Below are 144179 nucleotides of genomic sequence, written 5' to 3'. Positions count from 1 at the left end.
TCCACAGACTGTAAGCTAAATAGCTTACCTCTTTAACTTTTGTTGTCAAGTATTTTGTCCCAGCAAGGAGAAAAGTAACCAAGACACCCACTAATGATAACCTAGCAGATACTAGGAATGTACAACTTACATCATCTGTCTTGTGGACCCCCAATAATATATAAATATCTCTCAGATTATAACACTCCTCTCTTGAGTGCTCACATTCTATTTTCACAGTGTGTACTGCTTTTTAAAAAATCTCTTTTTATATTAGTATATGTTTGCATTACATAACAATTGCATTTGTTGTGGGGGGTGGGTACACATACATAACACATCACATTCCCTTTTTTCATCCCCCTTCTCCCTCCCTCCCCCTCACCTCTTGATCTCCTTTCCATTTGAAAAAGATCTCCCTACTTCCAATTATCTATCCTTTATTTTACTTTTTTATATTTTTTATTTTTCATGTAAGATAAACCATGCAGTATTTGAGCTTTTGTGTCTGATTCATTGCATTTAATATGATTTCAAGGTATATTCATTCTCCTAAAAATGACTCCAGTTCATTCTTTCTAAAAACCACATTTTCTGTCTAGTGGACTGAGGAACCTGGTTGAAGATAACAGTATGTAATATAGCAACCACTGTAAATTTCTACCATTTTGTTTTGAGGTCATGTATCATTTTTGTTGTTTTTGTGTTGTTTTGATTTTGCCTTCATTGTTGTTTTGTCAGTTTTTAAATTTTTAAAATAAAAAAAATCAATTTATGTTGAAAAAAAGAACACATTTTCTTTTTCCAAAATTTAGCTATTAGGAATTGTGCTGCTGTAAACATGGGTGTGCACGTATCTCTGTACTACAATATCATTAACTCTTTTGGAAAGACACCTAGAAGGTGAATAGCTGGGTTGAATGAAATTTCTAGTTTTTTTAAGTTTTTTTGAGGAGTCTCCATACTGATTTCCATATTGGTTGTACTAGCTTACATTCCCATCAGCAATGCTGAAGGGCTTTTTTCTCCCCAAAGCCTCACCAGCATTGCTGTTATTTGATTTCTTTTGTTTTTTGTTTTTTTTGTTTGTTTGTTTGTTTTTTTTCCGGTACCGGGAATCAAACTCACGACGTCGTGCTTGCCAGGCAGGCACTGTGCCGCTGAGCTAAATCCCCAGCCCCCTATTTGATTTCTTGATGATAGCCATTCTTTCTGGCGTAAAATGTAATCTCGGTATTGTTTCATTTGCATTTCTCTAATGTCTAGAAATGTTGAACATTTTTTCATGTATTTATTCCTCATTTGTATTTCTTCTGAGAAATGTCTATTCATTTAAGCTGTCAACTGTTCAACTGGGACTTTTATTTTGTGGAGGTCTAATCTTTTTAGTTTTTTTAGTATATTCTAAGTATGAATCCTCTGTCCAAGGAATAGCTAGCAACATTTTTTCACATTCTATAGGTTATCTCTTCACTGCTGGCTGTTTCCTTTGGTGTGCTGAATCTTTTTAATATCATCTCATTTGTTTATTCTTGGTACTATTTCTTGTGCCTTTAGCATTGTACTCAGAAAATCCTTGCCTCCACCTATGTCTTCAAGAGTTTGACCTATTTTATCATCCAGCAGATTGTTTTTGCTTTAACATTTAGATCTTTGATCCAATTTGACTTTAGTACATGGTGACACATGGGTCTAGGTTCTGTCTTCTGCATTTAGACAGCCAATTTTCCCAGAACCATTTGTTTTTTGTTCATTTGTTTATTTGTTTGTTTTGTCTTTTTTGAGACAAGGTCTCACTATGCAGTTCAGGCTGGACTTGAGCTCACTTTGTAGCCCAGAGTGGCCTCAAACTTGCAACGATCCTCCTGCCTCAGCCTCCTGAGTGCTGGGATTGCAGGCGTGTGCCACCATGCCTGGCTCCAGCACCATTTATTCAAGAGGGGTCTTTGTGTACTTCTTTAACACTGTCAGAAAATCTGCCTAAGCTTCTCATTGACCTCTGAAAGGCTTTTCTGTGACAAAAGTCAGTGAACCTACAATCTACTCCGTGGGTGAACCAAAGGAGAAGTCTCCACCTTCTCTCTGGTATTCTCTTTGGACTGCAGATGCTGACAAAGCCATGCCTCCATAGACATGGGTAACCTTTTCCAGTAGTGAAACTTGCAAGAGCAAAGCTCCTGATGCAGGAGTAACATGCTGACATGAACAGTGGCAAGATGCTTGTTTGGCTGAAATAAGGAGGACATGGGCTTAAGAGGAAGGCATACACCAAATTACTAAGGACTTTACAGGCCCTAGTAAAGAAGATGAATTTTTTCCTTTAAATGTCAGAGGAATGTGAAGGAGCATTTTAATCAGAGGTTGATTTGGCTGTGAATTAGTGTTTAAAGTTGAACACTCAGCCCACTGCAATAAGAATAGTCAGGAGTGTAGAGAATGGGCCAAGTTTGGAATGGGAGTCAGCCACAGAACTATGACTTGCTCTACTTTCTGGAAGACTTTCAGTGCATTGAGTTTTTTCACTTAGGTTTCCATATCTGTGATTGTGAAGACTCTTGGTTCATCAAATATTCCATTTTAATAGTATTTTTCTTCTTTCTTACATACAGTTTCTTCTCTTACCTTTTAAAAGTTATTCCTAGTTTTTGAGGTTTTCTTTTCATTGAATTGCTCTAGTTGTATGTCTTACTTAATTGATTTTTCATTATTTTTTAGCTTGAATGATTAAAAGCATAGACTCAAGCCAGATTGCCTGGTTAGAATAACAGCTTCCTTGCTTACTAACTGTGTGAGCTTGGGTAAGTTACTTCATGTCTCTTAGTTCCTTCATTTCTTTCAATAGGGATAATAATTGTATAATTTAATTGGTGGTCATGATACTCAAATGAGTAAGTACATATAAAGTGCTTAGAACAGAGACTCGCTAACAGTGTACATTCAACTTCAAATTAGCTCATTTTTTCTCTGTTTGCTTTGGTCTATCTGTTAGGTTCAGCGCTTTCCTCAAATGCCTGAGAATTCTTGAACTTTCATTCACACCTGTGAATGGAGTGCTAACAGGCTGTCTTAGAGTTTTGAGAGCAGGAACAGTCTGCTTGCTGTAGTTGCAACTTTAGGGTCCTTGGCTGGGCTGTATCTTTTGAGAACAAGACTTCAGTTTAGAATTTACCTTCAGTTTTTGTTTTGTTTTGTTTTGTTTTATTGTGCCAGTCAGCTTTGTAGGGTAGGGTCTTCCAGTTCCCTTTATGCGTTCTTGACACACTGAGTATGAGTTTTCATAGAACTTTCCTATTTTCCAGGGGGCCCTTTCCATCAACTTTGTTTTATGCCCCAAATTTAGAATTGCTCTGTTTAATTCTCTCCAATGAATGACTTTCTAGCTTTTTTCTGAGTGGGTCAAGCAGACATCTAACTTACTAGGGATGGGAAGAAATTTGAGATAAAGCTTTTTCCAACAGATTTTCCTTTCATTCTTCTATTTTCAACCTCGTCTTTACCCTCACTACCTAAGATGCCAAGTCCTACTAGTGCTTCAACATGTGAGGATTCAATAGTGCAAACATAATTACATAATTATTTCTCAGCTTTCTGCACTGACTTTGGGATTTAGCATTCTTGGACAGTGAAGTCCATTTGCTTTCCAGCTTCCAAATTTTATTGCCATTTTTCATCTCCAGCTTTCATTTTCTTTGTTAAAAACATCCCTCCACAGTTATTTTCAGGGGACTTAGGAAAGATCAGAGACATGTGTGAATATATGTCTTTTATAACTGAAGGCTTAGCTCCTTATTTTAAAATTTTGAAGTTTGAGGTTCAGAAAGGCTGCACAGCTGGTCAGAGACAATAGGAAGATGAGATTAGGTTCATAATTTGTGGCCATATACTCTTCCCAGTATTTCATACTGTGGTATGGTTTTTACCTAGATGTTCCTCCAAAGCCTCATGTGGTAGTAGGTGGGGTTTGTCTGAGGTGCCTGGATCTGGAGTGTGTGATGCTATGATTAAGGATGTGATGCTTGGATTAATGGTGGGTGCTGAGATTAGGGGTGTCACACCCTGGTGTGAGTGCTGCCTCCCCTAGGCACAAATTATAAGGGGCTCTAAGGGACATAAAGAGAACTGTTGCAGGCACTTGCTGCTTCACTGCTTTGCTGTCTTCTGCCTGTCCTGCTTTGCCATGGCCTGTTTTCCCTTTGTGATGCCCCTCTGCCATGCCATCCTGCCTTGGTGCCAGGTGAATATAGACTGAAGCCTCTACAAACTGTGAGCCAAAATATCTTTTTTCTCAATTACCATTCGTTGTTGTGTATTTTGTGTTAGCAACAAGAAAACTAACTAAGACACTCAGCCACATCCAGCACAGCTCTTGAAATTCTGGAGGGAGGATGGTGGAGGAGGAAGAAATGAAGACAAGAATCAGAAAGTTGAGGTCAGGTGGAGCCCTCTCCTACTGGGAGAAAGGACTGCCCCAGAACTGCAGCATGTTCACTTATACAATCAGTATAAGAGGTTGTCTACAGAGAATTTTAAGGGGTGGGTAGGATCTGGAAAAGGAAGAACATCTAGTATTCAACAAAACACCGTGTCTTGGTGGTTACATGGGGAACAAGACAGGCATTGTCTATATCATCTCAGGGGAAGGCCAAGTCACTTTGTGCATCAGCTCCCTGAGCTGCATACATTTCTCATGAGGCTCTGCCAAACTCGTGAGAAGCAGTGACTTTGTCCTTGTACCCGAGGTACAAACAGCTTCCCTCTCAACAACACCCTGGCCCTTAGTAGCAAGTGGCCAAAAGACCTGATTTGATAAAATTACATAAGTTTTCTGTATTATCTCAAGGTTCAAGAGCAAGGAACTCACTTTGGCCTCCAGTGGCCCACTAAAACCCTAGATAGCTCATAGAATTTTTATTCTTCATCTCCAAATCCTCTTCCTTGAAGCTGCTTTCGTATCTGTACAGCAACTAGGTCTTATTTTCCTTCACAGTAGCATAATGCTCGACACAGGCAACTCATTCTAGTAAGCTAGTTCACAGAAATACAGCAAAATTACCCTATATTTTTTGGTAACATGAGGGGTATCTTTTCTCAGGAAAAATACAAGCAGGCTAAGAAATTGCATGTGTAAACAAAGTAATATGATGAAATACAGGGGACAAGTGGGAGCATATGACATAAGTGTTAACCCAATCAGGGCCAGGATCACTTAAAACCAATTTAAAACCAAAAGACAATGGATGTTTTAGTAAGGAAGGACAAGGGAAGTATTTGCAAAGTTTTACCTGCTGTAACTTCTGTAGATTTTGGTTGTGAATTCAGAACTATGAAAGAGAGGAGTTTGAGGTAATATATGTCAGAAGGCTTAACTCCAGATTCTGCTGCAATTCAGAACAATAGAGGCCTATGAAGTTTGGCATCCCTATCAGTCTCTACATGCTAGCCTAAGTACACCTGGGTGTGACCCTGACTGCGCTGGATATGGGTACATGATGAACTGCAAGGAACCAACTATCCAGAAGGTCTGAGCGTCTATTGCAACAATTGTTCCTGAGATTTGCAAAACCAGTTTTCACCTCTGTTACCTAACCTAGTACAGATGCTCCCATGTAAAAAAAACCTCAGTTAAATAGCATTTCCACACAACTTTTGAGCTCCATAAACATCTTATTTAATCTAAAAGAGACCATAATAATTACTTAAGCTAAACATTTTATTTTATAGAATATGAAATTCAGCCCTATAAATTTGCTTAAGATTCCATAACCAATTGGTTAATGACCTCTAGAAAACTTTTACTGCCCTTTAAACAGGATTTTAGTAGAGTTTTAAAGTCATTAATTTATATATCCTTTCAACAGATAGTTACTGCAGGTCTCCTATATGGCAGACAATGATCTAAGCATTAGTGTTCTAGGACTGAACAATCATAGAAAAGGTTGATTTCATAGAGTTTGTTTTCTTGTAGGAATAAGACAGTTGAACAAATGAACACATCAATTAGTAAGTCTTTTTCTACAGCTTCTAGTACAATTGAAATAAACAAGTAAATAAATTAATATATAGAAAAAGGAAAACATTGACAGCAATCAGGAATGATGGTTATTTCAGATTAAAGGTCGAAGAAGTCCTCTCTGAAGAGATGGCATGTGAGGAGACCCCACAAAATGCTACCAGGAGGAGAGAAATAAGAATTAAATAGGTTTTCTCTACTAATATACACCAGGTTGTTCAGTCATACTGAAAGCTGCATATAAATATTCATTTTATCTAAATATGTATTTAAAAAGGAAAGATGCACATGGAATTTAAGTGGACCATAACCTGGTAAATGAAAAATAAAATACTCAGAAATTAATAATAATAAATAGTAATAAACAGTAACAATGAAAATGTATATTATCAACAAAACCAATAAAACTTGGTCTTTAAGAAGACTAGTAAAAGAGATAAATCTCTGACCACATTGGTAAAGGAAATAAGAGAAGGGAGTACATAACTATGAATAGATACTTTTAAAATAATATGATACAATTATGGACAAATTTATGCCAATATATTTAAAAAGTTAAAGTGCCCACCAGCTGTGAATTACATATATGAGTGGTTTACCAAGATATACTATATGCTGAGTCATAGCACAAGTTTTAACAAATTTTAAGGAATTGTTATAGTACAGAGTATGTTCTCTGGAAAATGTAATTGAATTATAAATCAATATCAATATGATAGCTAAAAGAATTCTCCAGAGTTTTGAGATTAAGCAAGATATTTAAAAATGATTCAGTGACTCAAATAAAAATTATAAGAGAAATTTTAAAATATTGTGAATTGGATGATAATGAAACAAACTAGTATTTGTAGAAAACAGCTAAAGCAGTTCTTAAAGGAAAAATTATACTTTTAAATACATGTATTTACAAAGAAATAGTTTAAAATAAATGATCTAAGCTTCCAGAAAACAATAGAAATCAGAAAAAATAAAATCCAAAGGACATAAAAGCAAACAAATAACAGAGATAAGAATAAAAGAAATAGAAAGAAGGTAGAAAAAATTTAAAAACTTAAATTTGTTTCTTGAAAAGATTTATAAATTTATATACCTTTAGCATGGCACATGAAGCAAAAAGGAGGAGAAGAAAAACTCAATCAATCCTAGAATGAAACAGGGTCAGTAAGGAGTCTATATCTATTAAAGAGATTAGAGAGATAATATGAACAATTTCATGTGACTTTTATATGAAATACAGGTAAAAACAGACAAATTTTTAGATAAATACAACTTAACAAAGCTGACCCAAAAAGAAATGGAAAAATCTTAATAACTCTGTACCTACTTTAAAAATTGAATTTGCAGTGAAAGCTCCTATCTTCCCTAATCAACCTTCTTTCCAAAGTAATTTTTAAAAACTCAATGGCAACCACAGTAGTACTAAAATCTCTCATTAGGCCAGGTATGGTGGTGCACGCCTGTGATTCCAGAACTTGGGACGCTAAAGCAGGAGGATCACCACAAGTTTGAGGCCAGCCCGGGCTATCAACTGAGTTCAACTCCAGTCTGAACTGCATAGTGAAACCTTGTCTCAAAAAAAGAAAAAAAACTTCATTTCAGGCTACTGTGACTTTGATACCAGACAAAGGTAGCACAATAAAAGAAAAATAATGTCCCTCAGTAATTTAGATGAAGAAAACTTAATAGGAAATTGCATTTAATAATACACTGTTTTATATGTATCTATATACACATATATAATAATAATACATAATAAATATATGAAATCACAACAATGGAGTTTATCACAAGACTGCAAGTTTGGCAAAACACCCTGTAAAAATCAAAAGCAGGTTCTTTGCCAGGCAACTTAGGGTTCTTTTGCTTGGTTCCAATGGAAATCATGAATCAGCCAAATGCAGCTCTGCTAGCAGTTCCAGTGTCACCAGATGACAGCAGCTGACACAACCAGCTGCTGGTCACCGCCACTGCCAGCCATCGCCATCTGATGCCAACTTGTGCTGGACAGCAGAGGCTGACTTTGCTGGACACTGGGTCTCTGTGGCTCCTCTTCATCATCTGCTGTTCTTCACTGGTCTCCAGAGCACCTCAGTGCTAACAGCTGGGTTTATTTATTTGGATTTACAGGACTTTTGGAGCCCACACTACCTGTCAAATAAACTGTGAGCAGGCTTATAGCAGCACCAAAGCAGGTCTTTATTTAACAGGGCCTGTGCTGCAGCAGAGGGGGCTAGTATGCAGGCAGGAGCCCTTGTAGACTAAAACCAGAGAAGTGCCTGGAAAGGGCTGTTTATGTAGTAGCTTGTTTTAGTGTGGGTAAAGGCTGAACCCAGGGAATCTTTTGGAAGACTTGGGCATATATTCTGTCTATTGAGGTACAAGGGGAAGCAAAGGGAAGCAAGGAAGAGGGGCGCACTGGCCACCGGCCAAGTCACACCCTCAATAGCCAGGACAGGGACAAATGAGAGAACCAGGCATTTCTCATGCGTCTCAGTTACGTGATCCAAGGTACAATGGCAGAGGGTAGCAAACATTCCCATTCCAAAGGGGAAGAATGGGGGAATAGAAATGAATCAAACCAAAGTAGAGCTAAAACCCAGTAGGATAAATATTAAGCCCTATAGCTCCATGTCTGGCATCTGGGGCACATGGTGGTGAGATGTGTCTGACGGTTCCATTTCCAGGCTGCAGTTTTCCTGGGTAATGTTGCTGGCATCTCCAACCTCCTAGGATTTCCACTTCAGGCTGTTGGAAGAAATATCACATATTCATTTGTTTCTTAGCTACTGGGAAGGGCAGAAATTAGTAGTCAGAAGAAATGTGTTTTATGTGATATTTTAGACTCAAATCAACATTGCAACTGTAGCTGAGATTAGCATCTCATTCTAATAAAGCTGGTGCTTGTAGGAAGTAGAAGTCTGGTATAAAGATTGTTTATCAATCATACTTCTAGGAAATGACTTCCATCCAAAGGAGTATTTGCCTTGCCTGCTAGGTCACGGCTGAGTTCAAAATTTGGGTCCATTAGATCATGAAAGTTCCTTTACACCACATGACTTGCACAGTCCTAGTTGAGAGATCTCTAAAGGGACTTTAGAGATCACCTGGACCAATCCCTCCACTGTTCAGTGAAGGAGCCCTCTAGGGAAAGCAGGTCTTCAGGTAAAGACCACATAGCTGTATGGCTTTCGGGTCAGAATCTGGTCTTGCTGTTGCTTCTCAGTCATTGTTTTGCCCTCTACTACAAGTAGGCAGGGAGACAAACCATGGGTGTGGCTTACTGTCAGGGTCCAGGGGTGAGGGGCGGAGTGCCAGTTCTGGGGAAAGGAAGTTAACCCTTGAGCTGTTCAGAAGCCCTGTTCTTCAGAAACCAAACCAAAGCATGCCTCTCCTTTCCGCCTGGCTCCAACCACAGCCTTCTGTTGGTCAGGCAGATGGGAGGGGCAACTGGGTGCTGAGGTGACTAGAGACAGTGCAGTCGGCAACTCATTTCACAGAAGAGGAACTGAAAGCAGAGGGGTTAAGCAATCTTGGTGCAAATATTCTTTAGAAACCCATCTGAGAGCTCAGCTCTATAGCAGCCGATTTTGAATATTGCATCTAATTATGATCACTGGGCTGTGGGACTTATTGTCATGAGCCTCTCATTTTACTGATTGATAAAGCAGAAAACCAGAGAAGTGGTGTGGTGTGACAAGAACGCGCTGGCAGGAAGCAAGATGGCTGTTCCCACCCGTGGTTCTCCTGTTTCTCTCTGCAAGGCTCCTTTGGAAATCTGTTTGCATTGCCTTCCCGATCTGAGTGACTTAGCAGGGCTTCATTAAAATGGTGCGCACTTATTTGAACTCTCAGAATGAAGAAGTATATTCCCAACTGGCCTGGAACAAAACCTGTGGTTACTCTGCATTTTCTGCTCTGTCTCCACTCTTTGGGGCCTGAACCCATCCTCCATACTGACACTCAAGAAGTGAAACATGGATCAGATGCAATAATGGCACCCCTACCCCACCCTCAGACAGCATTCGATGTATGTTACCTTCTGGTATTGCTGCAGTAATTTTAGGAAGCAGAATACAGCATATCCTTTGTTTCAAAAGTTTCATAAGATCTTGCAACTATTAACCAATCTCATGAATTAATGTTTCAGCTTGTGCTCTTGCTTTAAAGTCTGAATATTGCGTGTTAATTCCAAACAGATGTTTGATCATTTTAAGGTGTATTATAGGAAAAGAATCTTTCTGGACCTGACCTCTGCATGTATAAAATGAAAAGTCCTTTTGGTCACATATCCCAACGCAGAGCAAAGTTGGCTCATCATGCCTTTTGCTCAGAGATGGAGGTGTTTTGTGGGTGCTTATGTCACTCTCAGTGCACCCGGCCTGACTCTTCTGTGCAGGGAAAGGTGGCTCATCACACCAAGATCCCAGGGGCAGTACTTGGGGAGAGAAGTCAGTTCTTCAGTGTCGTAGGGTTTGAGGGGGACCTCTAACGGATTCAGATGCTCAGTTGAGAAGACAGCTTTCCAGAAAATGTGCTGCTGAGGGGAATGTTCTCTCTGCGCCGGGCCTGGGAGCCTTTGGCGAGATTCTGTTAAGATTAAATAATGAGCTTGACTCCTTGCCAAAAGCTGGGGCAGGAGGGCCCTGTCCTGAGTTTTGTAGGGATCTGCCCTGGAAAATTCCTGTCTAGATGAGTATGGTCATTCTAGACAGTTACATAAATATGCTACTAATTTGAGGGACAAAAGCAAATGATAGAGGAGCCCAGACCCTTCCTAGGCTCATGAAATGGATGAGTCAGTTCATCCAGGACCTGGATACTTTGCCCTATGATTCCACATTAGTCCTCATAATTTCAAGAATTCTCTTGTGCTTGCTTAAGGCTTTCATGGTGGTCTCTTTTGGCAGAAAACATCTGCTCAGATAGTTCTAGTGGATAGAGGCCGTGGGTATCTGTTAGTCTCAGGAAATTTGCTAAGCTTTTGGTTTTTATTTTACTTCTTTGTTTTGTTTAATTTTCTTCAGTCAAGCCCAATCCAGATATGAAAGTAGTGGAGAAGCATTTTCTTCCTAACAAAAATGAACTAAACAACAAAAAATATTTTGATTCTTTCTAAAAGATATTTTCCTTATAAGATATAGACAAGTTAAATATATATCAATGCTTGTAATCTCTTTTATTTTATTTTATTTTATTTTTTATTTTTTATTTTTATTTTTATTTTTTTGGTTTTTCTCCGGTACCGGAAACTGAACTCATGACCTTGTGCTTGCCAGGCAGGCGCTTTGCCACTGAGCTAAATCCCCAGCCCCCAATGCTTGTAATCTCTGATCCTCTCTGAATTCTTTTCTTCTTACCTGTAAGGAACATTCTGCCAATTTTACCGTGAACCACTCTATCCTCTGTGCCCTTAATTTCTCTCCTTTAAAGTATTCCTCTTTATAAGGGTCATTTTTATTATAATGAGGTCCAGTTCATTAGATAACAAAAGTGTTATCCATACAATTTATGCTCTAAAAGAAAAGTAAGTCTGGGAATGATATGGTTAGAAGAACCCAGGCAGGTGCATTTCAAGGAGTTTTATATTGAAGATTGAGGACGGCAGAAAAAATTTCCTCAGAGTAAACTCCATGTACACGGCAGCTATAGAGTTGGAAGAGCTGAGAGTATGCTTAAGATATTTCACTATGGCTAAGAATATGGATCATCAAAAGATGAAACTTTTGTATTCTCTTTGAACTGTTTTTAATGGTTCTTTGGTTGTCCATTTTTCTTTAAATCAGAAGTCATTATTTAGAGCTTGGGCCATGGGGTGGAGGTGATTATATTCGTGTTCTTAAAAATATAAAAACACAGTGAAGCTAACTTTGCTCCATGTGCAGGAACATTGCGTTCAGAGAGAAGCATTCTTCTGGTGAACGGTCAGAAGCGTGGTCACTGTCTGTGTCTGCTGACTTCCGCCATACCCCCAAACCTCTTCTCGTGAAATTTGGGTAAATTGTCTACTTCATTGCTCCTCTCATCTGCAGGAACACTATCTTTAACTGCTGCTGACAGCACTTAGATGGGTGTGCCTGGCTGCACCAGTCCTTTCTGAGAACTATTCCATGCAGTGGCCTCTGTTGCTCTCTGTACCCAAACCCGCTCCTGAAGTTGCTGCAAAGGTTGCTGGCGGGGTAGTCTTCACTCAGCTACCGAAGTTGGTTTTCTTCCAGCAGCCTTCCCAACTTCTGTTTAGATAAATGAAGGGAAAAGGCAGAAAGGAGCACCCAAGATGGTAGAAGGATGTGTGAAAAGTAATGCAACTCCGAATCTTCATTCATTCTTACCAAACTAAAAAAATAGTGCCGACTTCTGAGTCCAAGCTGATAAACAACAGAGACAGTACATATAGACTCAGGAGCTACTGGCAGAGAACTCCAAGAGAATACCATGGAGAATCCCCAAAACCCATAAGTAAGGCTTTGGATTTCAAGGCTATGGACTTGTGAGTTTTAAATTCATTTTGCTTTTATTCCCCTGGACAGCTGTTACCGGATTTTCATTAAAAAGATTTTTTCCAGCCCATAATTGGAGATAAAGCTTTAGAATCCAAGTGTCCCCGAAGGAAATGATTCATTGGCATAAATGTACACGACAGTACAAGGAACCGATGTCATTCAAAGGACTTATTCAAATGTATGTGTGGGAGGGTAGTAGGAACCTGAAGTAGGAGAAAAGAGAGAGAAGATCTGTTGGTGTGGGAAGGAAGGTAGCAAGAAGGGTAGATCTGCACCTGAGCTAATTAAAATGAGAACATATGGGAAGAAGTGGTAAAATGAAATGATGAACAAATATTATTTTTTCTGTATTGCTGTAAAAATTGTGAATTGAATGAAAACCGAAAAGTCTCACATATCGTCTCCAATCCCAATGGCACGAGATAATATACATATTCCTACATCTTTTTATAAAAGGGCCTTAAAAAATCAGGTATGAGAACTTGCAGATTTGTGATCTATTATAGCAGGTGCATTTTGACATTAATATCCATTTTCACGTGTAAGTGCTTTTTTCATTGTTAATGTCGTACCTATAAAAAATAAGCGTATTTTTTCTTGTAAAAATGTTTTCCATTTTCTCTTCAGTTTCACTAAATCACTCCCCAAAATGATTTCTTGATTACATTATTTGACCTTCTGTGTTCTTGACACTGGACACACAAACCGCTCCACCATCTTACCGCTCCCAGAGATAAAACGCTACAAATGTCAATTAAGATGCAGCAACTCCAAGAGCATTGTAAACATCTGATTTGCATTTTTCTAAGGTCTTGTGGGGCCAAGGCACCTTTGCTATTGAAAAACATATTTTCAATATGGAAATTGCAACTGGAAGTGCAGCCTGCTGTGAAGAGCACAGACATTTGGTTAATTAGTGAACAGATTTGACAGACAGCTATTTTCAGTAGGGAAAAGAAGTCTTCAGATTAGTGCTGTGTGGCTCTGTGGGAATCAAGTTGCACGTCCTACTGGGGAATTTCTGGTGAAGACTGAGGGGAAAAGGAGCCATCTATAAGGAGTTTGAAACAGTAAAATGATATTTCTCAGGAATTAGGGGCCCAAGGAACGTAGCGGCTGTTATTAAAATCTACACTGAGCTTATGTGCTGACATGGCTGAGGGGATGGGATTGAAGGAAAAGCCTAGACATCCTTTTGGCTCACGAATCCTGCTTTAGGTTTGCTCACCCAGTATATAACAGAATGTGGAGGGAGGTACTCTCTTTGTTCCTCTTTGGAGCACTGGACAGCTCTGGTGCCCCATGGTTTACCGTTTGCAGCAGAGTAGCCCAGGGCAGCAGCAAGGATCGTCCTGGCAGAGCTTCACTGGAACAGGGGCAGGATCTGACTGGCAAAATATTGATGAGAAGAAGTCAGGAAACTGTTAGGTGAGTGGAAATTTGAAGAGACACCCTGGTGCTCAGCAGGTTGCAGTGCTTGTAGAACCAGGCAGATACCATGGGAGTTAGATTTCTCTGCGCACCCAGCCCAGGGAAACTGCCAGAAATACTTAGGCTGGACTCATAGTGTGGGCAGGGTAAAATCAGGCTATTTGGCCTCAATATATCATCTAACTGAAATTAGTCTTATACTACCTTGAAGCTAAAATATGAAGTATGTGTGACACGAGAAGTATGAATTTTAGAATATTTGTTACTGAGTTTTATTTTTAGGTAGTAGATCAACTTGACTCAGTTCCTTACAGAATTCATTATCCAGTAACAGTACACGGATATAGCCTAAAGTCTTGAAATTGTTTTTCTTGGTGCAGCTCTAACAAAGGAATCTGAGTGTCAATTATGCGCTGGCCAGTAAGAACCAGTCTCTTAGTTGCTGAGCTGAAGTGTCAAGACCTCTTGACAGGGTTATGTCTGAGCTATAGACCTGATGGTCATGGCACTGCATGTTATATGTGACAGTTAACACCATGTTAACTCTATGTCTCTCCTGCATCATGCACAATGCGTAGCTGTTGAGAGCGGCTGAAGCTGGGAAGTAATTATGCGTGCAGGACGAATCCAGCCGGAGAACACAGGAGGCCCTCGAAGCACGGAAACAAGCCATTGTAGCTTGTTAACTGATTGCTGAGCAGAGAGGCTGAAATTAACCAACCTCTTGGTGGTATAAACAAACACTCTACTGTTCTTAGGTAGTTCCCCTTGTCTGCTCAGGACAGGATCTCTACTTGATCCCAGCTTTTTGTCTCTTGTCTATTTTTCCCTCATTCTTGCTGCCACTCCTTCCCAGAGTACAGCAAGAACCCAATGGATCCGTATACATCGCCATGAGCAGGTTGGGAGTTGTGACCCTTTTGTCTCTGTGTATCTGAATGGTTGGCTGTTCACCAGAACCAGAGAAGGTTCAGTGACACCAGGAAAACTCTTAAGGAGAAGAAATGAGAAAACCCAAGATGAGAAGGCTTCAGAGCCTTTGAAAACTCAGATGCAGTGCTGAATGTCTTTCCGAATTCCTGTTATTGGAACCTGTGAATCATTCAACAAGAGGTCTAAAGAAAGGATAATAGAATTAATGAAATTGGATTTTTAGCCCTAGGAAACAAGACTGTAGATGCCATATAAATAACGAAACATAGTGATTCAAGGCAGTGAATAAGTTAATCTCCACTTCTTCCCCTACTAAACCTGCAAAAAAGCAGTGAAACTGTGGTGACAAGAATTTGCATTAAATGTAAAACACAACTTCAGGATCTACCAAAATGTGCAGCAGAACTGCCCAGGACTCTTTCAGAATAAACATGACTGGATCTCGTGTCAGCCTTACTTCTTGGTGGAATGAAAGTCTGCATTTCAATATGGTTTCCCCACTAGGGAATCCCCTCTTCCATTTTTATCTTTCATAGCACTGAGTTTCTTGAGAATCTGAAGCTTGTTTTTCCTGGATGATGTGAAACTCGACTCTCCTACAAGTCTTGTAGTGTGGACAAAATCCAGGACCGGGTAGGAAGGGAACAAATGGTTTTCTGAAAGTCCAGCAGAGGGAGCTAAGAAACAAAAGTATTTTCCTGTTAAATATTCTCAATGCTTACAAACATGGAAAAACAGGAAACATTTCTCTACCAGGTTATAAACTGGATCAGATTAAACAAAGATTTGAATATGCCATAATTTGGCAAATGAGTATGCCTGCTTTTTCAGGCCCACATTTTTGCCCTGAGCCAGCAACATGGTGATTGTCCCTTAGAGCTAGGAGGACAAATGTAATACAGTGGATGTCTGTACTGCCTGATGATCTTTCTTGAAGTGGAGACAGAGAATAGAATCCAATTGAACTTTGGATCATGAGATTAAATGGCCCATAAATTTTTCTTCAAGTTTTTTTTCTAATAAGTTAAAGAATGACTTTTCTTAAGGTAATAGTGTTATCCTTTCTGGGAGAAGCTTTATTGAAGAATCTTATGACACACTCATCCATTTAATCCATAAAAAAAGCAGCCAATTACCCAGAACAGATAGCATGAACTTAATTTAATGTTAGGTCAGCAAATGGGTAAAATAGATGATTTAGAAATGAAAAGAAGAATTGGCATATCAAGCAAGGAAAAATAATAATGCAGCCTAGTGTCACAACTGTGAAGAGAAATTGAAATGCTTTTTCTGAAATATAAGACACAAACTTGAATTCCCAATAGTTGTAAAAGAAATTGATGAACAGAATCCATTAAGGTCTCCAACAAATGGACTAATAACAATAATTTTGTACTAATGGCAGAACTTCAGACTATTTCCTCAGTATTAAAGGAATGATGACAAGAACCTAATGTAACATAAGTACCAGTTGAGTCAGGGTCTCTATTCTTCACATGCTGAATGAAATGATGATTATGGAGTGAATCAGGCTAAAAGTAGCTACAGCTTTTTATTTGTTTACTAAGAAAGTCCTTTTCCATGGGTCAATTTGATTTTTCTGGTGTCTTTCACAGATGAACACCAGGCTAGGGAAACTCAGAATTATTTTATCTGAAGAAAGCAGTCAGCTTTTTGTCCACAGGACTTCCTGTCCAAGTGGCTCTGGACACTGATGGACACCCCTTACCTCTGCACACTTTTCGGAAGATGTTTCTATGGCAGGTAAGTGGCAGCCCGTTCCCAAGTCAGAGTTTCACACATCTGGCAGTTTCACAGGGCTGAAATATTTGCTTCCTTATACAAATATGGTATTTTTGGCTGTTATTTTTTTCTAGTGTTAATTTTTTTATTAGTACATGTTTGCAGTACATAATTACATTCCTCATGGGGAGTGCGTATATGTATATAGCACATCTTAACCCTGTTTTCAATCTCCTTCCCCTCCTTTGTTCATCTGTTTCTTGGTCACATAAGGAGGAGGCAGCTTAGGGCTGAGTTACCACTTGGGATGTAGGTGAAAATACCTTCAACTCTGTAAAGACCGGGACTTGCAAAGTGAATACAAAGATCTCTGCAACATCTCCCCGGAGCTCTCCAGCCTTAGGTAGTTCTTGGAGTTTCTCTGCCTTCCTGGCCATCTGCTTCCTCCAGGGTTGTCTAGGTCATCTCATGTCACACTTGAAACTTGGGTTCTTTAGTTTCCTTCACAACAAAATTATTTACACAGAGTGCAGCCTCCCTCTGTCAAAGGCACCCAGTTCTCTCTCCTTCCCATTTCTGCTCTCTGCAGGATTTTCGTAGGAGGTCCAATGGCTTCTCCCTTCATTTGCTAAGAAATAAGCCTGCTTCTTTTAGGCCTTGATGCTAGTGGTGGTGAGTTGGGGAGAAATGGAGGTGAACTTTCTCAGTTCCTTCTCAAAATACTTTTCTAAGGAGGAAGAGTATCTTCTGAAGATAAATTTTGGTACAAATCATAAGTTTTAACTGAGAGGTTAAAATGGACTTTTAAAATTTAGGATTTTTTTAAATGATAGACTGCTTCTCCAGCTTCATTATGCTGAGAATAGAAACTGCCATTCCCAGTCCTCCCACCAAAGAGAATCCAATATTTCCTGAGCCCCTCTGGACTCAAGGCTAGCTAAATCTATATATGCGTATCTCCTGGGTTTTGTTCTACCCCTTCCATAAATCACAGTATTTCTGCACACTTGAGGAGGGGAACTAGCTTGCCCACCCAGTTTCTTGTTTTCCATATTTATGATCCTTTCTCATACTCTTCATAGCTGGGACACAGATTCAAGTCTTTGAGATCCTCGGCAACAGGTTAATATTTTGTCAACTTCATTATGGTGATTTTTACTCAATTACTGGTACCTTGAAAGCGTAGCTACTTCCATGAGTATTAAGCTTCAGACACAGCCTTGATCTTGATGTACAAAAATGCCTGTTTGAAGACAGGAAGAAAGTAGAGAAAACTTTTTAGAAGGGACACAGGCACTACAAACAATACTTTTAGTAAAGCAATAGGATAGAGGGCAAGAAAAATTTAGTCCTTTCAGATAAGCGTATAAAAAGAATAATACAATGTCTCGGTGTTTTCCTCATTGCTCCTCCACTCCCCAGAGGTGGCCACTTTGAAACATTTCTGCTTTCAGCTCTTCTGATAGTCACAATCATAACTTCCCCCACTGAGAGGGATGACTAAGCTCCGAGCATGACAGCAGACATGTGCCTGAGGAGGCTTAACTTGAAAGGCGTGGGCAGGAAGTCAGTGCTCTGGAAATGCCCACAGAGGATGGCTGCTTTTGCTGTTGGCTGCCACCTCAGAACCAGTTCTCAACTACCATCATGAATCCTCTGGTTCTGCCCCAAATTTACTAGATCAGAACCTCTACAGGCAGAGTCCGGAAATCCATGAGATGTTTTAACAAGTCCTCTAGTAAACTTCATTGTGCAGTCAACTTTGAGAAGCACCGCTTTAAGACAACTCCCTCCCCAATCCTATATCTTTTGCCAGTTGTGGATTTAAGGGTGGGCGTGTGACCCTGCTCTGGCAAATGAGGTCTGTTGTAGGGGATTCTGGACGAAGAGTTCTTGCTCTTGAAAGAGAAGGGGGGGTGTAACAGGAACCCTGATCAGTCCTTCCTCTATGACAGTTCCAGTTAGAGAAGGATGGAACTGCTGCTACCCCCTGTGGCTTACGCTGGCACACAGAGCCAGGGAGAGTTGAAGGGTAGGAAGCATGTGGTATGTGCAATGACACCCAGAGCCCCCAAACTGACCATGCTGGAGGGATCCCACTTTGGACTTCTTGCTGTATGATGTGTATATATGTTGGAGCTAAAAACCAGTTGAGTTGGATTTAGTGTCAAGTACTCTGACACAGTACTATTCTGCAGCCTTACTTCCTCCCAGGCATATGGATAAGTGGCTGCAAAGGCCAGCTCTGTGACTCCAGATTGGAGCAGAAAAGTCACTACATCATGAATGGGTAAGGGAAGGTGAGTAAGAAAATGAGCCCACGTACTCTTTAAGTATTTTTTGAATTGTTTTCATACCGCTATCTCTGAGTCCAGGGCCCTTCCTGGCTCTCTGCTCTGTTGCAGCTTTCCTCTGGCTACGTCCTGAGCTTTTGGCCCTTCCGCTAACATTCACCCATTAGTGTAATTCCACCCACTGATAAGCTCGCAGAAATCCGTGAAAGTCCTTGGCATGCTGGTTCCTCCCTGTGACCTCTATTCTTCCTCACCCTTCTTTACTGTCTTTGGGTGGGATTTGAGGAGAACAGAGAGATAAGGGAGTATGCTTGGCTTACTAACTTGAAACCGAAGGCCCAGTTTGCTTGCTTTTGTTGAGAAATTGCTATTTGCTGCCCCTTGTCACCCATTTCAGAAGCAGAAGGAAAGATGAAGTCCTAAAGAAGGAAGAGTGCTGACTGGTGGATATCTGTGTCCCCTCAGGGGACATACTCTGATGCTGTGGGAATGATTCTTCCATTCTATGCAACACCCTTCAAGATAAACAGGAACACTGTAGTCACGAGGCAGGGGACAAATCGCAGGCCCCTGGGTTTGCCCTGAGTCACTTGCATCTTCCCTTGGAGTTTGGGTGAACACCTTTCTCTCTCAGAAGATGACTCAGAAGGTATGGAATATAGGCCCTTTTGCCTTCACAATTCTGTGAAACTGAAGTTTCAGTTGCCCAGCACAAATCAAGGAAAAATGTGTATGTCTTTATTCGGATGTCAACCACATGTTATCTTTAGATAGACAGCACCTACACTAGGGTGAAACCACTGTGGGATCTCTAAGGTTACCTGAAGGTATTCTGATTTGACTATCATTTTCTGACCCAATTCCTTTCAAGCTGATATGATTTTGTTACATACAGCCAATCTTTCCTTTACACTTTGATCTCAGTTTAACATATATATAGATTTTCTTCTCTCTTTTCAAATATGAGAACGCAACATTTTATGGTTCAGTACTATTTATTTTATGTGTATTCCTTAATGTTTCTGTTGTAGTTAATCTATGTTAAACCACAGGTCCTATATAAAGAGGACCCTTTTCTAAAGGAAAAAAAAAGTCTGTCCCAGGGCCAGAATATTGAGCTTTTTACTGGCTAAAACCAAGTCAATTCACTTCTTTAGCGTTGAACTTCAGATTCTTCCCCTGCAGAAGACTGGAGGTTAATCACTGCCCGGTAGATTTTGGGTGGTAAGCATTGATGAAGGTATTAGGTAAGAATGGAAGTGTTGTATGCATAAAACCGGAGATCTGAAATGTAAACAAACCTACAGTTTCCATCACTGAGACTAACAACAGCCTCATGACTTTCCACACTAACTTTTAAAAAGATACATATTTCTATAACTTTCCTTGTATAATTTTTATCCATTAGGAACTGGTAGGAAAGTGTTGGTTTCCTTAAAATGAGAATGAAAACTAAGACATACTCTTAAGAGATTTTTATGATTCCCCCTTCCATTTATCCACATACAAATTGATATATTTTATGAAGATATACACTTATTCTCTCTTTCCTAAGTGACTAGCATAGTTTTCACTCAGTGAGCTCAATTTTCTCCTTTGCACTCATATTTCATTGGTTTAGGCAGTCTATTTCATCATATAGTTAGAACAGTAAGTACAGACTTAGACTTGGGATGCATTTGCACAGGATAGAAACAACTGAATTAATAGATACAATTTGTAAAATTCTCTTGATGGAAATAGAAATGAATGTCATGCTACTGGCTGTGAGTACTACTGGATACCATCAGGAGATTTACAAGGAGAGAACTGGAACTTAGGTAACAGCTCCATTAAAAAGGAATCTCTTGAGTGCCAATTAACTGTGTTTCCCCAGAGTGGGCCTCTGTAGGCTGACTACTCAAAGTGTGGCCTGTGGACCAGCAGTGCCACATCACTTGGGATTGTGTTAGAAATGCTGACTCGTCTACAGCCACACCGCCCTGGACACCCCCAATCTCATCAGAAATGCTGAATCTTAGTCCGTACTTCAGGCTTCCAGTGTCAGAATCTTCACTTTAACAAGAAGCTGGGTAGTTCAAATGCACGAGGAATTTTGAAAATCACTGGTGTAGGATTCGCCCTAGGATCCCAGTTCTTCTCCCTCTTCTTCTGACTCACCTACTTCTGAATTTGGTACAAAACAAGTAGGTCATACATATATGGTAATCTTGTTCTGAAAAAATGGAAGAGGCGATACTCTTGGGAATGCCTCTAGAGCCAGCTTAGCAGCCACCCAACCATACAAAGTTTTATAACCTTTGTATGAGTTTATTCCTGCTGCTGCAACAAATTATTAGAAACTCAGTGACTCAGAACACAGATTTATGCTCTGATTATCATGAAGGTCAGATGTCCAAAAATTGACCTCACTGGGCTGAAATTGACCATATTACTCCGGCAGGGGTAGTTCCTGCTGGAGAACCTGAGAAGAGAATCCCTTTCCTTTTCTCCTTCAGCTTCTTCCTGTGTTTCTCACCTTGTGGCTTTTCTTACATCCCTCTCACCTCCGATTCTGTGTGCACATCTCCTACTTCTGCAGTCAAATTTCCTCCTGCCTTCTTCATCTGAGGACATTTTGATGGCAATTAGAGCCCACCTGGATAATTCAGGGTAATATCCCCATCTCAAGATCCTTGACTTGGGGCTGGGGAAATAGCTCAGCGGCACAAGTGCTTGCCTGACAAGCATGAGGTCCTGCGTTTGATTCCCAGTCCAGAAAAAAAAAAAAAAAAAAAAAATCCTTGACTTAATCACATCTGCAAATTCCTCGTACCATGTTGTGAAACGGTAAGAAATGTATACATTGGTTTCTGTTCCTAGTTCCTAACACATAACTCCTAAAGTCTTGAAATTTCTCAAGTGATACGAGGGCTAGTGGCATCTTTTGTTCTAATACTTGGTCTAGATTTAGTTCCTAGCACAGAACTCTTAATACTCTTGTAATTTCCTAAAGTGATAGGAGATAAGGAGCAACTTTTGTTTCAATACTTCATCTTTGATCCTCATTTCTGATGCAGAGTGCCTAAAGTTCTTGGAATTTCAAAAGTATCTTTTGTTTCAATGAGGCAACTCCTCGTGGGCTCCTGGGTAGTTTCGGAATTGGAGTTGTCACTAGAAAGACCATGACATGGTCAGAAGCTTGGAACTTCATACCCTACCCCTCATCCTCTAGGGAAGGAAAAGGAACTGGAAATTGAGTCAATAATCAATCATACCTACATAATGGACCCTTAAAAGAAAAAAAACCTAAAGTACATGGTCCACTTCCAGGACATATACACGCACATGCCATGAGGTCCTGTATCCCAAATCCACAGGGACAGAAGCCCCTGTTCTCAGGACACTTCCAGACCACAACTTACATTCCTTTTCATCTGGCTGCTCCTGTGTGTCCTTTACTATACCACAAACCAGTGAACTTAAGTGTTTTCTTGAGTTCTTTGACCTACTCTTACAAATGATGGAACCCAAGAAGGGGTCATGGGAACCCTAATTACAGCTGGTCAATCAGAAGTACAGGATAACCTTGGACATGTGATTGATGTCTGAAGTAGAAGCAGCCTTGTTGGACTGAGCTCTTAACCTGCGATACTTGCTGCTGATGCCAGTTTGTGCCAGAAATCAATAGAATTGTAAAATATCCAGCTAGTGTTGAGATTTGGTTGGTGTACAAAGAAAACTCTTTATATTGATCAGAAGTGAAGTGTTGAGAATACAGAGTAAAAAAGTTTTATTTTTCTGTACAAAAGGAATACATTCTCAAGTTCTCAGATGTCTGGCTTCTATACAAAACTGTGACTCAAAGGTCCAGGGGAGCAGAAGAATAAAGCCGGGATAGGACAGATACTACAGATGTGAAGACATTTCAATAAGGAAAAGCGCATATACTTGTTCTGTGAAAAGATCAAATTCCTTTCAGTCATGTGATTATGTGTCTATAATGATTTTGTTATTAGTATCATTCATAAAGGGAAAATTCTTGGCCCATAAAGTTCATAAAGTGCTTTCAGCCTTTTATTCCACATCCCAGACTCAAAATTTCTGTGGGAAGGTGAGCAAAACCTATATGATGTTACATTTTGCTGGATATTTTCTGATACACAGTGATCCCAATAGACTCCAATGTTTGACCAAATTATCTTTCAAAACTGAAATCAGACTCCAGAAATTCAGCAGATGTGACAGAGTGCTTCATACTTATGGCACCTTTTAAGACTTTTTGTGGATTAACCCCCTTCCTGCTTTTGTCTTGTCTTGTGTACATGCATCTGGACCCACTCAGGAAACTTCTTGGGAGCACCTTCAGGTAATATCAACTCTAGATTAACATTTAAAATGCTTATGTTTCAAACAAAAATGTACACAAGTCTTAATTGCATTGGTACTTCAAATTTCATAAAGTTTTTTGCTCTCCTATAAAGTGTGGTGACTATGAAACCCAAAACTCATTTCCTGCTTGTACCAGCAGAACCATCAGACATTAATTCTTTGCTTTATTCTGTATTTTACTTTAAGGAAAACATTGTACATTTTATATTTTCAGGATCTTCCTGTGTTTTTTTAGGGTTTGCAACAATTCGTGGACAAAATATAGATTTTTTTTCCCTGACCTGTATGCAAATTATCACTCCATTCCACGGCTTTCTGTAAAATTGGATGAGTATTATGTGCTCTATTTATAAACAAGATCAGAATTATAACTAGTAAAGGGACCTGAAATAGCTATGAAAGTCAAATTGTTGTTTTTGCCAGTGGTTTAAAGTGCAGTTGCACACGCCTGGTAGTTCTTCTCTCCCCCCAGCAAGTCTGGGTGTTTTGACATGCAGTTACTCAATATGAACGTGAGTTTCATATCAGCTATGGAATCAGCTGCCTTTGTCACTTCCTGTTCTGGCTACACCCTGCTGAGGACCTCGTGAGCTCAGGACAGTAGAAGTTAGCTGGTACCCAGCAGTTCAGGCTTGTCTTTGAAATAGTTTTCCAAGGACAGCACTGGATTTTCTTTCTTTGAAACTCCAGGGAGACAAGATTGAGCATATGTTTGCCTTTCTGCAATGTGGATCCCTTTCCCTTTCCTGGGTGTCAGGGTTATAACTGTCCCACTTCCTCCCCACCCCGCCCTGACACACCACTTCCTCTCACCCAGTATATCCAAGCTAACGGAGCTGGGTGTGTCATTGTTTGCCCACGTGCTGGGCCATTGGGCAGGCAAGAAGGAGCACCTTAAACCTCACTGGTGGTTTATGGTCCAGAATTAGTCACTACCTTGAGCATTTCAGCCCCGCAGTGTTTTGTGGACAGACAGTGCCCGTCCTTTCTCCTCTGCATGCCCTTCTGCAGCTGGCCTGGTTGGTTTTGCAGTCTGAGGGGTCTTTTAGGCAAGGAACGACAGGGAAAGGACAGCTCTCTCATTTTCCTAAGTCAGAACAGAGAGAGAACATTTTAACTTGTTAGCTATCCATTTTAACTTCTTTTTTCTTTTTTCTTTTTGAGACAGGGTTTCAATGTGTGGTTCAGGCTGGCCTCAAACTAGCAGTGGTCCTCCTTTCTCAGCCTCCAAAGTGGTGGGATTGCAGGCATACACCACCACACTGGTTCCAGCTTACTTTCTAGGAAATAGGTAGAAAATCATCTTCCTTTTACACACAGAAAAAGTAAAGCTTAGAAAATTGATCAACATGCCCATAGTTGTCACACAGGCAGGAAGCTGAGCAAGTAGGACCTGAACCCAAGAAGTCTGGCTTGAAGACTTCTGGTTCCTATAACGTTCTCATCATGATTCAGGCTTCTGAAATCTCTGGCCTTTTTATACCACTTAAGGCCATATGAATGCTCAAGGAAGCTTTGAAAAGCACTGTGGAAACTCGAGCAAGTGCAACTTGGCAGAAAAACCAACCGGTAGGCTTGTTCCCCACACTGCAACCTGGGGAGAGGCCTGCTTGGTCTGTGTTCAGCTGCAGACACATAGGCCTGTGCTCCAGCTGAGAGACACCAGCGCCTCTGTACTCCTCCTCCTCCTCCTCCTCTTTCTCTTCCTCCTCCTCCTCCTCCTCCTCCTGCTTGTTCTTCTTCCTCTTCTTCTTCTTGGAAAGGAGCATGGGGAAGAGTCACAAAATTCCACAATGCTGGGTCTAGTGGGAGATTGTGGTTAAGAAAAGAGTACCTGTTGTCAAACTGTCTGAGAATCCAGCTCATGACAAAGAGGACACCTATAAAGTTAATTGTCTCTGGTCATCTGCTCAGAGAGGCAGACAGGCATGCCCTGAGAATGTGCTCAAGAAAGTGAAGCCCTTCTTTAAGCCTTATTTAAGTTAGTCTGCTCACTGTGAGCTGTGTTAACTATTGATGATGTAGTTAGCAAGACTATAACCCTGGTTCAGATTCCTTGCTGGATTTCACTGTCCTTGGTATCTGTTTGGTTACTGTGTTGGATCTCAGCAGGGATTGTGCACATCTCTGTGATCTGTTGTGGGAATGACATGATAGCTTCTACATTCAGGTCTCCTTGGGCATTTTTATTCCAAATACTTTCCTCAAAGTGGTCTCCACCATAAAGCAGAGTCCCACACTTGCAACTCAGAATGTGGGGACCATGAATACCTGCTGGCTGCTCTCCCTGTGGTCCCAGCCTGTACAGATGATGGCACTGGTGTTTTCCATGGCAAGGTGTGCCAATGTGGAATAAATGGCCAGCTAGGCATGCCAAAGGTGATGATGGGGTCCTCTAGCATGGAAAATATCTACCTTGGCCCCAAGGGTGACAGCAGGTTATGAGAGAGTAGTAACCAGAGTGACTTCACTGTCTATGGGACAAAACAAAAAATGAAACCAAACAAAAAGCTGTGAATGAGAAAATATTATCCCTATGGAAGTTGGTGGTATCCAGGCCATACTATCATCTGTAGGGCAAGAAGGCCCTGAGCAAGTAGACTTCTCAAAAGCCTTGGCATGATGTGCTACTCATCAAGGCATGAAGGGAAGCCTAGAGTCATGGGGATGCTGCAGTCAGTCCTTTGGCTCCTTCCTTTGGCATGAAGGACTGAGGGAAAAATCAGACCAAAGATGAGACCCCAGGAGGAAGCCGTCACTGTGTAGATACACCATGGGCCCTGTAGGAAAAAAGAACTGGGCTTGCTGGTTTGATATGAAATGCTCCTCAGAGGATTGTGTGTTGACGGTCTGATGCCCAGTGATGCAGTACTGAGAGGAGGGACTTTAGGGGCCGGCTGGATCATGAAGCCAATGGACTGACCCCCTGATGAGTTCACAGCTGCATTGGCTGGTAGGAAATGGGAGCTGGAGGAAGTAGGTCCCGGCAGGCTTGCCTTTGAAGGGAATGTCCTGTTCCCAACCACTTCCCCTCTTTCTGGCTCCTTTCCTGCTCTGCTTCCTGACTCCATGAAATAGCAGCTTTCTATCCCCTACCTTCCCCACATGATGCTTCTGCCTTGGATCCATCCAATCATGGTCTGAAATCTCTGAAACCAGGAGCCAGGGTGAACCTCTCTCCCTCCTCATTGTGTATGTCAGATATTTCGCTCCAGCATCAGAAAAGTGACTGGCACCCTCCCTAAGGCCCATGCCGTAACAATCTGCAAGTGGAATCTCTTTGTGCATGCGTACGGCCACATGACAGGCAGTAGAGGTTAATACAGGGCCCCTTGTTACAGAATGGGGTGATCAGGAGAGTGCAGCTACATCTGTCTCAGCCTTAAACTGGATTCACGGTGAATAAGTTCAAATACCTGAGTGGAATATGTATCACTTCCTCATGTGCAAAGTTGAACATCTTGCCAAGAGCACAGGCACAAGGACACAGCCTGCTCTGTAAGAATGAACCGAAAAATCCTAAACAGGGTGAAGACAGTTCTTGGTACCCACCCTGGAATAAATTAGAGGAGGGGTAGAGGGAACCCAGGAAGGGAAAAGTGGGTACACAGATGTGCTGTGGGGGCCCATCCACTAAAGCAAGAGAGCTGGCAGTGTTTTGTAAGAGAAGTAAAGGAGTTCCTAATTCTTTTTTTTTTTTGTTTTTTCTCCGGTACCGGGAACCGAACTCACGACCTTGCGCCTGCCAGGCAGGCGCTTTTGCCGCTGAGCTAAATCCCCAGCCCCAGGAGTTCCTAACTCTTAAACTGTGGGGAGTCTACCCAGTCTGACGGGGAAAATGAGGCTCAGTCAATTCCTGGGAGAAGCAGAGCAAATGGATGTAAGTGCTGCCTATCCTGGCACTTGGCTTAGCTGGCCTCCTCAGGGGAGTGGGGTTATGTTCTCGGACAGAAGGGAAAGCCCATGCTTAGCAAAGCCTGCTAGCAACCTGCACACACTGCAGCTGCTGGTTAATAATAAAAAAGTTTCAGTGGAGCCAAAGTGAAGGGGAAGAGTGACCATGCAGTGTGGAGCATTCTGGTTTGCTCACCGCACAGGGCTCATTGGGCAAACTGCTAACGCCTGTAGACCTACTCGGTGACACAGGGCAAAACAGAAAGCCAGTGGGCTGCCCAAAATTTGGGGGGGTCCTTGAAAATGATAGGAGTGGGCTGCATTTGTTGAGAGCCTCCTTGCTGCTATTTGTAATACTTGGGACAGTGTAAGCAGGGTCAGATAAAGATCTAGAGCAGTTATCTGAAGGAGAGTGACCACCTAGAACATGATCAAGGAGAAGGAATGACAAAAAGAGCTCCTTGCCTTAGGGTTCCCTTTAGGGACTTGTGACAAGTACACTGGGTTCAGGGGACTTGAAGGAGAAAGAAAAGGCCACTGAATCTTGGTGTCTGGATATCTGACTTGCACCTTTGGAGGGTTGTGGGAGCGGAGTGCTTGGGGAATGCTGATAAGGAGGGGCTCCTGAAGGACTCCCATTCTATGGGGAGAGTCATGCACCCTTAAGAATGGAAGCACAGGCACGGGAGAAACTACTCTTCTGCCTCCTACCTCATGTGGCCTGCTTGGTGAGGTCATCTCGAAAGTGGTTCTGACGAATTTCCTGTTAGTGCCCAAAGCAGCACTCTCTTCTTTGGGGCACTGGAACCCTAGGCTTGGGCGGCTGGAAGAGGAAGGAGGCACTGTCACTGCCATAGCCAATCAGTCTGGGATGACACACATTGGAGACATAGACATGCCTTGGGAGGTTTCACTAACTGCCTGGTCCCTGGAGGCTAGAAATGGAGGCTCCCAGATCACCCACAGAACCTGTTCTAAAGAGAAGACTCAGCAATTTGGCTCATGTTGGAGGGAGGACAGGAGACCCCAGCTGGGTGGATGTGGACACATCTGACACTGCGAAGTGGGTGGGGTGGGGGTAAATAATTTCTTTTCTTAATCTAGATATGACAAGGCCAGAGTTTAACTGACGAACTGCTGGGATTAGACAGCTGAAGTGCACAGCTGAGGAGGACCATCAGGCGAGTGACCTCAGGAGCTCGATGAGCAGCCTGTAAGAACAGCTACCCTTCTTCCAGTGGGAAAGCCCGGCTCCCTTTGGGACTCAACTTCACAATGTGTTAGGGAGCCGACATGCTCCTGCTCCCAGTCTCCTAAACACCTGGCCTCTAAACTTAAGACTGTTTGACACTGGAGCCTGTAATGATGAGACTGAGATTTCTCTTTGGTTGATATGTGTGGACTCAAGTGATCCTCCCAACCCATCCTCCTGAGCAGCTAGGACCGCAGATGTACACCACCACAGCCAGCTTGAACCTATCATATTTACTTGTCTTATGTAAAACTTTTATCTTACTGGCCCCTTTCTATAAAAAGGAGCACAAGGGTAGGGAGTGACGTCAGCTGGGTCAAACCTCACAGTGCCTCATTTCTGCAGGACACTGAAAAAGCAGGGCCTTGGCTACCTGCTCACCCTTCAGGCCGTTCCCACTTGAACTTGTAGATATTCTTCTTGAACCACTGTAAGTGAGCAAAACAATGCAAGGTCAAGGAAATAAGTCATTTTACATGATCTAAACTATGCAATGGGTCCCAGCTATCAACACAACACTCATATTCAGCTGCCTACTGAACCATATCCATTTGGATATTTACTGGACATCTTTAGCTTAATATATGCCAATCTCCACCCTTCTCACCAGCCTGCTCTTTTCCCATCTTCTCCAACTCAGCAATGTTTCATTTTCTCAAGCAATGACCTGTAATTTCCTTTGATTCCTTTCCTTCCCTCACACCCCTCATCCAATCCATGAGTAGAGCTGACAGAATGGATTTAAACTAAACCTTGACTCTAAGCACTTCTTGTTACCTTCCATCTCAGCTTTTACTGGTCCACAAGGTATTTCCTTTTGAAAACTTAGGAGACCATCACCCCATGGCTTCAGGGGTGGGTAGTCTCTGTGCAGAGAATTTCCTTATGGCTGGGTGTGTCTCCTCTCTTAGGCTCTGGGCTGGTGCCTGGTATCTTAGCTGGATTTCAGCCCTGTCAAATCACAAGGGTCATGCTTTGTGCAATGTGTCAACAACATAAGCATGTGCAGTGTGCCGCCTGGTCCCGACTCACCATTCTCATTCACCTGAACAGGAGCATCAACCTGACGACCTTCTCCATCTGGCCTTGCCTTCTCCATCCTTCACTCTATTCTCTACATGGAAGCCACAGCGAGCTTTAAAAGCTTGAATCAAATCAAATCCCTCCTCTGCTATAAACTTCACTCCAAGTAAAAGCCGAGTTCCAACCAGATCCTACAAAGCCCCATACAACTGGTGTCCTGTTTCCTCCATGACCCTGTCTCCAAAAACCTTCCCTGACTCTGCTCTGCTCAGACACACAGGCTCCCCGATGTTGCTTGAACATGCCCCTTGGTGCCACAATGGCAGAGCTTGGGGCTCTCACACTTACCTTCCCCTCTGCTGGGAGATTCTCCCACATGTGTTTGCCCAACTTGTTTTCAGTTTCCCCAGTTCCTCCCTCAGATATCACCTACTTCGTGAAGGCTTAGTTGTCCAGTTGGTTAGAACTTCTCACCTGATCCCTGTTAGCCTGACAGCTCTTCCCCCTCCCTCCCACAGCACCACTTCTCTGCATCACACAGCACCACCTCACAGATAGTACTTATTTAATTTGTTGCCTGTGTCTTCTCACTAGAATAAGCTCTGTGAGGTGAGGGTTTTTGTCTGCCTCATTGTTGCCTGTGTTCACAGCCCTGGAGCAGGGCTTCCGGAGCAGGGCCTCTTACATCGAAATTAATAATTCACTAGACAGATACTTGTTACATGAATGAGTAGCAAGAGGCAGAAGGGGACCTACTGTAAAATTTGAATTTATTTGCCAATCAAAAGCTATTTAATGTTAACAATTTATAAGGCTTGACCTATGATAATATAATGCATAGTAATGACCAAAAGGAGAAGTTATGTGAGGGAGCCTAATGTATGGTGAATGCTCCCATTTGACAAGATTGGGCATGTTCAGAGTGGTATGGCCGTAGACCATGTTCCCATTTGAAAACATCAGGTTCTACTTACAATTCTTAATGACCACATTTCTCATATAAATAGACATTTCCTCCCTAACCTTGGGATCCATAGAGCAATCTTCTCGGGACACCCTCTGTGGCAACCACGCCAACCTCGGCTTCCAGTACTCCAGATATAATAGTTTTTCTTGGCTAGGGGATAAGTAGACAAAATAAAAGTTCATGGTTAACTGTGACCATAACATCAGCTCCAGTGCCGGGACCTTTGACAGAGGTGAGGTCACTGATGAGACGGGACCTCTCCCATCACTGCTCGGGGCTGGGAGGAACACGGCTGGGTGGTCTGAGCCAAGGAGTCAGTACCTGGTACACTGCATTCACACTACGTTCAGAGGACAGAAATTTCCTTCTCTTCTAGATTGTGTTTTTGTGGGTTTTTTTTTTTTTTCCTGGTAGGTGAGGGGAGAACAAAACCTAGAACGTATACATTCTACATTCATATAATGATACAGTATAGAATATTTAAATCCAAATGAAAGACATCTTTACTTCTGGTGCATCCAAATGCCAAATGCCAGGTGTGGCTGCTGGCTGAGTGTCACCATAACATGGGGCCACATTCAAATACCCTCCAGAGCCAGATGGGATATATAAGCCAGTGAAATGCCTGGCTCACATCCATAAAGAATTGTGTTTCATCCCAACATGCTTGACATCAAGGTACCTCCCCTGTCCTTTTACACGAGATGTGGATGCAAAGTAGTAATCTCTTCTTCTTGCATCTATTGTAAGGAAAACAGTGATACAAGTGTGACAACAATGACACCTGGCACGGCCTCCCAAGAGTGTAAGGGTTTTGGTCAACTTAGTGCACTTGACCCCTGTCTGAGTGGGTCTGCCTCTGCTGTTTTGATTATCAGATGGACTGTTGGGGTATTTACATCTATGCATTCAAATAACCCTTGTTTTACTTAATATGGGCCCTAAAGCACAAGAGTAACAGTGCTGGCAACTTCACCACGGTGTATTTTTATAATGGTCCTCTTTTATTATTGTTGTTAATATCTTACCATGCCTAATTTGTAAATTAACCTTTATAATGGGTATGTATTATAGGAATAAATATAATTCATACAGGGTTTGGTATGATCCAAAATTTTAGGTGCTCACTGGAGATCCTGGAACATATTTCCACGGATAAGGGGGGTCCATTGTACATACTGCATGACAACAGCAATTTTAATTTTCTTTCTATCTCTTTAAAACTTTGACATAGGCCCCGGAGGCAGCAGGCCACAGGCGCCCTCCTGGGAGACCACGTGGCCGGGGGGCACGCTGGCCCTTTCGGAACTAGCCCCCGGCCTTGCAGGCGCCCGGAAAGGCAGGCAGCAGGCACCTGGGAAGTGGCGCGGAGACGCGCGGTGGAGAACAGCCGTGCCACAGAGAAGTACTGACACAATAGGCCCGCCTGGAGACGTGCGTGAACCATCCCGACATGGAGAAACCCCTGGGAAAACATGCCACACGGCGGGTCGCTCTTGGCCCTGCCTGTGAGAGCCAGGATGGTCCAGAGTCAGTGGAGGATCATCTGCTGAAAAAGGAGTTGGAGAACACAAGAGTACCAACGCCCGATGACTCAGAGGTTGAGCTGACTGGGGACGCGGGAGCCATTCGGGAGCTGGAAACAAGGAGGACCTTGTGCAATACCTGGGGAGACCCCCTAGAGGCCATTCTTCCCCTAACTGTACAGGCTGCGGTGGAGGAGTGAGTAGAGCTCTGGAGAAGTCTGCACTGAGACTTCATGGACTACATGGGTGCCCAATATTCAGGTTCTGAAGAACCGCTTTCATGGAGAAGGTACATGTCTAGGTTTCCTGCCTGGGACATGTTGCACTGATAGTGCTGAGACTGGCTAGTGGGCTGAGAACTTCATCCACATGTTCCTGCTGCCGTGTTGATGGTTGGGGAGGACACTAAGTGGTTACGAGGTCCCAATGTGCTGGGAAGCTGGAGAGAACACCCCTCTGCTTCCTTAGACAAGAGGCATTGATAAAGCATACTTCCCTGGATCCCAGGTCAGTAGAGGGACAAACTATTCTTAAAGATGAGTTTATTACTCAGTCAGCCCCAGATAGTAGAAAAAAGCTACAAAAATGGCTTTTGCCCCAGATAGCTCACTTGAGATGTTAGTAAGAATTGCCTCCTCAGTATTTTATAGCCATGACAAGGAGGAGGCCAAGGAGAGAAAACAAAGAGATCAAGAAAAAACAGCTGCCTTTGTTGCAGCACTAAGAGAAACAGACCTTAAGTCTGATTCTTGGGGCCCCAAGAAGAACTCGTTGTCGTCGACTACATTCATGTGCTACCCCTGTCAAAAGCCAGGCCACCTCAAGAGGGACTGCCCTAAGAAGCCCCCTGGGCCATGTCCTGATTGTAAAGGTGACCACTAGAGGTCACTTCTGAAGTGAAGGCCCCAGAGCTCAGACCCCTCCTACCAGCTGGTCCAACAGGAATGAAGGGGCCCAGGGCATACTCTGCCCTCTCCCTCTGGCCAGACCGTTATGTCCAAGGAGGAGCCCCGTGTAATCATGACTATAGAGGAAAAAGTAAGCAGCCTATTGCTGGACACTGGTGCTAGTTTCTCAGTTCTTCTTTTCAATCCTGGCCTTCCTTCCAGCCATCACACCTCAGTGAAAGGAGTCACTGATGAGGAGGTAATCTGCTATATTTCACAACGCTTAGGCTGTAACTACTTGTTAGATATTTCTTGCATATCTTTGTTTTCCTGAGAAACCACTTTGAAGATACCAACATGTATTACAGCAGCCACTGATAATTTCCTACCAATCTGTCCATAACTCTGTAATGTTTGTATTGTTCCTATGCTATATCGTAAATGGATGTATGTTTATTACTATGTGTTTCCAACAACAACCACTGAGAATAGTCAATAAAACTTGCCCTCATGGCCGCCTAAGTCCCCAAGTGCTGCATTCCCCAAATTGAGCCTATTCTCTTCTCCAAGGGGCACCTCAGCTCTCAAGCCCTCATTTTCAACTCTTCCATCTCTAGGACTGGAATCTCTACTCCTAGGGTGACTGCAGTCAGGAGTATGGTGTCTTTTTTTTAATCTCATGATAATTTCCTTGGGGCTGTCATTCTATCACTCAGATGGCTCCTGTGTGTTGTTCTTTCCTGGACACTAGGTTAACCTGAGGCCCTCACTCCCTCCCACTTGGACATCTACAGGCTACTTCTCCTGCTCTGCTGAAAACTCCCCAGGGCTTACCTCTCCTTTGCCCCAGGAAATTCAAGATTTTTTTACCAGGACTACTTGGATCTACATGAAGTGGATCCAACCACCCCAACCTGTCTACCCAGTTTCCCTCTACTCACTCATTCATCCTTCTCAGGAATCCTTTCTTGCCTCCATGCCTCATGCATATTGCTTGCTTTGTCGTGAATCCTTTTTTCCAATCCTCTTATCCTCTTAATTCATCCATCAAACCTTACTTTAAAAGATCTTTCCTCCAGGAAGCCCTTGTCCTTCTCTGTGTCCCAACTAGGCCCCTCCTGTATAAATGCGCCCCTCAGTATAGTCCTTCTCATGTGATATTGAATTACTCATTTAATTGAACCATTGAATTGCTGGTTCTTTTTCCTCAATAGCCTGTTAGCTACATGTGGGAATGGGGAGGAAGGGCAGGGGAGTGAAGAAAGGTGGCAGAAACCACGTCTGTTTATTTATGAACTTTCCCCCAGTGTCCAGCACATGTTTAGTCCTTAAAAAATGGTTAACATTAATAAGCAAATAGATGAATTTTTATTTTTGTTATTACAAATGGTAGGTTTTTCATTCTTGGTTTTATGAAGGTCAGGGAGGTGGAGCAGCAGTAGAACAAACTGGGCTTTTATCCTTATTTGGGGAGCTGACCGTCAGAAAGCTCTGTGAGAAGAAGGCTGCTATGCCAGGCCTTTCCAGAACTGCTTTCTGTTTGCCTGTCTCTGTGTGTAACCAACTTCCCCCATAGGTCACAAGTTTTTCCAAGACTCACAGGGACCCATCCTAAAGAGTAAAGGAAGTTCCCTGTGTGTTGTTAAATGCCACCTTCAGAGTATTTTCGGAGTTCCTAGGTTAAAGATCCCAGGACTGAAACTGTGACTGGTATCAAGTTCCCTATGGAGATGTTACTGTCTGGGGTTCAGGACAGCTGCTCCCCTCAGTGAGGACAGGATAAAGAACAGTATTGTTGGGTCAGGAAAACAATAAAGCAAGAGTGGAGGCTCCAAAGTCCCCAGGAGACTGGGTCAAAGTCAGAGGAATCCTGCACTGCTTGGAAGCCAGAGCACAGCTGTCTAAGCTGGGTTGGAGTGATGGGTTGAATCCTTGATCAGTAAACACTCCTGTCCCTTCTTCCCCTCCTGCTTAACACTGTGGGCACTTCCTGCCTCTGGGTTTTTGGGCTTGGACATGTGACCTGTTCTGGCCAATGGAATGTAAGCAGACAAGATGAGAGCAGAAGCTCTGCTTATGCACCTTTCATTTCTAAAGAAAATACGCTGTAGGTCTCCACTGCTCCTTTGGCCTAGTACCTGAATATAAGCCTCGGGCAGGTTTAGTTTGAGATGGCTATTGGAGATCTCTGCAGAGATGCTTGTGATTTGCAGTTCAGAGGGTGGTTTGAACTGGACATATACACTGGAATCATTGTAGACACGTGACAGTTAAAATTTTGAGACAGGTGAGTTCACCAAGGTGTAAGGAGGGATGAGAAAGAGCGCCATTGACTGAGGCTCGGTTTTGTCCAATTTAGAGCACAGAGCAGTATGAAGGGTTTAGCAAGGAACTAGAAACAGAGCAGCCAGAAAGACAGGCAGACAGCTGGCTAATCATAGACCCTGAAAACCAGATGGAGAGAGGGCTCAGAGCCAGAGAATGTGGTCAAATGTGCCCAACACTGATAAGGCAGTGATATGAGGAGAACTGACTTGTGGGTTCAGTGGCAGAAAAGTCTTTGGCGCCCTTGATGAGAAGATATTCTGTGGATTCATAAGGACAAAAACTCCCATAGAAGGGATTCAGGGGAGAATACAAGGACAGACTTTTGCAAGTATGCCCAATTCTTACCAAAGTTTTGCTAAGAAATGAGGGAGAAAAGTGGGGCCACAGAGAGAAGTAGCATGAAGAGATTTTGAAATGGATGGGATAAAAAATAAGCTGAATACTGCTAGGGAAGGTGCAGCAGAGAGAAGAAAGTATGATGCACAGCCGTGAGAGAGTGATGCGAGCTTGCTTGTAGCAGCTATGGGTTTGCTTGCTGATAGGTGGGCAGATGCAGTGGAGGAGCTGCAGACATTTTCTCCAGTTGCATCAGTTTTCTTAATGAAACAGGAAGCTGAGTTATTAACAGAGTGTGAGAAAGTGGGAGGTGAAGAAAAAAGTATGACAGAGCTGTCCAGGAGAATTGTAAAATGAATGGGCCAAAGATAGATTGCTTAAGTGTAGGCAGGCAGTGATTGTTCTCAGCACTTTTACCTACTATCTGATAAAGCCCCACAACATCCCTATAAAGTAGGATCTACTGTCTGCTTCATTTACAGAAGAGGAAATGGAGATACAAGAAATTTGTCTAAGGTCATACAGCAAGAAAATGTTTTGGTTGATGCAGTAAAACATATGAAGGTCTGTCACAGAGCTGAACTGAATAGAATGAAGGTTGAATTAATGTTTAGATACAACTACTACATGCCAAGCTCTATACTAAATACCTTCCCAGTGACTTCTTGCAGCTTTGGTTATTATTGACCCTACTTTTCTGATGAAGACATTGAAGTCCAGAAAGATTCAGCTGCTTGCTCAAAGTTGTGGAGCTGGGAAGTGGACAAAGTGAATCTGCAATTCATGTTAGTCTGATTCTAAAGCCCATGCCTTGTACCCAGTGCCAAAGAACCCTGATGTCACTTGAGTGAGTCTCAAATTACTGAAACTGAGTTATTAGCTAAATGCATCAAAACCCTTCCTATGTCAGGTTGGGATTTCTTGGAAACTTTACCCAGAGCACGCGGAGAGTTGACTGTGTGGTCCTTACAAGGAAGATGTTTGATGCAGGTTAATGTTAGACACTTGATCCTTTGGATGGGGAGAGAAGAACAGAATCAAAGCAGATGGTGAGAGTTTGGGAATTTTCTTTTAATTGCCTACAGCCTTATATCACAAATGCACTCCTTCTAGTTTTACAAGTATTTAAAAAACTAATTTTCTCAAGAAAGCATGCTCATAATGTATCATCTGCACTGAACAGCCACCCACTTCCTCAAATGCAAGGAAGCAGACAGTTAAAAAAAAAGTCGAGAGGCAGCAGTTGTTTATCACAACTTTGCCTCAGTGAGGCCTGAGATTCTTTTGAACAGGAGCCCTGCTTCCCATGACGCAGAGCGAAGTGTCAACTGGGATATTTCTGGTAAAACTGAAAGTAAGAGAAGTGGGGTGCCATCCCGTGGGGGACTGTGAGTGTGGGGCACGGAGAGTTTGGATGCCATCCCTAAGTGACAGATGGGTGGACTTTTCGTCTGAAAGGAGGAGACACCTCAAACCTAAGATCGCGTGTGAAGCAAGCATAAGGCAGGAAAGACAGGCAGAAGCCAAAGGGGAAGATCGAAATTGCAAGAAACACACGGATTGTGACAGACAGGCCGCTTCTCCAGCTACTCACCCAAGTCAGAAGCAAAATGTCTCTGAAGCTGCCCAGGAACTGGGATTTCAACCTGAAAGCAGAGGCCGCGAAAATAGGTACAGTCCGGGTCTGTGTCTTCTCATGGCCTCTGTGGTTCTTATACTTGAGCACCCACCATTTGCATGTTGGTCCGCAGGGAGCACAGATGCTTAAAAATGGATTTAACAACAAATCTGAGTTTGGGAGAAAATTTGCATTCAAATTGCTATATTGACTTAAGTTTGTAAAAGCTGGGAGGGGATTCTTTTTCATCAAGAGATTGCAGTGGAGTGGAGCTCCTTGTTATACAAGATATGAGATACTTTGGATGGTGTTTACTGCTTATCACACAGAAAACTGAGTTTTTCTCTGTCTTGTAGACTCTAGCCATTTCTCTCTGGTTTAGAGAGTCTGAATGGGTTTCAATAGAAGTGTAAAGATTGGAGTGTTTTGAAGTGTGAGTAAACTCAGTGATGTCAAGTTTTCTGAACCCAGGGGTCATGGTGGGGCTAGAAGCAAAAAGTAGATACAGTGGACAAGACAGGAAGAGGAGAAAATGGTGATATAAAGACAATTTTAAAGGAACAGAATGGGAAGGAACTCAGTTGAAAAAGAGATCTGTTTTCAGTTACTTTAAAGGATAATTCAGAGGTATTCTGGCCTCTAATTCATACCCTTTCCTTCTAATAGTTATGGCAGTTCATTAAACTTAATTTATGATTTAAGCATTACCATGATGTTTTTGATGTAGATTTCTTCTGTTATTACACTGATCACAGTAATTTGAGATACAGAAATTAGAACAAAACATATTTGTATGTCTTCCTTGATATTAGCTATTGGTCACTGTTAAGGTATTTGGAAGAGTTCTGCTTGGAGTGTGGGTTAAGTCTGGATCTCCAGTTGTGGTTGGTGTCCTACTAAGGTGAGGGGTCCTCTGAACAGTGACATATGGGGAGTGTTGATGATGTAGGTCTAAGAAATGATTTTAAAGCTGGAGCCATTGTATGCTGAGGTCAGTTCAGATAATAGGTAATGTTCCTACAAGCAAGCACTTTCTCTCCCAATCACTGATACAAATGTGCTTGGCTACTGCTTACTCTGTGTCATAAAAATTCATTTTTAAGATCAACTTCTAACACTGTGTTTCTTTGCAAACATTCCACTTCTCTTTACATAAGATTGTTCTGCTCTTTCGCCCTCTGTGCTTGAGCGGGTATCAGGAACTCACTCTTTTTCAGTTTGAAAATGGGAAACTTGAGAAAATTAATAGATTGTTTCTTTCAAGGATAAAAAAATTACGTTAAATTCTCAAGCCTTGGATTAGAATGGTTGGACTTCACAATTTATTCTAGTGTTTCTTGAAGTGTAGACCCATGGATATCTGTCTCAGAGTCCCCTTAAGAGCTGACCAATAATATCAATTCCTGGCACCACCCTGACCTGTGAAATTAGAGTGTCTGAAAGGAGGTCTGCACTATAACAGGCTCCCACCTGATGGAGCACTGCTGTAGGTGTTGTGGTCTTTGTGTTCCAGCCTCAGAGGATTATCATCCAACTAGCATGGGACCTGGTGCCTTGGCTGGCTGGGAACACAATTGTTATGTGTTTACTGAATACAGTTTGACTACTAAAGATGGTATTACTTAGTACTGCATAATGAAAATATAAAAATGGTGATATGATGGAATATATAGAAACTGTGGTCATTATCCACGCCAACCACCAGTTTGTTTTCCTGAGGTACTAGAATGTGGTCAAATGTGTTTCATGAGTGTCATGTGAATGAGAATCTAGATCCTGAGTTGAGTCCTCAATGGGACGAGTTCCTGACATAGACACAGGACCTTAAGTCCCTAGAATTATGTGTTCAGGTATAACCATAAGGACTGGCTTAACAGTATGTCAAAGACCTATGCTTTTCCCAGCCTGGTGAAGAGTACAGGAAGGCTTCTCAACCTTCACACTGAAGGATAGGTAATTTTTGTCAGGGTGGGGGCTGTCTTGTGCCTTGTAGAATGTTTAGTAGCATGCTTGGCCCTTCCTCTACTGGATGATGGTAGCATCTCCCTACCATTACCCATTACAACAGCCAAAAATGTCTCCAGACACTGCCAACTGTCTTTTGGATGTGGGATGGGGTTAATATCTTCCCCAGTGGAGAACCACTTGAATAGATGAATGATAAACAGATGAAATTATAAGGTCATTTGGGATTGGAACCTACATATCACCTTAGATTCACACTCTAGTTCAAATTTCAGGAGAGTCATATTAATATGTGACTTTAGTATATACTAGTAGCTAAGAAGAATACCAAGATCAGTACTTGCTGGGGAGATAGCCAAACACTGACTTTCTGTGCAGCCCAGGATGGGGCCCTGCTTTTTCTTGGTGAGCTGTGCTTTCATTTTCCCTAAAGCCGGAGTGCTGGAGCCCAGGCTGGATGAAGGCAAGTCTCTGTGGCTGAGGGAAGGGACTCTGCATTGTACTTCCATCCCAGAGAGCTGAAAGGATCTTTCTGGATAACAGATCTTGGTGTGATAATCATATTTTCTGAGTAGCTTCTAGTCCCTGTTGGCTAAAGCTGCCAAAATATCCAGCCAAAATCAAGGGTAAGAACATGCCCTCCTTAGAAAATGAACATTGATACAAACGGGGTGATCCTTCTCAGGTCCACACCTATTTCCTTGCAGAGGTTACATCATTATTCCTTGTTCAAGTAAAAATGTGTGTCCCTATGTTATCACTGACTTATCTTTAGAAAAAATTAAATTCTTTTCACAAGGGACATGCCTACTGCTACCCAGGATGATGGCCTCCTGGGCCCTTGAAGAACAGGAGCTGATGTCATCCCTGGACTTTGGCAGTGGCAGTAGGGGGAAGGGAAGACACAACTTGTTTTCTGCCCATTCATCCACAAATCCCTAAAGGTGGCTGAGGTACAATCTGTGCTTTGTGTTAGGCTGGGAGCCAAGTGCACTGGGAATGACAGAGGTAACCCCAGTGGCTTTGGGTGCTCATGTCTCTGAAAATGTATCTAATCCATAGCTATAAGTAGCTTACAGGAGGGGTGCTGTTGCATCTACCTGTCTTACATACACAGTTTATGAAGCATCTTCACAGAATGTCCAATGGGAAAGCACTATGGAGGTTCCAAAATGAGTAAGGAATGTTCACTATAAGGGTGTTGGGAAAATTCTAAGACTAGTGGAGAAGAATAAATTGATGATGATGATGATGATGTGCGACAGTTCACACACAAGCTGTTTGAATGAGGTAGCGCTGCAGTTGGCTAATCAATTAAGTTGAGATCAAGACATGCAGAATAGTGAAGAATGAAAGTGAAGCCCCAGCTGTGGTCACAGCAGTGGAGACTAAAGGGGACCCAGGGAGAACTGGGGAGGAGCAGAGGAGAACCACAGCCCGGTACAGGCCGTTCTGAGGGGTTTCCCCCCAGAAGAGAGCACGGGAATTTTGCAGAATCCCCGAAAGAAAGTGAGATCTGAAAGTTACAAAGGGAGAAAATAACTTGTCCTGTCTTAGGCTTTATTTTTTTTTGAAAGTGTCATTATCACCATTTTTATCTTTGAAAGCATTTAAAGAAACTAAAATTACTTTACAAAGAAAATTGCACCCATAGTGTTGGCAACCAAAAGTTTAGATCTTGCTCGTCGTGTCTACAGAGGTCACAGGTGAGAGGAGCACAGACAGGGAAACAATTACAAGGCGGTGAGAGAAGTCTTGTGATGAGAACAGGTGCAGGAGCCCCGGGGGATGGTGAGCAGAAAGTCTGGTCCCATCCCCCCTCATTCCCTTTCCTTAAGATAGCAACGTGTGTATTCTTCAGTGAGTCTCAGACCGCCTGTCATTTCCACACTGATTTTCCTGTGCATCGTCCACTTCACGAGAGAAGCAAAACCCTTTGTATTTTGTATACTTCCACCTTGTGGAGGAATTAAACTGAGAGGTCCTTTGATCTGGCTCTCGTCACTTACACACTCGTCTCTTGCTACCCTGTCCACAAGAACCCCACACTTGAGCACGTCAGCCACTGGAGCCCTCTGCTCACCCCAGGCTCCATTACCGCCACCCATTTCCTACCTGTGCATTGGTCACAGCGTAGACCTCGGGTCCGCTCGGAGTCCCTAAGTCTGCTAATCAATAGCAAGTACAATGACTCTTTCTCCACACATTTAAACAGGGAAGTTCACAGTTCTGAAGACTATGGCCTTCTTTAAAATCGAGAACCCTCAATGCTTCTGAGTTTGCATGACATGAGTCAACCCTGCTAACTTACCATTTTTTTATCAGAAAGATTTCTTGCTTGCTTGCTTGCTTGCTTGCTTGCTTGCTTTTTTGGGTACAGGGAATCAAACTCAGGATCTTGCACTTGCCAAGCAGGAGCCCTGCCACTGAGCTACTTCCCCAGCCCCTAAAAGGATTTGTTCTTAAGAAAATATGTAACACCAAAAATCTCGACCCTCATGGGAAAGAATACCATGGAATTTCCTGCACAAAAAAGTGATATCAACAGAGGATTGCCTAAGAGCTGAATCATCCTTTGACTATTCTTGATAGGAGTGGAGAAGGCCATGAGGCATGTGATATAGAAAAGCATGTATAAGCTTGGCCCCTACTGCTAATCAATAGTTAATCTGGGGCAAGTAGATTGATCTCTATGAAGAAGATGAATAACACATATACTGAAAGGAAGAAAATACTTCACATACGTAACATTGGTTAGATGTTCTACAAACACCTGTCTTTTTTCTTTATAGATGGTTTTACTGCCAGCCTCATACCAGACTGGTGGCCATGCTTGCATTTTATTATCTTGGTTCCCTCACAGAATAGGGCTCATTGAGTTCTGCTTTAATGTTACTCCCTCAGGTTTTTATCTTTACTGTAGGTAATGATTTCATGAAAGTTGTTCCTATGTGTTAGAAAAATGAAAATGAGGACTGAACCGTGCCAGTAGCTCACATGGATGACTGTATGTGGGAAAGTTATTTGAGAATTCAGTGCCCGGAAATAACTTTGCTTTCTTGAAGGACTGATATACTTCCTCTTCCTCATAAGATGCTGCAATGTACAGTTTTTCCTCTGTTTTGGCTTCCAGGTACTTGAGTTAAATTGGAAGTTTGGTCATAACAACATCAACCCATTTGATTACTATCCTCCTGTTCTTTATTTCCTGTTCTATATTTCTCAATATACCTACATGCAACTCCTCAGATATCCTGTGGATATATGTCATACTTCTTAGTGGCAACTTAACGTTACAATTTTCCCAAGAATAGTTTAAAGGACATCAACATCTGAGGGCCATTTCTTTGAGTGCATAAATTAAAACATGATTGTATGAGCATTCATGTTTTTTTATCTCTGGAGTTACCTTAAATTATAGTCTCTTTGGTACATTTAAGCCATTATTCATAAAATATTCATTATTCATCTCTGCGTGACATCTCTCCACTAAAGGTAAAGCTTCCAATTTACCTTTAGAAGAGCATTCACTCAGCTCTGTCTCTCATGCCGAGGTCACTCCCTTACCTACATCTTCACCTTCCTAAACAAAGTGTCTCTCCTCTTCATTACGTAACTCCATTATATCACACAGTCTCTGCCATCAGAGCTGTGACTGATTCAGGCCACAGAAGCCACATTCTCGCTTCTCCTCCCCACACTCAGCATCCAGCTGTGAATGTGCACAGCCACATCTCAGCTCTAGAGGAGGCTGGGATTTTGCCCTCTGGCAGCTGAACCATTTCTGTGCTTCCTAGTTGGTGTGGAGATTCAAAGTGAAAGAGGAAGCATGACAGTAGAGGGTTCCTGAGTTTGGCACAGAATACTTTCCAGTATTTTAAAATCATTTTGCAATATTCGCAAAAGAATTTTCTGACAAAGCCAGCCCCGCTACACTGAAATAAGTCCGTTATAGGATAACGTTTAGGAAGCTGACTTTGAAGTCAGATGGCCTAAACCTGAACCTCAGGATCACTAATTAATAGCTACTGACCTTGGTCTTCACATCCTTTGACTGTAAGATATGCAGAGTCATAGTGGTACCCTGTACAGTTATTGTGAGAATCAAAGGAGCTGATGTAGGTAAAACCCTTAGCGTAATAGCTGGCCTGTGGTGGGTGCTTCATAAATGCTGTCGGTGTCATCGCCACCCAGAGCATTACTAAAATGTAGGTCTGATACCAACCCCTTGCAATCAAGTCATTGACGAAAGTCGGCAAATAGCACTGCCAGGGTTTTGTTTGTGTTGGTCAAGTTGAGTTCTTGCTTTTCTTTAGATACATGGTCATTACAACATCTGTTGATCTACTTTCCTGCCCAACCTCGGTCCCTGGCCCACATTAAACATGCTGGTTTAGAGCTGACTGGTCATATTTTGTTTCTTACTTTTTACAGCTCTAATTGCCATATGTTCAGTTTTTCCTAAGTTTAAGTGAGTTTTACAACTGTGCTTGCATATCTGTCCTTGTTTTTCTCTTTTTGTTTTGTTGTGCTTGTTTTTTCCAGTTCTTTCCTCAACCAGTAAAATGTCTGAGGTGGGATTTTCAAGGAAGAACACGTAATTTGGTAATTTTCTGCCAAATGCCTACTACAGAAACTGCCGTTGCTGTCTTCGTGCTGTTGTGACAGGAGCAGTTTCTCAAACTTGCCTTGGGTAGGAAAGAGAGACCGGGCTGTGCACTATGCAGAAGACCCTTCTCCATGACTGAGGGGCCACTTCCTCCACGGTGCCCACCATCTCCTACTGTCATGGATACCTCTGGCCACTGAAGTGGGGTTGAAAGTTGTTAGTTTGGGCCTCAGTGGGGCTCCATGTATACCTGTGAGACCACTTACATTTACGTTACAGCAGTGCTGGAGTAGCTTCTCTCCATTTGCTTTAACAGTCCTGCACCTGGCCTACACTATGCATTTTCAGAGCTCCGTTGTTGTATATAATTGTGAGGGAACAACAGGATCTTTGAAATGAGACTCTCATCTTTTTTGTTCACAATTTTGCTATTCCTACCCGAAGGTTCTTATGAGTATGTTCTTTCAGTGGAACTATTGCTAGGTTTTATTCCATACAACTGATCATTTAGAACCCAGAAATGGGCTTTGTTAGTAGGTAAGCATCTTATCTTGCATGCAACCCAGAGTTAGGTTGAATATGGATGCGTAACGGTTACCTCAGTTCATTCTCAGCCGAAGTCCTCTGTTTCATACAGAGATCCATATGTTTTGTCTTCACTTGGTGCTGATCTTCTCCCTCTGAGCATTCTCAGTTCTCTGTTCCAGATAGGATGACCAGGTGTCTCAATTTGCCTGGGACTCAAGGAGTTCAAGGACAAAGGATTCTCAATGCAAAGGCCAGAAAAGTCACCCACAAATCAGCTATCTATACCAAAGAAAACAGGGCACTTAAAGAAAACAAATGCCTTGATTTTGACAAGTACAATGTGTATTTCCTAAACTGAATTTTCCGTAAGGCCTCATCATTTTGTATAAAAATGGATTTGGGGGAAACGCATTAGTACCCATGTTCAGAAGTCCTTCCAATTCCCTTTTTCATTCTGCTTGAAAGTGTCATGCTAGCTTCCTCCATCTGTTCTGAAGAGCTTTTTCTTCTGTTCTCACACTGGAAGCCACATCTGTTAGTATACTTCAGGGTTCTTCTTTCCAAAATCACATAAAAATTCTTGCCTTCATGGATCTTACATCTGGTTCCTTTGTCTTTCGTGATACTTTCTGTGGTTTATTTTCCAACTCTGCCTCTTCTCCCATCACCACGGGAGTCCTCCATCTCCCGGAAGACTAACTGAGTTGCCCAAGGAGGATCAGTCCCTCTTTCTGTGAAGTTGCACCACTTTACTCATTTTTCTTCTATTTTGACTGAAGTGGACACCTGTATGTGCTGGGCATTGTGCCAAGCCCACGCTCAAAACAGGAAAAAGGATTAAGATTCTGACACTATCATGATCATGATGGTGGAAAAGCTGACCCACGTTTGCTCTGTAACCAAAGCTCTCCTTGCCTTCTGTGAGGAGTAGCTCCTCGGTATCTACAAAGAAATACACTTTTAGGTGTTACAAATCCAGGTTTTGCTTCCAAACAACACCAAAACCCAAAACACGAATGAAATTTTTATTTGCAGATTGTTGTTCTTGTTTACTGCCAGTAGAGAGCGCTCGCAGACAGTGCACTACTGTAGTTGCATTTCTACCAGTAATCTTGCTCCGTTTACATTATTTCCCAGAAAGCCTCGAATTTAACCAGCTCTCTGGTCACTATGAAGTTATCCCTATACCTTATCCTTCTGTGGCTTGGAATGTCCAGCATTATAAGGAAAGCAATTCAAAATCCATAATTCCCTTCACAGTTAAAAAGTTAGTTTCTAGATAAGTGTTTCTTGAAAGAGAAAAAATTCTTGACTTAAATAATCCAGACTTGACTATAGGGAGTGCAGATGAGGGTTTCATTAAGAACTGCCTTTTATCACCTCCTTGTCTTGGAGTAAGTCGATTTTAATGTCTGTGTCTCGGTTTCCTCATCTGCAAAATGGGGTAAGTAGCTCTGCCTACTTAATGGAGTTGTTACATAATACTTCTTCCAACCAGCTCAGTGGTGCACAGTCATAAGTAAACCATGTCATCCTCTGTAAGTGTACAGTCTCTGAAATCTCACTTTTGGTGTTCCCACTCTGTGACCACCACATCACATGCACACAGTTCACCCACTGCAGCAATTTCCTGGCATCGTCTCAACGAGCCACTATGCCAGTGGTTGTACCATTTTCCCACTATGGACTGATTTCCCATTACATCCTCCTTACCATAGATTCCTAACTCTAGCATTAAAGCCACTGCAGAACAAATTACTTTAGATCTATGGGCCTTCTCTCCTCATCATGACCTCCTGGAAGACCCCTAACCTTGTTTAACTGTAATGACCTACCTCCTCAGTATATCTTGGCAGTTGAATATTACTGGAGGAAAACAGCTCACTGAGCTTCCTACATTTGCTTTAAAATTTGTTACGTATCATTTTAAGTGGGCATTCAACAGAGTCAAACTACTACACATATGGTCTTCACGCTGCTGTAACAGAATACCCAGTGTATAAATTACACTGGGTAATTTATAAAAGCAGAAACTTCTTTCTCATAGTGCTGGAGGCTGGAAAGTCCAAGATCAAGGTGTTAGGGTGTTTTTGTCGGGTGAAAACCTATTCCTTATAGATGGCACTGTCATGGTAGAAGGGATGGAAGGGTGAAAGAAGAGGAATGCTGTGAACTCACAGGTAAAAGAACAGAAGAGAACTGACTCCCTCACCCTTCTTATAAGGCCCTAGTCCCACTCATCAGGCAAGGGATTCAGGAGGGCTCACGAGGCGGAGAGCCACATGACCTTAGTCCCTTCTCAAAGACCATGCTGCTTGCTGCTAGTTTCAACATGAATTTTGAAAGCAATACTATCACTCAAAAAGTAATACATAATAAATGTGTTTCCTTTTCTCCAAAGCTCTTAGGTCCAGTATTTTTGCTTCTGAAGACCTTAACACTTCCTCCTCCTGCTATCACTCTCATTTTTATATCATGAAGAAAAGTATTTGCTGCTGAGTGAGAATTACCACATTTTCTTACCACCAAGGGCTTCATCTATGCGCTTCTTCACCTCTAGTTCCACCCTTAGAAAAGAACAACAGGGACTCCTGTCCGGATACCTGTATTTTATATCTTCCTCTGGTCTTGTTCTAGTTGCTCTCCTTTTTATGGTTTAGAAATCTGTCTGAGGGAGCATCCTCACCTAAACTCTGTGCCATTTCAGCCTCTTGGATCACCAGGGTCTATGAAATTCTCCACCCAATTGGCCAAGTGTTGCAAGAGTGCTTTACTGGTTTGTGCAGTAATTGTCACAAAGATAGCTGACTATAAAGAAGCACAGATAGAGCTGAACCTGTAGGCTGCAGTGTCCATATCCATGTGCATGAGGGTCTTCACTGTGAGAAATGGAGCTTGGGTCAAAAGGGAAAAACTGGCTTGAACACAGGGACCTGCACTGGTATGCCTGTCACAGGCCATCAAATATTAGTGATGGACACAGTGGCTTCTTATGTAGCAGCCAGCCAAATTAAGCACTGGTGCACACCACTCCCTTAGGGAGGTTCTAGTCAAAGTCACTCATGGGCTATTGTCTTGGTTACTTTTCTCCCCTTGCTGAGACAAAATACCTGATGCCCAAATTAAGGAAGGAAAGGTTTATTTACTCACAGTTTGTGGAGGTTTCAGTCCATGCTTGACTGGCTCCAAGGCAGAATGGCACTTGGCAGAGGGCAACTGTTCATGGTAGCAGAAGATAGCAAAACAAGAAGAGCAAAAGGGAGGAGCAGTGGCAAGCAGTTTCTTTTTCTCCCTTACATTGTATGCAAACCACATCCTTAATTCCAACATTGGACCATGAGTCAATCATAAACTCTAAAGCCCACCCCATGACTGCACATGGCTTTGGGGGACACCCAGACATAAACCATAACAGCCATATATTGGCAAGTGAAGATGAATTCTCTGTCTTCATCTTCTTCACCTGTACTGATGCATTTGATGTAGTTAGCCATTTTCTCTTTGAAATAGCTACCCTTCAAGGCTTCCTTGATACCACGCTCCTGACTCTCCTTGACCTCACTGGCCATGCTTCCTGAGTCTGCTTTGATGGAGGGTCCTTTTCTATTAGACCTCTTATCACTGAGCTGCCCTAGGCAGCCGTTGCTAGTATGTCATTTCTGGGGTCTTGTGCAAGATGAAATGATAAGATCCTTTGTTCAAAAAGCAGTAAGAATTTCCAGATAGTGGCAGCTGAGCAGGAAACTAGGTGCAGAGACTTTCTACGGGAGGACCCTCTGCGGCTGCACAGGGTGCAGGTCCATAAAGCTGGCCTGGTCTCAAGGTTCAGCAGCTAGCCTTCTCTGTGTCTTACTTTACCTGGGAGATACTGTCCTTTCCTGTGGCTTTCAAATCCACCTGCACTTTTATCCTTAGCCCCACAGCTGTCAAGCAAGGCATTTCTCCTTGGATGCCTCACGAGCTCCTTTCTCCCACCTGACCAACACGGTGCTGAAATCTTTCTTCCCATCCATTTGACTTGATCTAGGTGTACGTCAAGTCTCTCTGGCTGCAAACCAGGAGTCAGCTTCTTCTCATTTTCCCCCCTCGCATCCCACATCTAATCCATTGGGAAAATCTTCTGGCTTCATCACCAGTATGTGTCTCTAACTTGGTTATTTCCATTACCTCTGAACTCCAGTATTTCTTGCCTTGCCTATCGCAGTAGTTTGCTCTCTAGTCTCCCTGTCCCCACTGTTGTTTTGTATCATGTAGTCATTCCACCACAGCCAGACTCGACAGCTTTTATGTATATACAGGATAGCTAACATAGTTGTCTTACTGTCTTCTATTGCTCTACAGAAAGGAACAGTTAATGATTACTTGTTTGATCAGTCTTGTATGTCTCTATTTGTTTTCCTGAGAAACCACTTTGAAGATATCAGTAAGTAATACAACAACCATGGTTAATTTCCTACAACTTTGTCTGTAACTGTTTTGTTTGTATTGTTCTTATGCTATTTTGTAAATGGATGTCTGTCTGTTAATATGTTTTCCTTCTTTTATTTTTAAAATAAAGCAAAATGAAAGCAGCAGTCAAATTGTGTCCGTTCTTCCTTAAAATCATCAGCGTATTTAGAATACAGTTCAAAATCCTGATCCCTACTTGTGGGCCGGGACTCTGCCCCGCCTCCCGGGCTCTGTTGTTCCCTGGCTTCTCTCACACAATGCTCACCACACCCATCCTCCAGTTCCGGAAACAGCCAGTTTGCTTGTAGCTATCTCAAGGCCCGTTCGTATGCTGTGCTCCCTCAGCAGCCGGTCTCTGGATTATACCATGATTTTTCCTCCACTCCATTCAGCTTTAGTTCAACAGCTATCTCTCCAAAGTGGTCTTTCTTAACCGCAGCATCCAGCACAATGTAACTAGCTCCCCTGGCTCCAGCCTCTTGTCACCCCGTTATCTTTATTTTTCTCCACAACAGTATTTGAGGCAGAAAAGCTCTTTTTTTTCACGTTTGTGCACTGGACTGTAATCTCCTTGAAGCAGGACTTTATTGTTTTCTTCACTCGTAGGTCATCCAAAGACAAGGACATGTCTGGTTTTTGGAGGTGCCAAGGAGATATTTGTGGAATATCTGTGGTCCAGCCTGTGCCCTGCTCACATCCCTTGCCCTAGTGAAATGACTTATAATAAGATCAGAACATTTTCTTTAATATTTCTATTATTTTATATTTTCTGTCATTAATGATGGAAATCCACTGAGTTGGAGAGAAAATTCTGACTTTCTTTCTGAGAGGGAAGTAAGACTTTTTCTGTTTCTGAAGCTAATTTGGACCAGCACGTGGGTGACTGATCCTTAGCTATTCCTGAGGGAGGTCAGCGTCTTAGTTACAGGGCTGCTCCTGTAGTTTAAGTCTTCTTGAGGACTGAGATGAAAATGTGGCCAAAGAATTCCCATTTCTGATTCAGGGGGCTGCACGGTATGGGGGTAGTTCTTTTCACCTGCCTTCTCTCTCCCTCTTCTCTCTAGTTGGACATTGGTTCTCTTTTTCAACGTCTAGGGACCAGAAACACCTAACTCAGACACACAGAAGGCTTTTAATATTGAGAGCTACAGGAAAAATGCATAATTTTAGTTTTTATTTTCTTCCTTAGGGAAAAATCCAATTCATATTTATTAGCGAGCATGAGAACAGTAACTATTTGGGAAACACAAATATCAAGATACTTATGTTTTGGAGTATCATTGGTTAGCATAAGTGGGTAACTGATATACCTACCAGGAGAACACTATCGAAAGCCCTGCAAGTCAGCTTTCAGCAGCCACAAACCAGCAGCCAAGGGGAATGTGTCAAGTTCAGATTCAGAAGGTAATTACTTTGCTGGTCCATTTCTGATGACAAGAGTTGCTGTTTAGACTCTTTCACTAGACTTGCCCTCTTCATAGGGAGGGTAGAAAGCTAACCACTCAGCCCCTTGCATTTAGGATCCTGGAACTAGATTGTGCCAATTAGATTTACTCAAATGCCACCTAGAAGTGGCGGTAAATGGTGGGTGGTGTTTTAGTTACTTTACTCATTGCTAAGACAAAACGCCCAACACCCAAAGCTAAAGGATGAAAGGTTTATTTGGCTCAGAGTTCAAAGAAGTTTCAGTTCATAGTTGGCTGGCTCCAAGGCAGGGTAGCATGGCAGAGAACAATCACAGAAGAGGAACAGTTTATGGCAGACAGAAGGCAGAAGGTAGAAGGCAGATGGCAGCAAAGCAGTAAGCAACAAACAACAAGCAGTGACCTTCTTTTGGTCCCTTATATCTTATCCAGGCTACCTACCCTTAAAGCTGTAGCACTGATACCCAGGGAGGGGTATCAGATTTAATCCTAGCATCAAACCATGAATCAATCCAGCATCACATCCTTGGTCCCAGCAGCACACACTCTCGATTCAGCCACTTCTGAAAAGCCCCACCTCACTGCATGAGGCTTTGGGGGACATCTGTATACAAGCCATTAGAGGTGTCTTCTTGTGACTCCTTGTTTGCTGATACTGGTGCACAAGAACCCATGAGGCTTCCCATCAGCTTCAGGAAGCAGTCTCCAGGGCAACTGTGACTAGAGAGGCCTTAGTTATGCAGTTTCCCAGTGGTGGCCTCAGGGTGGGCAACTCTCAAAGAGAATTAAGTCTTATGACTTTGGGAGATGTTGCAGGGGACCAGAGCTTGTGGTCATATGCTGTCACTGCAGAGTTTACACATAACCCTCTTCTGCACCAAGGTGGGCCCATTCCACAGACTCTTCTGCCAAATACTTCTCCAAAGTTCCTGATGTCCTCAGTACTTCAACAGCTAGTTAGTGCTTACAGGTTTCAGAGACATATTCTGCCATTCATATAGTGTCCAAGAGTTCTCTAACTAGTAGGAAAATCTAAAAAAGGATCTGAGCTAGCATTTGTGTGGGTCCTTCATAGAGACCGATGTCATTAGTCAGTGGCCTTCCACTCTGCTCATCTGTTCGTATGCCCCCTGTGTTGGCCACTCCTTGCTCTGTCTAATAACCCAAATCTCCTTTTCAGGAATGGCTGTGTAGGCTTGCAACCCATGCTCAGTCACACAGGATCCCATGTTGGGCTTAATGTTCTGGTTTACCATCAAGTGAGTCTTAATGATTTTGAACAAGGGGTTCCACATTTCCATTTTGCGCAAGCTCTGCAAATCAAAGCCAATCTCGATACTCCATCACTTTAGATCCTAGGAATTGTGTCTTCTCTGAGCCCATCCTTCACCTCAGGACCTCTTCCTACCCAAACAGGTACACCAACAGTCCTATTAATTCTGTCTCCTACCTAAATCACAAATCCCCTCTTCCCTTAGCTCCATTTCAGGCTTCAATCACGCTGTAGCTTCTCAACCATTTCCCAGCCTCCATTTTCCATGGCTGTTAATTCATTCTCCGCAAGCTCCCCAGTGCCTGTACTTGTTAACACTTTCATGACTGTGATGAGCAGCGCCGGAGGGTTCAAGGGAATCTTGCAAAGGCAGCATCAGGCTCTGAGCTGAACAATGTCTACCTTTCCCTAATTAATTCCTTCTAAATTTTGGCTCCCTTGGGAAGATTTTAAAAGATCCTCTGCCTAAATTCAACTCCAGAGATTATAACTTGAGTAGCTGGGGTATGATGTATATACTCAGTTTTTAAAATTTTAACATTTTAATTTCCTTTTCAATTGTACAATTTTTATTAGTGTATGTTTGTGACACATAACAATTACATTCATTTTAGGAAATTGATACATTTACATATCTCATTTTATTATGTCAGTTTTCAATTTTTATAAGATCTTAAGTGGCCACATATGAAACAAAGATTGGGATTCACAGCTGTAAGTTCTGCAAGACACAGAGGCACACACATTGGCCATGTCCATATCAGCTTGGATGGGGGACCTGGAGTAGTTTGAAATTATGTTATTTTATCAGGATGGCTTTGACTTTTAAGTTTTTCTTCTCTAAAAGTGAACAGTAAAGCATTATATCCTATAGTTTTGAGTCGTGGGTAATAGTCAGTGGGGTAAAAAAAAAAATCACACTTTAGGGTATTGGTAGTAATAAAGGTGAAAGGTTTTTGTTTATAATATAGGAGAATATGAATAATTGTTACTGATGTCATTTATCAGCAGACCCAGGGAAAAGAGGTCATACCCTTCTCTCAGCAAAACCGCCTGACACTTATTTCACTGGTTCTATGTATGAATTGGTTGTGGAGTTTCCTAGAAGGACTTTTTTAGACTAACATTGCAGACTTCAAAAACTGTGTACTACTCCAACTCCTTCAGTATTTCAGGGTCTTATCCCATCTCACAGGATTAAGAACTTCTCATCCTCAGGCAGAGCTCAGACAGCCCAGAAGACTTGCTGACTCAGTGAGTTGGGGCTGCGGGCCTCCTCGTAGCCAGTTTTATTGCTCCCAACTCAAGCTTCTCTACTGATGTGCCAGGGACTCTGGATGGACACCTGAGTAGAATGGAAAAGACTAGGAAAGCCTCAGGCACATAAAACTGAGAACCACGCTTAATGGTGAAAGAGGAAAGATGCAAGACACTAAGCATGCATAAATGCGGCTAGAGAACCCCATGGGCATTTGGCACATTTTAGAGGACAGTAGGGAGCTTGTTATCCCCAGTTAGTACAGCCTCCCTCTTCCTTTCTTGTGCCCACCTCTGCCATTTTTCTTTTCTGTTCCAAATGATGTCAGAGTCACATGCTTTGATCCCCAATTTGGTCTACATTGTGCTTATATTCTGTCTTTCCTGTTGTGTGCATAGATTAGCTTCAATGAACTCGCAACCCTAAAATAGAATGAAGAATTATGTACGTATACAGATGCTCAAAGTCTGTAATCATATGCAATGAAATCTCTGCAAAATGTGCAATTGGGGTGGCAAGAGTGTAATGGAGAATAAAAATAATCACGGTACAGTGTGTTATGTGCAGGTATGAATCTACCAAAATGAAACTTATGGGTCTGTATAGTCAACCACAAAAGAGTGAAAAAACCCCACTGCTTTATGTTTTCAAATTCAGGAGAACCCCTCTATAAGGAATCCTGTAAAAATGTTCCTAGATACGACACAATGGTTCCCATCCTCTGGCCCGCTCCTGTGGTCTGCCCAGGCTATTTTCTGGGTGCTGTGTGTAGAGGACTGTGGAGGAAAAGATTAGGCCAGCGAGGAAGCACAATTTGGGTTCCCCAGCCCACAGTCTTGTCTTTTCCACATTCTTCCTTTTTCTGGGTCTGGGCCAGTCAGAAAGTGACACCGAATGGAATTCCTAGAATAGATTCTTGTTGCTGAACTGCCTGTCCCAGCCAGGCACAGGACTCCATCCTGTACATAGATGTGTGAATTGAAGCTGACAGTGACCACCGGATGGCAGCAAAGCTTCCCAGGCTCTGGAGAGATTTTGTGTTGCAGCTGCCCCACAGCAAGCTGTGCAGGATGATGATGGTTGGCATTTTCTCAGCTTTAAAATGCTGTGACCGTGTGTCATAGGAGGTTGGAGTTTCAGATGTTTTTGGACCCCACTTGCTGTGTTGGGTCAGGGATTTCTTGTCTTTTCAGTCGCCTCACTTGATCCTTATATCATAAAAGGCAGGCAGCAAAATTGTTATTCACATATCTCTAGGGGAGTAAAACTTCGAACTATCATAAAGATCTGTCACTCATTTTCTAAATTACCTGGGGTCCACCACCATTTGTTTAATGGTAGGCTTCTAGAAGGTAGGTGACATTCTCACTCCTTTATTGGTCAATGTAACAGAGCTTGGAGGGGGTGTTATTTTCGTGCCTCTGCCTCTGTGAGGGCTCCCAGCCTAGTCACTATGGAAAGCCTTAAGCTTCAACTTTGTAAACTTGGCTGCGTGAATACAACCAACCAGAAGAGGACAAACAGCGGACTTGGGCTGAGTTTCTCTTGGTCTGAGGTTCACAGAGAATGGGAATTTGGAACTAAATCCTGCAGATCTTAAGGTGTTAAGAAGAGGCCATAAGTTCTACTGAGAACTCAAAACCTGTTTGGGGGATATTTTTGCAAGGGAGAACAATATAATACAGGACACACATTTTATATGATTATTTATAATAGTCATCCAAAGAATGATATACAAAAGAATGCAGGAAATCTGTCCACACACTAAGACCAAGGAACCCAGCTGAGGGCCTAGATCCCACGATAATGTCCTGCATGAGTCCAGCTTAAGACCTAGAGCTCATTACAATGCCTCCCACGAATCCAACTGGAGGCCCAGAACCTATAACAATATCTCATGCAGGCCTGGTTTGTGCTGTGAAGGCCCAAGGTGAGTGGGGGAATCTAGAAAGTCTGCACCAGCAGGATAAAGGATCTGTGCTAGCAGGCTGAGGGATCTGCACTGGAGCCAGGAAGTGACACTCAGAAGAACCAGAGCTTCCCCGAAAAGTACCACAGCCATCCTTAGCAACAGTGAGGTCCTGAGCTCCTCTGATAATCCAGATGGCCGAGTTCCCATCAGGGAAGCCAATGCAGCAAGCTTCTCAGGAGGCCGGCAGTGCACCATCTTCCCCTCCAGAGCCAGGAAGTGATGCTCAAAGAGAGGACCAGAGCTCCACCAAAGCAAACCAAAGCCATTCTCAGTGTCAATGAAGTCCTGAGCTCCTCGGAGGATGAAAACAGCCAAGTTCATCAGGAAAGCGAGCATGACGAGCTTCTCCAAAACAACCAACAGCTCCTTACAGCTTCTACCAGCTCCCAACAGCCTATCTCTGCTCCCAACAGCCTAGCCTCTTCTTCTCCAGTTCTGCCTCTTATGCTGCAGGCAACAGGCCCCAGGTGGGTCTCCCACACCCAGCACCATGCTTACTCAGTTCAGGCGGGGGTTATAAGTTGACCACTAGTTGTCAATCTACCACACAAGACTATCCAGGTCTTAGCAGTGTCTGTGGACTTTACACACTCTGTGCTAATTGCAGCCCTCTCAATTGTGCCAAACAAAAATAAAATATCTCCAGATGTTGCCAAATGTATACTTGGTGGTAAAGCCACCCTCGGGTGAGAACCATTATATATGTATATTCCTGTCTGTCTGTCTGTCTCGCTATCTATCTTAAATCAACTTGACTCATGTTTCTTGCAGGCACAATCTTATTAAAACAATGTGGAAATAAAAACATGGAGAGATTATGTGAAATGCCTGAATACGAATGCAGTAAGTTAGTTGCAGAATGAAGACTAGATAACAGATGTTCTGCACACTAGTGGACTTTCTACTACTTTTCATAAGAGAACCTCTTTGTGAAGTCTTTAAACACAGCAATTTGCCTAACATTTGCTTGGTCCTTTACTAAAACCCAGTGCTTCTTGAGTTAAGAGGTCTTGCTCATGGAAGGAAACGCCGTGACTATATTTCTTTATTTGTTTGGGCTACCAAAATGAATGAGGTGGATGAAGGTACTTTTACTTTACATTTTCCTAATAGCTAGTGGTGACTGGCATCTTTTCCTGTGGTGAAGTATCTGTTCATATATTTTCCCCACTTAAGAAATTATTTGTTTTCTCATTGTTGAAGATTGAGTCTTTATTCTGAATACAGATATTTTGTCAGATATGTGATTTGCAAATATTTTCATCCAAACCATTACTTGCTTTTCATTCTCATAGTACCTTTCCAAACCAAAAATTTAAATTTTAATGAAATCTAATATTAAATATTTCTTTTAGGAATTGTGCTTTTGGTGTCAAGAGGCATTTTTTAATAATCTGGATATTCTTAGGATACTAAACACATTTCATAAACATTTAAGACTCTTTCCTTCTTTAAACTCATGTCTGCAATGGCTTAATACATTTTCTTTCATTGTTTTCATCCCTAGCACTGCCCACGTGAACACACCCACACACTTAGGCCTTACAAACACAGATTTCCTGTGTCACTCTGAACCCTGAGCCTCCTTTTCTGGCCTCAGAAAGGCATAAAAATCACATTTTACAAAATAGATTTTTATCACTCTAAGGTATGCAGAAAATAAAGAGCAAATCACAGAAGTTGCTCTTTATAGGTAGTGACTTACATGTAATTGGGATTAAACTCTTTTTAAATGATTTACAGAATGGATAAGAAAATATGATCCAACAATATTCTGTCTATATGATACTCACTTTAGTTCCAAAGATACAACTACATTGAAAGAAAAAAGATAAAAAAGATATCCCATGCAAATAGTAAAAAGGCAGCAAGAGTGATTGCATTAATATAAAAAAATTTAAATATAAAATGGCACAAGAGACAAAGAATGACATTATACATTAACAAAAAGATCAATACAGTTAACAAAATTAACATACCATAAGTCAAATAGACTATTGAAAAACAAAGACTCAAATTACTAACATCAGAAATGAGAGTGGGATTATTACTATTTATTTTGCAGATATAGAAAGGATTGTAAGATAGTATTATGAGCAATTGTATACCAATAAATTTGACAACCTAGATGAAAAATTCCATAAAAGAACTACCAAAGCTAACCCATGAAGAAATATAAAATCTGAATATACCTATAACTAGTAACAAGATTGAAGTAATAGTTAAAAATCATCCTGATGAAGAAAATATCTGATCCTCACCAGTGAATTCTATCAAGTATTTAAAGAATTAACAATTGTTTGCTCTTTTCCAAAATATTTAAGAGGGAAAACTCCCTAACTCAGTCTACAAAATCAGAATTGTCTTGATAGCAAAACCAGTCAAAAAGACCACAAAGTGGGTCTGGCAGTCTATTTGGGAGGTTGTGACAGGAGGACCCAAGTTTAAGACCAGCCTTGGAAACTTAGTTAGATTCTGTCTCAACCTAAAAACATAATAAAGAGGCTTGGGTGTAAGTCATTTGTAGAGCACCCCTGGGTCCAATCTATAGCAACAGAAACAAAACAACAATAATAGCAAAAAAAAAAACCCACAAAAAACCAAATCATATGAGAAAACAACAGACCAATATCCCCTGTAACACTGAGAAAAAAATTCTCACCAAAATACTAGCAAATTGAATTTAATAACATAGCAAAAGATTATACATGATGAGATGGAATCTATTACCAGCATTACTAGTTGATTTCACATAGAAAAATCAGTCAGTATGATGCACTACATTAGCAGAGTGAAAGAAAAAAAAAAGAATACTTATTTTAATTGATGTAGGAAAAGCATAAAATTTAATATCCTTTCATGATAAAAGTCCCCAAGAAACAAGGAAATGAAGGAAACTATCTCAACATAATAAAATCTACATAGGAAAAGCTCATAGGGAGTATTATATCCAGTGTGAAATACTGAAAGCAGAGAAATGTAAAATACTGAGATCAGAACAAGGCAAGCATATGCACTTTTTGCATTTCTATTCAACATACATTAGAAGTTCTAGTCAGAACAACTGACAAGGACTAAAAGATAGTTAACTTGGAAAGGAAGAAATACAATTATCCCTATTTGAAAAGAATATGATCTTACACATTGAAGATCCTAATAATTCCCACCAAAGACTACTAGAATCAATAAGCAATTAGCAGGATCTAGTTAGTAAACAATCCAAAAAGGAAATTAGGAAAGCAATTCCATTTATATTAACATCAAAAATAAAATATTTGGGAATTAAACAAGAAGGTGAAATACTACAAAAACTATAAAACAGTTCTGAAAGAATGAAAGAGAAATAGGTTCAGGAATAAATAGGTTCATAGATCAGAAAACTTATATTAAGATGTCAACAATACTCAAAGGAATGTAGAGATTTTTTTTTTCAATGCTGATAAAGATCCCAATAACTTTTTATAGAGATAGCAAAATTCAAATAGAATCTCAAGTGACCTTAATGAGCCAAACGGTCTTGAAAGGACAGCTTGGGGATTCATATTTCCTGGTACTCAACTACAAAGCTATATTAATTACTACAGTAGTTACTACAAAGCTATACTAATTAAAACAGTATAGTACTAACATAAAGACAGACATATAGACCAGTGGATTAGAATAGATTGTCCAGAAATAAACCTCACATGCATGGCCAAATGTTTTCAACAAGGGATCCAGACTATTCAATGAGTATGAGACAGTCTTTTCAAAAAAGGTACCAGGAAAATTGGATACCCACATCCAAAAGAAACAAGTTGTACCCTTGCTTAATATCATACACAAAAATTAAGTCAAACTGAACCTATTACCAAAATAGAGATATTAAACTACAAAACTCTTTGAGCAAAACACAGAAAAAAAAAAACCATAGGTAAAAAATCATTGGATTTTACAGTGATTTCATAGATACAACTCCAAAGACACAGATAACAATAGGAAAATTAGACTTCATAAAATATTTTAAATTGTACATCAAAAGACACTATCAATGGAGTAAAAATGCAACTTATAATGGGAAAAATATCTGTACTATTCTGTAACATCATACATCTGATAAAGGACTGATATTCAGAATATAGAGATAACTCCTAAAGTTATAGCCCCCCCCAAGGAAAAAATCCCAACCATACAAAACAACAGCAAAATCCTTCACAAAATAAAACTCCTCATTTCAAAAATGAGCAAAAGGCTTGAACAGACATTTCTTCGAAGAAGATGTAAAAATGGTTAGTAGGTACAAAAAGATGTTCAACATCACTAATCATTAAGGAAATGCAAGTCAAAATTTCAATGAGACTGCTCCTTATACTTATGAGTATGGCTACTGCTAAGAAACAATTTGGTTCACAAAACAAAAACCAGAAAATAACATGTTGACGAGGACGGAGGAACTGGAACTTCTATGTACTGTTATGGGGAGTGTAAAACTGTGAAGCCGCTGTAAAAAACAGTGTGGTGTTTCCTCAAAAACTTAGAATAAAATTACCATATAATTCAGCAATCCCATTTCAAGTTATACACTAAAAACACTGAAAGCAATGTTCGGAAGAGATATTTATATAGCACGTTCCCAGAAGCACTGCATATAAATATCTAATAGCTAAAATGCAGAAATGATCCAAGAATCCATTAACAAATGAATAGTTAAACAAAATATGCTATATACATACAATGGAAATATTTAGTCAGTCTTTAAGAGGAAGAAATTTCTGTAGTATGTTACATCATGAGTGAACATTCAGGACATTATGCTGACTAATATAAACTGTCACAAAAGATAAATATTGTATGATTCCATTTGTGTTCCTTGCCCAGAAAAGACAAATTCACACAGAAAGTACCACAGTAGTTAAGAGGGGGAAAGGGGAGTTACTGTTTATGGGTATAGAGTTTCAGTGTTACATGATACAAAGAGTTTTGGAGGTGGATGGTGGTAATGGTTGCACCACAGTGTGAGATTATTTAACCTACACTTAGAAAGATTAAGAAGTAAGTTTTATGTTACACATATTTTTATCACAGTGGGAAAACAACCCAAGTCAAATGTTATGAGTTATTTTTCTATTTTGAGAAGGTCTCTTACTATCAGATGGGCCAGGCCAGGGTTGCCCAGAATTGGGAGCAAGTCCTGGCTGTCATGTTGTCAGTTTGCTGAGTAATGGCTCTTCTTCCATTTTCTTTGGTCCCATGCATAACTTCTGCTTCTTCAGCCTCTGCAGCCAGTCCTTTGAAGCTCAGTTTGTCATCCAGTGGTGACTGGCTTAAGGAAAGAAAGAATGGTTTCTTCTCTTAGAACTTGTGAAGGAGTGGCCAGCCGCAAAACAATGTGTCAGAGCAAAAGCCAAGTGTGAGCTCTGAGAGAGTCTGTCAGACAGAGCCACTAAGGTTGCTTGAAGACGTATACAGAATCCGTCCTAACATTTTTGTGAAGGCCTCGGGTGATAAAAGGGAAAGCCCCTAAAGCATTTTTCACACAGCTGATAAAAGTTTGACAGCTTTGAAGAGGAAACCAAACTATCAGATGTCAGGGGCAGAATCATGGCAGAAAGTCTGCATTCTGTAAGCACTGTTTCTCTCTCTCTCATATATACATATATATAGTCCATATCTATCCGGGAGGTCAACCCCCCTAGAATTCCAGACGATCATTTCTTCCTGGGCTCCCTCAGAGATTCCCCTGCTGCTCGAATTTTGCTGTCTTCTCCTCTCCACCACAAAGCGTTTGAGCAAAGTTGACTTTCCAGGAGACACTGTCCACATCGGACACACCAGGAGCCCCATTCATTAACTGATAAAATGACAGAGAGGGGGAAGTGGAGGGGCTGGGAGGGGTGCGTACGTGTATGGTGGAACATCTGGGTAGTGTCATTTGCTGTGCGCTGGAAGAGAAGCAGGTTTGGAAATCCAGGCCTGACAAAAGGGGCAAGTTGAAGTTCAGGGCAATAGCAGATGTGTGGAAAAAAAATAAGACCAAGAGGATCGTAGAAAAAGGACTTCACTATGCAAATATTTAAAATATCATCATAGAAAGTATAACAGATCCCTATGTATACACCCAGTACTGAAATTCAAAAATTACTAAGTTTTAATTGTATTTCTGGCTCTGTTTTTCTTATTTTTTCCCTCCCTTTCCCTTCCCTTCCCTTCCCTTCCCTTCCCTTCCTTTCCTTTCCCTTCCCTTCTCTGAGATATTTCCAAGCAAATTCCAGACATGATGTAATTTTTCCCTCTAAGGTATCCTTAAAAGTATGAATATTTTGTTTCCTCACTGCACTGCCCTGATGATCCTTAACAAAGGCCATCAATAAGATTTTTGGTATCATCTGTCTATCCTTAGCAAATGGCCTCAATTTTTAACGGATTCTTTTCATCAGACTGTATCACAGGTCCATCTTACTGCAAGCACTGTTCACTGTTTACAGGGTCAGTAGAGTTTAACACTAGATTCACTACTCCCAAAGCACAGTGAGGCTGGAGTGGCATCGTATGAAGGGCTAGACTTGCAGCCTCCCAGGGTCCTGGGCTTGTTTGTGGCTGCCAGTCCCAGGCTATTGCTGCTCTGGCAGGATTCTTACTGGGAAATGCAGGGTCCTCAATCATGCTTATAAAATACAAATACACAAAGCATCCTAATGCACTATTTGTGAATGTTAGTGACTAATGAAGCAAAACCCCTTACCAACATGAATGGCTGGCTTTGACAACAGAGGCCTCGCTATTTCTCTTAATTGTCTTATCATACCGTGGACTAGAGCTTGCAGTGGTCATTAATCTTCCATGATGTGAATTATTCTTCCCTAAATTCCAGCCTGGGAAAGCCCACAGTTTCCATACGTGCAGCTACTCAGCAGCATTGTCAACTTAGCCTAATTTTACCCACCGGTTGCCAAATCTTCACTTTGCTTTGTGCTGAGGAAGAGGCAGCTCTAGGGCAGTGGTTACTAGGAAGTGTTCACAATTCTGCAAGTTTCTTGTTATTGCATTTGGCTTCCTGTTATGCAGAGATAGGCAGAGAAAGCTGGGGTGAGGTGTTGCAACTGATGGAGACACACAGACCCACAAGAGGCAACTGTATTCTAAACAGCTAAGAAACACCAAAGCCCCAGAAAGTAAATACCAGTGGGATACCTTGGAAAGACCCAAGTGGGCACTTGCGAGGAGTGTCCCAGAGAAGTAATCTGGACCAAGTGAATTGGCCCCAGGGTGTGAACACTTTCAACCCTTTTTCCTATCTTAGATTTTTAGAGACGCTAGAAAAAAAAAAGTCAGTCTTCCTTCTCCCTCAGTTCTCCAACACATACACACACACACACACACACACACAGTTGTCTCCCTCTGTCACTATATTTCATATTGCTACCGAGAGTGCTTTTACCTTTTATGGCAAGAAGACATAGCTGTCTGTGCTGAATTCCTTTCCAAAGCAGAATTTCCTCTTTCAGTATGCAGCACTTATCTGTCAAACAATGAAAATTACTTCTATAGTCCACGGGGAAATTAAATCCACTTTGATCTGGGGTACTGAGGCAGGCATTCAGGGAACCATTGTTAGATATTTCAAGGAATTAAGTTACCCAAATTTGTCCGAAGGACGGATACCCTGGCAAGCCCCATGTTTAATTTCAAAGCATATGGAGAAAGCTACTTGACTGTTGTTAGCCTCACAGCTCATTGCATTTTATAAGGGGTGATTTTTCATGTAAAAAAACTGAATTTGGAACTAAAAAATGAAAAGCACAGGGAAGGAGTCAGAGGATAAATTGATCATAAAGTCCAAACGATCAGTTTTAAGCTGAAAAGACTTTAAAGGCTCTTCCACTTCCCCTAAAGGGTGGGTGTTTTAAATGGAGGGCAGTTTGCTTTGCGGACAGAAAAGGGATTTTAAAAAGTAAGCCTGGAGGCTCTAAGGTCAAATGTCCTCATTTTCTTCTGGGTGGGAAACGAGCCCCTTCCTTGCACAGTCTGATCACAAGACAGTGGAGGGCATGCATGCGGGAGGGGCAGCACACCTGTGCCCCGGGGAGGGAGGGTATGCGCAGGTTTGGGTGGTTCTATGTTGATCATTTCCAGGAGGCAGCGGCAATGGCTCCCAGCAGCGTTCTCACCTGACAGGCTGCTGTGTGGCCCCGCACACTTGGTCCGTGCAGAATTAACTTGGTCTGCCTCCTTCCCACGCCTTGTTGCCCCTGGCTTTGGTGAGAATCTTGTTGATGCTTAATATTGAGGCAGAGTGGCTGGGGCTGAGGCACATGTGCTACAGTTAATGTGTCTCCAAAGGTCATGGAAATTCAATCTCTAATGCAACCCTTTTGGGAAGGAGGACTTAATAGGAGGTGATCAGGTCACAAGGGCTCTGCCTTTGTGAATGGAATGTCATTTTCTTAAGAGTGAGTTAGTTAGGGGCTGGGGATTTAGCTCAGCGGCAAAGCGCCTGCCTGGCAAGCGCAAGGTCGTGAGTTTGGCTCCTGGTACCGGAGAAAAAAAAAAGAGTGAGTTAGTTATCATGAGAGTGGGTGATTATAAAAGTGAGTGTGGCCCTACCTTACTCTCCTGCTCCTCCTTTTTGCTCTCTTGCCCTCTCACCATGGCATAGTGCAGCACAAAGGCCCTCACCAGATGCTGGTGGCATGTGCTTGATGTCTCAGCCTCCAGAACTGTGAGCCAATAGATCTCTGTTCTATACAGGTGACCAATCTCAAGCATTCTGTGATAGCAGCAGAAAACAGACTAAGATAAGATGCTTCCTGTGGTAGGTTGGGAATTGTGGTTTTGTCCTCTGTCCACTCTTATTCTCTAACTACTTTGCTTTGCAATGTAGATGCCTCTCTCTCTCTCTCTCTCTCTCCCCCCCCCCCACTAGCACATGTGCTCTTCTTTGGGTTGTGTGGCCCAAGTATTGGTACTGGGCTTTGAAATTAGAATTCTAGCCATTAACTGGAGCAACTCATTTTACTTCTCTGAACTATAGTTTCTTGTCTTTAAAATAGAGGTGACAGTATGGTGCCGTATAGAGTTAGAGTATTCACTGAAACGACATATAAAAAATGTTTGCAGTGTGGCTGGCACCTGGTAATTATTCAACAAATAAATAACCACGAATGTTTGTTATTACAAGGGCAGGGATTGTGTCTTCTGCTGGCCACTCTGCTTGAAGGGGCACACCTCACAAATAGGGACGGTGCTAACATTCATCGCAAACATTAAACACCTTGACAGTAGCTCTCAATTCACTCTGAAATGTTTCTTTTGTTCATTCAACAAATCTTTATCAAGGACTTTCAGTTGGCCTCACACTCTCATAGGTTATGTGGAGCTCTCCTAGTAGTCCAGAGGGAAGTAGCCCCACTGCTCTGCCTTGTAACTGGATTTGTCTCCAGAGCCTCACGTGATCGTGCTTGCCTCAGCACTAGTTGTTCTGTGCTCAGCCTCTGGTTTGATTTCTTAACATCTGTCGTGTTACTTTTCTTGTCTGAGAAGTTCATGTCACTCGAATCTGGCTTTTGCTTGTACCTCTCTTTTTCCTTCTAACCTCTCTAAATCCACAAGGCTCAGTTGTCAAAACCAGAACTCTAGGGAAGTGTGAAGTTCTCAGTCCACTGTCAAACTTCACCATGTCCAGACCCTGGCTCACCTGCCTGTTCAAAAAACTTTGTTCTCTGACTTTCCATGGCTGGGTCTGAGGGCTCTTTGTACCCCAAGGAAGTGGCACTGCTCGGGGTGCGTAGTGAGGACTCAGCCCATTGGGGGTGAGGGATGATCGGGAAGGCTTGCACGCCTGAGCCCCTCAAACCAAACCTCACATAGGCCCTTGCCTCCCGCTCCTCGCTATTCATCCAGCGCTGAGGCCTGTCTGTCTGCCTCAGGGCCACCCTCTTTCTTTTCTCACTAGCACCATCCTAACTCAGATCTCTGGATTTGCACCTGGGCTATTGGATGATGCCCATCTAGTCTTCATTTTTCCATCTTTCGCCCTCCTTTTCTCTTCTTAGTCTCTTCCTCCCTTCATTTAACATAAAATGGAGTCCACACTACAATAACAATATCAGTACAACATAAAATTGTGTCCATACTACAATAATAATATCAGTACAGTAATAATAGTTTCTGTTTATTTTTTTGGCACCAAGAATTGAACTCACAACCTCATGCTTGTCAGGCAGGCACTGTGCCACTGAGCTATATCCGTGGGAATAGCTTCTGTTTAATGCCCATGGTTTAAACTGGGAATGACCCACTTGTCATCTCTAATCCTAATAGATTAATCACCACACAAGGACACATGACTATCACAGTTTCACGGAGGTAGAAACTGGCCCTCAGAGATGAACCTTACCCACAGCTGCAGTCTGTTACTGCTGCTACTTGAACCTACCCTCTCTTCAGGCACTGTGTGAGCAGCCAGACACAAGGGTGAGCAAGGCCCAGACATCAGAGCATCATCCTTGTTGTCTCTCTAGACTGTGGGGGGAAAGGGAAGACAGGGTAAGGAAAAGAACCTAGCGTGATGAGAAGCACTGCAATGCACATGTGCTCCCAGTGAGGAGGAAGCAGCCGTAGGGAGAGGCAGTGTCTGACTGGGCTGAGAAGGCTTCTCACAAGGCCATGGGCTGAAATGAGTCGCTTAGGGTGGATATGAGCTGCCAGCTGGAGGAATGGCATTATCATCCTGGGTAAAATGCAGGAAGCTGGTGGAGGAAGAGCAGGAAGTGGAAATAGTAGGGGGGAAAAGCCCTAAGAATCCAGACTCCGTCGCAGGGGTTTGGGCTTTGTCTTTCATGAGGGCAGTGGTGGAGTCATGAGAAGTCTTTAGTCAGGAGAGGAACTTGAGTTTGTGCCTGAGAGGGATTGCATTGTAACGACGTCCGCGCTGACTGTGGGAAGGGGCAGTGCTCTGGACTGGTTGGCCAGCTGGGAAGATGCCGCTCAGAGCACATCACAGAGACAGGGCAGACTGGGTGCGAAACAGGACGAGGCGTTTATCAGTACAAGACAGGGGTGGCAGGTGAGAAGTGGGACTGTGGTAAGCTTGGTGAAGAATGCGATGAGCCTGAGAATCTCCCTCAGGTCCATGAAAGCAACCAGCTAGAAGTGTTTAGCTCCGGAGAGAGGCCTGGGTTGCAGTTACGTGAATGTTACTCCATTTCAAATTCATTCAAATGTGGCTCCAAACCCAAGCACCGCTCCTGTCGGTGCAATGAGAAGAACCTTCCCTAGACCCCGCCGGCTATGACGGAGCCACTTACTCCTCAGTCACACGGCCACAGCCCTCTAAAGTACCGCAGAAGGCAGACTGGGGCAGGGTGAGGGCAGATAGGCGACGTGCCTAGGAGATCTTATGGGGCTTTGCCATTATTTTCCAGGCCAGGGTATTAAACGCTAGGAAGGTGAAGAAAGGAAGTGATAGTGTTTCCCAGTTGACTGCTCTGTTCACACTTCCCTCTTTAATTTTCTCTTGCTCTAATTTGGGGCACAAAGCAGCTAACTTCTATTGCAACAGTGGCATTCCTGAGAATGCGTTGCTTTTGCGGCTTCTGTCCTCCCTGCCACCCTTCCTCATCTTCAGCATGAACCGCGCAATTACATAACTCGTCTGTGTTCTATTACGGTCCTCCCTTGCTCAGAAACACAAACTGGTTCTCTGTAGCCTGTCAGGTCAGGGCTGAAGTCTCACTCTGCCACCTAAAACCACTTGATTCCTGTGCCCTCCGGTCTACGTAGTAAAATGCTCTCCTGCCTTCACGGCTTATTTCATCCCATGCTTTGGAATGAGAGCACCCAGATTCCAGGATGTGCTGACCAACAGAATCTTCTGGGATGGTGGACATGTCCTCTCTGTGATGTCCAGTACAGAAGCCATGCGTGACACTTGAAAGGCAGCTGGTGTGACTGAGGAAATGAATTTAACTTAATTTATTTTAATTCATTTCACCGTACATAGAGCCACTCGTCGTGGCTGGTGTCCTGGACAGCACAATGCTAGCTAGAGGCTTGTTCTTTCTCTTTACTGAGTAATAATGGATTTCTGGCCTGGTTGGAATGCTCATTTCCCACTTGCTGCAGAGCGCTCTGCAAACACTGAGCAACTGTTTTCTTAAATTGCCTCCCCGGTCGCCCTGCAGCCCTCTCTGCAGCCCATGCCTGGCTCAGACCTTCCTGAGGGGCTGAGAACCTGCACAATGAGTGCAGAGACTGGCTCACAGGCAAAGCTTATCGTGGCTATTATTCTCCTTATGAGAAACCCCTCCATTAATAGTAACAGGTCTCTTTGTTTATCTCATCCTGGAACAGGTCACACCCAAAAGAAGAGCAATTGTTCTAAGAAACTAACAAAGTTAATCAAAACCAAGACCCACCAAGCTTTCTTCTCTGAAAAGTCTGGCTGTTAAGCCATGCTGAGGGTTAATACGGGAGATTACTCTGCATACGAGACAGAAAGCTCTCCTGCTTAGTCACTGGCTCAGTGAGTCCCCAGCTGTCAACACACACCCCTAGTGTTTGGGTTAAATTTCAGCCGTGTGGAGGTTTGTATTGAAACATTCACATCTTCTAACTTGAAACATACCCCAGGGCCCATGATCACACCAGTTATGGTGAAAAGATAAGAAGCACTCAAGAAACACCGGTAGCTGGGGATATAGCTCAGTGGCACAAGTGCCTGCCTGGCAACCACAAGGTCCTGAGTTCAATTCCCAGTACCAAAAAAGAAACACTGGTGGATGTATGGTGGGTGGTATCATTTTACATTATAAAATAGTTAGTCAAGGCCTTGTCGTATGTAGACAGACAGGTGCTTGCCTTCCTGTCTCAAGGTCATCCCGCCCCCTCTTCTTCAGGTCTAAGAACACAAGCTCTTCTCATCACTACTCTTGCTTTTGACAGGCCATTCTGCAATGCGTAGGTGCTTCTGGGGGAGGTTTGTTTTGGTTATTTTTGTTTTTGCCATGAAAAAGCATGAAAAATTTCCCAGAAGTAAGCACAAAACAATACGCCAGCAACTGACTTCTGTTCTAAGGGCATTATCTTCAACCTGTAATGTCTTAGGCTCCCCCGAACCCCTGCCCTTCTTCCGCACTGCTGCAGACCTCCATTTCTCCTGCCTCCCATCATGGTCCTAACAAAGTCTGTGGGATTCTGGGAGTGAACCAAAGGGCCAGGGTTCTCACAGCCACCATGTGGCCACATGTACACCTCTCTTGTCCTCATTCGGTGGCTTCAGCCCAGAGCCATATGAAGGTTCCTTTTTACACTCCTGCGAGGATTCCCACCCCCATTTCTCACGCTGCTTCAGGTGGATGGTCACAAAAGCTCACTGGAATGGGCCACACTGAGGCTACTGTGGTGGGGGAGAATATCTGACTGCCTCATTCTTCCATATCCTCCAGAGGTTTTGTGTGTAAACTACATTTCTCATTTCTGTTTACATCAGCTGTTTTTCCAGAAGAGATAAGAATGTTTGTAAGGGACATTCTCTGACCTATAGAGATACAGAGATGGATATGGTCCTTCAAATACCCTCCTCCCCTGCTCAAACCCTCCTATGGTGCCTTTGGATCATTTACATAGTCTTACAGTAAGTGGTCAGCCCCAGTGGAAGGCCTTGAACACACTGACTAACCAAGGAGCAAGATCTAAAATACAGTTCTTAACTGCAGTGCCAAGATATACTGATATATAGCAAACCCTTTTCAATCATGCTGCCAATTTGTCACTAAAATATCAAAGCCTTTTTAAACTATAATCAAGCATTTGTGCTTTTGTAACAATGTTCACTCAACAGGTCATTGCCTTGAGTATATTTTGCAAACTCTCCAGGTCTCTAGTGAGAAGGAAAGAGTGACTACAAGCTGTAACCCAGGCATAAGGGTATGTTACAGGGACACGAACATTTGTAAGGTCAAGGGAGCCCAGTTAGGGCAAAGTTATCTTCAGACAGCACTATAGGCTAGAAGGGTGAAACATTAAATAGGATGATAACTCTGTATTCAGCTGGAGTCAGTGCAAGAAAGACTATCATTTTGTACAAAATTCTAGTACTCAAACTATGCCATGAACATGAATAAAACTGAAAGCCACCAGCCTAGAAGAAAATAAAAAGACAGGAATCAAAAGCAATGGGTGGGGGGGAGTCGGGAATTAAATGCATTAAATAAAGACAGAAATGAAGAAAGGAAAGTTGATGAAGGATATTTTGAAATAAAAGTTGAGGAAGCCCTCAAAGACAATCTCCTTCCTTGTAGGATCAAGTAAAATTACTTGTTGGTAAAAATAAAAGTAGAGTATGCTTACTTTTGAGCAGAAACTATGGTAAGTGATTTAATCTCCACAATTCCATATAGTAGAGACTATGATTATCCTAGTTTAACAAGAAAAGAAACTGAGGCTGGGAGAAGTTGTATAGTTTACTCATGGTCAAGAAGAAAGGAACAGAAAAAGTGACCCAATCAGGTGGAAAAAAGTGGAGTCAGAGGGTCAGAGGCTCAGTGGCACAGCACTTTTCTGGCAAGTGTGAGGTCCTGATACAAAAAAAAGTGATGTCAGAGTGAAGTTAACGCTTTAGTTCAGCTATGTTATGAATGTCCTCAAGAACAATAAAAACTGGATAAAAGGGTTTCCAGCAGAAGGAGATTCCACTTCTGAATATTAGCAAGTGTCGGTGATGACCTCAAAATCAAGATGCCAAGGAGCTCTAAAGTAGTTTTAGAGTCCTTATTGAACTGCCTGGGAAAGAAAGAAGGTGAGTATCTGAAGGAAATGTTGAATAGGAATTAGGGCGGGTTGATGGAAAGCTGTGGATATTAAGAGAAGAGTTATTGTAGGTGGGAGTCACTGCGGAGACAGGATGTAGAGGCACAGGTCAGGACTCAAGTGACAGGCAGAACTCTGTGGGAAGACAAAAGCCAATTATACCACACAGTGGGTGGAAGGGTCTGGCTTCAAATCCTGATTCAGAGGTCTAGTGCCAGTGACAACCTGACTGGAAAGGTCACAGGCATTATTCAAAGGCCCTCAGTCCAGCGTAAACTCTCAGTGGCAAGAGGGCAAAAGGGCACTTGACATGTGGCAGGAAAATTCAGGAGGTGCCAGCTCCCTGTAGCCTGGTCTTGTGGACGGGCTGAGAGGTTAGCAGGGTCTGTTGGAGAAGGCTTCTTCTATTGGACTGTGAGGTCCAAACTAACACACTGGCGGCTCCTCTGAATGGGCTGCTGTGGGCGAATGCCCAGGCAGCTTCCGGTGGCCTCTGCAGCTGCGTAGGACTCACCCTCAGCCCTTAGAAAACGAGGCATTATTTTCTCCTCTCTCTTGTCAGATACTAACTCCCACGCAGGAAAAGGAAGCACCTTTTGTCAGATGCTGTGGCCACTTCCTCTTCAGAAGGCTCCAGCCAATCTTTCGCTTTGCGGCATGCGGGGGCCGGCAGCAGCTGCCGGACTGTTATGTGCCTTGGTCCGGCTCCGGCTCTGGCTCTGATCAGGAGCTGGCAGGTCCCTCGGCTCCTGTCCGAGTCATGGGGGATTTTCTCTGATGCAGATGTGGACCCCTACACTGGACTCGCCTGTGGCCCTTCTCCTGCTCAGCCCCCTTGGGGCTTCCCCTCTCACCTCCTGCTCCCTTTCTACTCACTGCTTCATGTCCCTCAGTCAGTCGGCTGGTCTGTTCCTCTCCGTAGCTCGGTCCAGGAGCGTGATGACTGGTGAGCAGATGGCGAACTTTCACGCATCGTCCACCCTCAACCCTCTGGAAAGGCCCATCAAGATGGGATGGCTGAAGAAGCAGCGGTCCATTGTGAAAAACTGGCAGCAGAGGTACTTTGTGTTGAAGGCGCAGCAGCTGTGCTACTACAAGGATGAAGAGGACTCCAAGCTACAGGTACCAGCCGAGTGTTTATCTCCATTATTGCGGCTCTCCTTGGGGCACAGCGCAGGCGGGCTGTACTCACACTCCTATAGATCTTCTTAAGAGAACTAGGCGCATCCACCTGTGAAAGAGTTGCTTTTGGTTTTCACTGTTGTCTAGACACATAAACTGAGCTGCAAAGAGGACAGGGAGGCCCCGCCCCCACCCCACCACAAGGTAAGTGCTGTGGAGTGTCCTAGGGGATCACTAAGTTCAGGCTTGCAATGTGGTGGAGCCTCAGAGTCAGGGAGTGCATTTGGGCTTCAGAGAAAGGACTTAGTGCTCTTTGATTTTTTTTTTTCCTCTATAAATATATAGGAAGCATTTAGTTGTTTGCTGCACATAGTGCGTTCATGCGTAAGTGTTCTAATGAGAACTAGGTACTTGAAATGAATCAGTGAGAAACACAAGTGAAGCATCTCTGCCATACAGAATTTAGAATACGGAGAGAAGATAAGAAGTAAACACCGTGAATATGGAAAATATGTAGTAGCTTTTTAGAAAAAAGATCAGCTCCATGAGATAAAAACCAGAATGGTGTAGGGGAGGCCAAGAGTTTGGGGAAAGTGTTGGTAATTTTTAAGTAGGACAGTCAGAGTGACCTCCTAAACAGGGTGCTATTTGTGCAAAGACTAAGGAGGAGAGGGAGTCCTCGAGGTGGATTTCTGGGAAAGGACGTTCATTCCAGGGAGAGAGAACAGCTGGAGCAAAGGCTCCAAAGGGAGCATGGTGGAGAATGGCAGGCCAGTGGGGGGCAGAGCTAGAGAAGGAGAACCAGAGAGGCCGAGGCTGGAGAAGTGAGGAGAGGGGGCGGGGGCACAGACTGTGAAGGTCACTGCAGGTCACTGCTGCGACTTGAACATCTGCGGTAACATGGGAGGCGTGACGGGGCTCTGAGGAGAGAGGTGGCATTCTTTAGCTTATGTTCTGAAAAGTTGGCTCTCATTAGTGTGTTCTAAAACAAACAAGGGACTGGGCAGGGACACACAGGCAATCTAGGCAAGAGGTTATGCTGTTTAAAACCTCAGTAGAGTTGCGAGCTAGTGGTAAATAGTCAGATTCTAGATTTACTTGAAATAGAGCAAACATGATTTCCTGATGGAGTAACGAGGCTGTGACAGTGGGCTTTGATGTAAATCTTGGGCCTAGGTCTCTTCTCCCCACCTCGTGGATTCTTCATGCCCACTGTGGTGTGCAGGAGTGAGAGAAAACACTGTTAGCAATAACCCTGAGATCCTAAAAATAAGCTGGATGTCTTAGATGGCCAGGATCACTGAATGTCACCTAGCGACCCGTCTGTGGGGTTTTAGAAGGGTAGGATTGGCCAGAAAGAACGCATTAAAGAAGACAGACTCTAGAACCTTCTGGAGCTAGGAAAAAAGACAAGAATGGTGAGGATAAGAATATGTGGGTTTGAGGGGTGGGTGGGCAGGTGATGGAAGATAAATGAAGCAGTCATCTGGAAGAGGGCAGCTGCCTTTAAGGGCCGGCTTGAGGATACCTAACACAGCAGTGAGACTTGGTTAACCTCTCCTCCCACATGAGGCCCTGTGTTCTGCATTTCTGTTGCTGTAGAGGTTAGGGAAGGGCCATAGAGACCCTACCACAGACTGGGCTATTGCTGATGTCCTGTGTGGTAACTAGACTTCCTTTTCTTTATGCATAGCACAGACCTTATCAGGGACAAGCAATTCCCAACTAAGACAGTGGTGGAGGGCACAGAAAGATGATGCAGGAGGCCTTCCACCTGCAGAGAGCAGTACTTTGGCCATCACAAGACAATGAAAAGGGCATTGGTGGTATTGGTTCCTACAGTGTAGAGGATGACAGGATTTTAATTTTTCTGAACTCCACCATTGTCTGGCTGTGTAATTACTTAATTTTTCTATACCCTTCTTTCTTCCCTTATCAAGTGAGACGGTACCACCTGGTCTACATTTGCTACATGATTCCATGATAGGAAGCACGTGAAAAAAATTGTTTTATATAAACATTAATTAATGCCAGGTGGTAAAATAACTATTTGAAGGGCCTTGCTTCTTTTTGCACTTCTAGGAAGAGAAACCTCAAAGCCTTCTAAGGATTAAAATAGCCTGGGATAATGAGAGGGAGCTTGTTAAAGGTGACAAGGATGATTTATTTATTTATTTTTTTTGTTTGTTTTTCTCCGGTACCAGGAACCGAACTCACGACCTTGCGCATGCCAGGCAGGCGCTTTTGCCGCTGAGCTAAATCCCCAGCCCCAAGGATGATTTATTTTTAAGAAATCTATCAATATACTATATCAGATCAATAGGCCAACTGAGAAAAACCACATGACCTATCAAAAGACAGCTGACAAAAGACCTAAAATAAAAATCTAACACTCTTTTCAGATATAGAAAATAAACTGTTAAGAATGCAATATTTCCTTAGAAAGAATAATTATATTTTACTGTGTGCTGATGTGCATGTGTTGATTGCAAAAGATATACATGTACATGGTAGTAAATTTGGAGAATGCAGAAAAACACAAAGTAAAAACTAAAAATTATTCACAGTCCCATCAGCAAGAAATAGCCATATAAATCCAGCCTTTCTTACACATAGATATTTATAAGGTCATGTATTATAAATGCAAAATTAGTATAATATTACTTAGCTAAAATAAATCAATATGTCATAAATATTGTCCCTTAATGTTAAAGATTATTCTACAATGTAATTGATAAAGGAGCAAAAAACATATTTTTTTTACTATTGGAAATGCGGGTTGATGTTCATGTATTAGTATCACAAACCAGAATTAATTGGCTATCCTTACAGAATTCATAGTTATTATTAGTTCATTAAGGCAAAGAAAAGCATTCTAAATCTATTTAAAGTACGGTACTGTTAACTGTCTCATCATTGAACATTTGTTTCCAAGACATTGAAAATACCTAGAAATGAAATGAAAGCTAAGAACTGAGCTAAAATTTTGAGAAAAGGCAAAGGTACATTTCCACATTAGATTTCACATCATTCATGATTATGAGAAATTAGAGAATTAAAAGTAAAAAGTAAATGCATAAAACTACCAGAAGAATATACAGTTATCTGGGTAACTTGCTTTTTAGTTTATTTTGTATTGGTATGTGTTTCCAACACATGATAATTACATTTGTTGTGGGGATCTGGTATGTATACACATTGCCCCTTACCCATTTTACTTCCTCTTCCTCATCTCCTGTTTCCCCTCGTCCTCAGATCCCCTTCCCATCTCTTAGAGTTGGGAAGCTGATTTTTAAAAGCACAACAAAGACTTCTCAAGGAAAAGACTGATTTAATTTTATAAATAAAAATGTATTTTAAAAATCAGCATAACAAAGAAAGTTCAAGCAGTAAAAGAGAAAAAATGTGTATTATATATGGCAAACACATATCCTTAACATTTAAAGTATTTTTCCAGAGCCATAAGAAAAATTTGCTCAATAGAAAATCAAGCACTGATACAAATGGACAGTTTGCCAAAGAAATGTAATAGCCAGTAAACATATTAAAAAGTTCAAGCTCAGAAATGAGTAACAATACATAATGTAAACTAATGAGACACCAGGGCCCTCTTCTCAAACTGGGGAAAGTTTTCTAGAAATTTTAGTAAAAGAGAACTAAGAAACAGAAATTCTCATGCAAAGTTGTAGAAGTGAAAATCTGTATAAGCTTTCTGGAAGCTATTATGTTTTTGAAAAAATATAAACCTTTTGACCTGCATTTCTCATTGTGGAGTTTAGCCTACAGTTTTTCTGCCAGTTGACAAGGTTTTCTGTCAGTGGTGTGCTGGTCAATGCTTCTAACAACAGGCTCTCTGCTGGGGACCTGATTTAAGGACAGCATTTGTCACGTTCTGTGGTACAGACATTCTCAGCAAGGCGGACTCACACTGTCAAAGTGATATCACTGAATTCAGAGTTGAGATGCGATAGCACATTAAATAGAATTTCCACCACACCGAGGAAATAAATGCAGTTAGCCACACAGCAGACATAAATATAGTAAATAACAAGGAAGTGATCAATTTTAAGTAATCTTATCTTTTTTGCTATAAAATATTCTATCATAGGTTTGCCTAGTTTAGAATGGCTGTGCTTAGCAGCTGCTCACAGAGTTCCTGAAAACGAAACAATCTGTCCTCACAAACCAGTGTAAGCTGGCTGTAGTACATCATTGCCACATCTGTGTCTCCTGCTTCCCCGCCGCGGGACATGTGGCCTTCAGTATAACCCTCCCCGTTCAGCTCCACAGAGGCCACTCTTGCCAACTTGCACAGTAGGTGAAAGTAGGGATAAGCAACTTGGGTCCTTCCCTTTCCGTGACAGTTCCTTGCTCATCCGTGCCTGCCCACGGGTGTCTCTTTCTCTTGCCCCTCTTCCTCTACCTACTGATGATGTCCAGGGGTCGCATGCTTAACACAGGGGAAGGGCCTGCACTGTTCTACTTCGGGTGAGTGAGTTTAACTCCAGCTGTTACTTATTCTAGCATGTGAGGCTCATACGTAATGCCTTATTTGTAGTCTTTGTACTTCTGAATCATACAGACCAAGATTTGAATCATGTCTTTCCTGTTAATTCATTCTGATCTTGGGTCAGCTAATGAACCTTTCTAAATCTTATTTTCTCATGTCTCCAGTGGGGAGAAAATAATCATCTTCCCGCATAGATTTTCTATGAAAACCAAATGTGCTAATATACATATTTTTAGACACATACGTTTATCTGAGAAAGTGAGTTTGGGAACCAAAGTGACATAGGGAAGGCAGGTACTTCTGAAGTTAGCTTTCCTTTCCTTCCTAGCAGTGCTCCTTCCTGTCTAAAAGTAACGCAACCTTTAATTCTGGTGCTACAATTCTTCCTAAGTAACTTATTCCAAGTAGTCCAGCAACAACACAGTCTCAGGGTGACTTTTTTGGAAAGCATTGATGTGATTTACTAAAGACAGTGAAGAACATGTAGGGTGAGAGATTTTTGGTTTTTGATTTTTTTTGTTTTGTTTTGTTGAGACTGGGTCTCACTACGTATTTGAGGCTGGTCTTGAACTCATTATGTAGCCCAGGATGGTCTTAAATTCATGACAATTTAAGAGCCTCAGCCGCTTGAGTACTGGGATTACACATGTGCATCACCACATCTTGCAGAGATTATTTTTATGTAATAAAATTAGAAGAATGTTAAGGAACTGCAGAATTCCGATTTATAGATGGATTTTTCTTCTTTTTCTTTTCTTCTTTCTTTCTTCCATTTCTCCCCTACCTCATCTACTCTTCCTCTTCCTCTTTTCCTTTCCTCACTTGGTCTTAGACCTCTTTATTTCTAGATCATCAAGAAACATTCATTCTCCAGCCTCTTGAATCAGTCTTACATCTGAGATTTTAAGGCTCCTCTACCTTTAGGGCGTTCTCTCTTACCAGCCTTCTTCATTCATACTTAGCTTGGAATAAAGACACATGAGCTTCTTCAGCTGTCTTCACCACCCAGTGAGATGTAAATTACGAGCGATTAACTGCAGTACAATTAATAGTCTCCAAGTACCAACTCCTTGCCTGCAAAATAGGAGCAATAAATCTTGCCATGTTCTCAATATGGAGCTGTTGTGGAGAGCTAAAGCACTATAGCATGTTCCAGTCCCCTGCACATGTTAAGGCAGCATGCTCACACATGGTAGAATTCACCTGTTTTTCAGATAACATATGTGGTTATACAAGGTCACATATTTTATTGACCCCTCCCTCCAGACTTAGATCCAGAGGTAGGGGTGATGTGTTAAGCTGAGTCTTTCCTCTTGCCTCAGCTGTGATGGTGAGGAGCACTGAACTCCCTCCCAGGATGAATTACCATTCTACCACCTACTAGTCCTGCGTGGGCCAATGACAGAAACTTTCTGATGCTCAGGTTGTTTTCACTTACAAAATGTGCATAACAATACCTTGCTTAAAGTATTGCTAGAGGAATTAAATGAATAATACAGTCAAGGTGGTTTATAAAAGGACAAGCACTTAAAGCTGGGCATAGTGGTGCATGCCTGTAATCTCAGCGTTCTGGGAGTCTAGCCCTAGGTGTGCAGTTTAACCACTTAGTGAGACATTGTCTCAAAGTAGGAATGAAAGAGGGGCTGCGGATGTAGCTCAGTTCAGAGACTGTAGTTTCAGTGTCTAGTATCACAAGAAGAGAGTGTGAGAGAGCACAGGCACCTGGACAGTGCTTCTCAGTAGCTCTTGCTGCTGCTAAGTTACTCTGTCCTCTTAAATGGGTACCTGGGATGCTGTCTTAAGTGCCCCCTGGAAAGTAGTATGGTCTCAGCATTGTCTTCACTGAGATCAAGAGTCTACTTTGGCCGTGAAGTTGTGTCTTGGAAAGGAGGGGGCAAGTGTTGGTGATGGCACCCTCTCAGTCATCCTCCTGTCAGGACCTTGTCCTCGCTGTAGACTCTTAGCTTCCTTGCAGATGGCTGCCACTTAATTTAACTAATGCCTGAACAGCAGCAGAAGATTCCCATTCAAACTGAGCTCCCAGCTTTCCCTGTTCCTTTCCACCTACCCTCCTCTTCCTCACATCCTTACTACCCACGTGTTCTCTAACTAAGTTTGAGTCTGTAGGTGATGCAGTGCTGCTTATCTTAAAAGCCTGGCTTTGAATCTTTCAGGGCTGTATACATCTACCAGGAAGTACCATCAAAGAGATTGCTACAAACCCAGAAGAAGCAGGGAAGTTTGTCTTTGAAATCATTCCAGGTAGGTGCATTCCAGATTAATCCTAAGAGTGGGAAAGAGGTGTATTATGTTCACATTTTATTTATGGGTCTTGGAAGTCAAGGTTTTGAGTGAGTCTTTCAACTAACTAACCAATCTGTTAGGATCACATGATGATTCTGTATATAGTTAGTGGATTTATCCTAGTTGATTAACTAGCACCAAGAACCTCAGTAATGTCCAGGAACTAAGAAGGTGTACATTCACTTCACTCTGAAAGCATTTCATGAGTGTGAGCTCGGAGCCAGGTACTGTACCGGACACTGGGACACTGATGTGAAAAGTGTATCATCTCTAACCCAAAGGAGCTCAGTCCAGAAAGTGAGTGGAACATGAAAATATAGATTTAAGTAAGTAAAATTGCCATTTGGATGAGGTGAAAATGATGGAAAGTCAGCAGTCGCATATGGATCAACAGAACCTAGTAAAAAATGATAGTTTCTATTTGCTGTGCACTTAGCATGTGCCAGATGCTATATGTCATGTATGTTAAAAAAGGATTACAGTAAAAGACACATTACCACTAATTCCCCTCAAATGCACCTATCCCACTGTTTTTGCTAACTTTTGAAGCAATTCTGGAAGTCCTCTTTCATTTCTTTAGCTGCACTGTCATGGCAGCCTTGATGTCCTTTCAAAACTTTTACCTTTAATGGTTATTGTGACTTGGAGTATGCACCATAAGTCTCATAGTGCCAGACCTGGTGAATAAGGAGGATGAGGGCATATGATAATGTTTCATTGGACAGAAATTGCTGTAAACACTTTGAATTGATCCAGCACATACAGACAGCCATGAAAAGACACTCATGAAAGGACTGCCCGAGCTGCTTCAGAAAGCAACAAGAACAATGAGCTAAATATACCTTTGTATCATGTGCTTCAGCTTTATTACCTGTAAAATGGGACTAATGCACCTCTCCATTACATTTCTAAGTGATACTGTGCTTTCTAGGGCATGTTTTCGCTCCCCCAAGAATTTCTTATTTCCCATTTTATGTCTGGAAACACTTACTTAGCCCTCAGGATTGTGCTGAATGACCAGGGCATCTGTGGACTAAACCTACTGTCATGAGAGCTGATCACTGAATGACAAGATGGATTTAGAATCAGCTTTTCCCAAACGGCAAAATAAAGGGAAAGTCATTGATATCAAGTGGAGTTCAAGAGACCAGAACTAAAGGCAATTTTTGTGTCTTTTGTTGTCCTGAGGAAAGTCCAGGTTTGGGCACAATTTAGAAGTTAGTACAGGCTCTCTCTTTCTAGAGAGAGATAGCCTAATCTTGTGAGAATAGGCCGAGGTTTACAAAGGCATTTTGAGATGTAACACAATCCTATAATCAAAAGGGATCGCATTATTTTCTTATCCCTCCTAAGGGTTATTTTTTAAACAGCTAAAAACAATTGTAACCTTGCACATTTCCACTTGCAAAGAGGCTCATGGAGGATGCTAAAGTTCTAGTCCCAGATCTGCTGCTATGTCATCTAAGACCTAAGTTTGATAATCTTCCTTTCCCTCTCTTACCTGTCCCTCCTCATTTTTCTTTTCATTTTTTGGTCATTTGCCTTTTTCTTTCCTTTGGTCTCCTCCCATACCCTCTCTATCCCCTTCTCATTTTCTTCATCATTTTGTCCATTTTAATACATCAATACAGGAAATATAATGTATGTCTATCTCTTCGCTTTAAAATGAAAGAGGTAAACTAAGTCCTAAAAAGCTTCATATGTCCGTTAACTAAGTATTGAGAATTTACCACTTGCAAGGGTTTCTGTGGTCAGGAGGACAGTGATCTGAATAGGAAACAATGATTTTGTGAGAAAGACATTCTTATATGCATTGTTCTTCTCACCCTAGGTTCCTGTCCTTTTCCAAATTTCTGCACCTGAGCTCTTGGCAAAAGTTATCCCAATCTGAACCATTGTGTTAAATGACTTGTTTGTAGAATTAGAGATTCTGCAAAAACTGTTAAAGTACATGGATGTCCAGTTCCACTGAGAATCATTGAATGGTGGCTTTGTGTTACTTGACTGGTAGTGCTTCATCAAACCAAGGAATCAGTTCAGGTTCAGCCTCCATTCCCTTCCTCTTGCTCTGCCCCCAACCCCATCAGTCTAAGACTCTCATATGTGCCACTTTTCCCACCAGCCTCATGGTACCTGAATCGCACAGCACAAGACTCCTACATCCTCATGGCCAGCTCCCAGGCAGAGATGGAAGAGTGGGTTAAGTTCCTTCGGAGAGTTGCTGGCACACCATCCGGAGGTAAGGACTTTGCAAGCCCTTCTGAGCAGGTGTCTGTAGCAGGGAAGAACAGGAAACAGCTTCAGATGTGATCGCTCCCTGAAGGATCTGAAGAAAGGCCAGAGAATGACTGTAAGAGCATGGTCATGGTCATGGTCATGGTCATGGTCATGTCAGGTCAGGTCATGGTCAAGTCCTCTGTTGAGTGGTAGCAAAAGGGGGTCCAGAGCATCTAGCTTCCCTGCTGGGTCATCTCACAAATCCAACCCCAGATCAACTGGAAGGGTAGTAAGTTTGCACAAATCAGCAAATGTGTGTGACACTCAAAGCCGTCATTTCTCCTTTGTGGGCCAGAGCACTTCACATGTGTGAAATGCATAGGTTGGACCAGCCAATCCGTGCTCCCAGCACCACTAATTGATGAGCCTCTGTGGAATGTTCAGACGGGGGACTTGAGGGGCCTGAGAGGCTGATAGCAAGATCTGTAACTTAGGCTGATCTGCGCAAGGGAAAAAGGGACAGTCTCATGAAGAGGGACAGTTGGGACTGGGAAAGTGTTGCTGGCATGCAGCAAATCTGCTTCAACACATTTCTGGGCTGCCTGACTCAAGTGTGTGAGCTCTCCACAAATCTTAGTGATATCTCTACAGCAGAGAAGGATCTTGACTGCAAAATCATCCCCAAAACGAAACAGCGAACAATGCAAAACAACTGAAATCAACAAACATACTCTGTATTTTCCTCATTTTATATAAACACAAAAGACTGCAGTGCATGAGCTCACATGACACCATTTTCCCTCAGCTTTTTAGGAACATGCCTCCTGGTGTCCATTCCAGGATGACAGCCTAAATGGACAGTCACTCGGCGACTTGGTTGTCTCTTACTTTAGAAATCATTTATGGATGCTTTTGTGGATTAAATACCAGGTTCATTTGAGTACTCCACAATTTCTTTCAGAAATTATAAGTACACCACAATAATTTGATGGAAATGTAAAAGAAAAAGCTTTAAACTATCAGAAACATTTTTTATGGTTATTTTCCCAGCCAATGTTCATAAGTTTATATGTTTTTCTGGGATCATAAACATAGACTATATCCCACTTAATACCTTTTATTTTATAATCTAAGAATTTCTCCATGTTGCTGTAGAGCCATAATTGATATAGCTCAGGGATTAAGTGGTCAGAAGGGATAGAAACCGTGTCAAGGATGGTAAGCCACAAAGAGGGCTCTATGGAGTAATATGGGAGCTACTCAAAGAAACTATCAGCAAGAACTGCCAGGAGGCCTCTCAGGAGATGGGGGCTGGAAATTGACCATGGACATTGAGCTAATCCAGTCAGTTTCTCTGGGACCACATTGCTTCTCATTCTACTCCTCCCTTAACCCAGGCTGCTTTTGTCCAGTCAGCAGCCCCCTCATGCATACACCTGTCTCAAATGCTCCTGTGCAAGCCGCAGCTTTTCCATGCTTTCCCCTCAGCACCAGCTCAGTCCTTGTAGCCCCATTCCAAGCCTCTGAGAAAGAAATTCTCCCTGGTTCATCTGAAGTCAGTTCAGCAGTGGACCCAGGACATGGAGGAGCAGGTGGCTGTGGCCTGTGACCCACCGCTGAAGGTTTTGAGAAAGGAAGTGATGAATGGGACAGCAAACTCCAGAGTACCTGCTGTGTCTAGATGTCCCTCCAAAGCCTCATGTGGTCATAGGTGGGGATTTTTTTTAGAGGTTGCTGGATCTAGAGTGTGTGATGCTGAGATTAAGGGTGTGTGATTATTAAATCAGTCTGCTGATTGGGTTGGCACAGTTCTGGGTGTGGATAATGGGAAGACACCTCCCCCCTGAGTACTACCTGCCCTAAGGGCATGTAGAATGCAAGGGACAGAAATAGGGTTGCTGTTGGAGGTTGTTGCTTGCTTCCTTGCTATTTCACTGCTTTGTTGCCTTGCTGCCTTCTGCCTGCCATGGACTGTTTCTCCTCCGTGATGTCCTTCTGCCATGCCACCCTGCCTTGGAGCCAGCCAACTATGAACTAAACCCTCTACAAACTGAGCTAAATGAGCTCTTCCTCCTTTAACTTTGGGTGTCGGGTAGTTTGTTTCAGCAATGAGAAGATAACTAAGACAGTCCCGTTACAGGTAGACATACCTAATTTTATTAACCATTCCCCAGGCCCTAATTACACTTCTTACTTTAAAAAAATCCTGCCATTTTGGCTTTATGTATTAAATTTTGACTGTACATTATTGCAGCCTGGATAGACTTGGCTGTGACCTTCTTTATCACCCTGGATTATGAGATGGTGAGCCCTGTTGACATTTCCTGCTTCCTCTATGCTGGGTTTTAAGCAATCTGCACTGACAAGAGTAGCAGATGTCACCTAATTATGCACCTGTTCTGAGTCAAAATGCTCCCTATGTACTTTCAGTAGGAGCTGGGCCTTCTGCAATGCTTGGCTGAGTCTGCCACGGTGAACTGCTTCACTCTGTCCTGCTACACGGGGCATTTCTCCCTTGCCCTACCCCAACCCACCACCCGGAGAAGCAAATCAAGCGTAAGTCCTGTAGGTGGTGGAAAGTCCACGGCAGGGGAAATCAGAGCACAGCACTATTTACTTACTCAAAGGGTAGCATTGGCTCTGATGTGACATCTTGGGTGTTTTTAAAGTTACTCTTTGAACCAGTGTCATAGATCCCAGAATCAGAAGGAGTTTTAAGACAGTCGAGTGCCATCAATGGCCATTGGGCAAATCAGATATTTGTTCTTCCTATTTGCAAGTCAGGGAGCTTCAGTCCTAAGAGAACAGATTCATCTAAGAAGACCAGCTAGTGAGGTACAGGGCAAAGACACTTTTGCATCTACCACTCGTGAAGTGCCCCTAGATCAACAGGCAATGCCCCCCAATATTATAAAGTTACAGAAATACTGCAGCTGCCTCTTTTTAGCCTTCCAGGCAATGTCCTATGACTTTTTTCTACTTTGAATCTGCCAAATTCTCACTAACTTGACAACTGCAATCTGGTTGAGAAGAAATCCTTTCTGGACCAAATCACAGCCATGGCCCCCAGACTCGCCTCCCTGTTTTCACCCCTGCCTCCTTACAGTTTGTTTTCACTCAGAGTGAGCTTGTTAACCAGTCATCCAGAATGTGTCTCTGCTCAGCACCTGATAGCTTTCCTTCTTACTCAGCGTAAAAAGTAAAAGCCTTGTATTGACTTACAGTGGGCAGTCTACTCCATTGACCTATCTATCCTTGTTTTCTACAACCTTCTACCATAGTAGTTCCACCCAGCTTCACCAGCCCCTTCAAACATCGTAGCCTGCTCCTCGCCTGGGGCCTTTGCACTTCCTTCTGTCCTAGAATCCTCCCGTGCCTGGTAGTCACGTGGCTTAACCTCTTGCTTTCTTCAGATATTTGCTCAAAAATCATCTCAGTCAGATCATCACCTTCTCCTGATTATTCTACTTAACATTAACACCTTCTTTAGCATGTACTCTTTTGTAACATACTGAATGTTTTACTCCTGATTTTGGTCATAATCTCCCTTGACTCTGATGAAAGCTTCAATCTACTTGTCAGGAATTGATTATTCTCTAGTTTCTCCCCCAGTATTGTATCCCAGAATCTGAACAGTGCCTGGCATCATAGGTGCTCAGCAAACGTGTATCAGGTGAAAGGGTGATGGAAAGGCCTCTCATCCCACCGCAGTGTCCTGTCCCACTCCTCCAGGTCCCCTCTCCACTACGTCACCCTCAGCTCATCTAGGAAGTGGCTCAGTAAATGAGTCGCTCCCTCTAGAATTATCTGCCTCCAGGCTTGTTGATGGTGAGGGTTAATGAAGCTCTTCATGGTTCTAAGACCTCCTTAGAGAATCTGAGAAAAGCTATGGGAACTTCCCCAGTATCATCCACAAGTTTGCTTTTAACAGCAGGCTATTTTCAGACACCTGTAGCTCATCAGTACAGCCCGAGCTGTGACAACGCCACCGAGCTGACTGCTCTTCCTGCCCCCCACTGCCTGTCCTCTCCTTTCTTCCTTGACCTCTACCACGGACTCTGCGGTGCTCCCTTTCTCCCCGCTTGGCTCCCCCTGCCTCCCAGCTGGCCTGGAGCTCTGCACGCGGTGGAGAGGCGGCTCCCAGGCACTCAGCTTTGTCAGCCACCTAGGGTTTCCTAACCCTCTCCTCAGGGCCTGGCTGGAAATTTAGACCACCTCTGTCTGAGAAGTTCTGGTGCAATTCTAGGTTTTCCTGATTCAAGTAGGAGAAAGACAGCAGAGGCCACTACAGCTCCACTTCTGATGACTCCCTCCCAGCTCACAGCGGAGCCTTTTCTCCAAATTAGACAGCCGGGCCTTCCCTGGGTGCACATGGGAGCCTGGGCCCTCCCCGCCACCCAGGGAGCAGAAGGTCCGCGTTGCTCACTGTGACTCAGCCCAGACCGTCTGTAACCCCTTCCCCAGAGCTCGGCATCTGAGGGTTGGCTCTGGATTGCCAGGCACAGAAGGAATGCATTAAGTTGCTCATATTTTGTTCTGCCCAATCCAGTTAGAAGGTCTAGGGCAGGTTCTGTGTTTTAAGTGCCTTTGTGCGTTTGCCAACACAAGGAAGATAGTATGTAAGAATTGAATTGCTTTGTACCTGGAATGCCTTTGCTTCCTCTAATTCTTTTAACTTCTCCGCATCCTTCAGAATGTGATTTACAATCGCAGCACAGTTTAGCCTGTGGGGGTTGCTGTCTCAGTGATTCATTGTCGTGCCTTGTGATCAGGCCCTTTCTCTCTAACTAGAGAGTGGATGCTCAGTGATATATATATATATATATATATATATATAATTTTTTGTAGTAATAGAGATTGAACCCAGGGCTTTTGTACTGAGCTACATGCTCAGCCCATTTTTTTTTTTCTTTTAATTTTGAGGCAGGGTCTTGCTAAGTTGCTAAGTTACCCATGCTGGGCTCAAATTTAAGGTCCTCCTGCTTCAGCCTCTCAAAGTGCTAGGATTACAAATGCTCACCATCATGTCCAGCTAATAGGCATGAGTTTTATTTATTTCCACTCATTTCTTCATTTCCTTGCCCCTTGGCTCTTGCAGCGACGGATACTTATTTGTCCATTTACTCAACAATAATTTCCTGAGCATATAACATGTGCCATGTCAGCACTGAGGGTAAAACAGGGAGAAAGAGAGGCGGGAGAAAGCAAAAAGAGAAGACAGGGTCTCTCCTCTCACTGAGCTCACAATCTATTAGAAGACACAGAAAGTAGTTTTCAAAAAGCCAAGAAAAGAAAAGACATAAAACCACTTTAAAAAGTGTCAGGAACGAAAATTGCGTGGTGCCGTGTGAAGAAAGACAAATCTTTGTCAAGATAAAGATTCCCTAAATTAATGATAATTAAGCTTAGACCTCAAGGGCCAGCATAGGTTTACCAGACAGGGAAGGGAAAAGAGGAATGGTGTCTCAGACAGAGAGAACAGAAAGTGCAAAGGTCCTGTGGCAGGAAAGAGAACAGGCTGTGGGAAGGAGGAAGGGGAAGGAGGTCACAGCAGAGACAGTTTTATAGAGGATGTTGGTCTTCGTCCTAAGGTAGTGGCTGGAGAGGTTCAAGCAAGAAAGCTATAAAATTAGCTTAGATTCAAGGGATCTTTCTAGTTGTTTTGTAGAGAATAGCTCGGGCTGGAGGTAGCAGATCAGAGTGAATGCCGAAGACTAAATGTGAAGCTCAAGCTGTCACCCAGGGAAGAGGGCACAGATGGTGGCTTGAACACAGGTGGTGGCAGTGGAGGTGAAGAGAAATGAACAGGTTTGCACAGCCATGCGGAGGTAACATTGCCAGGACGTGGGAGTGAATTCCACACGGGGGCGGGGAGGGGGGGTGGTGTCTAAGATGTGGCCTCCAGTCTGCTCCTTCCCCCTGCAGAGAGATGGACACTGGTTGGCAGGGAGACACAGCCCCAGGTTGCTTCCTGGTAATCTTGCTCCTACCTGTCCCTCTGCAGGGCCGAGAGTGCGGTCCAAGTCTCCTGGGAAGCCGGGCTCTGGCTGCGGCACTGTTGGCTCAGTCTTCCAGGAGGAGGGGGCCCTCTGTCTACCCACCCCCAACTCCATTATCTCTGAAGGCCTGGCCCAGCCGCGGCAACTCTGAAAGCATTTCCCGGGAAAGGTGGGCTGGCTTCATAAGCACTAAGTGAAATTCTGTGTTCCTGCCAGACACGTTGATATACGGGGCCGTGCTGCTGAGGGCTTGCGTGCACAATCCCCGTATTTATTTATTTCTTTAAACCCACTTCCAAGTTATCCCCTGAATGGCAGTTGACAATTAGCTGCTAAGTAAAAGGAGGCACTTATTTTTATTGTGGCCTTGACAGCTTTATGTTCACTCTTTAAAAGCCGAGAGTCCTGTGTGTAAAGGTGAGGGGGGCGGCGGCGTGGGAGGCAGGGAGGGCCGGGCAGGTGCCGACAGATCCCAGGGTTCAGTCCGGGAGTCAGAGCCTGGCCGGTGTGTGTGTGCAAGCATGTGCTGATCGGAAGCCAGAGAGGACGGTTCTCCCAGCCGGGGGAGGAGAGGAGGCCCCAGGCCGCCCTTGAGGGCGCGGAGTCCTCCGGACGCTGCCATGCCTCGGATCCCCAGGATGCCGCGCTGGGACCTGGGCTGTGGCTTCCCTGCCCTGGCGCTGCTCTTCTGCTGGGATTTCAGGAAGAAGAGCCCCATGCTCCGGAAGAAAGGTATTTTTTCCCTGTCTTGTGATTCAGCTCTGCCCCTAGGAGACACTTATTTCAGGTCCTCTTCACGCTCCTGTCAGGAATGGGGGTGCGCCTGGAACTGAGCCCCTGGGAGACAAGTACCAGTGCCGGGCTAGGGGCCGTGACGGGACTCTCCTCGGGGTCGGGGCGGGGTGGAGGGTTTCGTTTTTTGAAGTCAGGAGTGTTTGAGTGATGACAAAGGAGGAGCAGGGCTGAGACAGAGGTGACAGGTGATCTTTCCGTTTTTGCTTCCCCAAACCAAGGCAGTGTTTCTCGACGATCTAGGGTGGATCTTCGGGGCTAGGTGAGGAGAATGGGGTGTGAAGGAATATTCCCCGTTTGTGTTTGCTTAGAATGTGATGCCTGCTGTCCAAAGCTTCGGGTCTGGGGGCTGCAGAAGAGCGAGGTGGGATGGCTTGAGACTGCGATTGCCCTGGCTGCTGTGGTAAACTGCACAGGAAGCACCCAGGATCTCAGCCAAAGTCCCTCCCCTTGAGATCTGATGGTGTCTGAACTTTTATTCCATTGACTTTGCACAAAAGGCATGAAAGTACTGAATATTGAATCACTGGGCAATATGCCCTTCAGCAAATGCTGTGTCTGAGTCTCAGTTTTTCCACCTGTAAAATGGAACATCTGCTTTGGAGGGCTTTTGTGAAGACTGAACCAGACAGCACACTTGAAAGCATCTAAGGCAGTTCCCAGCATAAAATTAGCTTAATTAAATTGGCCAGTTTTTATTATGTTACATTTTAAAGTTATAATAATTATGTAATATATAGTAATTAAAACTGATTAATTACACGGTATAACTGTTAAGATGGAAATGCCTCCGCTTTTGCCGACTGGCTCAAAGAGATGATGAGTTCAGAGTGAATGTGCTCTCGCAAGAGGGTAGAAACCGCTGCTAAGAGGGCCTCCCTGGGCAGCCCGACACACAGGAGCCTGGGTTTTGCTCCTTGCTGTCCTTGCAGTGGAGAATGTTTAAGAAACTCCTGCCCCACTGTCTTCTGTCACTGGCCTCTGCCTGCTTTCTCCGTGGGTTTCCTGTGGTCATCTATTTCCCCCCACCTCAGGTCTCCATGTCCGTGCGAGCCAAAGGCTGGAGATAAGGATCCAGAGATCAGAGATGAGCACCGTTCAGGACCAGGTCTTTGGAGTTCCAAGGATGTTTGCACTTGCAGACTCCTCGTACATCAGCTGAGAGGAGGAGTGACAAAACCTGACTCAGACAAACCACAGAAAACAAGGATGCTCTTTCTCTCACATAACAAGGGACACTGTTGGCCCCAATACCTCTAGAGCTTGCAGTGGGGCATTCTCGTGAGAGGGAACAGCTCTGCTAGAATTCTAGGTTTCATCACGAGCTGATATTTAAAGCCGTGAGAGTATGAGAAAGCGTGTGAAGCTGGGGAAGGAAGGCCCTGGGACACTGACCTTCAGAGGACAGAGTGAGAAAAAGGAATCCTTATTTAAGGGGGGTGAATGGGAGCAGCTAATAAGATAAATGAGGAACTGAGAGAGTAGTGCACCAACCACCACGTGAACCAGGGTCTCAAGAAGAGGGAGTGACTTTCTGTGTCCCATGCTGGGAATGACACAGCTGAAATGAATGAGAACTTAAATCCTGGACTTAAAAATGGAAAGGCCATTGCCTCCTTGACAAGGGTGGCTTTGGAAAGTGCTGAGCAGCGTGAAGAGGTGGACAGGAGGAACGGGAAGCTGTAGGTAGCAGGCGCTCCTGGAGGATTGGTCCCCCATGTGCCGTCTCCACGCCAGGAGACAAAAATAGATGGGCAGCCAGACAGGCTGTCTGCCTTTCAGGAGCCCACAGTCCAATGGAAGAGAGAGATGCTGCATAAATCAGCATAGAACTCCATGAGAGGTGATGGATAGAGGAGCACACAGGGAGCTCCATGAGCACCAAGGAGGGAGAGACCAATTCCCTCTGAGAAGCCAGCACAGCCCAGGAAAGGGGCGTTCAGGGGAGAGTAGGAGAAGGCTTTGCAAGAGTGTTTAAGAGTAAAGACTACTTTTCGTCTTAGTGCCCAGCTACTGAAGAGCTTAGCTGCCAGTAGATGCATGGTCCACCTTTACAGGGTGATTTTGTGATTTCTGGTAGAAGAATTTTGCAAGAAATTGAGTTATAGTATACACACACACGCACACACACACACACACACACACACACATACATGCTACAAGTAGTACAAGCAGCAGCAGTGAGAAAAGAGAGACACTTAAAGTTTATTTCGAATCCACCGATATATCAGAGTGAGAGAGTGTTACAGGTTCTAAAGCTCACAGTTTTGCTAACTGGGTGAGCCGAATGCATGCACCTACCTCATATTAGTGGCTTTGTCGTCTCAGCACCTGGGAGAGCACCTGCCACTTTGCCGACTGACTGAACGCTATGGCCTGTGAGGAGGGGCTACAGCAGAAGCGGCGATTTAACAGTGGGGTGAGAGTGAGAGTGAAGAGGGCAACAGGAGAATGGCCACTCTGAGTGGGACTTACAGAAGTAGAAAAGAGAGACAGACACAGACAGGTGGATATTCCAGGACCAGGTGTACCGATGTAAACGTTATCAGTTTATAATTGACATCCATCCCTTCCTAAGGGAAGTGTCTCTGATGAGAATAAAAGAAAACTAAATTGAGATCCCAGGCCATGACACAATAGAGAAATGGGTAGAAGACAGGGTGCAGTAAGGGAGGCCAAAGGGAGTCCTCAAGGGGATGGGAAGAGAGATGGGCAGCTTTCTAGCCGCTTAGGGAGAAGGTTTTTATAGGAGAATCAGCATCATCAGACCCTTCAGAGAAGACCAGCGAGGTAGGAAATCACTTGCGGCTGGATGCGGCCATTAGGAGGCACCAGAAATCTTAGGAAGAGGTTGATGGGGAGATGCAGGTGATGAAACCAGAGTGCGGTGAGCTGAGAGGCAAATCCGAAGTGAAGCGTGGGCTGGGCGGGAGGCTGCACCTCTGGAAGGAAGCACGTTTTTTGATGAGCACAGTGGTGAAGAGAAGCGAGGCAAGCACGGGTCACTTCACTTGCCTGAAAGCTGCGGTGGGAATTGTCCTTTCCTAAACTGGCAGAGGCCAGGACTCACGTGGGCTCTATAGAAGGAAAGAAAAGAATTATACTACCGGGAAAGAGTGTATCCTGGAAGATGTGAAGGGACGGAGCTGACACTTTCAGAAAACATCACCTAGAGGACACCCAGGGCCCCTTCTTTCCCAGACAGAGGGCAGGAACACAGTCAGAGGAGGAAGGACAGAGGCAGGGGCTGGTGGCAAGGAGTCCACTCATGTCCTTCAGTTGGGAGGGAAGGGAAGGGAAGCCTAAGTCGCCTGCTGAGACAGAGGGGTGGGGAGCTCAAGGAGTGTGAAGGTTTGAAACGACCAGGGTCTTGCGAGCATTGGAGCTGTGGATGTCTGTTCTGTGACACCTTGATCCCTCACAGCTCTCAGTGGCCTAGGCTAGTGGAGAACAGCAGGATGGGATGTTGGAAAGTGACCCTGGAAAATGGATGTATTGGTGACGATGACACGGGAATGACTGTGGCTGGACACGGGACAGGACTGAGGGATTCGTGTGAGAAGAAGAGCCCAACTTCTCCACGCTCACGCTTACATTGATCTGGGCTATCTTTCCCCTTTGGAAACCAGGGGGCCTATGGAGGCCAAGTTTCAACAGCTCCCAAAGCTGACTATTCCTCTGTCTGAGGGCCTCCTCCCTGGGGTCCTCAAAGGGAATTTCCCAAAGGTCACATGGGTTTTGTTTTTTTTCAGTACTAGGGATTAAAGCCACTGCCTTCATACTGAGCTACATCTCTAACCATTTTTAATTTCTTATTTGGAGATAGAGTCTTACTAAGTTGCTAAGTTTCCCAGGCTGGGCTCAAACTTGAGATTCTCCTGCCTCAGCCTCTTAGAGTGGGATGTGCCACCACACTTAGCTTATAAGTCATATCATTTGGTGGAAATATGTATCCAGTTCCTCTCACAGACAAATAAGAACCTAATTCCGCGTGGTTATTGGCATTCCTTTGTCTCTCACCACTTTTTGCGTGGTCCTTTCCCTTCCATACCTGGGTGGTAAGCAAAGTGAAAGCAAGATCCAGGTCTTCCATGTCTCTTGTATGTGTAGCCCCTTCCACGATCCTGGCACAAAGCAGAGCACATCGTGGGACCCTTGGCAGCTGCTAGTGGGAAATTGGAGTTATTTTCTGAAGAGATGCTTACTAGTGTTTCAAGTACAGAAATGCCCAGATCATCATCAGTCGTGGAAAATATTTGCCTAAAGACAAAAGACTTTATTAACTGGTTCAGCAAAATGTCTGTCTGGTGCCAGGCATTATGCTGAACACTGGGGATGACAAGATGCCCCCACTACCAACACCCCTGGCCTCAGGGGGCCTGTGGCCCTGCAGAGCACACTGGTGCATGCAAAGCACAGTAGCACGGTGTGGCAAGGAATGGGGATGTGCAAGATGGGGTGGGGCACACAGAACAGGAAGTCGTCTCTCCCTGTGGGACCCAGGGAAGGCCTGGCGGAGACAAGGGTACTGAGAGAGGTCAGGGAAGACAAACAGAATTCCAACAACAAGGAAGGGAGAGGACAGATTGTGAAGGGAGAGGAGACTGAGGACATAGAAACTGAGGCTCGCAGACTAAGATGCCAGTAGGGGCACGGCAGGAAGTCACACTAAAAAAAAAGTGGGTGCCTAGCCAAGCGGAGGGCTGCCGGGCTTGGTTTTCAAGCTTTAGCTACAAGGATATTTAAGCTGATAAAATCTTGAGATGTAATGAGTCGAACAGACAACAGCCTGGCAGATGTGGCTGGGATGAGACCTGCCTCCTTCCTACCCCTGCACCTGACCTCGTAAGGGAGAGATTCCCAGCAGCTCCCAGGCTCTGAGCGGCCACCCAGAGAACACCGCTGCAGCAGCCGGTGAGGGAGGGGAGGGTGTTCAAAGGCAGGGTTGTAGTGCTCAGGGAGACTAGTTCTGAGAAAGATAAGCAGCAGGAGGCTTTCGAAAATGGTAGAAAGGAGAGACGGGGGGAGGTACAGGCCGGAGAGGAGCCTGGGAGGACCAGAGGGTTCGAGAGCCTGGTACAGCTGGAACAGGTGATACAGGTGAACTCCATCTTAATTAGGGACTAGAGAAAGGGGACCAGCCAGAGAGAGAGCACAAGGGGGAGAACCAAGGGACTTTGCAGACTTGTGACTTAGGAATCCTGGTGCTGGGTGCGGTAGCACCTCAGTTACGACAGAGGGAAGACAGAGCAGGACAGAGGGGAAGCCAGGACCTGCCTCTGAATCTCTGCACAATGCAGAGCCTACGGGCATGGTGGGGTAATAAGGAGGCAATGACTGATTGTCCTCATTGAGAAACTAATCTTGTTCAGTGCAGGGGTGGGGGAATTACGGAGCTAAGTGCTGACAGGGCCGGAGTGGAGCCGATCCAAGCTTGCTTTGTTGGAGGCCGTGCAATTTGGATAAATATTTCTGGAAAGCAATTTGCATACCATCAGGTCACAAAAATGTTCAAACCACTTGACCCTGTAATTCTATGTAGGAATTTGCCCTAGGGAAATAGTTCAAAAGAATGAAATGTTTGTGTTTATCCATCCAAATGTTAATATATTAAGCAGTTAATTAGACGTTATGCATTTGTACTACATACATTCCAGGAACTTGGTGAGTACGTGTTCAGTGGGGCCATGTTTACAATAGTCAAACATAGTAAACAACCTGAAGCCACAATGGTTTAATACAGTCTTGAGACAATCACGCGATAGGCGATTGTGCTTGAATGCTCTGGACACAATCAGAATGCAGAACAGCCTGCTTGCTGCTGTGGTTTAGCACGCACTCTCACGAGTTTGCCGTCTGGGCTTGAGTTCTGACTGTGCCGTGCCCTGCACTGCCTCATGTGAAAAGTTCACTAGCACCTGTAAGGCTCAGAGTCTTTCATAGTGAAGAGTGCATGACAGTGCTACCAATTCATGGGCTTGCTGTCCAGAAGAAATGACAAAAAGGTGTGCAAAGAGTATGACAGGACTCCTGAGCACACAAGTGCTAAGAGAAAGCCGGCTGTTATTTTAAATACTGTATATTAAAATGTGGACCAATAAAAAAAGACTAACAGAGACTGCCTCAAACTTACAGCCCCCCACATTTGTAGACCTGGAAATACTGTAATCAGTATTCCATGTTCTGTTGGTATTATTGTGCTAAAAGCTTTAGAATCATGAGTGACGCTGAAGAACCAAGAAATAGGCAAAGTGCTTTTGCTCTCCAGTTAATTCAGGGAAAGTCAGAATGATGAGCAGATCCCGTTTCATCTCTTCCCAGCGGTGTTTGGCCAGCGCTTGGATGAGACTGTAGCCTATGAACAGAAGTTCGGCCCCCACTTGGTACCCATCCTGGTGGAGAAGTGTGCGGAGTTCATCCTGGAGTACGGCATGAATGAAGAGGGCATCTTCCGCCTGCCCGGGCAGGACAACCTGGTGAAGCAGCTGAGAGATGCTTTTGATGCCGGGGAACGGCCCTCCTTTGACAGGTATGCTGTTCTCACTGAAGAGTTGTGTGTCTGCCTTTCTCTCCACCTGGCTCACCTGAGAGGACCTCTCTGCCTGCAATGAGCTGTGGTACCGCCACAAATGCTCCCAAGAGCCCTGGCTTGTGTCTGAAAGAGTCTTTATTCTACTCACAATTCAGAATTTGAAACCTAGAGCACAGTTAGGAGTAGGCTGCTGCTTATGAGAAACATGACGTGAGCTGAAACTAAAACCTTACTGGGCAGATTCCAGTGATATTTAGGATGTAGCAGAAGGGAGAGTTGGGAGAAAACTGGAGTCCAGCTTCAGGCCTACCCTCTGGTCAGATGAGACACTTGGAAGAGCTGAGCTGGCTGCACAAACACGTGGTGTGAGGGAGACTGCACGTGTTTACATCCAAGGGCACCGGTGGTTCTGCTCAGCTTTCGAGAAGTGGGCAGAAACAGGATTTCTTGTAAGTTTCCAAGCCCACAGTACTGCGTGATCCTGAGCTTTCTGGAGGGAGTGCATACTGCTCAGCAGGAACCTGGTGCTCTCCCGAGTCTCCTGTGTGGAGCTTGCTCTTCCCTAGTGGGGGCCTATCAGATACAGTGATAGTTCTTCCCATCATTCCCCTCCCCCTCCCCCCTCCAGCCTCCTAGCAGAGGGTTCTTTCCCGGCCATGCAGCCCCTGTAATCCCCACCCCAACACTGTGCATCCCATGCCTGTTGTGCAGTGTTCTCCATGGTTACCTCCATGTACCTGTCCTCTGGGCATAAGATTCATTGTTCTTCCTAAATCATTAGCCTATAAATGAAGACTTAGTAGCAGGGGCCTGAGCTCTCTCAGGTTTTCCCCAGAGCTTATTTAAGATGGAGGATAGGGCTGACCCTGGGAAGATTGTGAAGACCCCAGGGCCAGGCTGGTGTGCAGAGCCTCATTGCTCCTCTTCCTCATTCCACTCCCTGATCTCCCATCTGCCCATTCCTCCTCCAAAGCATTTCTGAGGTCCATCTGTTTTTCTCCAGTCTCACAGCCACAACCTGTGCTTGGACTAACATACAGCTATCTTTCCTGTCCCTTAGCATGGCAAAGCTTAATTTACCAAAGGAGCTATATATTAACACACCAGAGCAGTGGTGGTGAACCTATGGCACGCATGCCACAGTGGGCTGTTTGTATTGTTGAAAGCTCTAAAAGGTTCGCCATCACTGCACTAGGGTCTGCTAGGGAAGCAATGGGTGGGGTTGTTACTGGAGCAACAGCAGGTTGTGGGCATCAAATTTATAGGTCTTTCAGCAGCACAATCAATTAAATTTCGTGTGTGGGTACCTATTCTGTTATGTCCACCACCTTTATATTCAGTTTTCTTTTCCAATTTTTAAGTGGTTTTGAGTTGGTCAAAAGATGCAGGTGGATTGTTGTTAAGACAACGCAAATAGCAAACTGAAAGGAAAGACGTGTCTGCTGGGATTTGCCCAATAACTGCCTTAGGCTTTAGCGTGGGCGCCATGGAGTCAACATGGGTGGTGGTGCCAAGTCTTTGATTCCCGTAAAATTCTTGGGGCTAGACGGAGGCAAGTTGCCACTCCTTGTCATGACAGCTCTACCTCTAGAACTGAGAGATAGAAGGGTCACCTGAGTCATCAGGTCCTCCCTGGGCTGCCTTGTGTGTCCTGTGACAAGAGGACAGGTCAGATTCCGACATACCTAGAGTTCAAGGCTTCCTCTAAGAGCATGTTCTAGGTTAAGAGAATTTCTTTTCTACCTACAGTTCTGGGTATAGCATCCCATAGTCTTTCACTATGGGCATGGCTATGGAGTCAGCAGAATTCACCTCCATGCCCATCCTTCCATTTCTTTCCTTTTAGGATGTGTTATGAATGCCTAATATCACATTGAACTGCAGATTTTAAAGATCATTTTCATACCCATTTTTCTGATTTAACCCCCAAGATAAACCTGAAGAACAAACAAGGCTATTAAAATTTTTTCTGTTGTTGTTGTTGCCAGGAATCGAATTCATGACCTCAGGCTTGCTGGGCAAGCGCTTATGCCGCTGAGCTATATCCCCAGCCCTTTTTCTTTTTTTAAATTAAATTCTTCTGTATTTATTTATTTGGTACCAGGAATCAAACTCAGGACTTTGTGCTTGCCAGGCAGGCGCTTGTACCGCTGAGCTATATCCCTGGCCAAGGCTATTAAGATTCTACAGGTGATGAATCAGGCTTAGAATCTGACAGAGGGTCAGGCAGCTTGTTCCTGGACCATAAAGGTCTGCTAACCCTGAGCCACTCAGGACGCCACCTTCCCTCCGTTTCCCTTTCCTCCTGCTCTGTTCCAGCCCCAACCCCCACTGTGTCCCACCCCTCACTACACACATATAGTTCAGGTACTACAGTCCCAAGCATGACCCATTCCTCTCCTACTCCATGCCAGACTCACTCTCAGGAGACCATCCAAGACTGGTCTCTTTTACTTTCAAGGCCCCTTGCCAGTTTTGTTGATCTCTCTTCAGTTGGTTTTGTTAAATTTTACTGTGTTTGCAGTTTCTTCCCCCTCCCATTTTCTTAGACATGTATGAGTGGCAAGGGGGATTGGGAGGGCTAGGAGCCCCTTCGTAGTACTCACCACATCAGATCAGTGAGTGTTCTCCTACGTCCTCCATATTGGCCTTGACTCATTTCCATTGTAAGAGCCACCCTGCTCCCTCCCACCTCACTCGAAAGCAAAGAATCAGGAGTGCTTGTTGGTGAGACGCTAGCACCGGTGTATCTGGGTGTTGTTAAACACAGAAATGTAAATTTGAAATTTCCTTCCTAGCAGGCTGGATATTGCCTGATGGCAAAGTTAATGCACTTTCCATCCTGTGCGCGGTGGGTGAGCAGACATGCCACATAGTAAGCATCAGTGAGCCAAGGCAAGGGCTGGCAGAGCCATCAAGGGCTCCTGGGAATCTCTGGTGCATCTACTGTTGAACCCAGAAGGCGCCTGGCTCCTGACTTGGTTCTAGTGCTTGATTTAAAAAAAAAAAAATCATGATTTTGGTGCGAGGTTGGAGGAACAGCCACGTCAGGAAACATGATGCTGGAAACTTAGGCCACAGAAGAATAGTATGATGAGGCACAGACATTAAAGCAAAAAGGCCCAGAAATAACCATATAAATGCCGTTGTTTTAAGTGCTAAAAGGTGAAAATTAGAAAGTACTACAAGAACTTAGATGGGGAAATTTGACACCGTGTGGTGGGTTTAGAGAGGCTCCAAGAAAATTATATTTATGCTGAAACCTTATAAAGAAAACTGAGGAATCAGCCAGGCCAAACAGTGGACATGCTTTATCAGCATCATCGTTGTGTGGTAAAATGAATTGGGTTCTCTGATGATTTCAAAGTCCTAAGACAATAAATATAGCCAGTCGTACCCTCTGGTTATAACTTTTGACTGTCCATCTTCTATCTGCATATAGTCTCTTTCTTGTTTTCAGCTTTGGATGTTTTTGTCGTCTTTAGTTTCCTCTGGGCAAATTATTTGTCTTTTCATTTTTTTTTTTGTTTGTTTGTTTGTTTTTTTGTTTTTTTTGGTTTTTCTCCGGTACCGCGGGAACCGAACTCACGACCTTGCGCTTGTCAGGCAGGCGCTTTTGCCGCTGAGCTAAATCCCCAGCCCCTGTCTTTTCATTGTTGAATCTTCAAAAGATTCCATTTTTTGATGTATCATTTATACTGTTTTTCTCACTTCAAATTCTTTGTTTTCTTCACTCATTCTGTGGGTGTGTTTTATGTGCTTGAGGTTATGCCCAGCAGTGAACGCCCATCCATGACTAGGACGTTGAGGGCAGAACACCAGCTCGCAGACTGGGGCGGGATCCTGGTGAAAGGCAGCAGCCTTCTGAAATAGGGTGGTGAAAGGGAGGGAGAGGCTTAGAGGAGTCACAGGATAACAGAAGTGGGTGTGGGAGAGTCGCTGGCTGTGGGGTGAAGGAGAACCCCCAGTCAAAGCGGAGGCCCCAGGCTGGATAAAGGCCCGGAGAGACTGCAGCACTGGGACATCAGGAGAATGGGACTTCAGGACCCTCACAGAATGTGGCTCCTGCAAATTGCCAGCTCACGTCTCTCTCTCTCTTTTTTGGAACTTCTCACCATGTTTTGACAGAAGCACTTTCCCAAGCCTGGCTTTGCCCAGGGATATTTTTAGACAGTGACTCAGCAGGATAGAATTTTTCAGAATCTTTATGTTAAGAGAATGGTCCCAGCCCCAGATTTCCTGAGGGCAGTACAGTGTAGACAGAGCTCTGTGCCAGCTCTGTGTCTCCTTTGGAGGTAGAAAGTTCACACACATGCTGCAAAGCAAAAGCTTTTTGGAAGATAGTACCAAGAACTGGCTATCAAAAGGAAAAAGCAAAAAGGAAAAAAATGTGTACAAAACTCCAAGAGTGAGCCTTACAACAATTTCTGGTATTCTTGTTTCTGTTGTCTCAAATACCTACCTTCCTGCTCCTCTCCAAACCCACCCTTCCTTCCCTCCTCCTGGGCTGCATCCACTCAGCCTATTCTATGATTCTCCATTCCTGAGGCCAAAGGCATACTCGGGTTGTCTGCGCCTCTGGCCACATCACAGCTTTCTAAGACACCCCAGGGAGGCCTCATGAAAATGCCACTTGTTAAGTGACACATGACAGTATACGGTAAATGCAGGTTTATTTTCTCTTACTGTACTGCAAAGAAATGAAATAGCTGTGTTAAGTTAGGGGTGAGCAAACTTTCCTTAACGGGTCACCTATTAAATATGTGGGCTTTATAGGATAGAGGGTCATCGCCACATCTTCTGTACCATTCTCTTAGTGTTTGGAAACAAAGATGCACATAGATGAATGAATGTGGCTGTGTTCTTCTTAAATTTTAGTTATGGACACTGAAATTTGAATTTCATATTATTTTTATATATCATGAGAGTGTTTTCTTTTGAGTTCCTCTGTAACACTTTTGTAAAACTTTTGTAACACTCGGTAACACTGTCTGTAAAAATCATTTTCAGCATGCAGGCTATACAAACGCAGGGGCTGGGCTGGATCTGGGCCGGATCTGGGCCAGATTTGCCTCCTGGCTGTGGTTGCCAAGCCTCGTTATTGCCCGGGAAAGCTGCACTACAAAGCCTGTGTCTTCTTCAGTTCATCAATCACCTCAATGTTGTCTCAGTTCTGGGAGCAGGGTCACCCCTCCCCACTCTCTAGGCTGACAGATGTGCTCCCTGTCATCCTTGTCATCCCTCTCACTTTCCGGATCTCAGCGGAGGTACTACTTCATCTGAGGAGTCACCTGTAGCTCAGCTCTGGCTCAGGTGATTCTTTACACTTCCATGCCTGATCTACTTCCCGAGTCCAGACATTTTCTGAATCTGGCACTTCCTGTATCATGGTACTATCCACACAGTACGATAAGGACTGAAAGCACTGTCATCCCTCCCTCCCCTCCAGCTCTGTGGCCCAGTGAGGCCAGGGTCCCCTGGGCTTATTACTGAATCTCAGTGCTCGACAAGCTCAAAACAGAACAAAACAAAACTGAGACTATCTTAGTGCTTATTGATTGAATGAATTATTGAGGAAATATATGAATGAATCTTCAAAGTATCTGAAGCACTCTGGGAGATGAAGGAGATCAATAGACCAAGGATATAAAAAAGTTAACACATGAAAACTTAGAAACCAGTTCGATGATATTGTAGATTACTAAATCACTTGAAGAAAGAAGAAAGATAAAATGGTTAAAGAAGGTTTAATGAAAAAGTGGGCCTTGAATTTACCTTGGAGGAAGATAGATGGAATAAGTAGAGGGAAAAAGTGTTCAGGGTTGTTACTATAGAAAGAAGAATTAGCAAGAATGCTTAGGTCTGATTCTTCTCTATCAGACTCCTCTCCTTGGCAGTACTACCTCTGGAACCCATGGTTTTACTGAGTGGACTACCAGGGGGTGGGAGGAGATCTGGAGTTTCCTCGGTAAAGAACATTGCTTATTTTCTTCCAGAGACACAGATGTGCACACCGTGGCTTCTCTGTTAAAGCTCTATCTCCGAGACCTCCCAGAGCCTGTGGTTCCCTGGAGCCAGTATGAAGGGTTCCTGCTTTGTGGGCAGCTCATGAATGCAGATGAGGCAAAGGTTGGTGTCTCTTTTGTTAGTTGTCTTGCTTTAGAGCAAGTGATGGGTTTCTTGAACAGTCTTGTGGTAGGAGACAGGGGATCAGGGTCCCCCACACCCTTTGGTGAAATACTTTGTCAAGCTGGGGCTTCCTCAGCAACAGAGGGCAGATGACACCAATCATGGTGATTTCATGGGATATCATAATCCAATAAGGAAATGGACCACAATCAAATGTCTCAGAATTGCTTATAAAATGAGAATAGGAGGATACTTCTGAGAAGTCTTTCAAGCACTGTTACCGTCTGAGACATACTGGGACACAAGGACAGGCTAAACAAACAAGCTGGAAGGCAGACGTGGAGTTGAACTGTTTAAGCTCTGTGATGGCCAGTACATGTCAGTAGATTCTAAGAGTGCATTTGCCAGTGAGAAGGACAAGGAGGTTTCTTTTGATCTTTTCAGCCACAGCTGCCTGTAGAGTGTATAATCACCACCTGCCATATCATGCCTGTGAGAGTACACAAGTTCACCAGCAGGATTTCCAACCTATGTAAGTTGTTTCCAGAGACGCCAGACAGGCAGCATCATACGCTAGAGTCATATTAATAGACCAACCAACCAACCAACCAAAGAATTTGATAAACGCCAACTAACAACAGTAAAACTTTCATTGTTTTTAACCAACATATTTAATACCAAATGTTTCATGTATATATTCAGTCTATACCATTAATATTGGGGAGTCTAACTCTCCCCTTTAGGTAGGTTGGCTTTTATCATGACTTATAGTAAATATTCTCTCTGGCAAAGTGGTGCATAGAAAAAGCTACAATGAAGATCAGGATTTATCTTTGATTCTTTTATTAGGCAAATTACATATCTTTTATGAGATTCAGTTTATTCAGTTTGACCGTTAGAACTTTCCACAATGATGGAACTTTTATGTTATGCATCTGCATTGTCCATATGCTAACCATTAACTATGTATAGCTATTAGGCCCTCAAACTATGGCTAGGGCACCTGAGGAATGAAATTCTTGATTTTAGTTTATTTAAATTTAAAAACCAGCAGGTACCAAGTAGTTCCTGTGGACAGCAAGATTTAGATGATTTTCATAATATCTATACCCAAGATTATAGGAAGTCAAGGGTGGTGATCAAAGTGAGTGATTTTTTTAAAAATGTTGGTATAGAGGGAGGTTTAGACTTTGCTCTACTTCAGAATTTTTTATACAGTCTGCTTAACAGAATATTTATTTTATATGAGTGAAGAATGACTGCCTTACACCTGTGAAAACACAAATGTGAGATTTTCCTTCCTGACTGACAGTGTGGAAACTCATGATTTGAGTAGATCCTGGCACAATAAAAAGACTATTTTACTTTTTCAAAATTAGGACAAGAAGAAAACAATAATGGGGTAGCCCTCATGCTGCAGCTATCAAAGCTGTTTTCCAAACAAAAATTGTGAAGTACTAGATCACATGATCAGATGTAAGATGTTTCAAAGATGCCTTATGAATTTGGTGGGGTGAAGGAGAAGAGGATGTGAAAAGAATTAATTCATGTTGGGATATCAGTTCACCTTTATGAAAGCAATAAAATGTTATGGAATAAATGTTAAAATTTGACTAACAAGACAACCATTCAGCTGGCATCTGTTTTATCTCTCAGTTCTTGGGAGAATCAAGAGGCCACTTGGAGTTCTGACAATTTCTCATGTTAGACTTGCTTCTCCCAGCCACTCCCAGTCTCAACATATTTGAGAGTTTCTATGCGTAGAGCAACACTAGCAGGACAGAGGGACCCTGGTCTTTCTCACTGGTGAAAATATGACAGAGGTGATCGCTGGGAGAGGGGAGTCCATAGCAACTTTTGCAAAGAAATCACTCAAGTCCGCTAAAGACGAGAGATCTCATCATGGAGCAGCACTCTGGATGGGAGGGTCTACACCATGGTGTTGTATGAGAGCTGAGAAACCTTCAGGGAATGCTTTCTCCAGGAGACCAGAGCATGTTTATGATGCAGGGCTTCCCACGTCTGAGGGAGGCCCACAGACCTTACCTGAGCTTGTGCACCACCAGAAGAAAGGCCATGGCTGTGGCTGAGAAGAGCAAAGAGCCTCCTGTCTCTCCTCATGCTGGGACACGCACTCCTTGACTGACCCACCTGACATCCAGGACTATCACAAAACTTGAAGAGCCCAATCTTACACCTTCCTACAGCTTGGTCAGCCTGTCTTTTGTCCTAGCAGGTCTCAACAGGGCCACAGTGTTTGAAAGTCTTCTCAGAAGTATCTTCCCTTCTTCACCACTTTAGACATGATTCTGAGGTATTGATTGTGGTCTAGTTCTTTGGTGGATCATCACATCTCAAGCAACCATTAAGTGAATAATTAGTATGTGTGTGAGTTGTCCAATAGTCAATGACTATAATAGTTAAGTTAGATGAGGAGTGGGATGGAGTGAGATAATTAAAGCCAAATCTAAAAATTACACTGCACCAAAACTATGGCCTTCTCTGTACTATTCTTCAAACTTTCTGAGAATTTATAGAGTTCAAAGTAATTCTTCAAAACTACTCACAAAACCATAAGATCAGGAGTGATTGCCAAGATGTGATTGCCAAAGTGGTGTTTCCGTGCAGAGACACCAGTTACGTGGCCAGCTCTCATTGCTGGCAAGTGGTCAGTCTGGCTTACCAGTGTTAAAATGTTCTTCCTAGGCTCAGCAGGAGTTGATAAAGCAGCTCTCCATCCTTCCTCGGAACAACTACAGCCTCCTGAGCTACATCTGCCGGTAAGAGTTCTTGGTGTCAATGCTACACTTTTCAACCACATCAGAAAGAGGCCCGCAGTTAGAAGAGGAGGGACTTAAATTTGGCATCACAGATATTTTAGCTGAGAACTTTGGAAAGTTAACTCTATTCACATAGTGGAGCACAGAGACTGACATTCATTCACAGAGATTGAGATTCCACGAGACAATGTCCAAGACCCCTAAAAACACAAAACAAACATGTTCCCACCTCTGCTGTAGTGCTGTCCAAGTCCTGGCAGTGCCGCAGAACCCTGACTCCTTCTGTTTCTAGAATTTTCTCTGGCTTCCTGATGCTGGATCACAACTTAGTGACCCAGAGACATTCATTTTGGGACACCCCTTTTGTTCTCCTTCAGTCCTTTCTGGGAACCCGCCAGATACCATTTCTGTAACAACATCTAGTTTGTGAATAGATCCAGATCTGCCAGGTTGGGAACCTGAGTCTTTGTCACAGATAGACCTTAATGTTGACTTTTATAAATTAAAAATGCAGCTTCCATATAGTAAGAATGATACTTTCTTACTTTAGGAAAAAAGGAAGATACAGCAAACTATAAATAAGAAATAAAAATTACTCAAAACCCATTGTCCGGCAACAACAACACCTGGGCTTATATCTTTCTGGGTGTTTCTCTCCATTTTTAGACCCAGTTGAAATTTTACTATATATATTATATTTACCCAGATACACATATGGTTTAATCTCACTTTTTTGGCTTGCAGTTATATTGTGTTTCATTTATGTTGTAAAATAGGATTATAAATGACTCTGTAAGATTTTATAATGTTTCATCACTTGGGTACCTCACCCTTTATTTAATATTATCTCCATATTTTCAATTTCATGTTGCTTCAATCTATCCATACCCATGCTCAGTTTTCTTTTTACAAGTGATTCTGAGAGTTTCAGGTCCCAAATGAATGGAAGTATAATAAAAACTGATTGTTAATTATTGAGTACCTGAGAGTTAGAGGCGCATGGTGCTCTCGTCGGAGGATGGGAGTGAGGCGGTTCCATGGATTCCCCATCTCTGAGACCTTCTCACTGATTGAGCTTTCCTCTCTGGAGATGAGTGTGGGGTGGCTGCTGACAGGTGGGAGATAATAGCAGGGCAAGGGGGCAGTCAAATACCCTTGTTGGTCCTTCTAGTCATCTCTTAGCCCCCTGAGCTGGATCCAGTCACACGCTTATGTGATTCTCCACCACAGGCCCCACCCTGCCCCAGGTACGTAGTCCCTCATGATTTCTCCTTCTTTAATGATCTTGGATCCTTCAGGTCGAAGCTAAAGCCTTGTGAGCAGAACAGGCTGGTTTTATTCTGGATACAGGAAGGAAGAGTTGGAATCCAACAAGTGCCTCTTTGGTACCTAGAAGTACTTCTCTTGGCAACTTCCTGTTTTCCACTATGGGATTTCTTGGCTGCCCACAGGTTTCTACACGAAATCCAGCTGAACTGTGCTGTTAACAAGATGAGTGTGGACAACCTGGCTACTGTAATTGGTGTGAATCTCATCAGGTCAAAGATCGAGGACCCTGCTGTGATCATGAGAGGTACGTCAGGCTGGTCCTGCAGTGAACGCATGCACAGAGAAAGGAACAGCAACACTGCTCCTCATGTTTGCACCCCGCTCTGCAGTTCACAAACCATGTTCAGCTGATTATCTTGTCTGAATTGTATTAAAAGTGCTATGAGGTAGACAGAGCTAGAATTAGATCAATTTTCCAGGTCACAGTAGAGAGACAGAGAGAGGTCAAGGATTTGCTCAATGGTTATCTTGCACAGTGGGCTACCATGGAATGCTTCCTAGTCTTTTATTACTTTTCTATACCCTGAGCCAGAGAGGGAAAACAAGGTTTCATTTTATAAGCTATCTCACCAAAAGGCTGCTGTAATGCTGGCCTGAGAAAGTTCCGAGTGTGTTTGCTCAATAAGCAAAAGTCTTGGCATAGAATACCGATGTCTGCTGTGGGTGTGAGGAGGCGGTATGCATGACGTATATTTGCTCTGTGTCCAGTAAGAAACCAGGTGTCATATTGAGGGCAACAGCCAGAAAGAAAGATGTCTTCCTTTTCTCTCCTGTTATACTGCCTACTTTTCTGGTTAAAAACTGACCCAATGTAATATAGGCTGCAAAGAACTTCAAAAAGCCCCCTCTTCTACCCTACTTCCACGTTTTCTTCTAGCCCACCATTTTCATCATAATCTACCACTGAAAGTAATTAAAAAGGGACTTGTGAAGAACAAAATGAGTTCTTTAGGCTCTATGGCTTCAGGGCCAAATTTGGATACATAATGTTGGTGGGAAATTTTGAAGGCTTACTGCTTCCTATCCCATGATCCAGCACTACAAAGCTCTCTCTCTTGTTCTTTCAGGGACTCCTCAGATCCAAAGAGTGATGACCATGATGATCAGAGATCATGAAGTCCTCTTCCCCAAGTCCAAGGACACACCCCTATCGCCCCCTGCCCAGAAAAATGACCCCAAGAAACTCCCGGTGCCCCGAAGCTCTGTGGGCTGGGATGCCACTGAAGACCCCTCCATTTCTAGGACAGACAACTTCAGTAACACGGTAAGACCCAGACAGCCTTTCTGCCTCCCTGGACTCTTCCTTTGTTCCAAAGCATTTCAAGTAAGAGCTGCTCTGGGTGAGTTTGTGGTATGAGGGATGCTGTCATGACAGTGTCTATAGCTGGTGCAGGCCATGCGAGCACCTCTTGGCACCCTGGCCTCTTTCAAGGCCCAAGGTCTGTGGCCATCCTGGTGGTGGGCTTGTGACTGTGTGCCTATCCCCTGAAGGGTGGGCAATGGATCCTCTAGGAAACCTCTCTGAAAGAGAAACCTTTACAAATACTGCACAGTCCAGGGCAGTTCAGTGGGGAAAAATAGACACCACACTGTAAACGTTTCAGTAAGAGTTGTTGAAAATTCTGTGTGAAAGTCCAGAGGGAACTGGTTTCCTGCTAACCCTGAAACGTGATTCCTCGCTCAGAGTGTGTGGTATTTCGTGTAATATTTCTCATTCCCTGATAAGCCTGCTCAGCAGTGTCAGCCTCCTTGTCTGTACTGAGGAGCTGGAACTCACGTTCTCAGGATCCCAAAACTCTGCAGACTCCAAGATGTGGACTATTTGAGGGCAGTAATTTGTAAAGGTCAAAGATCTTTATGTATTTACAGAAACAACTATTTTTAAAAGAACATATGAACTTTATATGCAGCTTGATTCTTTATGTACGGCCAAGAAATGAATTTAAGATTCTGACTGACTACATAACTTAAATTACCTAAAGTACTATTAATCCTGCAGGTGAAAAATAAAAGCAGTAAGGGTAGTGATTGTGTTTTTTCTTACATGAGGTTTGTCTGGATATAACCAACTTACTAACATCCTAGAACTAAATTACAATTTCAAAATGCACATATTTCATGTAAGAAAACCATCTCAGCAGTCCCTGCGCAGAACCATTGCTGTGCCAATTTAAAAGGTTTCCACCATTCCTAATTTGCTAGGGGCAGCCACTGTGCCGGGAAATTTAAATATATCACCTTTAGAGTCTTCAGCATAACTTTGCAGGGCAGAAATTGTCATGTGCACATTTGATTGAAGAGCTGAGTCCAGAGAGGTTGATCAGCTTGCCCAGGGCAGAAGCGCTAGTGCGTCATAGGGTTGGGCTCAGTCTAGTTTCCACTTCAGGGCTTAGGTGTTTTTGAATCCAGAGAGTGGTGCTGAAGCAGGTGATCAGCTAGAAGGCAGAGAAAGCTTGAACTCTGATGCTCTTGCTTTTGTGTTTTGAATTCCCTCTCCTTCTCCTCCTCCCAGTCCCTCTCCTTCCTCCTCTCTCTCCAATTTAAAAATTTATGATATACACACATGATTCAAAAATGAAAAAGAAAAAGTTACACGTGGAGAAGTCCTGCTCCTATGCCTCTTGGCCTTAATTAATTTCTCATTTACTCTTCCAGTGTCCCTTCATGTAATGTCCATGCAAGAATGCATGAGTGCAAATATTACCTTACTTCCATTTTTCCACAAAATATAGTTTAATGCCTTTCTATCTTTCTTTCTTTCTTTCTTTCTTTCTTTCTTTCTTTCTTTCTTTCTTTCTTTCTTTCTTTCTCTCTGTATCTCTGTCTCTCTTTCTATTTTTCTCTGTCTCTCTCTTTCTCTCTCTCCACACACACACACATACATGTTACTCTGTATCTTGGAATTTTTAACCTCACAGTGTAACCTGGTGACTTTTTCACATCAACACTTAAGCATCCCTCTCACATAATCTCATGCTTTTGGCAGGTGTATACTGTTCCATTCTGTACATGTACCATATTATACTTAGCAGAACCCATACTTGAGCACTATTTGGGGGGGTACCAGAGATCAAACTCACAACCTTGGGCTTGCCAAGCAGGCACTTATGCCACTGAGCTGTATCCCCAGCCCAAAACCCATACTTGAGAAAGTTACTTTCAGTCTTTTGCACAAAGCAAAGGCTGCAATGAATAACTTTGACAATATGTCCTTTTGTGCCCAGGCAGATTTATGTCTGGTATAAATTCCCAGAAGTGGGATGGCTGGGTCAGAATGTAAGTAGACTTAAATATGTAATTTTGACAAAAGATATCAGCATTTGTTCTATCTTATACTTACAAAATGAGTAAGAATCCTATATCTCCACAGTTTCACCAACAGAGTGTGTTTTCTAATGTAGTGTTGGTGAAAGGCTGCCCATCTGATAGATGAGAAGTTGTATCTTAGTAATTTTAATTTTTGCCAGTACTGGAGATTGAACCCAGGGCTTTGTGCATGCGACCACTGAGCAAGTGCTCGCTCATTGAGCTACATCCTCAATTCTTATCAAATTTTACTTTGAGACAAAGTCTCACTAAGTTGTGCAGGGCAGCTTTGAACTTGTGGTCCTCCTCCCTCACCCTCCAGAGTAACAGGGATTATAAGTGTGTGCTACTGTCCTGGTTAGTAATCTTAATTTTGAACTTCTCCCATTCTGAGAAAGATTAAACATCTTTTTCAATGTGTGCAGGCCAGTTGTATTTTTTCCTGTGTTAACTGTCTAACTTTGTCCATTGGCTATATTTATATTGATTGTTGGACATTTTTCTTCTCCATTTTTATAAACTTCATATAACAGCAGCCAACAGAAGTATCCCCTTTTTATGTGATGGAGAGTTACCTGTATATGCACTGCAAATATTCGCCAGTTTATCATATGGTATTTGATGTACTATGTGGTGATTTGCTTATGTTTGTTCATTTTAATTTTGGAGGTCACGGAAATCCACACCAGTTAACTTCATTGTACTTTTCTTTATGGTTTCTGGATTTTGAGGCATAGTTGAAAAGATCTTTCATCCTAAGCTTATAAAAGAACCTTAGTTTAAGATCATTTAGCCACAAACAAGCAAATGATTTTAGTCAGCACTTTATCTCTAAAGCATGAATTAGTTCCTTAACTGCACCGTCCTTTTAAAAAATTACCAGGCAGATAATCAACCGAGCTAATAAATTAAGAGATGGTCTTCTTATGAAGAGTGTCACAAGTATGCAATCAGGGAGCATTTTCTTCCGGTTCTCTAATCCTTATGTTGGGGGCCGGGCACAAGGGTGAGAAAACTCATGTAATGACCATGGCCATTTCTTCTAGACAAGTGACTCCGATGCCACCAGCCCCACAGGATCACAGCCAAGTGACAGGCATCAGGACGAGGGCAGCAAGACCCCCAGTGAAAAGCCAGGAGACTGGAGGGTGCAGTCTCGGAAAAGGACTCAAACGCTCCCTAACCGGAAATGTTTCTTGACGTCAGCTTTTCCAAGTGCCAATAGCAACAAAGTGGAGATCTTTAAAAATGAATTTTGGTCACCTTCATCAGAGGCTAAGGCAGGGGAAGGACACAGGAGAACCATGTCTCAAGACTTGCGTCATCTTTCCGACTCCCAGCGGACTTCAACCTATGATAACGTCCCTGTGCAGCCGGGGTCCCGTGGGGATGAAGTGGGTATGCTCTCTTCCCCTACCTCTGACTCCAAGAGAGATGCTCTGGCTAGCACGGACTCTGAAATGAGGCCTGAAGGAAAAAATGCTGCAGAAGAGGAACTTGATTCTTTGCAGAAGATGGTTCAGGACCTACGGGAGCAAATAGAAACACAGAAGAAAACATATGAGGAACAGATTAAAAAGTAAGTAACATACACAGAGCCCCTGGGAAGCATTAGGCCTCCATCCTTCGAAGCCATCTGGATTGTTCTCATCTTTTAACAAGGTCACATTATAAGTTTTCCATGTAGGAAAAGTGGTGATATGGCTGCTGAGTCTAATAGGAAAGGGGTAAATGGGGTGATGGGATGACTAGGTTAGTGAAAACCCTACACTTTAATGGAGTTAGGAAAACTTAAATACCTAGCTTAAGTAGCTATAACAATTTCCTAACAGTGGTTCTTCATGGCCCATCATACTTTACTGAATTAAGAGAAAATATTTCACATTAATGTCATTCTTCAATTTCTGCAGATACTTTTGGAGTACCTCCTTCACACCAAGCACTATTCCAGGTACTGGGGAAGAGCACTGAGCAAGACAGCACTATAAGCATCATACTTATAGTGTCCTCTCTTCTAATAGGGCAACAGATAATAAAACGATGTGATGAAATATACATTATATCAAGTGGTGGAAATGGCCATAGAGAAAACAAGTAGGTCAAGAGGTTGGACAGCAAAACCACTTATTAGAAGTGTTAATAATAAATAGGGTGGTTAGGGAAAACCTCACTAGGAAGGCGGCATCTAAGGAAATGCCTGGAGGAGATGAGGGGATGAGTCAGATGGACAGGTGGAGAAAAGTACGCCAGGAAAAGAGAAGCCAAGGTGGGGAGGCTGTGAGAGGCTGTGTGCAGACCTGGGATATTTGTGCACGGGAGGAATGGAAGGGGCTGGAGCAGGGGGAGAGCAGCCTGTAGGAGACATGGGGCAGGAAGCTTTGCCAGCCACCGGAAAGCCTGACAGAGGTGGAAGCTTCCACCAGACCCGTGTGTCATCCAATCCCTGACTTCTCACCAAGACAAGCTACAGGGAGACAGAAAATGGGAGGCCAGTTAGACAGCAATTGTCACAGCAAATCTAATTCCTAAGATGAGTGCATAGGATTTTTTTCTTTCGGGTAGGTGAAGAATTCTCTTGGAGTCTTTTTATACTGCTGATTGGCCAGGAAATTGTTTGTTATGAGCAATAACCTTGCTCCATATTAGCTCACTTGAACATTAACCATAAGATTGTGAAATGTGCATTAATAGGTTTTTGTATTTATGGTCACTTCTTCGTGCATTAAGACTCAGATACTAAAGGGAAGAAAGCTGTGAGCCCTCATCCATGTGCCCTGCAGGGAGCTGTCTATATAGAAGCAAAATATAACTCCTTTGGCTAAGATTCTGAAATTGATCACTTGTAGAATTGCAAGTCTTCTGTGACATCTTGGCAGTGACCAAAACAGCCCAGAGAAGGCGGACTGTACTATGTACTGGTCAGCTTTCTGACTCCTGGACAAACTACCTACCACCTACAATTTATAGGAGGAGAGGTTTAATTTGACTATAATTTCAAAAGTTTCAGTCTGTGGCTGGCTGGATTCAGCTCAAAACATCGTGGTAGAAAGGAGTGGTGGAGCAAATCTGTTTAATTCATGGCAGCTGGAAAACACAGCATGGGAACATGCCAGAGATGAAAGAGCCAGGTACCATATATAGCACCCAAAGTCACACCTCCATGACCCATCCAGACACACTCAGAATGTGCTTTACAATTCCCCCTGCGCAGCTCTGGAGACAACCAAGTGGACAATCCAGCTTAACTACCACACACCTTAGCATGAGGGCCATTGGTAGAGAAGGATTAAAAAAACAGCTGCCACAGAGGTGGCTGATCCTTCTGAATAAGACAGAGTCCTGTGAATCCACCTATCAGGGGACTCCCAGCTTTTGCAGAGAGGGAACAGTGAACTGCTGGCAGTAGCTATTCTAAGCTTTGTGCTTCAGAGACATCTTATGGCACCTCTAGAGTAATCCTGTGAGACAGGAGAAGAAATGGGAGCTCAGGAAGCAGTGAAATATGCCAGAGGTTCATGTGACTGATCATTGGTGGAGTGGGATTCGAAAGCCGGGCTCCTGAGCCCGCTCAGATTCTACCTCTCCAGTGGAATCAGTGGTCAAGATCTCACTAGGATTTTCTCCAACTCAGAGGGTAGGCAGAACTTTGAGGAGAAAATGAAATTTGTAATGAAAGGGTCAAAATGAAATTTGTAATGAAAGGGTCAAAATGAATGAGACTAATTTTTCTGTAGGACAATAAAGGCAGGGGTAGGCAAGATTCCAAAGGAGGACTGTTACATGCAGAATGGGCCAAGGCCTTTGAAACCAGAAACCAAGGTGCAGGTTCAGGTGGAGCTCAGGTTTCCACAAGAACACAGGCAGGCTTTGTTCTACATGAACAAAGAGCCAATAGGCACTACCCTAAAGGATGAAATTTTGAATCCCTTCCAGTCACACCGTCTGAGTTTTTCACAACCATCGTCAGGTTCAAATGTCCCTTCTTTGTCTTAAAAATGGAATGCATACATCCACCTCTAAGGGTTAATTCGACATAGTCTGAGAAGAGGCACCTGGGACTATATTAAGATTATAGTCAGTTACAATGAAAATCCTGGGAAGCCAGAAAACCTACAGATCTTTGGCTTGGAGCTAACAAAACAGCGGCCTGGAGGTTCCCTTTGCTCCTCCAAATCTTGTTTCCACGGAGGACCTCAATAAAGAAAAGTTTTGATTTATGCTTTCCACTGGAACAGGGTGAAGAGGCATTGTGTGCACAGAAATATTTGGCATGAGGAATATGGACCGGGCCTCCACAGTTTTATTGAGCAAGACCCATACAAGGTGCCAAGAGTGGAAGCACCCATATATTAGAGTGGTCTCTTCATTCAAAGATTTTACTATCTGATTGAAGATACCAAACATAAACAAAAAGGAAAAACAGCATTACAATGATATCATAAGATATCACTTAGTTGAATGACAAAGAAAGGGCTCAGTCATACTCTGGTATTCAAGTTTCTGGGAAGTCCCCATGGGAGGAGGAACGTAAATGGAGGCACAGGTTGGTCTTCCCTCGCAGGTTTTGGAAAGGAAAAGGAACAGGGAGGTCCTGAGCAAAAGTTAAGGAGAGTGAAGGAAGGGCCTCACATTAAAGCTCTATTCTTTCATTCTTTTCTTCTTTTCCTTGCAGTCTTGAGAAGGAAAATTATGATGTCTGGGCTAAAGTGGTAAGACTCAATGAAGAGTTGGAGAAGGAAAAGAAGAAGTTCGCAGCTCTGGAAATTAGCCTTCGAAATGTGGAACGCTCCTGGGAGGATGTGGAGAGGAGGAACAAGGTTTTGGAAGAAGAAGTCAAGGAATTTGTCAAATCAATGAAGGAGCCTAAGAGTGATCCTTGAGGATCCTAGAAGTACCACAAGGACAGCCCAAGAAAAGCTTGACTTTCCTCCTTTTCTCAGTGGTGCGTACAACTGGAAAAGTAATTTAACTCCCTAAGAGGGAAAGGATATTTTAGGGGAAATGTCACATTGCACAATAAGTAAATCAATGGAGTTTGCAGGCAGATGAGGATGAGGAGGGACACATGTGGACACCCATGACCACTTGTCACTGAACTCAAAGGTGTTGTATTATTCTTCTGTGGCCTCGGGAAGAGCAGAATCAAACCTTCTGTGGTTAATAACTACTTCCAACAAAACGCATGAGACAGGTCCTATCTCAGGACTCAGGCAGAAAGCTGGCCCCAAGCTGAAGCTGGGTTGATACGTTAGTTTTTTATTTCAGCATGAGATAATTCATTCAGTCAGATGACTTCAAGATACCTTCAGGGCATGGGAAGAACATAGTATTCAGCTCTCCAAAGCTCATCCAGGAGGACTGTGATTGGGAAGCTGCTCCTGCTGGCGTGGGAGCCCTATTCTGCCATCCCTGACCCAATATACATTCTCTGGGGTTCTCAGACTTAATATTAGAGTAAGGTAAAGCAAGCAATAAACTGTATTTATAAAGATAAAATTGTATTCAAATAAAGTAATTTTGAAAACAAAAAGAAAGAGCAAGGCTGTTGCGAATTCATACAACATCTTTATACGAATTAGTAAATGATATCCTTTCCTCTGAGCAGTTGTACCTCTCAGGAGTCCGTGGCTTGGTGACCAGGACATGGGCTGTTCTCAAGCCCTCACCTGCCTTTCAGTATCCTCATCTATGTGCCAAGGTCCAGAACAAAGTCTTCCTGCTCTGATGTGATCTCCTTAGAGACTTGCAGGTTTACATAGTAAAAGTTATGAGAATAATATTTTTTTTTTCATTTGCCAAAATGCAAGTGATTTTACCTTGTAAAGCTACATTGGGCACGAGATGACGCCTGGGAGATGAATTTCCCAGCAGATGGCCCCCTTGCAGGAGATGGTGGTGGTGGGGTGAGGGGAAGATCTGGGACATTATTAGGAAAATCAATAAAATATTTGATTTCCTGAGATCTACTTGTTCTTTAATTATAGAGTCACAAAAATGGCAATCGTCATTGGACACCTAATCATTTCTTTGTTTTGAGACAGCATCTCGCTATGTAGTTCAGACTGGCTTTGAACTCATTATGTAGCCAAGGTTGACCTGGCCTTGAACTCACAGCCAATCCTCTTGCTTCAGCCTCCCAAGTACTGAGATTACAGACATGAGCCACCACATCCAGTTTACTGGACACCTAAGTTTAGTCGATGAGTAGCTGCAGTTACTTCTCCAAGCATATGTCCCTATCTTCTCCCAGATGTCTCATAGACTTGTTAGGTACAAAACAGGGTCGCGTATGGAAGTGATCACCATCACAGTTTCAGGCAAAATACCATATGTCTGACAGTGCAAAGAGGAGGCAGGAAAGTCTGTTTTGAGGCTGGTATTATAGGGCTTGCTAGGCCTGGCAGCTAGAGCTCAGGCCTACTGGGAGTGCTAACTTTGAATCCCAAGTTTTCTGGTCTGGTGATGCTTCTAACTCTATCCCTTCCTCCAGTGATATGAGAAGCAGAGCAGCCCTTCCAGCTTCAGAAGCACTGGGCAATCAGGCAAAGAATCTGGCTTTCTTAAGGTGCCATTCCTTGGTGATATGCTGCCCTCCATACTAGGATAACACACACACACAAAACCAGGGTTATTCCAAGTCACTTGCTCTTTGTGACTCTAAAAGGAATATCAGGAGTCTGATGCACTGTACTCAGTTCCTCAAAAGGATAAGCATGAGACACATGACAGGGTAGCTCTAGGCCTTGCCAGAGCTGAGGTCCAATTTCTAGAAGGTGGTACTGGAGACTAATCTATGTCAGATATTCTGTTGGACCCGGGAATTCTCACCTTTGTTTTCAAAACCATTGTGGTGGAGACCACTGTGAAGGGGCCCTGAGCAGGATTTAAATTAACCAATTGGCTTTCCATGCTTGCTTGTGCGTCTGTGCAAGGCCTAGGCCCCTTGTCTAGAGATGGGCACAAACTCATAGTAAATGAACCTCTGTGAGTCACTGGTCCTGGCTGAGGCTTGTAGTGGCCTGTGAAGCAGCGATGCCTCAAAGGACAACACAAGGCCACGGCTAAGGACAAAAGGACGACTGGCCCCAACCTCAATTAACTAGATAAAGACTAGCTGCAGGCATCTCACTCCTGGTGAAGGCCTTAACCGACACAACACAGTTCTCATAAATTAACATAATGTCTTACTTGGAGAAGTCCTTGAAGGGACTTCCAAATTCCCCCCAAGTTCTGCTCAGATTCCCACACTTTCTTCAGTATTTCCCCTCCTTTGTTTGATAACCAGATAAATACGGGCCACCCAGAGAAGTACTTTCTCAGCCCTGAGAATGTCATATTCTGTTAGAGGGTTTTGATATTCCTAGAGCCCTAAAATCATACCACTTCACTCTCTTATTTAAACCTTCGCTGTACCCTCTTTCGGGAGATTGCAGACCTGGTCAGTCGCAATAATTAAGTGATGATATTAACTTGTTACCGTTGCATGGACAGGACTGCACTAAATCTGCCTCCTTTTCAGCTTCTCCGCTCTGCCCACTCACGTGCAAAGCTCCTTGCCCTCTTCCCTGCTGCATTTCTTTCCCCTCAGAGTCTTGGAAATGATGCATCTCAGGACTCATTTCTCTGAAGTTTAAGGCAGACTTGGTGCTTTCCAGCAAGCTTATGTCATGCATGAGAAAGATTTGTACTAGGGAATTGTCTGGGATGATTCCCTCCAATAGATTTTTTTTAAGGGCTGAAAATACCAAGCGTGGCGTTGCAGCCCAGAGCCTGCCGCATAGGATGTAAGGAGTAAACACTGTTGCTGTTTTTAGGGGGGGTTTTTTGACCAACTTCCTTAAACTCTGTTCAAAAAGGAAGAAACAGGAAACTGAAGCAGCTGATGGCTACTGCGAGGGACAGGACAAGGAGTGCCGCAACAACTGCTGGCTGGGCTCCACAGGCTGGGAGGGGGACGATGTATGTGCATGGACATAGAGTAAACTTCCACATTCCACCACTTCCTGTGCAGATACCAGCAGCGAGCACGTCACGTGCTGGCTGGGGAGCGGAGAGAATGCGCCTGCAATTAAAACAGGCCGCCTTTACAAGAATCATATGGAATCCTTCATCCTGCCTGAGGAGGCTGGGAAGAAGGAGGCCTCCGGAATGGAACTGCTGCTGCGTCTGCCCATTTCGCATTTGGCCAGCAGTAGAAAGAACTGAAGCTGCAGGGCTTGTGGCCCAGAAGATTTTCCAGGGTAAACTCAGATAAAGAATGAACAGAATACCCACAAGGAGGTGTAACTACTCTATTTTCTCTGATGCTCGAAGACTGTCTTACAATCGTAGAGCGATAGAACTGGAAGACACTTTGAGTGTATGTAATCCAAACCGTTTATTTAATGGACAGGGAAATTGAGGCCCAAAGACATAAACTGAATGCTGGTGTTACGGCTAGTGCTCCCACAGCAATAAGAAAGAAGATTAAAGGAGACGATTTTCAAGGGGTCCTCTAGCTCACATTTCAGGGACTCATGATTCTTAGCTTCTTTCCAAGGGTTCTTTTTTTTTTTTTGGTTTTTCTCCGGTACCGGGAACTGAACTCATGACCTTGCACTTGCCAGGCAGGCGCTTTGCCACTGAGCTAAATCCCCAGCCCCTTTCCAAGGGTTCTTTCCCCAAAATTACAGTCAAAGTGCAAAACTCTCAGTCTCAAAGTACTGCCAGAGTTTAAAGCCAGCATCTGCTCATGAACCCAAGCAAGACCTGCCTAAGGAAATGCCATTGTTTCACTTGCTTTTTATCACCAACGCTGTGCTAAAGCAGTGGCTCTCAGTCTTGGTTACATAGTAGAGTTTTCTTAGGAACTTAAGTAAAATTCTGATGCTCAGATTCTACCCAATATCAGTTGAATCAGAATCTTGCAGGTGGGCCCTAAGAAGTGATTTTTTTTTAATTTCAGCTGATACTGATATATAACCAGATTTGTTTAACACTGTTCTAAAACAATTATTAAGTTTGGCTTGAGTCATGACTTATGATTATGTTAATCTACTTGCTTCCTTCAATCAACACAATTTAATCCTGATTACCCCTTTGTGATGGTTTATCGCATGCTTGTTCTTTTAGGATAAAGCATGCCTGAGAGATAAAAAGGGATTCCTTATATACCCATTTTGCACATGGTGAAAACTCACCCCAGAGAGATTTCAAAAAAAAATCTCACTATAACAGTAATTTAATCATGAACAAATCCAAAGATTTTGAGATCCTCTCAACTTAGTTGAAGGATTAACGTTCTCCCTAGGCAAAGGAAAGTAAGCACCTTGAGGGCTTGGTTTTAAGACTCCTGAGACTATCTGATTAAAACCATCTCCCTTTCAGACTCATAAAATCAAGAAATCGCTACTAGTAACCCTTAGGATATTAACCACAAATATGATTTTACTGGGGGAAAACTGGGAGGCTTTCTCAATTATTAATACTATCTTTATATTAGTTATGTGATTCCTAGCAGAGAGCTGTGTAATGAAGAAATGTGTGCCTGGCTGGATAAGATATGTTATGGCTCACGGGACAGAGCAAGGATATAGATGTGACCAAGGCATACTGCAATGTGGGGCGCGACCACCTGCGATGCAGGGAGGAATCAGTGACAGGGGAAAGGGGAATCCGGATTGCAGAGTAGAGAGGCCAGGTTGCTCCCAAGCATGCCTGATAGCTGGTTGAAGCTGGCACTTTGTTTTTGTTTTTTTTTTTTTTTTTTTTTTTTTTTTGGTTTTTCTCCGGTACCGGGAACCGAACTCACGACCTTGCGCTTGCCAGGCAGGCGCTTTGCCGCTGAGCTAAATCCCCAGCCCCAAAGCTGGCACTTTGGCTTCGCTTCTGCCCTCTGTTCTCCTCTATATTTATGACTTCAAAGGAGCTCACCATGCTAAATGCATCCTGGATTCCTTTGACACTGGTGCCAACATAACAGTAACTACCATTAAGAGCAGCAGGTATCTTTCGTTCCCCACCAAGATGTGTGCTGAGCATTTTATATATCATCCCCTTTAGCTCTCAAACCAACTTTTTTTTTTTACTGCAGCCAAACTTGTTTTGCTGAAGTTTTAATGCATCGGAGATAAGAACTGAAGTGAGCCTGTCCAGTCTGTGTGATGCTCTGTCGGCCATGCTTTCATGTAGGGAAGAGGTGCAACACCAAGACTATATTAGAGATGAAGAAATAAGATAAAATTTCCACATGCTACTACTTGGACTTTGTTTTTTGACACAAAGTCTTACTGTGTAATTCAGGCTGGCTTTGAACTCACTATATACCTAGGCTGGCCTGGAACTCACAGTGATCCTCCTGCCTCAGCCTCTTGAGTGCTGGGGTTACAGGCGTGTGCCACCACTCCCAGTGCATACTACTTGGGTCTTGAAAAGCCCATGTGTTGAAGGCCTCATCTCTAGCGTGTGGTACTACTGGGAGGTGATGGCACCTTTAACAAGTGGACATTAGTAGAAGAAGCCAGGTCGCTGGGGGCATGCCCCTGCTAGGAATATTGGAGCCATGGCACCACCACTTCCTTTCTCTGTTTTTGCTTCTCAGCCACTGAGGTGAGCAGTTTCCTCTATCATGTTCTCCGTTATAGTGAACAGTCTTACCGCAGGCCCAAAGCAACATGGCCAGATAACCATTGACTGAAATATCCAAAACCACAAGCCATACTGAAACATTCTTCTTTTTAAGTTGATGATCTCAGGTATTTTGTTATAGTAACACAAAACTGAAATATGAGGACATTCTCTTTTTAAAGAGAAGCCTGACAGGAGTTTAGGAAAGAACCACTACTTTTGCCATCTCTGACTTAGCATCAAGATGGACACACACAGACAGCAGAGGCCTTCCCACTGCCTCAAGCCACACCCACCTGCTTGCCCTGAGTGCTACAAGACTGAGTGTCTCCTGGGCATTCATCATCCCATGCGTCAGCACCACCCACAAAAGGCCTCTTGGGAATATTCTGGAATTGGGGTCTCCTTGGAGTCTCTGGCTCCATGTAGATAAGGGCTTCCATGTCAAACTCCCTCATCTACTCTCAACCCTTCTTTCCACTTAGAAAACTTCTCTACTTCTTCATAACTAGGAGGGCCCTCAAGTGGAGTGTCCTGGATAAGTCTGAAAGATGCATTGCCAGGGAGACCTCTAAAAGAGAGAAACACCTCTTCATGCTCCCTAATGTGAATGTTGTTGCAGCGTGGGAGGAAGTAGAGTCACACATATCCATCCCTTCTTCATTTTGAGATGTGTCAAGTAAAATCTAGGCTCTGTCCTTTAGGAGTTTACAGCATAAGACAGCCTGTCCCAACTGGAGGCTTGCAGCTTCCAGATGTAGTACACTGGAATGTCTTCAGCCTGCTTCACATGGTCCAGATGTTTTCAAAACACTCCTGGTAGACAAGCAAACAGAGGAAGCTTTGCCATGTGACAGCTTTGAAGCAAGGCCCGCTAATGATGCACTGACATGCACTTGCCCTCTGCTTCTTGTGTTTTATCATTCCTGACTTTCTGGAGAGGATACAAAGCCCTTGTTTTTCTTAGAAGCCACTCATTCCCAAGCTGTGAAGGAAGGCAATGGTTTTCATGCTGCTCTACTTTTAGGAAATGATCTGGGTGAGCTTATAGCCCAGCTCAACTGGTTTGGGGAAGGATACTAGACACATTCTGTGGGAACTTGAACCTGATCACTAAGAAGCAGGTGGTCTGGATTAGGTACACTGTCTATTTTAGGGCTGGATACAGTCTTCCCTTGATATTTTCAGATGACTGGTTGCAAGATCCCCTCCAGATTCCAACATCATGGATACCAAGTCCCTTATATAAAATGCCCTAGTATTTGTATGTAATCCATAAACATCTTCCAATATACTTTAAATCATCTCTGGGTTAGTTATAATACCTAATGCCATGTAAATGCTATGTAAGCAGTTGTTATACTGTATTGTTTAAAGAATAATAAAAAAGTATATATATTCCATTATAGATGCAGTATTTTCCCAGTATTTCCTATCTGTGGCTGGTTGGACCTGTAAAATCAGAACCTGCATACAGAGGACTAAACTATATTACCTTCAATGAAAAAGCAACTGCAACCAATAAATGCCTACACCATGCTGTCATACTGATTGTACTCACTTGCTGAAATGCTGGCTATTATGCAAAACCAGTCCTCAGAACTGGAGCTGTTGCTTCTAAAATCTCATATAGGATTTCAAGTTATGGGGCCTGATTCTGTGGATATTAGTAGTTTGGCTTGCTATTCATGTTTCCATTGTTTTTCTGAAAGAACCAGAATACATTCCCCAAAGAATTTGAGGGTACTTGGAAAAATGAAATATATGAAAATCATATAGTATTCAGCTGTTGCTATGCCAATCTTGAAATAGTAGCTCTCTATGCAGAGATAATCTGGGTAATGGTACCAATTTTTTTCCTTTGTGCATGAAAATTGCACCCAAGGTAGAGTAAAATGTCACAATAATGACTCTTGCTCCTACAGTTAATGACTATAGCTTTTTAGAAGAGCTACACTTGATAGGGTTCTTTCTTTTTAAAGAAAAAAATTATTGAGTGCTTTGACACTTTATTCTAGAACAACTGTCCACCTTGGTCAACTCAAATCATAAATTTATTTGTTGTGGAGACTCATCAGTCTTGTCGTTTTGTGTTGTGTTGTGCTGTGTTGTGTTTTTACACCACTGAGGAAGACTCAGGTTTTGTCCTTCTTTAGAGAGAATTTTTTCAGTCGCAAGGAGTCCAGATCTCAGTACATTTGCACACAGAAGGTCTGGTACTTGCTGAAGTTTGTGAGCCAGCACACGGTACCTCAGCTCCTGCTGCTCTCACAAGGGGGCAGCATCCCAGTTAATCGCCTCTAGCTCTGTCTGCCGAGGGAGAACATGCTCTCCATGTTTTCAGTACATGTCTCCAGCTCTAGATTAAGCTTGTACCCCTTGAAGTTCTGGTAATTACCGAGATGAGTGTTTCCCAAAGCTTGTTCTTGGAAGTCTACTCTTTGTAAGGAAAAACTCTTCGAAGAGTAGATTCCATGACCAAACGAGTTTGTGAAACCTTGTACCCTTCCAGACTCTAAGACTCACAAGGCAGTGCAGCTTCATCATATTTGAAGTCTAATTCTTCAGCCTATCACCTGGCAATCACCTGGAGTCAAAATTACTTTGGAAAATTCCCCAACATCATTTGTAAGTTTCAAAATTCATAGCCACAGGTATATCCCGTCCACCAAGGTATAATGATAAAGTAAGCGGTGAAACCAAGAACATGGGCCACTGAATTGGCCCTAGTGATTGCTATCTCCATTTCTTGACCCCCTGCTTAAATTCTTATTTTGATTTTTCATCTAGTACATAGTTTAATTCATATAATTTATGTCTGTACAAAATTAAAATTAATAATAATTGTAATAGAAATAACAATAATAGTTAACATTTATTGAACATTGACTGCTGCTTGCCAGACAGTTCTGAGCACTTTACTTATAGTAACTGGTTTACTCTGAACAAAACCTCCAGGGCCTGATAGCAAAGTGACTTGCTTCTGCTTTGCTCCTGCCTGTGGTAATAACAGTGACTCTGCAAACTGCCTTGCACCCAAAAGAAAATATTTTTCTGGCAGCTTCTGGGGTTGGGGATGGAGCTAAGGCAGGTTTAGGTGAAAGTGAATACTTCAGAAAATCTCAGGAATTGGGGTTTATTCCTCGTCTGACAAACTGGCTTTTTGACAAGTCTTCTTTTACATGTGAATAACCAGCCTTGGCCAGCTTGAAATCCAGATTGACAGGAAACCATAAGAAAGTGCATCATTGAAGTTCCCACCTGACAGGAGGAGGGGTGTACAGGCAGGACAGAGCTACTTCCTGAGCTGCACAACTGAAGAGGTGGGAAACCGGGCAGAACTGAAGAGCACAGCGAGGTGGGAAACCCGGCAGTTAGAAACCCACGGAGGGATCAGAGGGAGCTTGCAGGCAGAGAGCACTGCCATTTGAAACTGGGGTGAAGGGTAGTGCCTTGAGGGGCAGGTACAGCAGTGCAGGGCCAGGGAAAGGGCAAGGTCAGTCCAGCCTGTATTCTACTTTCCAGGCCCAGAGCCCGCTGCTCACCCAGGAAAGTGGCCTCCTTCACGCCAAGGGTGTCAGCTCACTAAGCCCAGAGCTTGCAGGGCTGTGTCTACTGGGAGCGGGTAGTTTTCAGTCCACCCGAGGAGCTTCATGGGGTCCTGAATGACTCTCCAACAGGTGGTCTCAATGGAGCAGAAATGGCAGGTCACGGCCAGAGGGTGAAAGCAGCGCAGGTGCCACGGTCATCTATAGGAATTAGAGAAACACTCGGGACAAAAGGGTTTCTGGATTCTTAGATCTCAACAGATTTTCCAAGAAATCCACCATAAGACAGCCCTTTATAATGAAGCTATTATTATTACTTATAGTAGATGGAAAGGCCTTTCTGTAGATAAAGAAGTCAAGATCCAAAAGATTTAGGAATGGAATCATTCAGCTACAAATTTAGAATTACACACTTGGATGTGAAAATGACATCCTTTCTTTCATCTAGGTGATGCCTGATGTGGGGTAAGTTTAAACATGGCTACTACCCCGGGAAAATTGTTCTGTTTTTGATGAGTGCATCATTGCACTCATCTCCTTCAAGAGATACTGGACATATAATTGAACAATCACACCACTCTGCCTCATAACCTTTGCCTGCCAGCTACACAAGTTCAGATACCTCCATTCATTATACCAGGTATTTGGAGAATGTTCGATCCAGTGGCCTCATTGTGGAACCTGCACACCTCTGCATGCTCCGTTTGTCCCCAGACAATGGGATCTGCCAGCTTAGTTCAACATGTTCTTTATCCCCAGCTTTGTTTTCTTCCTTTGAGCCTTGGGACAAACGTCAGGACAGTACTGATGCAGAAATCAACACTGGGCTACTTGAAGATCCTCCTTCTGTGTACATTTCCTACCAATATTTGATAACAGTGTAGTTGTTATCAGTCACAGTCACCCTGTGGGACATCACTTTCCTCACCAGTAAAACCAAGATATTGGCAGTATGTGGTCTACTCAACACTCAAAATAATTTTTAGGACAAAATAGACTTGGACCAGTGAAACGGCTCTAGGAACCCAGCTATTCACAGGAGAAGTCAGTTATATTGCACTTCACGGCCTCAGGGGTGAGGAATTGTCCTTACGCAGACTTCATGCCCCACTGCCCTTATGTCACACTGCACACACAGTGAGGCCTGCCACAATGCAATGACATCTCCCAGGAGGGCAGAAATTCTTCCCAGCTGCTCCAAGTACGTAGACCTCAGGATGAGGCTCTGGTCCACAGTGAAAACATCTGGATGTCTGAAGGAGCCTGAGAAAATGGGCTGTTTTGGCACAGAAAGCTCCTATAGGAAGCTTCATGTCTTTGACCCAGCACATGCACAACAAGCTTCTGGTGCAACTATAGATTTACCCAGCACCTGGTGCCCAAGAGACCCAGAGCCTCCGTGTTCCTCCCAGGACCTGCGTTCACACCAGAGCTCTTGAGGTGCAGCTGGAGGAGGTCCTGAAGCCAGGCTCAGACCTGCAGCCAGAAGCCTCAGGAAATGACCCAAATGTGTGTAGAAAGCAGTCTTCACTAAAATACATTTTTCTTCCAAAACATTCCTTTAAAGCTTTTGCAAGCTGTATGAATAATTAATAGTAACCATTTACAGAAGGACTCCAGAGTGAGCGTCCCCTAAGTTGCAATTCCATTTTTACTATAGTCATTGACACCCTTTTGGATTCTGCATCACCTTCATTAAAACTGTATGAAAAACTCCCAAGCTTGAACCTTTTCTAGGGCTACCTCAGTAAAGTCCCACAGACTGGGTGGCTGGAACAATAGGTTTATTCCCTCAGTTTCTGAAAGCTAAAAGCTCAAAACCAGGTCCCAGAAAGTTGGTTTTTTTCTGAGACCTCTCTCCTTGCTCACAGATGACCCACTTCCTGTCTTCACACGGCCTTCTCTCTGTGTGCATCTGTGTCCCAAGCTTCTCTACCTGTAAGGACACCAGCCACCTTAAGGATCTCATTTGAACCTAACTGTCTCTGTGAAAAAAGACAGTCACACTCCGAGTTACTGGGAGGACTTCATCATATGACCATGAGGGGTCACAACTCAGCCGGTTGTCCTCAGGCACCACTTCAGTATTGTCACTTGATTTTTTGATGGAGAGGCTTCTTCATCTTTCTTCTCTGCAGAGCAGTAACAGCCTCCATTTCTTTATTATTAGAACTTACAAGTGGTCTTTGCATTTTGTTTTCCATTTTCTATCACACGTGATAAATAAGATCAGAACTCTGAAGTCTCCTGGCTCACACATTGCTGAGAGGGACACTGGGTAAGGGTCAGAAAGCTCTTAATTGTAATAGCCAGCAGTTTAATTGTGAAATTATTTTAGGCTATTATTAATAATTTCTTTATCAGTTTGGTGTGGGGAGACAGTATTTAACTTGATCCAGGAACCCTGAATGTATGGCCCTACATTCACCTAGCCTTTACAATGATGGGTTTTTTCATTTGTTTGTTTACAGCATGTTAGTAATAATACACAATATGAGGTTCATTTGGGAAATTGGTACATGCATGTAACATGTCTTAATCATTTTAATCCTATTACTCCTTCTCCTGTTTCTCTCTCTTCCACCAACCCTCCTCCCCACTCCCCAAAAGTCTGCCTTCTAGTTCCCTGTCATTGCTCCTTTAAGTTATTTATTTATTTATTTATATAGTTTCTATAATAAGAGACATCATGTGATTTAAGCTTTGTGAGTCGGCCTTATTCCTCTTAACACAGTGGTCTTACAGTTTCATCCATCTTTCTGCAAATGATGTGTTTTCATTCTTTATGGGTTCTTTATATTCTGATATGCATATGTACCGCATTGTCTTTCTCCACTCATGTGTTGATGTGCATGCCCTGAGACTGTTTCCACAGCTTAGCTATTGAAGCACAGTCTTGTTAATCTTGAGATTTTGCCCTGAACCACAGTGTGATCCCCCAGGGATCTGGGCTAGATCTTGAGGCAGTCCAGGAACCCACTGCACCTGGGCTCTAGGAGGATCTGTAACCTACACTCCAGGAAGGCTGACCAACCTCCTTTGTCCCATGCTGCTAGGTTCTACCAATTCAGCACTCAGAAGCCCAGGGAAGGAGACCTGGGGAAAAGCATCATGGAGGAAAGGAAGGGAGGAGTGTTGTTCTTAACCCCTTGTGCAGAGCTTTTCTAGGCCACTCACTCCAGATCTAACCCCACCACTCTACCTGACTCCATCATAGCAAAGGGAGGGGAAAATAAATCCGTGTGTATGTATGTGTGTTTGTGTATGCACACAGGAATGTGTACATGCATGAAACATTCACATCTCTTAACTCTGAACAATCCTCTGAAGAAGAAAAAAATAAGTGAATGGGGGAAGGTGGTGATAGAAATAAACTAAACTTAAGCTTAACTCCTAGTAGCTCAGGCTTTGGGATCAACACAAAGAGACTTTCACAAAGGCTTGGAGGTACCCATTATTTTCTGAGAGCTCGTGAAAAGCTTCCAGCATTAGGAGAAATGTCCCCATAAAGGTAAAGATGGCATTTGGGGATGCTTCTTGGGGACTACAGCTCTAGCTGTTATACCAATGTAAGGGAGGAAACAGACGCAGGACCAATATTGGTGGCTCACTCCGACCACTAGTGGGAGCTCTAGGTTCATGCTTGTTCATCAACCCAAGACCAGGGGACAGCATTTTAATGGGGCTTGGAGCCGAAGGAAGAGAAGACGTTCTCTAAACTCTCCCCTACAATGTTATCTTTTGGATCCTACGACTTCAGTTTGACAAGAGAGGCCTGGGGTCTGTGCCTACCTTTTCAGTACCTCAGATATTGCCGAGTGTGAAGAACAGGGATCGGGACCAGAAGATGGAGGTGTGGGGTACAGAGAGACCCAGGAAGCCAGGCAGGTGGGAAGCTGCAGTCTATCTGGGAGCTGAACAAAAGGTATCCATGCACTTTAGTCCCAGATGTCCAACCTGGACCCACCTCTGAATTTTATAACAAAAAATTTTTTGAAACAATGAAGTGATCTTTCTTGAAGAAATCTCAAGTATCTTCCTTGAAAACCAAGCTAATGCAATATAGAGACCTCCTGTACCCCAGAGAGCTGCCTCTCATTAAGGTGAATGTTGTTATTTTTAATTCCACAACTTGGGACATACTAGTGGACTTCTTCATCCAAGTTACTGTTTTAGGAAGGATGGTGCTGAGTACCATTGTGGGGTTGCCTCTGCCAAAGGAAACACCTGCTGAAAACCAAATGAAGATAGATTCTTCTCTTACGCCTGAGAAGATGAATTGATAGCACACTATTTCTACTCCACTGCATCTATCTTCACTTGTTATACTGCATTTATTGGCAAGATTGTTTTATTAATGCCAGTCACACACTTACTAACCTGTAAGACTCTTGGAGCACAGACTGTGTTCGTCTGTATCACTGAACCAGAGTTCTTGGTACAGAGAAAATTGACCCCACTAATGGTTCCCAAACTGTGTGCCACTGCACCCCACATCAGCAAGTACAGCAAACTCACAATGGTACCATGATGTTTTACATTTCTAGGAGAAACACAGTCACCCTTGGCATCCATGGGAACCTAGAGCTAACAGCTCGGAGTACTTTGCAGCTTTAACACTTATATTAGTTGTTTTCCCATTGCTGGGACAATATACTTGACACCCAGAATTTAAAGGAGAAGAGGTTTGTTTGGGCTTATAGTTTCAGTGGATTCAGTCCATAGTTGGCTGACTCCAACACAGAAACACCATAAGAAAATAGCATAACAGGGAAAAGGCAGCCAAGAAGCAGAGAAAGAAAGGAGGAGCTGGGGAAGAGATGCCCCCAGTGACCCACCTCTTCTGACCAGGCCCCATATCCACATGTGAGACTTTTGAGGGACATTGCACATCTAAACCCTAACACCACTAGATTGGCTGGACTCTCTTCAATCACATCAAATCTTCTGAAGCTAGGGTTTTTGTTGGCGTGGTGATAAAAAGCAAGCCCCATACACAAATCAACGTGGAACAAGAAAAGGTGGTGGTGCCTAGTCTGATTCCAAGGTCTAGAAAATCACGTAGTACCTAACCAGGGTACATGTCTCATACTGTACTGTGGTTATAGTATTTACAAATGAAATTTTTAAAGCATTGTTTGTTCAAATATGTGTGTGTGTTTTTAAAGCAGCTACTAAGTTATTAAGATGTAAGTGCTTATTAAACTGTTGGATTATACCTAATAGACCACACAGGTAGGTATTTCTTTGGAACTGGAGGCACCATGAAATACTAAGAAACTGAGGAAACTGTGAACTGAGAAGGTTTGGAGATTTCTGACTTATTCAGTATTTATTAATTGACTTGTAGACTTGGGACCAGATGCTTTAAGTATGGACCTGATCACTTTACCCACAAAATAACCCAAAGGAACAGAGAGGCATTGTTGGAGAAAAAGCATTCCTGGATGTCCTTTCTTCCTTACAGAGTTCTCACCTTTGATTTCTCTCTCTAAGCACTACTTTCTGAGCACTGATATTAGCCAGGTTCTAAGATTTTATTTATCTATAACACAATCTCACTCAACCCTCCTAACAATGTTTTGAAGAAGATGACTGCTCATATTTCTATAGAAGAGCCACAGAGGCAGTGGTAGACACAAAATGCAAAGGCAGCTTGGCGTTATAGGGACACCTGTTCTCCTCACAATAACTATGATGAGTTTTGAGAATTTATCATGAGCAGCTAAACTTTTAACTAGCTGTGCTTTTATTACCATTGTTAACTTTTTCAACTTTAATAATATGCCAGATATTGTATAAGCATTTTATATGGATTATTCCATTTAATAATAACAATAATAATATAACTTAAGAGGTAGGTTTCTACTTCATCAAATAAATAAAGGAAGCTTGGTGAGATCCACTGACTAACCCAAAGTCTCCCAGATTTTAAATGAAGACTGACTGTGTTTCGTGCTAATGATGCTGGAAAAATAGAAGAACTCACTGGGACAAACTTGGTTAGTGGATGAGGAAACGACTCACAGTAGTAGCTACAGGTGTGCACAGTTAGGAGGTGGAGAAGTGAGGCTCGCTAAATCCCGCTACCTTTTTGTGTAGTGTTCTGTGTTACAGTTCTGAGTAAGATGGAATTTCAAGAAATATGAAGGCAAAGAAAATCAAACATCCCTCCCTAAGGGTAGTCTCTCCCCGCGCCCCCCCTCTCTCTCTGGTAGTGTCTCTTTGAAAGAAGCTGCTGTGTAACCCTCTGGGAGAAGGAGGCCCTCTCAGAGCTAGGCTGCTTATTCTAAGTAGAGATGGAATTGCTTTTGGGGTGGTGGTGCTAAGGTGACAGGCAAGCTGAGCATCCTTCGTGCCCATCCCATCTCACCTTCTCTTCTACCATCTTCTAGTAGTGTGTGCTGCAGGCCAGTGAAGCCAAGAAAAACATTGCAAAACATCCTGTCTTTTCTATTCCATGGTGAGAAACAATAACGGCATGATTGAGAAAACAGTACTTTCTGAATGTTCACCTTACCTGAGCAGGTAAGTTGACCTGGAAACATTAATTTGTAGAGACCATAATGCTAGACTGGAACTAGCGTCACATACATCCCAACACTGACACAGGACAGACTGTTGAGAGCCACCAGGGACTGCCTAATGGTGCTACCAAGAGTGTTAAGAGGAAGAGCTTTAAAAGAGAATGTGCTTTGACCCAAAGCCCTTGAAGAACCAAAACTCTCCAGAGAAGTGTGTAGTCCTGGTTACAAGGAAGCATCACCCCGCGCCATCAAGAAAATGAAAACAAAAAACCAAAAAAACCTCCTGCATGGTTTCTACCTATACATTTTGAGTTTCATGAATATGACATTGACAGTGAAATAAAAATTAACAGAATAAATATAGATAATTGGTTTTTTGAAAGATGTAAAACAGTCCCAGATGAAATTTTAGATCCTAGTTTTGATTATTCTATGGCAGATACATTTTTATTGATTCTAACTAATATTTTAGAGTACCTAATAAATGCGAGGCTCTGTGTTAGAGATGAGAAAGCTAGGACCTTGACATCACACAGTTCTTCTAAAAGGGGTGGGAGAATAGATACATGAAGGTAAAGACCTGCAGATTGTGACCAATGGTATTAAAAATAAATAAGGTGGAGAATAAGAAAGGAGGGAGAGAGAGAGAATAGGAGAGAGGATGGAGGATGAGAGGGAGGGACAGAGAAAGGAAGAGATAGAGGGAGAGGTATGGGAAGAACATTCCAGCAGAAGTAATGGCAGAAGGAATGTTTCTAGTATGGATGAAGGTTACATTATTTTAAACCACAGTCCCGGTATATAGATATTTACAGACTAACAGAAGCAATGATATAATTGAGGCACATACAGGTTGCAGTTGGAACATGCAAGAAAAGATCCTCCAATGCCAACTGTGGGGAAATGTTAGTGCTTACACAGTATCAGAGTAGACAGTGGTTAAGGAATGACTTGTAGGAGAGAGAGAGTTCAGAGAATAGAAGATGGGATATGCAAAGAAGAGCCACCAATAACATCAGAAACCCCCAATGAATCTGCCTGCAAAGAACCACGTCCCAGAAGAAGCTAGAAAAACTGGATTCAAATCAAGATGGCAGGATTTTATACTAATTGTTCCAAGACCACATCTCTGAATAAAGCTGTTAACACTTACGTTCTTAGTTCTAGTCGAGACACATAAAATCTGCTACTGGAGAGATTGGTACAACTCTGGACTTTAAAACTTTTATGTTAATAAATATTCTGCAGATTCACTTGGTGCCAGCCAGTTCTCATCCATTTCTTTCTGTGACTCGGTTGTTGACCTGCTTCATTATACTCTGCAGTGTGGCAGCTGGAAGAATTAAAGAGTCAGACTGAGGATTCTAGTGAACAGAATACTACTTTAAAATATTTCATCAGTTGAACTGAAGCATTAGGGGTCTTTATTGTCATAATAACCCAAAGCTCTGAGCTCATGTGAGCTGATATCTGTACAGTGCTGAGAAGTGTATGGACAGATTTGTTTTTCTGAGAGAGAAGAATTCCTCTCTTTAAAGGAATTTTTTGAAAGAAAGGATTTCCTATGTCTTACTTCCACCTTTGGAAACATCTTCAGCAGTAAGTTTCTTTCTTCCCAACTTTCCATATTCCACCCTCACTGGAGACTCAAAAATCACTTTCCTTACCCTTATTATAGATATTCTATTGATTTGTGTGCTTAATCCTGGCTTCTTTACCTTGCCATGGAACCCCACCTTGTACTTAGTAAGCACCTAACAGAGTTAGCTCTCATTTAAAATTTTTTAACTTAAACACTTTTGATCCTGCCTCATCACCCCTTGCTATAGCAACCTGGCATCTCATTTCATGTTCACTCTCAGATGTGCCTACCTGTGCTCTGTACAGCACAGGCAAAGAGACCTAGTTTATGGGAGAAGTTCTAGTGGTACACAAGGTCCAGAGGAAGGACATAGGTTCCAGAGTGTGGGAGAGGTAAGCGTTTGGGACATTCTTTAACCAAATGGAACGTGGAGACCACTGGAAATATGCAGGACTGTTGGACAGGTTTGTGGTCTGCAGACTACGAGACTACAGACAGTCTGCATCAACGTGCTGAGTGCCTGGTTCCTCCTTAGCAGTCTGAGAACAGGAGTGCAGGAGGCAGGAAGTAATTTAAATGCAAGTTTGAGCTTTGGCTTGTAGATGAGCTAGAGGATAAGAAGACAAGCTCACCTAGGTCAGAGTTGGATGGACTGATGAGTGGTGACTCCATGGAAGACAGGCATACAGCCAATAAATTAGGATAAAATGGGGAAGGGCTCAAGGAAACTAGGGTATCTTTAAGTTCAAGGATCTATGCAGTCAGTGACAGTGAGAAAGAGCCAAGAGTGTAGCCACATGGTCAAGTGTCCAGAGGGATGGACACAGGAGCATCCCTTACAAAGTGAGGACTGAATAAGTCTGTTTTGGTCTTCCTGTGCCGCATACTGCAGGTCTACCTTATTTGACATTTGAACTTCTATAAAATTGTGCACAGGTTTCTATTCTTCAACTGATATTTCCTAATTGCTGTGTGTATTAGTTACTTTCTCATTGCTAGAACAAAATATCTGCCACCCTCAAGTTAAAGGAGGGGAGGTTTACTTTGGCTAACAGTTTGTAGAGGTTTCAGTGCATAGTGGCTCCAAGGTGGGGCAGCATGGCAGAAGGACGTTGGCAGTGGATAATCCACTGACAAGTATCACTCACCCATGATACAATCACTTCCCCAAAGCCACACCTATGAGAGCACGAGGCTTTGGGGGGACACCTGTATATAAACCATGACACCATATATTTCTATCACATTTTTGCTGATTCACCCCACCTTTGGAAGCATCAACAGCAAGGCCGTGACTCAGAGTACTGGGACTCCCGCCTCCTCCTGGAGGAGCATGGAACTGGACAGCCCTAGTGCCTTGACCTAGCTCTTCACTGAGGCTGCCACAGCCACTGTCACTTTGTCTTGGTGACCCAAGGTCATGGGCATTGTGGTCACTTATTGAGAGAGGGTGAATACACGAGGGTCTCATGTAGAGAGATATGTTGTTGACTGTGAACAGGTCAGCCCCCTGGTTGTGACTGGTAGGCCAAAGCCACCTAGTTTCCCAGCATGGGTCTTCATTTCTGACTTTCCTTCCTTCTCCATGTTCAGATTTCTACCTGCTGGGCACATCCATTATAGGGGCAGATACCTCACATTCAGTGTTTTCAAACAGGAACTCTTGGTTCAGACACACTCCCCCTTCATCACTCTTAGTTATTGTGCAACCTTTCCCTGTTCTTAATTAACAGAGTCATCATTTAGCCAGTCACCCAAGCTATAAAACACAGAATCCTCTGGCCTTCACTACACCCTGTCCTTACTTCCCATCAAACCCATTCCCTCGCTAATCTCAGGCAATTTAATTCCTGAAAATAGCTTTGAATCCATCCTTTGCTGACCTCAAGAAATTACACTGCTGCAGAACAGATCTTATGTTCAACATTCTTTATGGACTTCCCACCTTCCATGGCTCTCCACAAGGAAATAAGGTGACTCTGGGAACAAGCTATCCTGATAGAAAGAGGTAGGCACATAACCTGAGTCATGGTGAATGGCCATGGGACCTGAAGAGAGAGGGATCTGCAGCTATTTCAGCTCTAGGAAGTCAGGCAGCAAGCAACACTGTCTAGTATCTGCTATGAGGTGAGCTGCTGATATTCTGGCAGGTTGAGCTTCCTCATTGGAGCAGGATAAGTCAGGCATCTCCAATCACTACTATGATTAGCTTAGGAGACTCAATTCTGCTTCAGTTAAACATTATTTATTCTTCAGATAAAGGACTTCTATGTAAGACATATAAAGAATTAAAAAAAATAAGGCCTCCCAAATTCAAATACCCAGTCCAAAAATGGGCATCTGAGATGAATACACACTTCTCTAATGAAGAGATACTAGTGGCAAATAAATACATGAAAAAATGTTCACCATCATTAGTCATTTGAGAAATGCAAATTAAAACAACATGAGATTCCATCTCTCCCCAGAAAGAATGGCTATCATCAAGAAATCAACCAATAACAAATGCTGGAGAGGCTGTGGGGAGAAAGGAACCCTACTCCACTGCTGGTGTGAGTGTAGATTGGTGAAACCACTGTGGAAGTCAATTTGGAGAGTCCTCACAAAACTAGGATTGGAAGTCCCACTTAATCCAGCTAATCCCCTTCTGGGTATTTTCCCAGAAGAATTAAAGACATACCACAGTGATATATGTGCACCCATGTTTATAGCAGCACAATTTGTGATCGCTAAATCTTGGAAACAACCCAGATGCCCATCCACTGAGGAATGGATAAAAAAGATGTGTTATTTTTATACAATGGAGTATTACTCAGCTATTAAAAAAGATAAACTCGAGGCTTTTGTAGGTAAATGGATGCAACTTGTTATGGTTTGTGTCTCTGTGTCCCCCCAAAGCCTCATGCGGTCATGGGGTAGGCTTTTAGAGTTTGATTGTTCATGGGTGTGAGAGCTACACCCGCCCTGGGGTGGATAGTTTGCATATGTAAAGGAGAGGAAGAGGCTGCTTGCGGCCATTCCTCCCTTTTAGGGCTTATTGCTTTTGCTGTGTTTTGCCGCCATGAGCTGTAGCCCTCTGCCATGTGCCACTCTGCCTTGTAATCTGCCAAGTATGGACTGAAATCTCCACAAACTGTAAGTGAAATAAACTTTTCCTTCCTTAATTTTGGGCATCAGGTATTTTGTCCCAGAAATGAGAGAAAAGTAACCAAGACACAACTAGAAACCATACTCATAAGTGAAATAAATCGGACCCACATCTGTAAACATCATATTGTCTCCTTGGGGTAGGAACCTGAAAGACTAGGTAAAACTCAAAGCATACAATAGATGATAGGAAAGGATAAGAAACTACTCAAAGGAAGAAATGACTGGGATGAGGGAAAGAAGAAAAAAGAAAGAAGGAAGGCAAAACATAAATATATATATGAATAGCTGTAATGACTGTATTGCTGTTGTCTGATGGTGTATTGAAATGAACAGTTAATGCTCACAATTTTTTATGTTCTGATCGACTTTACATGCTTGTGTCTGGTGGTCTGAGCAACTGATTTGAAGGTAACAATGCACAATGCAATTACCATGGTGAACTCCTACCATCTTGTCTAGTGAAACTCTGTATTATCTCTAATGTTCCATTGAAGAATTATTTTCTTCATCTCTTTAATGGTTTGAGCAATCTTTCATTCTTACATAATCTGAGCAATGTAGTTGAGGATAGTGATATGCAATGTAACAACCACTGTTGATTTGTATTAATTTGTCTTGAGACCCTGTATCACTTTGAATGTTTTTGCTTTGATCTGTTTATGTTTGTGATACTGGTATGCTGCTACTGTTCTATTTTTTTGTTTGTTTGCTTCTCATGTACTACTCTCTTTAAAATAAAAAAAAAACACTATTTATTAAGTACCTACCATGGTAGAAGCTTTGGGCAAAGCAATGGGAATATCAGCAATGAGTGGTCCACAAGAGTCACATCTCATGAAGGAAATTTACACTCTAGCTGGAAAAATAGACATTAATGAAGTCTGTTGAGTGATAGAGTGCAATGTGATTGAGTACACCCCTGGGAGATTTAATGTAGTCTAGGAGTTCAGGGAAACTGTCCCTGGGGAAGTAATAAGAAAAGATTATACAGACTGGAAATACCTCCAATAGGTAGAAAGGGCAGGAATGATGTTTCAGACAGAGGATCAAAAAATACAATTTCCTTATTCATCCAATTTTAAAATGCATAGAACTTTGAAAATGAATAGAAAGATTTTCAAATGAGGCACATGGACACCGTTGATAGGTGTTTTGAGACCAGTGGTTTTAGCACTACTCTAGTTTACTCTAGTATTTCCACTGACATATTTTTATGGCAGAAGAGTCCATTGCATGCAAAGTTTTTGGTGAAATATTCCATCCTAATTTTAATGTTCATTCATTCATTCACTTATCAAATATTTTTTGATTTCTATTCTCCCAGATATTTTTCTGGGAGCTGAGGATTCGGTGGTATGTGTGACATGACAGTTATTCCAAATTCTGGCCTTCGCATAAAATCAAAGCTTTAGAAAGATGTTCAAGTTGCACTCTATAAATTTTACAAGGCTATATACACAGTCAATTCAGGGGGACATATGAACCCCAATTTTAAGAACCCTGCAGAAAGTAGGAGAAAGATTTATGGTTGGAATTCTTGCCTAGTTTTGCTGTGAAAACACTTTCTGATCTTGGAGGTTCTTTCAGTGTCTCTAGCTTTGGCTTTCATGTGGAAAGTAAGAGGCTTGAACAAGATGAATAGTGAAATCATTTTTACCTCCTCAACTCTGTAAACATATACACTTATAATGTCAGACAAGACCTTAAAATCATCTTGCCAATTACCCAGAAACACTTAAGCTGATCATTAGCACAAAGAGTGGCAAGTGTCAGAATCACTTAGGAAGAAAACTGAGAAACACAAAGCAAGAAGTCTTTCTGGAGAGTGCCCATCCAGGAGCACACAAACATGCAGAAGTTCTGCAATGGGATCACCTTCCCTTATCTGTGCAGTGTTGGTGGAACACACACACACACACACACACATGCATACACACACACATCAGAATCCTACCCTCAGAATCCATGAGTCAGCCAGAAACGCAGTCACAAGAAAGTCCACAAGGAACCCTGGAAGTAGGAGCCTTTGCCTTCTCTCTCCACCACCCCATTTTTGTGGCAATGTGAAAGTGAAAATTCTTTGGAGCCCAGGAGAAGGTTCTACTATTAACAGAATACAAATGTGAGCCAAATTTTCTTTCTGGAGGAAGGTAAGAAAAAAAGAGATGTCCTTTGGGTAAACTGGCAATATCAGAAGAGGCAACACTCTTCCAAGATCCACTGTGAAAGCTTTTCAAATACTGGGACGTCTTCCTAAGGATGGCTTCTCTTGGAAAAAGAAAATCTGGAATTTCCTTCCCAGTGATCACTGGAAAATGAGAATACTAGGTGTTTAATTTTGGCAGTGGGATTTACATGGCCAAAAGAGAAAGTTTCAGACCAATTGCCTATATTTCTGGTGTGCCAGATGTGCACACCTTGAGAAATGCCTTTGCCTTCACTAGAAAGGTTAGCAGCTGGGCTCCTTGGGAGTGCTTTGCTAAAATCAACCAGGGTCATACAATGGTGCTTTCCCCTATCTCAACCAACATATAAGAGTACATATGAAAAAAGTAACCTCATGCTCAGCCTCACAAAAATGTAACATGGGAAGGTAATCATAATACCAAAGTGACCTGGGGTTTCCAGTGGAGGGCTCAGTAAAGGGTGATTGCATGGCTGTCTATAGGTTCCTGAAGCACAGGGCTCTAGGGGGAACTTAGCTCTTCCTGTCTACTCCTTTGGTCAGCTGAACAAGGGTATGGGCAAAATAATGCCAATTACTAGAGGTATGACAAATCCTTAGTTTGTAAACATGTAACCAGGAGAAAATCTCCTTTTCTCCTTCTTTTACCTACCTCTAGATCTTCTGATTGTGTTACTTTTCATGTGTTCACAAATGTGTTGAAATAAAATACATTTAAGAATGTTCACAATGCCTAAATAGATTACTATTATGGTCAATACATTGTGTTAACTTGAGTCTAGAAGCTTAACTAAGTGACTCAGCAGTTCTACATCCTGGGGTGAAAAGGACCTGTCCTTCCTGCTCTAGGATGTTGTTCACTTTGTCAGTTTGAGAAGTTTAGAAGGTTACCTATGTGACTCAGCAGGGAGCCAGATCCTTACTTTGTATTCATCCTGAGCCTGTGCAAGCGAAGGGCACAGAGATGGTGTGGGCATGGGCAGATAGCCAGCATACAATATAAGGGAGGAAAAGGGGCTTGTTCTCCCCTTTTTGCTCTTCCTGTTTTTCTGTCTTGTGCCACCTTGAAGTGTTGCCCCTGTGTCCTGCCACCCTACCTTGGAGCGAGCTGGTTATAGACTGAAACCTCCACAAACTGTGAGCTAAATAAACCTTTCCTTCCTTAATTTTGGGTGTTTTGTCTCAGTAACAACAGAAAAATAACTAAGACAATTACAAAGAGAGCAGAAAGTCAGAATATGTTTAATGTTTTCAAATGTGGTTATTTTCCCACTTTTTAATAGAATTAGCTGCAGAATTGAAAAAAATGTAAAATTCATTTAGTTTAAAACCTCTCAGCTAGTGCCAGTATCACCCTTTGAGGGTTCTCTCTAGGGTTCTAGGCTTTTGTAATAGCTGGGATGGGGTGTGGTGCTATTTTTATTTAGAGAAGGAGGCCAGGGATATTATATATAATGTAAGATGAGAAGCAGTTCTCAAAGCAGCTGTTTCCACCACAAATGCTAATTAACCCCTTGAATTAAATAAATACTAACCTGAGTTCAAAAGTACCATTGTATGGTTGGAAGCTGAACTACAGAAAAATGGAAAATCTTTCTTAAGGTCACTTATCTAGTTAATAACACAGCCTGATGTTGCATCTAGATATATATATTTCTAGGAAAAGACTCTTTTTGCTACAGCAGGAGGTCCATAGATGTCGTTACCATCATGATAATGTTAAGACATTATTTGCCTTTATCACTCATTCACTACAGAGTACAGAGTAGTGTTTTCCAGAGGTGATACATGATGATGCTGTGTAATGAAATGTGTCAACATTTAGAAAGTATGATTTGTCATTTGCAAAACGGTCTGTTCATACCGTTTTGCAAATGACAAATATATGATGTTTTGCAATCAGGCCGAAGTAGAAGAGTATAAGAACAATGGATTGTAAAGTACCTAAGTGATTCATTGATTCATTGATATGCATTAAGACTGTACCTTGCAACTAACACTTAAGAGACTATCATTTACTGAGTTTTAGTGTAGCATCAAAGAAGATCCACAATTACCTGAATGAGCTGTTAAAATATGCTTCCTCTTTTCAAATTTTACAAGGCCAAATATTTTTTCTCATATACCTCAATCAAAGCAGTAGACTGCATAAAGTAGCTTGAAAACCAATGAAACAGAGTGCTTGGTTGAAGGAAGTCCCATTGTAATGCTGAACTGTAGGAATGATTCTAGGAGCAGGGACAACTCTTCACAGGCTTATTGGGGATTTAAAGAATGATACTGGCTCTGCATGAACAAAGAGCAGAGGTAAACTGCCCCAAACTATAGGGCAAGGAGGTACCCAACAAGCAACTATTTGTTGGCAACTAAGAGGCCGATGGAGGAAGGAATCTCAAAAGCATTGCAGGACATACTGTCAGAACGATGGGCTTGGTGGGAGCAGTCGTGGTCTCAATCCAGAGGAATGTAATTCTCCCAGTCGTCATCTAATCTCAAGGCTGGACTGGGCAAAGAGGTAGCTTCCGAACCATATTTAGCTCAGCAATATGCATTGCCTGTACTTTGTAGAATGTCAATTCTTTCTGGAATCATATAGAAAAATTGAAAGAACTTTTAAATCCACAGTTTGTCATTAAGGTTTGGAGATGTGGTGCACATGTTCTAAAGTCCACTGTGGCCACATTTGTCCAGAATTGTGTAGCCACTGCTGTCAACAACTAGGACCTGCACTGTTCAGTGGTTCAGACCCCAGGCCAGCCCACTCTCTGTGTTACTGGCCTAGCCCGCAGGAGCCCACAAAGCCCTGAGATCCTTTAATGGTCTAACAAGGAGAAACTAGGGCTACAACAGTGGACACAAAAATGACCATGCAGGCTCCAAGTGGTACAGAAGAGTCTATAATCGGGCATGGGAACATCAGGTTGGTCTAATTCACTAGGGGTGAGAGGGTTAGGGGCAAATGGCTCCACCTTCCCAGCACTGATTTTAAGTTCTTATATGAGTAATAATAACACAATAGCTTTAAAGCATTTTAATTGGCTCTAGGTGGTTGATCAACTATATCTTACTGGCAATGTTAGGAGTTTGGAGTAACCAGCATTTTCCATTCAGTGTCTTTTTTATATCAGTTATGTGGTATAAGAAGAGCGGTTACAATAAGCTCCATAATATCTTCCACACGGAAATCACTTACTCTGTTGCTAAACTCTCATATTTGGTCTTCATTTGTCAAGCCAGTTAAGGAAAGCAACTTCCTCAAGTGGCTGCTGTGGATCCCAAAACATCTACTAAAGATAAGCAGTTGCCATGGCAAAACACAACAAACCTAAAGGTGATAGATCATGGGACTTGGTTACTGTACTTGCTGTGTCAATCCATGCTGCCTCAACCCTTGCTTATTCTGCACTCGGCTTTTCAACACCATGTCCTGGGTTGTCTCAGAAGCACTTTGCTTCTCACTTTGCAACTCTCCAAGCATATGGCACTCGACCACATCATGTGGGTCCCTACTTACTAAATAATGTTGCTTGCCAGTATTTATCTGTTAAAATCTGGCTTTTATTCAAGCACATTCATGAAAGTTTGGGAAATGAAGACTATGGTGCTGTAGAATCTGGATTTATTTGTTTGTTTTGTGTTTTATGAAAACAAAAAAGTATCGAGGCACATCCTTGGATAAAACTTCACTGAAAACTTCTTGGTTGATTGACATTAAGGCTTGATACTAGAAGGTGGGAAACTTACGCCTTATGATTAATCCTTCCACTGATTGATAAGGCAACTTCAGTTAAGTTGCCAGATTCTTTTGTGATTCCTTTTTCTAAATTGCAAGAATGCTAAATAAAACTTTTAATATACTAATAAAAGTAACTGAAAAGAGTCTATAGCTCTAGCTAAATACATTGTTTAGCCATCTTAGGATGCCAAGCTTTAAAAAAAAAGACTATCATGATCTGACTTAAGAAAAATTGTTATTCTATGAGGAAATATTTGCCAAGCCTAAAGGTATTCTACAAAACTTGACCTCAGTGACAATTTACTCAATTTTTAATGTATCTTAATTTGCTTAGCTAAGTTCTGATTGTTGTAGTTAAGGGAAGCAAAAAGGGGCTGTCTTTCATTTCAAATGTAGTGAGAGTTCTTCAAATTAGAGACCTTCACGGGTGTTTCTTATGTTTTCAGTCAAGGGAGATGTAAAGGATTGAAATCCAAGCCCTACCCAGGAAATCTGAGGTTGACAGAGAAGAGATGACCTGGGCTGGTGGAGAGGAAGAAGGACACCAAGGTTAAACAGGGACTGGAGAACACCCATAAGGTTAGCCTCAGCAAGGAGCCATGACACACTGCACAAACAACAGACAATACACTTGAGAGGCTTCTAAGATGCCATCTTTGGGTGTGTTTAAACGTGTCTGAAAATTCATCAACCTTTCTCCCAACAGGAGGTGGCATTTAATTCCCCTCCCCTGTTGCCAAGTTGGCCTTAGCAAACTCACTCCTCCCAAATACAATGTGGAAGAAGTGATATTCTTTGCTTTCTCTCAGAACACACCCTGGAAGATTTCTGCCACACATAAGAAGTCTGCTTATTCTGAGGTGGCCATGTGCAGAGGCACAGAGAGGAGAGACCCAAAGAGCCCAATCCCCAGGTGCTTTGACAAGAGGACACCCCAGCATGACCCAACTCATGTCAGCTCTAGAGATGAAGCTTGTTCCTGAGCCAGATCAACCCTGAGACTCATGCGCAAAGGACAGGGTTATTGTTCAAAGCTCAGTTTGGGTAGGTTTGTTACACAGTCATAGGTGATAATAATGAGATATTACCTGATAAGACCTCTAGAGTCACAATGGGACAAAAGCACACAAGGACCTGTGCTGGGCTCCTGTTCCCTGCACACTGCAGTAAGCCACCAGGCCTCAGGTCACGGGGTCTACAGGTTGTCAAAGAGCTCACACTGGAAAGTGACGCTTTAAACTTCTCTCAGACCCAGATGATGTGAGACTGACCATAAAAATCCTAGGAAGAAACAGAAATAGAAAATGAGCCACTGGGAATCAGAAACCTAATGAGTATTTTTAGCAGAGGGCAGCGTGACACACAGTTCAAATCCTAGTTTGGTGCTTGCCTGACTGTGTGGCTTCTAATATGGACCTACGCCCACCGTGACTCAGCTCCTCCCATATAAAATGATGAGGCTGACATGTTAGGAATTACTACTGTTTGCGGTATAAGCAGGTGTTATAGTCAAGCGGAGTTTCAGCCTCAAATCTCAAAGCTGCTCTCCAACAATGAATCTTTCTAGGCCAGATTTGCGATCATCTAAAAAGCGCATGTGGAAATGGAGATGCAAACTGTTTCATCTTTCTCTGGCTCTTCCATTCTCGTAACCTTCTGAAAAATGCCTGCTATAGGTAACAAACAAACAGAAGCTTCCAATTACATTTCAATTTCAGGTAGACAATGACCACAAGTTTCGTATACATATGTACCACGCAGTATTGGAGACCTACTTATGCTAAACAAGTTATTCGTTGTTTCTCTTACATTCAAATTTAGCCAAGCATCCTGAATTGTATCTAGGAACCAAATGTCTGGCTTCAAAAAACACAAAAAAGGCAAGAGTTAAAATGCTGTGATGTGGTTCACTGTGTACACCATATTCAGTCATATTTTACAAGTTTTTTTTTATAAGACCTTTGAAAAAGAGAAGAACAACAAAGAATAAAACATGTGACAGTTGCAGCGAAAGACATAAGAAGAGCTGGTCTCATGTAAATATTATGTTAATTAAAACAGATAGGTCCAGAGAATAAACAAAATAACTGTAGGAGGCTGGTTTTTGTTCTGGCTGGGTTTCTAAATATAGTAACTCAGTTCCCATCCTGTTAGCACTCTGTCCTTATCAAGCATTGAACCGGGGTATAAGGAAGTTCAAATTACCAGTGGTTGGAGATCCTTTTTCTAAACACTTGCAGCAGATGGTTCATTGCCTGAAAAGCATGCTTCCTTTCGGGGAATGCAGGGTTGAACTTGGTTATTTCAGGAAAATATGGTGCAGTTCATTTATTGGCACCAGTTTGCCACATTGAGAAAAATACTTTTCCCTTGGCTTTAACCTTTCTGCTGAGTTTGCCTAGTGGAGAAAGATATTTTTAGTACTTCCTGCTTGCTTCTTAGGCATTGTGTGGAGCAAAAGTCTAGAGACTCCTCCTACAGCCATTCTCACTGCTTAGAAAAATAAACTGATAACTGTGCATAAGAATTTTTAAGATGAATATCATCTGGGAGTTTACAGTTGATGAAGTTGGACATACTACCAACTGAGCAGCAGTAAGCTTAGCAAAAGGGTAATGGCCTTTGGGTCAGCTTTTGAGAGACCTAGGACCGACTCTAGGATCGTAGATTCTACTTGAATGCCATCTCAGTCAAGCAAGCACCAAACTAGTCCCTTGCAGCCTCTAACAGTTCCCCTGTTTTACTTTGCCTTTTATCAACTCTTTAATTTGAAGAGCACCATCTGTTTTGTAGACCATTCTCCAAATGGCTTCATTTGTGTTATCCTGACAGTGAGGTTAAGGTACATAGCTTCGGCAGAAAAAATGATAAACAGTTAGAACTGGATTTTCTAAAACCATTCCCACGGTGTATAAGAACATGGGCCCACATTCTGTGCATGAAATTTTTCTGCTGATTCTTGGTCTGACAGTAGTGTTTCCACACCTCCTATCAAAAATCTGAATTTGTTTTCAGTGGCCTGAATTTTTTATGCGATTCACAGAATCATATTTTAAAGTAAAACAGATTGAGATGTCCTTGCATTTCAGGGGCTTCTTGGGATGAGCTTCTTTAGAGCCATGCGAATGGTCTGAGAAAGGTTGAGAGAGGGCAGGAACTGTTTCTTGTAAGCTGACAGTTTGGGAGAGTGAGTCCAAGATAACCACATAATCCATTTATAACCACCCAAGTTAACACGCTCTCACCTTCTCCAAATAGGCCCCTTATTTACAAATAGTCACTTCTGTGCAGAAGTGGGCTCTTGTCCATGTGACTAGAGTCACATGCAGTGAGTCTCTTGTCACTGTTTTCCCACAAAATTACAATGATCGATTCATATTAGGAGCACTCTCAGAACTCGCAACCTATTATTAAATATGTAATATGAGCTTTGAGCATAAATTTTTCTCTTACTTTGTAAACAAACTACTACCCAAAATAACTTGCAGCACACTTGTGATCCCAGCACTCTGGAGGCTGGGGCAGGAGGATCGGCATGAGTTCAAGGCCAGCCTGTACTACAGGCAAAACCTTGTCTAGAAAAACCAACCAACCAAACAAACAAACAAACAAACAAGCAAACAACATAACTTGCAGCTAGGTGTGTATCTACAATGTGATCTGAGGCTGGATCAGTAGAAAAGAGTCCCCAGAACAGGGCAGGTGATCCAGAGTGGCTGTGTCCAAATCAGACCCCACGTGGAGGGAGGATGGCTCCAGGCCCCTCACCATGACAGACATCTATAAATGGAATTATTTACGGGACAGAATGAATTGGTTCCCAAAGAATGCAAAATTAAGTCACCAGAATGGCTTTTCAACCCCTTTCCTACCAGTCCTGACCTAAGTCCTTCTTTGGGACTCAGCTCCCCTTCTCCATGACTGAATAACTCTCTCCCCTTGTCACTGCTCATCCAAGGACAAGGACCATGCTCCCTGCAGCAGTTTCCTGATTCAGCCTGCCCACCAGGATATTAGAGAATTCCCCTCAAAAGAGCTGCAGGATGATTGTCTGATTAAAGGACTCTTCTTCCACTGTGGGCTTTCTCTCTGCCCTTTAATTCTCAAATTCTGTCACAGGTAGCAAGGTCTATCTGCTGGTGAGGTCTGCAATTCCTGAGAGGCAAGTCCAGTCCAAGAGCATTCCTTCTATCTGTTGCATCAGCTGAAAGAGCTGCTGTAATTTATTCAGAATTTATTAAAATTTTATTAAATATAGAGGTTCCTTTAACTAACTGTTCAGGAGGAAGAGACGCCCAGGAGCATGCATCTGGCATCTGCTCAGCATCTGGTGAGGGTCTTCTTGTTGTATAACATAGCAGAAGGCATCACATAGTGATACGGAGCAAACACACCCGAAAGAGCTCACTTTTATAACAAAGAGACTTCTGTGTAACTCACTAATCCATGAATGCACTAAGCCATGCATGAAGGCAGAGCCCTTAGGACCCAATCACCTCCTCAAAGTCCTAATACTTAGCACCATCAGCATACGAATTTGGAGATTAAGTTTCCAATACGACAATTTGTAGGGCACCTTCAGATTATAGCATACACCACTGATGGGAATGGGACAGTGAACCCAGAATGACAACAGAGCTACCTGTAAGCCAGAGGGGCTGTCGTGGGGATGGTGTGTGATAGGTGTGTGAGGCTATAAGAGATTATGGACCAGGAGGTTTGGAGGGTTACCAGGAGAGACTTCCATTCCACATAAGAACTGCTAACGTGTTTCTGCTTACCTTTGTGCTTCCCCAGTGACTTGCACACACAATAACCCAAACCTCTTTTCAAACTGAATACAGTCAAGGCAGAGTCCTCTAAAAATGTAATAGATGCCTTCAAGAAAGTAGTTGGTCCCCTTCTCATTACTAATATTTGCGGAGAATATGAAAAGTGGTTTTGGCATGCTTCAAGGCAGTAGGGCACACTTAGATAACTGGTAAACTTCCTTCAGTCTGAGATTCTATGAGGTTAGTAATCAACTATCAGTGAAATTTAGCCTGAATATTTTCTCCAAATTAAATTGCTCTTTAATATGCTTCATTAAGAATTCAAAGAAGAAATCTTTCCCACTTGTTGGCAAGTGTAGGTAATTTCATTTTCTGTGTATGTCTCTGGCGTTCATGGGATTTACACAAAGTCATATGAAAAGGGAGAACCACACAACAGCAGAATGCCATTCCCTAGGGAGCTCAGCACTTAGGAGCTCAAAACAACTTATTGTTTCTTCAGCCTATTCTCTACTCAGGGTACATGACGTTTCATTCCACACTGGGGTCATATTGTGAAGTAGAAACGTAAAAGAAGGAAGAGTGGAGTTGGGTATAAAAACAGACTTCACTGCGGGGGGGGGAAAAAAACGTTGCCTATAATTATTGTCAAAATAATTTTTCCATTTTATTTAACCAGAGGACACTGAATGTACACGTTTGGTTTATGAACAGCATAAAATATTTATTTCCAGCTTCATTTCAGCCTAATAATTACTAACTAAATTTGGACATGAGTAATGAACTCGTTTTATCCAACATGTGATTGTGCTTCAGCTGACTGAGCATGTCAAGGTCTGAACTGATTTCCTACATTTGTGGAAGCCCATTAGACGGCCACCAGCAGGTTGGTATGCACACTGTAGTCAGGCCAGGGCTCTCACAAGTCAGCGCTCAGGCAAGATAGAAACATGCTGATCCCAACAAACAGTCATTCCTCCATGGACTGATTAGCTCATTCACATAGTTCCACATGCAGAAAATCCATTTTTGCTGCAATTGTACAGTGTTATCTACTTCACTTCCATCTACTGTGTGAAACAAATGTTCTTGCTTAGAGGCAAGAAAATACGCACAGACACGGTGCTTCCTTTTTCATCACGCATGAGCGTGCAGAGCTGCAAAGCGTTCAACCTATAGAGACTCTGCAAGTGATCTAGGATCTCACAAAGGGCAACATCCTTTTTGTGACTGGGATAAACGACAGTTTGGCCAAAACACTACTGGGCTTTAGGTTCTGTTGACAAATTCAGTAAGAGTAGTATATAACATTCCTTTGTGTGAACATATCTTTTACTCCAAGAGCATAAATTATGAAGAATACCAAAATATTTAGTAAGAGTTTTGGAAAAAAGTATTTTGTCATTAATTTCCCAGATCAAAAATTATATACTGGAAAAATATCAGCACTCTGAGGTTGTCTGTTCAGGGAATTGCTAAAATCATATTTTTGACATTTAAGGTGTGATTGGTCTGATTACAAACAGTTTCCTCCACTCAGGTCTCTAACTTGGTGGATAAGGTAATGGGTACATTCAGAGGGGAAGCACCCGCCTTGGGGTGTCCAATCAGGCCATCTCTGTTCAGTAATAAGTAGCCATCCTCTTCCCTCACAGACACACAACATTTTCCTCTCATGATGAAACAACAATGTCAGT

The 144179-nt window shown here is 43.0% G+C and overlaps 1 protein-coding gene across 4 annotated transcripts; it reads left to right on the top strand.

Moving 5' to 3' along the window:
* Nucleotides 1-36710: 36710 nt before the first annotated feature.
* Arhgap25 (Rho GTPase activating protein 25) lies at nt 36711-111907 on the top strand. 4 transcript variants are annotated; one of them, XM_005385658.2, is made up of 11 exons: nt 36711-37145; nt 70280-70479; nt 77164-77251; nt 79416-79532; nt 92623-92830; nt 98830-98962; nt 101669-101742; nt 103194-103315; nt 104139-104335; nt 107424-107956; nt 111050-111907. In XM_005385658.2, exons 1-11 carry the CDS (start codon nt 37085-37087, stop codon nt 111255-111257), a joined length of 1941 nt encoding a protein of 646 aa, XP_005385715.1. In that variant the 5' UTR covers nt 36711-37084; the 3' UTR covers nt 111258-111907. The 4 variants fall into 4 exon arrangements, with proteins under 4 accessions (XP_005385715.1, XP_005385714.1, XP_005385717.1 ...); XM_005385657.2 differs by lacking the exon at nt 36711-37145 and having other exon boundaries at nt 69920-70479; XM_013514712.1 differs by lacking the exons at nt 36711-37145; nt 70280-70479; nt 77164-77251 and adding exons at nt 81941-82066; nt 85168-86241 and having other exon boundaries at nt 79457-79532.
* Nucleotides 111908-144179: the final 32272 nt, after the last annotated feature.

This window comes from Chinchilla lanigera, unplaced genomic scaffold (genome assembly GCF_000276665.1).
Source record: "Chinchilla lanigera isolate Chin_1 unplaced genomic scaffold, ChiLan1.0 scaffold00023, whole genome shotgun sequence".
NCBI classification, from domain to species: domain Eukaryota; kingdom Metazoa; phylum Chordata; class Mammalia; order Rodentia; family Chinchillidae; genus Chinchilla; species Chinchilla lanigera.
Note: the sequence above shows the minus strand (reverse complement) of the source record. Positions and strands in the feature narration are given on the sequence as shown.

What these genes read in the sequence shown, in the direction of transcription:
- Arhgap25 (XM_005385657.2), top strand. Translation starts at nt 70,135, where the DNA reads ATGCAGATGTGGACCCCTACACTGGACTCGCCTGTGGCCCTTCTCCTG. An exon ending in TGTCTTTGAAATCATTCCAG is followed by an intron (nt 77,252 to 79,415) that starts GTAGGTGCATTC and finishes TTTTCCCACCAG; the next exon opens with CCTCATGGTACCTGAATCGC. An exon ending in TGCTGGCACACCATCCGGAG is followed by an intron (nt 79,533 to 92,622) that starts GTAAGGACTTTG and finishes ATCTCTTCCCAG; the next exon opens with CGGTGTTTGGCCAGCGCTTG.